Source organism: Triturus cristatus, chromosome 1_2 (assembly GCF_964204655.1).
Source record: "Triturus cristatus chromosome 1_2, aTriCri1.1, whole genome shotgun sequence".
In the NCBI taxonomy this organism is placed as follows: domain Eukaryota; kingdom Metazoa; phylum Chordata; class Amphibia; order Caudata; family Salamandridae; genus Triturus; species Triturus cristatus.
Genome location: NC_140580.1, coordinates 648,557,909 through 648,702,087, shown reverse-complemented (window position 1 = coordinate 648,702,087; position 144,179 = coordinate 648,557,909).

Genomic DNA, 144,179 nt, shown 5'->3' with positions numbered 1-144,179 from the left:
AGTCACCTTGCAAGGAAACGCCAGCTCAGTTGAGAATTTCTCCTATGTTTATTGTGGGTAGCAGACAGGTTGCGCTCTCCCTGCCAGCAGATTTGCCAAACATGTTTCGGGCCAACAGCCCTTGATCACTGGCAGCATTCAAATTTCAGGCAGCTGTGTCGACTTTGTTAACATAACCCCGCCCAAATGGGACTTTTTGTTTGCCAGTGCATTCTGGGGTACGTAGTCTGACTGTAACCAAATGGTTGCTGAACAGTACTTTGTGCCAAAAATAATCCCCAAGTGGGTCCAGTGGCAGGGGAACCCAGCGTTGTCCACTATTACCTTGACCCCCAAAGACTGGTATTCACAACTCCACGTAGCGCCACTCGTCATAGCACTGCAGGTCCACAGGATATGTGGCGGTGCGTCTCCGCGACGAGGCTTCGCCGCAAAATATCCCAAAAAGAATCAAGTCGCCTTGCAAGGAAACGCCAGCTCAGTTGAGAATTTCTCCTATGTTTATTGTGGGTAGCAGACAGGTTGCGCTCTCCCTACCAGCAGATTTGCCAAACATGTTTCGGGCCAACAGCCCTTGATCACTGGCAGCATTCAAAGTTCAGGCAGCTGTGTCGACTTTGTTAACATAACCCCGCCCAAATGGGACTTTTTGTTTGCCAGTGCATTCTGGGGTACGTAGTCTGACTGTAACCAAATGGTTGCTGAACAGTACTTTGTGCCAAAAATAATCCCCAAGTGGGTCCAGTGGCAGGGGAACCCAGCGTTGTCCACTACTACCTTGACCCCCAAAGACTGGTATTCACAACTCCACGTAGCGCCACTCGTCATAGCACTGCAGGTCCACTGGATATGTGGCGGGGCGTCTCCGCGGCGAGGCTTCGCCGCAAAATATCCCAAAAAGAATCAAGTCGCCTTGCAAGGAAACGCCAGCTCAGTTGAGAATTTCTCCTATGTTTATTGTGGGTAGCAGACAGGTTGCGCTCTCCCTGCCAGCAGATTTGCCAAACATGTTTCGGGCCAACAGCCCTTGATCACTGGCAGCATTCAAAGTCCAGGCAGCTGTGTCGACTTTGTTAACATAACCCCGCCCAAATGGGACTTTTTGTTTGCCAGTGCATTCTGGGGTACGTAGTCTGACTGTAACCAAATTGTTGCTGAACAGTACTTTGTGCCAAAAATAATCCCCAAGTGGGTCCAGTGGCAGGGGAACCCAGCATTGTCCACTATTACCTTGACCCCCAAAGACTGGTATTCACAAATCCACGTAGCGCCACTCGTCATAGCACTGCAGGTCCACAGGATATGTGGCGGGGCGTCTCCGCGACGAGGCTTCGCCTCAAAATATCCCAAAATGAATCAAGTCGCCTTGCAAGGAAACGCCAGCTCAGTTGAGAATTTCTCCTATGTTTATTGTGGGTAGCAGACAGGTTGCGCTCTCCCTGCCAGCAGATTTGCCAAACATGTTTCGGGCCAACAGCCCTTGATCACTGGCAGCATTCAAATTTCAGGCAGCTGTGTCGACTTTGTTAACATAACCCCGCCCAAATGGGACTTTTTGTTTGCCAGTGCATTCTGGGGTACGTAGTCTGACTGTAACCAAATGGTTGCTGAACAGTACTTTGTGCCAAAAATAATCCCCAAGTGGGTCCAGTGGCAGGGGAACCCAGCGTTGTCCACTATTACCTTGACCCCCAAAGACTGGTATTCACAACTCCACGTAGCGCCACTCGTCATAGCACTGCAGGTCCACAGGATATGTGGCGGGGCGTCTCCGCGACGAGGCTTCGCCGCAAAATATCCCAAAAAGAATCAAGTCGCCTTGCAAGGAAACGCCAGCTCAGTTTAGAATTTCTCCTTTGTTTATTTAGGGTAGCAGACAGGTTGCGCTCTCCCTGCCAGCAGATTTGCCAAACATGTTTCGGGCCAACAGCCCTTGATCACTGGCAGCATTCAAAGTTCAGGCAGCTGTGTCGACTTTGTTAACATAACCCCGCCCAAATGGGACTTTTTGTTTGCCAGTGCATTCTGGGGTACGTAGTCTGACTGTAACCAAATGGTTGCTGAACAGTACTTTGTGCCAAAAATAATCCCCAAGTGGGTCCAGTGGCAGGGGAACCCAGCGTTGTCCACTATTACCTTGACCCCCAAAGACTGGTATTCACAACTCCACGTAGCGCCACTCGTCATAGCACTGCAGGTCCACAGGATATGTGGCGGGGCGTCTCCGCGACGAGGCTTCGCCGCAAAATATCCCAAAAAGAATCAAGTCGCCTTGCAAGGAAACGCCAGCTCAGTTGAGAATTTCTCCTATGTTTATTGTGGGTAGCAGACAGGTTGCGCTCTCCCTGCCAGCAGATTTGCCAAACATGTTTCGGGCCAACAGCCCTTGATCACTGGCGGCATTCAAAGTTCAGGCAGCTGTGTCGACTTTGTTAACATAACCCCGCCCAAATGGGACTTTTTGTTTGCCAGTGCATTTTGGGGTACGTAGTCTGACTGTAACCAAATGGTTGCTGAACAGTACTTTGTGCCAAAAATAATCCCCAAGTGGGTCCAGTGGCAGGGGAACCCAGCGTTGTCCACTATTACCTTGACCCCCAAAGACTGGTATTCACAACTCCACGTAGCGCCACTCGTCATAGCACTGCAGGTCCACTGGATATGTGGCGGGGCGTCTCCGCGACGAGGCCTCGCCGCAAAATATCCCAAAAAGAATCAAGTCGCCTTGCAAGGAAACACCAGCTCAGTTGAGAATTTCTCCTATGTTTATTGTGGGTAGCAGACAGGTTGCGCTCTCCCTGCCAGCAGATTTGCCAAACATGTTTCGGGCCAACAGCCCTTGATCACTGGCAGCATTCAAAGTTCAGGCAGCTGTGTCGACTTTGTTAACATAACCCCGCCCAAATGGGACTTTTTGTTTGCCAGTGCATTCTGGGGTACGTAGTCTGACTGTAACCAAATGGTTGCTGAACAGTACTTTGTGCCAAAAATAATCCCCAAGTGGGTCCAGTGGCAGGGGAACCCAGCGTTGTCCACTATTACCTTGACCCCCAAAGACTGGTATTCACAACTCCACGTAGCGCCACTCGTCATAGCACTGCAGGTCCACTGGATATGTGGCGGGGCGTCTCCGCGGCGAGGCTTGGCCGCAAAATATCCCAAAAAGAATCAAGTCGCCTTGCAAGGAAACGCCAGCTCAGTTGAGAATTTCTCCTATGTTTATTGTGGGTAGCAGACAGGTTGCGCTCTCCCTGCCAGCAGATTTGCCAAACATGTTTCGGGCCAACAGCCCTTGATCACTGGCAGCATTCAAAGTTCAGGCAGCTGTGTCGACTTTGTTAACATAACCCCGCCCAAATGGGACTTTTTGTTTGCCAGTGCATTCTGGGGTACGTAGTCTGACTGTAACCAAATGGTTGCTGAACAGTACTTTGTGCCAAAAATAATCCCCCAGTGGGTCCAGTGGCAGGGGAACCCAGCGTTGTCCACTATTACCTTGACCCCCAAAGACTGGTATTCACAACTCCACGTAGCGCCACTCGTCATAGCACTGCAGGTCCACTGGATATGTGGCGGGGCGTCTCCGCGGCGAGGCTTCGCCGCAAAATATCCCAAAAAGAATCAAGTCGCCTTGCAAGGAAACGCCAGCTCAGTTGAGAATTTCTCCTATGTTTATTGTGGGTAGCAGACAGGTTGCGCTCTCCCTGCCAGCAGATTTGCCAAACATGTTTCGGGCCAACAGCCCTTGATCACTGGCAGCATTCAAAGTTCAGGCAGCTGTGTCGACTTTGTTAACATAACCCCGCCCAAATGGGACTTTTTGTTTGCCAGTGCATTCTGGGGTACGTAGTCTGACTGTAACCAAATGGTTGCTGAACAGTACTTTGTGCCAAAAATAATCCCCAAGTGGGTCCAGTGGCAGGGGAACCCAGCGTTGTCCACTATTACCTTGACCCCCAAAGACTGGTATTCACAACTCCACGTAGCGCCACTCGTCATAGCACTGCAGGTCCACTGGATATGTGGCGGGGCGTCTCCGCGGCGAGGCTTCGCCGCAAAATATCCCAAAAAGAATCAAGTCGCCTTGCAAGGAAACGCCAGCTAAGTTGAGAATTTCTCCTATGTTTATTGTGGGTAGCAGGCAGGTTGCGCTCTCCCTGCCAGCAGATTTGCCAAACATGTTTCGGGCCAACAGCCCTTGATCACTGGCAGCATTCAAAGTTCAGGCAGCTGTGTCGACTTTGTTAACATAACCCCGCCCAAATGGGACTTTTTGTTTGCCAGTGCATTCTGGGGTACGTAGTCTGACTGTAACCAAATGGTTGCTGAACAGTACTTTGTGCCAAAAATAATCCCCAAGTGGGTCCAGTGGCAGGTGAACCCAGCGTTGTCCACTATTACCTTGACCCCCAAAGACTGGTATTCACAACTCCACGTAGCGCCACTCGTCATAGCACTGCAGGTCCACAGGATATGTGGCGGGGCGTCTCCGCGACGAGGCTTCGCCGCAAAATATCCCAAAAAGAATCAAGTCGCTTTGCAAGGAAACGCCAGCTCAGTTGAGAATTTCTCCTATGTTTATTGTGGGTAGCAGACAGGTTGCGCTCTCCCTGCCAGCAGATTTGCCAAACATGTTTCGGGCCAACAGCCCTTGATCACTGGCAGCATTCAAAGTTCAGGCAGCTGTGTCGACTTTGTTAACATAACCCCGCCCAAATGGGACTTTTTGTTTGCCAGTGCATTCTGGGGTACGTAGTCTGACTGTAACCAAATGGTTGCTGAACAGTACTTTGTGCCAAAAATAATCCCCAAGTGGGTCCAGTGGCAGGGGAACCCAGCGTTGTCCACTATTACCTTGACCCCCAAAGACTGGTATTCACAACTCCACGTAGCGCCACTCGTCATAGCACTGCAGGTCCACTGGATATGTGGCGGGGCGTCTCCGCGGCGAGGCTTCGCCGCAAAATATCCCAAAAAGAATCAAGTCGCCTTGCAAGGAAACACCAGCTCAGTTGAGAATTTCTCCTATGTTTATTGTGGGTAGCAGACAGGTTGCGCTCTCCCTGCCAGCAGATTTGCCAAACATGTTTCGGGCCAACAGCCCTTGATCACTGGCAGCATTCAAAGTTCAGGCAGCTGTGTCGACTTTGTTAACATAACCCCGCCCAAATGGGACTTTTTGTTTGCCAGTGCATTCTGGGGTACGTAGTCTGACTGTAACCAAATGGTTGCTGAACAGTACTTTGTGCCAAAAATAATCCCCAAGTGGGTCCAGTGGCAGGGGAACCCAGCGTTGTCCACTATTACCTTGACCCCCAAAGACTGGTATTCACAACTCCACGTAGCGCCACTCGTCATAGCACTGCAGGTCCACTGGATATGTGGCGGGGCGTCTCCGCGGCGAGGCTTCGCCGCAAAATATCCCAAAAAGAATCAAGTCGCCTTGCAAGGAAACGCCAGCTAAGTTGAGAATTTCTCCTATGTTTATTGTGGGTAGCAGACAGGTTGCGCTCTCCCTGCCAGCAGATTTGCCAAACATGTTTCGGGCCAACAGCCCTTGATCACTGGCAGCATTCAAAGTTCAGGCAGCTGTGTCGACTTTGTTAACATAACCCCGCCCAAATGGGACTTTTTGTTTGCCAGTGCATTCTGGGGTACGTAGTCTGACTGTAACCAAATGGTTGCTGAACAGTACTTTGTGCCAAAAATAATCCCCAAGTGGGTCCAGTGGCAGGGGAACCCAGCGTTGTCCACTATTACCTTGACCCCCAAAGACTGGTATTCACAACTCCACGTAGCGCCACTCGTCATAGCACTGCAGGTCCACTGGATATGTGGCGGGGCGTCTCCGCGGCGAGGCTTCGCCGCAAAATATCCCAAAAAGAATCAAGTCGCCTTGCAAGGAAACGCCAGCTAAGTTGAGAATTTCTCCTATGTTTATTGTGGGTAGCAGACAGGTTGCGCTCTCCCTGCCAGCAGATTTGCCAAACATGTTTCGGGCCAACAGCCCTTGATCACTGGCAGCATTCAAAGTTCAGGCAGCTGTGTCGACTTTGTTAACATAACCCCGCCCAAATTGGACTTTTTGTTTGCCAGTGCATTCTGGGGTACGTAGTCTGACTGTAACCAAATGGTTGCTGAACAGTACTTTGTGCCAAAAATAATCCCCAAGTGGGTCCAGTGGCAGGGGAACCCAGCGTTGTCCACTATTACCTTGACCCCCAAAGACTGGTATTCACAACTCCACGTAGCGCCACTCGTCATAGCACTGCAGGTCCACAGGATATGTGGCGGGGCGTCTCCGCGACGAGGCTTCGCCGCAAAATATCCCAAAAAGAATCAAGTCGCCTTGCAAGGAAACGCCAGCTCATTTGAGAATTTCTCCTATGTTTATTGTGGGTAGCAGACAGGTTGCGCTCTCCCTGCCAGCAGATTTGCCAAACATGTTTCGGGCCAACAGCCCTTGATCACTGGCAGCATTCAAAGTTCAGGCAGCTGTGTCGACTTTGTTAACATAACCCCGCCCAAATGGGACTTTTTGGCACAAAGTACTGTTCAGCAACCATTTGGTTACAGTCAGACTACGTACCCCAGAATGCACTGGCAAACAAAAAGTCCCATTTGGGCGGGGTTATGTTAACAAAGTCGACACAGCTGCCTGAACTTTGAATGCTGCCAGTGATCAAGGGCTGTTGGCCCGAAACATGTTTGGCAAATCTGCTGGCAGGGAGAGCGCAACCTGTCTGCTACCCACAATAAACATAGGAGAAATTCTCAACTTAGCTGGCGTTTCCTTGCAAGGCGACTTGATTCTTTTTGGGATATTTTGCGGCGAAGCCTCGCCGCGGAGACGCCCCGCCACATATCCAGTGGACCTGCAGTGCTATGACGAGTGGCGCTACGTGGAGTTGTGAATACCAGTCTTTGGGGGTCAAGGTAATAGTGGACAACGCTGGGTTCCCCTGCCACTGGACCCACTTGGGGATTATTTTTGGCACAAAGTACTGTTCAGCAACCATTTGGTTACAGTCAGACTACGTACCCCAGAATGCACTGGCAAACAAAAAGTCCCATTTGGGCGGGGTTATGTTAACAAAGTCGACACAGCTGCCTGAACTTTGAATGCTGCCAGTGATCAAGGGCTGTTGGCCCGAAACATGTTTGGCAAATCTGCTGGCAGGGAGAGTGCAACCTGTCTGCTACCCACAATAAACATAGGAGAAATTCTCAACTTAGCTGGCGTTTCCTTGCAAGGCGACTTGATTCTTTTTGGGATATTTTGCGGCGAAGCCTCGCCGCGGAGACGCCCCGCCACATATCCAGTGGACCTGCAGTGCTATGACGAGTGGCGCTACGTGGAGTTGTGAATACCAGTCTTTGGGGGTCAAGGTAATAGTGGACAACGCTGGGTTCCCCTGCCACTGGACCCACTTGGGGATTATTTTTGGCACAAAGTATTGTTCAGCAACCATTTGGTTACAGTCAGACTACGTACCCCAGAATGCACTGGCAAACAAAAAGTCCCATTTGGGCGGGGTTATGTTAACAAAGTCGACACAGCTGCCTGAACTTTGAATGCTGCCAGTGATCAAGGGCTGTTGGCCCGAAACATGTTTGGCAAATCTGCTGGCAGGGAGAGCGCAACCTGTCTGCTACCCACAATAAACATAGGAGAAATTCTCAACTGAGCTGGCGTTTCCTTGCAAGGCGACTTGATTCTTTTTGGGATATATATATATATATATATATATATATATATATATATATATATATATATATATATATATATCACAAGAGGAGTTCCCAGACTCCAGTAGATAGCTGGAACAGGTACAGACCACCACACGCTGAAGATTGTCATATGTAAAGGTTTATTCAGTATATATATATATATATATATATATATATATATATCCTCGGCTCCAGTACTGTCCGCCGCCCACTTCCACACTCTGCAACGGGTGCTTAGTCATGCGAGGGCAGTCTCGCACATCACATCCAGCTTCCACTTCCTTAAGGAAAGACCAGCACTCGCGATGGTGGTTAAATCCTTAATATGGATTTATTCGCACACTTTAAACAAACAAACGTGTTTCGGCATTGAGCCTTCGTCAATGTCAGCGGCCGCCCCACAGACAATGTTTTTATGTCAGTTACACATCATTAACATCAAAGAAGGACTCCGTTTACGGACACAATCCATAGCGCCACCTTTAGACGTGCAAAGCTACCAATTCATTGCCATATGTTATGCATTTATGTATTTAGCATGCATTTTTCATGTGAGCCGGTCAACGTAACTTATAATCTAATTCATGGTTCCCCAATTTGCAAGAATTCGCTGAATCTCAGCTTGATCCCTTCGATTTCAGAGACAGGTGTCTATACAGCCATTGGTAAAATAAATATATATATCTCTCATTTTCAGACAGACTCTATGGCAGTAGTGTCCGCCTCATGTAGGTTATATGACCTACACAAACACAATTGTGCCCTGAATGGGCATTATTCAGTCTGGCCTCCAGTGTATGTCATCCTCCCTTTTCATTTAGGTTTCGCTGGGATCACATGCTGTTACTTCCTTCTATACATTTCCCTGCTTAATTACCCTACGCTGTGCCAATACTGAATAATCCTCTGGCTCGTCCACTGTTCCTATATCTATATCTATATCTATATCTATATATATATATATATATTCATATATATAAAATTCACTGATAAAAACATAGGTTTCAGGGGTGTTATAGTTAGCTGGACATTTCCCTCGTACAAAACCCTAGAAATTTCCCCGTTATAGTTAGTTCAGCTAACTATAGAACGCACGCCCCCGCAATGCACTGCTGATGACGTCACATATTACATCACTCATGACATGGTCAGTGACATCACTGATGACATCACTGATGACATCTCACATGACATCACTGATGACGTAATCCAGTGAGTCTGTGTTTCTGTAGAGTTTTAATATGTTTAATATATATAGGGAAAGACCTATGGAAGAATGAGTGGGTGTATAAGTGTGTGAATGGATGATTTTCTAGGTGTGTGACTGACTCTATAAGTGAGTCATTAAATGTATCTTACTGCAGACTAGTGACTAAACTGTGTGAATGTCTGTATCTGTCTGTCTGTTGGTGTATAAGTGGCTGCATGGTTTTGTGAATAGCTATATGAGTGTCTATATGGGTTATTGATTGGTTGTCTGAGTATCTGTATGGGTGCCTGAGTGTTTGTGTGGGTAGAGTGTGTGTGACTCTGTGCATAGATGTGTGAGTGGGTGATTCTATGGGTGCATGGTTTTAAGAGTGCATCTGTGATGGACTGTATGGTTGGGTGAGTGTATGTATGGGTGTGTTAGTGATTGAATGTATATCTCAGTGGTACATGTGTGAGTAACTACATATGTGAAAGGCAGGGTATATGTGTGTAAGAGTATATAACTGGGTATATGTGAGAGTGTGTGATTGTGAGAGTGGCTGTATGGCTGAGTGTGTGCTTATATCAGTAATTGTATAAGAGCGTAAGAATGTGGTAGTATTTTTATGAGTATGTGAACTTGTGTGTGTATAACTGTATAGGTGAGTAAATTGGAGTGTGATTAATTATTTGCATGATTGACTAGGTGTGTGAGTATGTCTATGGATGATTGGAGGTGTCTGAGTGTCTATATAGGTGTATAAATGCATATGATAGTCCTGTACTGAGTGACTGTAAGTATGAGTGACTCTACAGGTGAGTGAGTGGAGGTGTTTGTAGACCTAAGAGTCAATGAGTGGGTATGTAGTTATAGGTATTGGAGTATCTATGGTTTTGAGAATGGCCGTCTGAAATTTTGAGTCGGTGTATCAAAGGTTATATTAGGGTGTGAGAAGATGCACTAATTTATTACATGGATGATGTTGTCAGTGATGTCATCAGTGATGTCATTTGAGATGTCATCAGTGATTGTGCAGTAATAAGATATCCCAAAAAAGAGTGGGGGTCTAAGGGATATAGTTTAAAGACTCGAACAGTTTATAATGCCCAAATCCACCAATCATATATACAATAGAAACTGTGAGTCAAGTACTATTTTTTGACCTCGACGCTACTTATCAGTGAATACCTAATCAAGTCAGACTGTAACTGTATGAGTGTCTCCTAGGGTATGTATATGCATGAGAAGATTCCCATCACCCACTTAAAGTGGCTCGCTTCATCATTTGGGAACCTCAGGAAATCACCCAGAGAACCATCCTCTACCAGATGAATGTAGATACAGGTTCAATGTGTGTCCCAAAAACATCAAACAGTATGTTGTTTCGAATGGAGGAAACCACAAAAAAAGATGATGTGGGTGATGTATGCAGTGCAAGTGATAAGGAAAAGTGATTGTTAAAATTGGCTAATGTTAGAAGGCGATCCCAGAAGAGACAGGGAGGTCACCTGACCACCTTGAGACCCACCCTCGGGGTAAAGTAGCCGGGCACTGGCGGGAGACTCCTCAGAGGAAGAGTCTTGTATCTAGGATCGTACACACGGCACCACACGACAAAGAGACACCACACAGTAGGTTCTTGGGAACAGATCTTTTATCTACTCAGCGACGTCGGATCTTTATGATCACCAAGATGGATATGTACAAATAGAGCACGGGCTCAAAGAGTCTCGGTAGGGAAAAGGGGGTAGCGGGACAGTCTTTGGGGATCCGGATCAAATGCAGGGGTGTACCCAACGCACAGCTCACAATCCTCGAGCCAGGGGGATACGCTGCGGTCCAGCCGGACCGAGGGGGTCGTTCGGAGCCGCGAGTCACTCAGCAGGGCTCAAGCACAAGTTCGGAGGTCTTACGATCTTCAGGGGAGCCGCGAGTCACTCAGCAGGGCTCAGGTGTTCCAAGGTTGCAAGGGAGCCGCGACCACGTCAGCAGGGCTCTCGTCGTTCCAGGGTCGAATCTGCCAGATAGCCCCAGAGCACCCCTTGATATAGGTCAGCTCCTCTTTGATGTCCGTAGTCTGTGTAGGCAGGGGTCTTAGCACCTGGGGTTCGCTCGTTGGAGCTTCCTGCCATGTCGTCCTTTGATCCTTTCAGGGTCGGGTCGGGAGGAGTCCCAGACACCCAGCAGGCGTGGAGCCAGCACTCAGGGAGGCCAGAGGGCCGATCGAAACCCATCTCCCGAGGGGAGGTCAGAGGTGTGATGGAAACTGCTCCTCCCTCTCTCACTCTATGGGAGCACGATGTTCCCCAGCCGGGGTGGCGCCTCTAGGCCGGGGTTGTGCTGGGGCCGTGCGGCCATCGTAGGTGCAGGAAGTGGGCACGCGGGCCCGGTGGTGCTGGGAAGATGGAGGGCACGGACAGGGAAGTCCGGGTTGGGTGTGTGTGTGGGTCCTGGTGGGCAGGACCGGCTCGGCCGTGTACTGGGGACTGAATGAGGTGTACGGGTCAGGGTGTGTGGCCAGGGGTCAGGGATGGCCATGCCACAAGGCCAGGTCTAACACGCGTCCCCCCAGCTGAAAGCCGGAAAGAACTACCCATCTTCTTGGGGGTTCTCTTCGCTGAGGCGGAAGAACCGGGAGAGGCCGTCAGCGTTGGCGTGGTCAGTACCAGGGCGGTGTTCCACGGTGAAATCCATCCCCTGGAGGGAGATTGACCACCGCAATAGTTTGGGGTTTTCCCCTCGCATCTGCATGAGCCATCGCAGGGGGCGATGGTCGGTTTGGACCTTGAAATGGGTGCCGAACAGATAGGGTCGTAGTTTCTTGAGGGCCCAGACTACGGCGAATGCCTCGCGTTCAATGGTGCTCCACTTCTGTTCTCTGGGTAACAAATGTTGTAAATGTTTTTGTACTTGTATAGCGCACAGCTACCCACAGTGGGTTTCCCGGCGCTTGTACGAATACCGCAAGGGAACCCTTCCTGGTTTTCCTTGTGAAGTGTCCACTCCTGGGCACCCCCATGGTGAAACCAGGCATCCCTCGCGCTGCGGGGGCCGTTGTGGAGACTAAGCAAGCTATTGCCCAGAGTTGCAGCGTGGGACCCATGATTAGAAAGGCACTGAGGCGAGAATATCCGGTCAGAGGAATTTATGAGCCCGAGACCCGCCGAGGCAGGAATCGAACCCTGGTCCCTGGCAAGAGCTCTGCATCAAGGTCTGCCTGTTCTAACCATTGAGCCACACTTCTCCACTTCTCCTTTGGCTGAGGAAGGCTACGGGCTGGTCTAGGCCTTGGTCATTCACCTGTGACAGGACTGCCCCAATGCCATGCTCGGAGGCATCAGTCTGTACCACAAACTCCTTGGAGTAGTCGGGGGCCTGGAGCACGGGGGCAGTACACATGGCCGCTTTCAGGGCATCGAACGCCTCTTGGCAGGCAGAGGTCCACTGCACCTTCTTGGGCTGTTTCTTGGAAGTGAGTTCCGTGAGGGGACCGACCAGGCTGCCATACCCCCTGATGAACCTTCCGTAGTAGCCGGTGAGGCCCAAAAAGGCTCGGACCTCCGTTTGGGTAGTGGGTGGTTCCCAGGCTAGGATGGCGTCGATCTTAGGCTGCAGAGGGGCGACCTGCCCGCTTCCGACCTGGTGCCCGAGGTAGACCACCGAACCTTGCCCAATCTGACATTTGCTGGCTTTTACGGTGAGACCTGCCTGGCGCAGGGCCGTTAGCACCCTCCGGAGGTGGTGGAGGTGCTCGCTCCATTCGGAACTGAAAACCGCGATGTCGTCGAGATATGCGGCGCTGAACTTTTCCAGCCCGGCCAGGACTCTATTCACCAGTCGCTGGAAAGTGGCCGGGGCATTTTTCATCCCGAAGGGCATCACGCGAAAGCGATAGTGCCCATCCGGGGTGGAGAAGGCGGACCGCTCCTTGGCACCTTCCGTGAGCGCAATTTGCCAGTATCCGCAGGTCAGATCGAATGTGCTGAGGAAACGAGCCGACCCGAGGCGGTCAATGAGCTCGTCTGCTCGGGGGATGGGGTGAGCGTCGGCTCGGGTGACTTCATTGAGTCCCCGGTAGTCCACACAGAATCGGAGTTCTGGGGCGACACCGGGGGCTGCTGCTTTCGGGACCAGTACCACGGGGCTGGCCCAGGGGCTGTCTGAGGGTTCGATCACCCCTAAGGTCAACATCTTCGAGACCTCGGCCTGGATGCAGGACCGGACTCGATCAGGTACTCGGTAGGCTTGTTGCTTCACCGGCGGGCTGTCTCCGGTGTCCACGTCATGGACACACCAGTCGGTGACTTTGGGGACAAGAGAGAATAAGTCAGGGAATTGCCCTAAGAGCTGGCGGCAGTCTTCGCGTTGCTGGGAAGTGAGGGATGGAGAGAGGTTCACTCCTTCCACGGAGCCATCCTTCTCCTTGGTCCACAGGAGGTCAGGGAGGGGATCTGACTCCTCCTCGGCCCCGTCATCTGTGGCCAGCAGCAGACTCAGCTCCGTCCGCACAAAGTGGGGCTTGAGGCGGTTCACGTGAAGGACCCGAAGGGGGTCCCGAGGGGTCTGGACGTCCACCAAGTACGTGACCTGGCTCTTCCGCTCAACGACTTTGAAGGGCCCGGTCCATTTATCCTGGAGGGCGCAAGGTTTCACGGGGGCCATGACCCATACCTGCTGGCCTGGCTGGAACTCGACCAGAGTGGCGTTCTGGTCGTACCAGCGTTTCATTTCTTCTTGGCTCGCCTCCAGGTTGGCCTCGGCCATTTCTCGAAACTTCCTAGTCTGGATTCGGAGGGTCAGGAAGTATCGGAACACATCTCGGAGGGGGTCTCGGGGCGCTGCCTCCCAACCTTCCTTGACCAAGCTGAGGTGCCCCCGGACGGGGTGCCCGTAGAGTAACTCAAAGGGGCTGAACCCCAGGGATTTCTGGGGGACTTCCCGGTAGGCGAACAAAAGGCAGGGGAGCAGGACGTCCCACTTGCGCCGGAGGGGCTCTTCCAGGCCTGCGATCATCCCCTTCAGAGTCCGGTTAAACCGCTCTACTAGGCCATTCCCTTGGGGGTGGTACGGTGTGGTGAACTTATAGGACACTCCACATTGTTGCCACAGGGACGTCATGTATTTAGAGATAAAGTTCGTCCCGCGGTCGCTTACGACCTCGTGGGGAAAACCCACACGGGAAAAGATCCCCATCAACGCCCGGCCCACCACGGGGGCGGTGATGGTGCGGAGGGGGATGGCCTCCGGGTATCGGGTGGCATGGTCCACTAGGACGAGGATGAAGCGGTGACCTTGTGAGGTCGGGGGGTCCAGGGGCCCCACGATGTCGATCCCTACCCGTTCAAACGGGGTATTGACGACCGGGAAGGGTTGGAGGGGAGCCTTGCGCTTTCCTCCAATTTTTCCACTAGCCTGGCACGTGGGACAGGACTTGCAGTGGGTTTCTACATCTGCTTTCATTTTCGGCCAGTAAAAGTGAGTCACTAGGCGACTGTATGTTTTGTCTTGGCCCAAGTGGCCTGCGAGGGGGACATCGTGGGCCAAGCCCAGGAGGAAGTCTCGGAAGCGTAGGGGTACCACCAGCACCCGGGCCGATCCTAGCTCCACCGACTTCTGCTCACTGTACAAAAGGTCATTTTCCCAATATAGCCGGTGTGTCCCAGACTGGTCGCCCGCGGCCTGGGCCTCTGCTTGCTGCCGGAGTCCGACCAGGGAGGGACAGGTAGCTTGCTCTTGGCAGAACTCCTCACGGGAGGGGCCCCCCTCGTGGCGCCACTGGGCCAACTCGGGCAGAACGCTTAACTCTGCGATCTGTGTGGGGTCGGACGGTAGGGGTCCGTCGTTGGCGACAGATTCTTCATGTGGGGGGATGTGGGGGACCTCAGCTGGGACAATCCTGTCCTCGTTGGCAGGTGCGTCCTCGACATCCCCCAGGGGGCCAGCCGGGCCGCCATAGATTGGGTGGTGGCGCACACCCACTCGGGGAGACCCATCATCCCTAGGTGGGCCTTGCGCTCGACTTGCTGCCAGGGGGAACTTTCCAGGTCGTTTCCCAGGAGACAGTCGACCGGCTGAGAGATTCTTACGGCTACTTTCAATTTACCGACCACTCCACCCCATTCAAAAGGCACCAGGGCTACCTGACAGAGACTCTCCGTGTTGTCAGCTGCAATTACAGGGCAAAATACATTGGGGAGGATCTGGTCTTTGTGGACTAAGTGGCTGAGGACACCGGTGATGCTCGTCCCGGTGTCACGGAGGGCCTCTACCTGTTGGCCATTGATTGTCACTAGCTGCCCATATTTCTTCGTGTTGGAGGGCAGGAGGCTCCCAGGGACCATTTCTCTGTCTCCTAATGATACCAAGGCCATGGCGGCGGGTTCCCGTTCTACAGTCTCCTCAATCTCCTCCCCTAGGGCTACGTCAGCTATCTGTCTGGCGGGAGGGGCTGTAGTGGGGACGCGCAGGGCCATGGGGCATTCAGGGTCATTGGCGTAATGCCCGGGCTTCTGGCAACGGAAACAAGTGATGGTCACCCGGTGCCCCCGTCTCACGGGTGGACCGGATACAGCGGGTGGGGGTGCCGGGAAGTGCGGAGGTTGGCTTTTCGGGGGACTGGACAGGGATTCCCTCTGCCCTCCCTGGTTCCCCCCCCTCTCTGGCGAGGTGGCCCCTGACTGGCTCGGGGGTATTCTCCTACAGGGCCCCGGGAGACCCGGGTGTTGGTCCAGCGATCCGCCTCGACAGCCAGCTTCCTCGGATCCGTGAGTTTGCTGTCGAGCAGATGCTGGCGTAGCTCCACAAAGCAGTTCGCCGCCAGGTGTTCCCATAACATGAGGTCGGTTAGTTCGTCCAGGGTGGTGACTTTGCTGCCCTTAATCCACCCGTCGAATGCACGGCTAAAAAAGTTCACATACTCCACTCATGTGGTACCGGGGATCTTCTTGCAGTCCCGGAACCGCTGGCGGTACATCTTCGGGGTGAGGCCGTACCTTGTGAGGAGGGCCTCCTTCATGTGACTGTAGGAGGTCTGCATGGAGGATGGGAGGTCGAGCAGGGTGTCTCTCCCCTCGCTCAAAAATCGTCCCCACAACCCGGCCCCCCAATCTTTCTGCGGGACTCGGTGGGAGGTCATGGCGACCTCGTAGGCCTTGAACCATTGTTGGATGTCATCGTTCTTGTAATATTCCTTGACCACATCTTTGGGGATGTGGACCTTCTGTTCCGCCTGTGGTGGTGCCCCCCGGTTCTCCGGGGGTCGATTGTCTTCGCTCCTTGACTTGAGCTCGATTTCTTTCAAGCTTCGTTCGTGCTCCAGTTGAAGTTTTCGTCCTTCGTGCTCTCGTTGGAGTTTCTTCTCTTCTAGTTCGCCTTGTACTCGCATCTGTTCCACTGCTAGCTTTTTCTCAGCTAATTTCAACTCGCCCTCAATTTTTTGTTTGGCCAGTTCGAGTTCATGATTGCGACTTCTCTCTCTGTCTGCAAGTTCTTCCGGGGATATACCCCCATCTGGTACGAAGCTTCGTACCTGGTTGCTGCTGCTTTCTCTTGGGGAGAGTCCAGCCTCGTCGTGGTGCTCCACCGCTCCTTTTGGGCGGGGGGCTCCGGATTCCACCCAAGCTTTCAGTGCCTTCTGCATATCTTCTTTGGTGTTGAGACCAGTGGTAGCGATTTTTAGTTCTTTGCAGAATTGCTTCAGTTCTTTGTGCGTGTACTCTTCCAGTTGTTCCGCCTGGAACACAGCACTCGCGTTGATTTCTGCGAGGCTCATGTCGTTTTCTTCTGCCGTTTTTGCCGGTGGTGCGTCCGCTGCTTATGGTACGATCTCTAGATGATGGGCCCGAATCCCGTCGCTTGCCACCAATGTTAGAAGGCGATCCCAGGAGAGACAGGGAGGTCACCTGACCACCTTGAGACCCACCCTCGGGGTAAAGTAGCCGGGCACTGGCGGGAGACTCGTCAGAGGAAGAGTCTTGTATCTAGGATCGTACACACGGCACCACACGACAAAGAGACACCACACAGTAGGTTCTCGGGAACAGATCTTTTATCTACTCAGCGACGTCGGATCTTTATGATCACCAAGATGCATATGTACAAATAGAGCACAGGCTCAAAGAGTCTCGGTAGGGAAAAGGGAGTAGCGGGACAGTCTTTGGGGATCCGGATCAAATGCAGGGGCGTACCCAACGCACAGCTCACAATCCTCGAGCCGGGGGGATACACTGCGGTCTAGCCGGACCAAGGGGGTCGTTCGGAGGTCTTACGATCTTCAGGGGAGCCGCGAGTCACTCAGCAGGGCTCAAGCACAAGTTCGGAGGTCTTACGATCTTCAGGGGAGCCGCGAGTCACTCAGCAGGGCTCAAGCACAAGTTCAGAGGTCTTACGATCTTCAGGGGAGCCGCGAGTCACTCAGCAGGGCTCAAGCACAAGTTCGGAGGTCTTACGATCTTCAGGGGAGCCGCGAGTCACTCAGCAGGGCTCAGGTGTTCCAAGGTTGCAAGGGAGCCGCGACCACGTCAGCAGGGCTCTCGTCATTCCAGGGTCGAATCTGCCAGATAGCCCCAGAGCACCCCTTGATATAGGTCAGCTCCTCTTTGATGTCCGTAGTCTGTGTAGGCAGGGGTCTTAGCACCTGGGGGTCGCTCGTTGGAGCTTCCTGCCATGTCGTCCTTTGATCCTTTCAGGGTCGGGTCGGGAGGAGTCCCAGACACCCAGCAGGCGTGGAGCCAGCCCTCAGGGAGGCCAGAGGGCCGATCGAAACCCATCTCCCGAGGGGAGGTCAGAGGTGTGATGGAAACTGCTCCTCCCTCTCTCACTCTATGGGAGCGCGATGTTCCCCAGCCAAGGTGGCGCCTCTAGGCCGGGGTTGTGCTGGGGCTGTGCGGCCATCGTAGGTGCAGTAAGTGGGCACGCGGGCCCGGTGGTGCTGGGAAGATGGAGGGCACGGACAGGGAAGTCCGGGTTGGGTGTGTGTGTGGGTCCTGGTGGGCAGGACTGCTAGGCCGTGTACTGGGGACTGAATGAGGTGTACGGGTCAGGGGGTGTGGGCAGGGGTCAGGGATGGCCATGCCACAAGGCCGGGTCTAACAGCTAACAAGGCACAATTTTATTTTTATTAAAGTGCTACCTTGATGCCAAAATTAAACAGTGCTATAACAGTTTGAACAAATAACTGTGTTAGAAAAACTGGTCTACATGTTTCAGCTCCTGGATAAATTATATCCCAGCTTTCGTCAGGACCAAAAAGCTACTGCAAAATTGTAGTGTATATTGTGCAAATCTCACATAAATTATACAACCTGAACCTTGTCGTTGGGACAGGAAAAATTACCTGTAAGAATAGGAGCAGAACAAACTTGAAGAAATAAAACACAAGGTGTAGCGTCACAATTAGGTCAAAAACCGCATAAAGATTGAGACTATCAATTATGCGAAATACTCATTCATGTATTAAGACAACTGTAAATCACATCAAGTGATAAGAAAATTCTGTTGCCACTTACCCGAATAGTTCTGGGTATGCACCTCGCCTCACCTGGCAACTGCTCAGGTTAGGAGGCACCGCTCTAGGAAATGATATAAATGAAAACATTTTGTAACCTGGACATCGGTTCGTTAAATGTTAAACACTTGGTATACAGAGTGCGCACTTAAAAACAAGGCGAATGGGTCCACGGGAGTCTGACTGCCGACAGAGACATACTACTATACAGATTGACTGTAGCATCACTCTGTGTCAGAATGTATATACCCTGAAAGTGGTTAGCCAAAGCCAAGGGTGTATAATAATTCTTATTGGTCATAACAAAGTTAAGAGAACGGTTCATCAGTGGCCGATGACACAGTTTTATCTGTCATAATTAAAGGCGGTTCATGGCGTATAATTATTCTTATTTGTCAAAGGCCTGGCACAGTTTGAAGAACGGTTCATCAGTAACTTACACTTGACGTTCCTTAATCTACCGCATCGTTATCACTGATGGGGTGATTCTAGCTCACTTGATTAAAAGCGGTTACTGGTGGCGATTAACACTAACAAAAGTAGAAGCATGACTTGATAAGGCTTATGTCATTTTCTCAAAAACCAGGACACAGTTTGTATACTTCTTACCTCTCCGTCGGTACCTCTCGCGGCTGCTGAGCCAGAAGGGGAGGTAACCAGCGTTAGTGAGGATCCCTTTTTGAAAAAAACCAATCCAGCAACGCCAAAGCCGTTGTATCCTATGCGCGGTCTGCGTGAGAGACAAGGCGCAAGATGATGACGATGTGGCGTTTTCGAAGCCCAGTTTTCTTGGGAATAGTAGTTTTTGGTATAACGGATATGGTCTATAAAAACATGTTTAGTCTCGGGCAACGTCCGATATCGTTGGATATCGTAATGACGCTGTGACCCAAGAAGACCATGTAGTCTTGAGAAAATCTAGTCTATAAATATAGCCCACTCTATCATTAACTGTGTATCACAGCCGACAGCGACAACATTGTAAAAAAGGGGAGGCCTATCAATATTGTCAGTAATATAATAGACCGGGCTGCTTTATTAAGCTTCACTGACAATCTTAGTCACAACCCTCAGATAGCCTTGCAAGTTCTGTGATGATTGTAACCAATAGAGAGTGAAGCTGGTAAAGTCGAATGCATGTTCTAAAAATAGAACAATCATCAATTTGATAATGGAGATGGTAGGTTTCTATACATATAGGAAGTGTAGTATAGAGGACAGAGTGCTAAGTGATCTATAACCTTGTGGGTCAGGGTATATCACAGCAATGTCCATGGTATTTGGTCATTCAGTCCTTGGTAGTCACTCTGTAGTTTGTAAACCCATTTTTGTTCTTTAACAAATAGAAATTTTTTGATGTCAGTGATGTGCGATGGAATAAAAGGTTGTTCTAGAATAAGCCATCTCAGGTCCTCGGGTTTGTGATTGAGTGATAGGAAATGACTAGTGAGTCTAGTGGCTTGTTTGTTGCGCCTGATGGTACTCTTATGTTCACTGATACAGACTTTTATCTTACGTGTTGTCATGCCTACGTATCTGAGTGAACAGGAGCATGTGAGAAGGTATATGACTTTCTCTGAATTACAGTTGGTATGTGTCCGTAAGGTCCATGGTTTCTCTAACCCAATATCGACTGATTTGGCTGGTTGCGTTTGAGGGCATACTGAGCATGAGCCACCTGGATAGTGGCCCTGTATGGGTGGTAGATCCCATAGTGTCGGTATTTTCGTGCCTTGTTTGGCTATAGGTCTTGTATGAACAAGATTGTCCCACAGACTGGTACCTCTTTTAAAGGAAAACAGAGGAAGTGGAAGGTTATCATTTCCAACATTGAGAATTGGCCAATGTTATCGTACTGACTTTTGTACACTGTTAGATAGTGTACTGAAGGTGGTGACACAGGTCATTCTTGTCAATGGTGTCTTGGGAAACGGAGGTTCAAGGAGGGCGTCTCTGTTATTATTAGACGCCCGTTTGCAGGCTTGTCTAACCAGATTGGTCGGGTATTTCCTGGTTTTAAGTTGTTTCGAAAGTACATCAGCATGGAGGTAAAAACTCTCCTTGTTGGAGCAGTTCCTACGAATACGCAGGAACTGTCCCACAGGTAGATTCTGTCGAAGAGACTTAGGATTATGGCTATGAAAACTAAGAAGGGAATTCTTAGTCTGGGTTTTTTTGTACAATTCACTACCTAAGGTACCAAGTGTAGGATAAATCATGATATTTAGAAATTGAAGTTTGGCTTTGTCATGTGTGACTGTGAATTTCAGAAAGCTGTTTTGAGAATTAAGCCAAGAATGAAAATCCAGCAGAGAGGCAACTGTCCTCTGCCACACCACCAGGATGTCATCTATGTATCTCTTTCAACATGCAATTTGATCTCGAAAAGGATTTTGATCCGTTAACACACTACTTTGTTCAAAAAGATGAACATAGAGGTTTGCCAGACTGGGAGCAAATATGCTGCCCATAGATGTTCCGGAGACTTGGAGAAATATGGTTTCTTCAAATTTGAAGAAATTCTCCATCATCGCCAGTCTGGCGCATTCCATAATAAAGTGTGTTGGTGTTATAGTGTCTCGATCTCTATTATCCAGAAGACCCCTGATAGCTTCCAACGTCTCTTCTTGGGGAATACACGTGTAAAGTGATTCCACATCAAAACTGACCAACAGGTCAGTCTCGATGTCGAAGGCGATCTCCGGTAACTATCGTAGGACATCTTTGGTGTCCTGGAGAAAGGTAGGCATTTCTTTCACCCGTGTACGTGTCGAACCCCCCCGTGTACGTCCGAGTCGAACCCCCCCGTGTACGTTCGAGTCGAACCCCCCCGTGTACGTTCGAGTCGAACCCCCTGTGTATGTACACCCGTGTACGTGTCGAACCCCCCGTGTACGTCCGAGTCGAACCCCCCCGTGTACGTTCGAGTCGAACCCCCCGTGTACGTTCGAGTCGAACCCCCCCGTGTACGTCCGAGTCGAACCCCCCGTGTATGTACACCCGTGTACGTTCGAGTCGTACCCCCACCCGTGCTGGGGGTACGCACCGTACATACACGGGTGGGGGTACGACTCGAACGTACACGGGTGTACATACACGGGGGGTTCGACTCGGACGTACACGGGGCGTTCGACACGTACACGGGTGTACATACACGGGGGGTTCGACTCGAACGTACACGGGGGGGTTCGACTCGGACGTACACGGGGGTTCGACTCGAACGTACACGGGGGGGTTCGACTTGGACGTACACGGGGGGGTTCGACACGTACACGGGTGTACATACAGGGGGGTTCAGCGCGTACGTACGGGGGCTGGGGGGGTCAGCGCGTATGCGGGCACGTCTCCATGGTTGCTATGGGAGTTCGGTGCGGACGGTGTTTTTTCCATATGGTTGTAACCTCGGACGCACGGGATGGATCGTGATTCCTCGGTCGGACTTCACCTTTCACATTTGTACGGTAAATCGTACGAGGACGTGTCGGACACATTTTCTGACCCGAGGACGTGTGGGGAATGATTCCCAATGCGGTTCGTATGAACTTTTTACCATGCGAATCGTGATTGCCAGTTCGTACGGCACTTGTACGATTCGTACGGTAAAAAGACCGGATACGAGTCGCACGGGGACATTTTTTACCGGATCGTAATCGGCACCCTTGTGTTTTATTTCTTCAAGTTTGTTCTGCTCCTATTCTTACAGGTAATTTTTCCTGTCCCAACGACAAGGTTCAGGTTGTATAATTTATGTGAGATTTGCACAATATACACTACAATTTTGCAGTAGCTTTTTGGTCCTGACGAAATCTGGGATATAATTTATCCAGGAACTGAAACATGTAGACCAGTTTTTCTTACACAGTTATTTGTTCAAACTGTTATAGCACTGTTTTATTTTGGCATCAAGGTAGCACTTTAATAAAAAAAATGTTGTGCCTTGTTAGCCAATTTTAACAATCCCTTTTCCTTATCACTTGCACTGCATACATCACCCACATCATCTTTTTTTGTGGTTTCCTCCATTCGAAACAACATACTGTTTGATGTTTTTGGGACACACATTGAACCTGTATCTACGTTCATCTGGTAGAGGATGGTTCTCTGGGTGATTTCCTGAGGTTCCCAAATGATGAAGCGAGCCACTTTAAGTGGGTGATGAGAATCTTCTCATGCATATACATACCCTAGGAGACACTCATACATTTACAGTCCGACTTGATTAGGTATTCACTGATAAGTAGCGTCGAGGTCAAAAAATAGTACTTGACTCACAGTTTCTATTGTATATATGTCATCAGTGATGTCATCAGTGATGTCACTGACCATGTCATGAGTGATGTAATATGTGACGTCATCAGCAGTGCATTATGGGGACGCGCGAGTTATAGTTAGCTAAACTAACTATAACGGGGGAATTTCTAGGGTTTTGTACGAGGGAAATGTCCAGCTAACTATAACACCCCTGAAACCTATGTTTTTTTCAGTGAATTTCTAAGGTTTTTTATATGCCAATTCGTAACTATAACGTGCATGAAACCTATGGTTTTTTCAGTGAATTTCAAAGGTTTTTTAAATGCTAATTCCTATCTATAATTTATCCATAAAGCTATGATGTTTGATTTTCATTGAATTTAAAAAAAATTCAATTTCAGTATGTCAATTCCTTTAATTATGTTTTTTTAAATACTTTTTTATCACTTTTTTTAAACTTATTTTTTCAATTAATTCTTTTAAAAATTAAAAAATATTATTTGTTTTTTGATTGGTTTAAAAAAAAAATTGTTAATGTCTTAAAATATAGTTTTATATTTTTTTAAATATATTGTAAACTATATTTTCAAAACGTTATTTTTTGGTTTTTTGTTCCCATTTTTTTGGGATCTGCACACCCAACGCGTTAGGAACCGTGCACCCTGCGCACAATTCGCCGTTTTTTTGTTTTTTTTTAAAAAGGGGGCCCCAGGGGGTCCTTCTGGGACCCCTAAGCAACACTAGAGGGTCAGAGTATTTCTACCCTGCCCCCTTTACATCTTTAACACACTTATTTACCTTACTTAATCAGCCTCGCTTCTACCGAGGCACAAAATGGCTGCCAACAGTTCCTGGTTTCGAATGTAGACAGACACTTGACAGCCAATTAGCATTCAGTGCGTGACCGGGAGGGTGCGCGCTCGGTTTGGGGAGGGTGCGCTTAGGGTGCGCGTATCCTCCGAGGCCATAGATATATCTATCTTTTTTACTCTAATTTTCTCAGGAACTACTGAACGGATTACACCATTTATGCAAAAGGCGCGAGTCTGAACTGAGGACTACCTCTGGCGCCAGACTTATTGGGAATAGAATGTTGCGGATTTCCTATGGAAAATAGGTCCCAACTATAACTACCTATTGGCGTCCGCCAGTAGGTAATATATATATATATATATATATATATATTCACTTAAAAAACCATAGGTTTCACACAGGTTATAGTTAGGTGGATATTTCACTCGTAAAAAACCAATGAAATTCCCCCATTATAGTTAGTTCAGATAACTATAACTCGCGCGCCCGCAATCCACTGCTCATGACGTGACATATTACATCACTCATGACATGGTCAGTGGCATCACTCATGACATCACTGATAACATCATCCTTGTGATAGAGTGGCGGTCGCGCGAGTTATAGTTATCTGAACTAACTATAACGGGGGAATTTCATTGGTTTTTTACGAGTGAAATATCCACCCAACTATAACATGTGTGAATCCTATGGTTTTTTCAGTGAATTTGTACGGTTTTTTAAATGCTAATTTATTTATGTATTATTATTTTTTTTATATATTTATTTTACAATAAACTACGTATTAAATTTTTTTTTTGGGGGGGGGGGGTTTGCGCACCCCTGCGATTTAAAAAAAAAAAAAAAAAAAAAAATTCTGGCTTCGGGGTCCTTCAGGGACCCCCTGACAAAGGCTAGGGGATCAGGAACTCTCTACCCTGCCCCCTTTTCACGTTCGCCACCTTCCTTTTTCACTCTCGCACTGAAAACAAACAAAATGGCGGCCGACACTTCCTGATTTCGACCGATTCGAACATTGACTAACATGTAACCACCAATCAGAATTACGCTCGCGCACGTTAGGGTGCTCGCACGGTGCGTGCACGGTGCGCGCACCCTGCGCGCGTATAGATATTGATATGCTTTTAAATGCTATTTTCTCAGGAAATACTAAACAGATTTACACCAGACCTGCGAAAGGCACTTCCTTGACCTTATGGCTACCTCTCTGCCAAATTTCAAGTAATTCTGTTCAGCCGTTCGGGCTGTAGCTGTGTCTAAAGGTCCTATGGAAAAATACATGGGGAAAACGAGATTTGGGACCCCCCCTTTTTCTCGGCTCCCGTTTGACGAATCACCCCAAGACTTTCAGGGTAGGAGCTGAACGGAGCGCCCCATTAGTTTTGAAAATTTCGTGAGGATTCGTCAACCGACGCCAAAGTTATTCAAAATAGAATTTTGAGATTTCCTATGGAAACACGATCCTAACTATAACTATCTACTGGCGACCGCCAGTAGATAATATATCAATGAAAAAACATAGGTTTCAGGGCGATTATAGTTAGCTGGACATTTCACTCATACAAAACCATTGAAATTCCTCCGTTATAGTTAGATCTGCTAACTGTAACTCGCGCGCCCGCAATCCACTGCTGATGATGTCACATATTACATCATTCATGACATGGTCAGTGACATCACTGATGACATCACTGATGACTTCTCAAATGACATCACTGATGTCATCATCCACGTGACAATCAGATACACCTCATCATACACTAGTATAACCTTTGATCACTCACTGTAAATTACAGAGTACCATATTTGAATCCATTGACACACCAATACAAGTTTCTAAAAACCCCCTCAGTGATTCCTAGATCTACACACACATCTAATCACTTACCTATAGATTCACTCATACATGCTCTCAATAATCAATAGAACACCTTCAAATATACTTATACACCTATATCGACATTACACACCAGCACACATCCTATTCACTTATGCAGTCATCCTACTCACTTATGCAAACAATGGATCATACTTACATTTTCTCAGCTACACACTTATACAAACACCACTTCATTTATTCATATAGATAGTAACTCATACTTAGGTGCCGATTCCGATCCGGTTAAACCCGGGTACAAATGGTTGTATGGAGCGTTTTCTCCGTCCGACTCGTACCCGGGAAAAACACCTTACAAACTCGCAAGTACGAATCGTACAGAAACACCATTTCCGTACGAGTCGTAAAAAACACCGACCGGCAAAAAAAACTGCATACAAATCTGAGTCTGGATGGCGCAGACGCGACGTCCGGACGGAGTCAGGCAGCGTTTCACGGACCAGCAAGTACGATTCGTGCCTACGTCACTCCGCACGTAGCATTTTGTCCGGGAGCCAAAAACTGCCGGGAAATTGAGGACGACGCGAACAAGGAGCACCGGTACGCGACGGACAGCGATGGACCCCAACCTACGCGTTATCCTGGCCCTCATAGCCTACCACCTCGTGTACAGAAACCGACGCAGACACCGCAGATGGTCAGAACAACCCCGAGGGGCAAAGGGGGGGTGGGGTGCAAGGGGCAGGAAACATAACCCACATCCCACAAAATACAAATACAACCTGCACTATAATTACCTCCATGGTCTGGTCACTTCGGGGGGCGTGTCCACCAATCCCATGTCCTGCCACAACAGAAGTGGACGTGGACGCGTACCCGTCACCACCATAATGGTGTTACGGGACGTACCCACGCCCCCAGAGCGTGGGTACGGTCCGTACACGCGTACCCCTACATCACCACTACAATGGTGGTAGGGCCCGTACCCACGCCCCCAGAGCGTGGGTACGGTCCGTACCACCATAGTAGTGGTGATGTAGGGGTACGCGTGTACGGACCGTACCCACACCCCCAGAGCATGGGTACGGTCCGTACCACCATAGTAGTGGTGATGTAGGGGTACGCGTGTACGGACCGTACCCATGCCCCCAGAGCGTGGGTACGGTCCGTACACGCATACCACTACATCACCACTACTATGGTGGTACGGACCGTACCCACGCCCCCAGAGTGTGGGTACAGTCCGTACCACCATAGTAGTGGTGAAGTAGGGGTACGCGTGTACGGACCGTACCCACGCCCCCAGAGCGTGGGTACGGTCCGTACCACCATAGTAGTGGTGATGTAGGGGTACGCGTGTACGGACCGTACGAACGCCCCCAGAGCGTGGGTACGGTCCGTACACGCGTACCCCTACATCACCACTACTATGGTGGTACGGACTGTACCCACGCCCCCAGAGCGTGGGTACGGTCCGTACCACCATAGTAGTGGTGATGTAGGGGTACGCGTGTACGGACCGTACCCACGCCCCCAGAGCGTGGGTACGGTCCATACCACCATAGTAGTGGTGAAGTAGGGTTACGCGTGTACGGACCGTACCCACGCCCCCAGAGCGTGGGTACGGTCTGTACCACCATAGTAGTGGTGATGTAGGGGTACGCGTGTACGGACCGTACCCACGCTCTGGGAACGTGGGTACGGTCCGTACACGCGTACCCCTACAGCCCCATTACATAATGGACACAAGGCGTACACACGCCACGGATGCAGGCGTACGGCTTGGTGCAGCACATCAGCTGTAAATTTGGGGTGGTGTATGGCCAGGACAGCAGTGTACCACAGCAAGGGTGCAAGTGGGTGGGTGGGTGCCTATCACTCCCAGCAGTGCCCAGACATATGAGGGGTGGGTGCAGAGGTCTCCCAGCAGTGCCCAGACATATGAGGGGTGGGTGCATATCACTCCCAGCAGTGCCCAGACATATGAGGGGTGGGTGCCTATCACTCCCAGCATTGCCCAGACATATGAGGGGTTGGTGGCTATGACTCCCAGCAGTGCCCAGACATATGAGGGGTGACTGCCCATCACTCCCAGCAGGGCCCAGACATATGAGGGGTGGGTGCCTATGACTCCCAGCAGTGCCCAGACATATGAGGGGTGGGTGCATATCACTCCCAGCAGTGCCCAGACATATGAGGGGTGGGTGCCTATCACTCCCAGCAGTGCCCAGACATATGAGGGGTGGGTGGCTATGACTCCCAGCAGTGCCCAGACATATGAGGGGTGAGTGCCCATCACTCCCAGCAGGGCCCAGACATATGAGGGGTGGGTGCCTATGACTCCCAGCAGTGCCCAGACATATGAGGGGTGGGTGCATATCACTCCCAGCAGTGCCCAGACATATGAGGGGTGGGTGCCTATCACTCCCAGCAGGGCCCAGACATATGAGGGGTGGGTGCCTATGACTTCCAGCAGTGCCCAGACATATGAGGGGTGGGTGCATATCACTCCCAGCAGTGCCCAGACATATGAGGGGTGGGTGCCTATCACTCCCAGCAGTGCCCAGACATATGAGGGGTGGGTGACTATGACTCCCAGCAGTGCCCAGACATATGAGGGGTGGGTGCAGAGGACTCCCAGCAGTGGACAGAGCCATGGGGGTGGTTGCAGAGGACTCCCAGCAGTGGACAGAGATATGGGGGGGTGTACATCATTATCAGATGACCACAGCTCCATGGGTCAATGCACGTATCCATAACTTAGGACAATGATGATAGTGCCATAGCAACACATCACTGACAGCAGTGTCCCACTCCCAGGAGGATGGATGTCATTCCCCCACTGCATGACACACCACATGTGGGTGTGAGGACAAATAACACATGCATAACCACCCCTGGCAGATGCAGCACAATACACACACTGAGATCATGCCACAAGACTGTATAGTCATGCCACTGCCTAATAAACTAAGAGAGCCAAAGAGAACACACACTGACACGCACATCCCAGGACTGATAGGAATGTTCAGGTGCTGGCCTAGCCACCAAGATGTTGTCTGTCACGGAAGGAATCTGGTGGAGTTCCCACAGATACAAAGGCCACAATTGTGAGTCAGGTGTACAAATACCCAGCAGGACAAGTACCATATGTGTAATAGGCTGGGATTACACACATGCATTGTGCGGAAAAGGGACAATGTCTCCGTGAAGGCATGGCAAAACACTCTATACATGAGTACAGTGAGTACCAAGGATGGCACAGACTATGCAGCCGGACACATTGCTGAGCAGGCATGGCCAGAGTTGAAGGGATCCATCACCAGCCAAGGATATGTAGACACAGGGCAACACAACAATTGTGCAACTCTCTGCAGGGTAGATGCCAGGTGACACAGAGGAAAGAACACTCCTTGGGACAATGTCTCCAAACACAAAGAGCAGACACGACAAAGAATCTTTGCTGAGACCTTGTGATGGCACGCAGATACCAGGTTCCACCCCATGAGCAGCAGAGTACAACATGTCCCTGAAACATAACACATGCCCACAAACCCAACTCCTGTAGCATCAGCATCAACATCAATACCTGAAATGCAAGACTTTCCAAACGAAAAAGAAAAGGCTTTATTCAGCAGCAAAATAATAATGTGTAAACGAGACTATTCACAAAGGGAAATGGCCAGTCCATTACATCAGTCCTGGGGGGGGCCACATGGCCATGCGTCTCTCCTAGCTTGCCTGCACATCACAAGGCTGTGTTGTCGACTGGGGGTGGCATCAAGTGGGGAAGGACCAGGCACCTCAGGGACAGGAGGTGGAAGGGTAGGTGTGGTGGGTGCAGGGACTGACGACTCCACCACAGGGGGTGGGGCAGCGCCAAAGGTGGAGGCGAGCTCAGCGCTGCACACTTCTGCCAGTTCTTCAAGCGTCTCCCCTGCACCCGGAGAAACAACAGGCCCCAAGGAGGGGGGGGGGGGGTCAGAGGGATGGGTTGCAGTGCTACTGGGGGAGGTGGTGGACAGGTTGGGGGACTTAACTCCCCTACCCGTGGAGTGCCATGACCGTTTCCGCCCAGGTGAACTAGTGGGTCTGAGGCTCAGCCCAGCAAAGTAGGCCTCCTTCTCCGAATCTGGGGCAGGGGAGCCAAGGGGAGTGACATCGGAGGGACTGGGGAGTGAGTCATGTGGACGAGGACTGTGGCTGCGTGCCTGCCTGTGTGCCCCAGACCCAGTGGGTGTGCCTGCTTCCCCCTGAGTGTGCGTGTCAGGAGGTGTGCGCTTGCCCTTATGTGGTGGTGTGCTGCTACTGTCTGGTGGGGTGCGTGTGTGTGGATGTCTTGGTGTGACTGGGACAGGCATGGTTGTGGGACTTGTGGATGGGGCAGGGGTAGAGGGGGGACGCAGCGCTGCAGGTGATTTGCTACTGCCGTCAGTGTTGAGTCCATGGACCTCAGCAACCTCCGTTGGTCAGACATCGCTGATGACATGCCCTCCATGTACGACACCATCTGTGTCAGCAGTCTGGTGTGGCCATGGAGGACAGTCAGGATCGATGTCTGCCCAACTTGCAACTGCCGCTGAATGTCCACAGACTCGGCAGCGAGGGCAGTAGGGGGGACAGGGGTAGGGGGTGCGGTGCCTGGCACGAAGGAGACATGTGGGCGCCTAGCACGGACAGAAGGGACCAGAGCAAGTGGGAGGGCGGTGATGGGAATGGAGGGGGCGGCGAGAGATGTACTGCTGCTTTCAGCTGTGGGAGCAGCCTCCGCCCCCTCTGGGAGCTCAGCCTCGGACCCGTCTGCCTCGTAGTCTGTGTTGGTACTGGGCAGGTCCTCCGCCTCACTACCCTCGCCCTCCGTGCCACTGGATTCCACCGACTCCTCAGCAGTGGTGGCACCACTGCTCGATCCCTCCTTGACGTACGTGCCGGTGTCTCCCTCGGTGTCCTCAGATGATGCTGTGGCCAAGATGAAGAGACAGGAAAAAAATCAGTCACCTGTATACATCTGACACATGAGTCCAAACAAAATAGGCAACACTGCATATCAGGAAAGGCATCATGAGTAACATCTAGGATACTCCCCACATATGTAAGCCCTGCACTCCCCAGTTGGTTGACCCACCATGCCACTTGGATAAAAATAAAATTAGGACACAACAGCAAATAATTTGAAATCACAAGATTATGAGAAGCTAGTGTCTGGGATCAGTTGAGCACAGCGAGACTATGAAGGCATGCCACCTCTTGTTCACTGTGAAACAAACAGTATTGTTGCAACGAAGGCCAAAGACCACATGCCAATGCAGAAGGTGTCCCCACACTCAGAGACCTGTGAGTACATTTGACACCCCAAAGCAATACATTGTGACTCCTGGAGATTCACAACCCTTTACATAATGGACATGTCTAGCATGTGTGAATGTGGCACTCTGTGAACACAACACACATGTGTCTGTATAGCAGAAGTCACACAAGGAGGTGCACACCAAACTACATGAGCTGCCAGACTCATTCAAATCAGCCACTGTTAGGCAGAAATGGCGTATAAGTAAGTACATATACATGGCACCAGGGTGGTCTGGATGACTTGACACTCGTAAGTTGGTATCAGCAACAACCAAGGACGAACCCAATTGCTAGCACACTGTGGGAAGATGTATATGTATGAACTCCAAACAAGTTTTGTTCAAACTGTGCCTTACTGGAAAATGTGCCAGCGTGTCCCTGGAAAGTGTAAAGGTGGTGTCTTGTGCACTTCCTTGGGAGACATCTGGCATGCAGGCACATCATTGTCCTTCACAACAAAACAACAAGGTCATGCATATGAAACATTGAGACATGTTGACAGGTGTAGTGAGTGCCAATGGACATTTTCTCTGTGTAACAACTTGAATCATGTCATTTGTCACATGGCTATCCGTCACCTGATCACACAGTTGGCTACACATATGACCTACTGACTGTCATCTGGAGTGGCACACATGTCCACTCCCAGGACAATGCATAAGCTAATGGGCCTGCAATTGTGTAGCAAGAAAGCCTAGCTGTACTGTGGGTTCCCCCTCAAGGCAAGCCAGAATGTACCCACAGATGTCAGCACACAAAGTCACAACTGTGTAGCATCTGAACCACACACAGGTGGCAAAAATGTACAACCAGGACACATGATTGTCAAAAACTGACACTGGCAATGATGCACGAACATTAAGCACTGGCCAACATCACGGGGGCACTGCACGATGACTGTCTGTACTACGACTCATCACACACAAGTCAGAACTGGCAATGAAACATCAGGGCTGAACATGTACGCCCCTCCCGCACACACCCACCCATACCTGAGTCAATGTGACTGATACCGATCAAGAAGTGACACCTCTTATTCAGGGTTACAATAACTTTGCTTGAAAACTAGCTTCATTAACACGACATCACCTTGTAGGGCTGGCAAAACATATTGGTCTGAAACAAACATCAACAGATTGTTGTGAATAGCCACACAGGCACTGCCCAGTGTGAGTATACACAAGCAAACTGGTGTATCCCTGTCCAGTGGACAAATGTATCACACATGTGAAAAATACAACCTAGGCCAGGGAACAATGCCACAGAGGCAGAGCCATGATGTACCCACAGTGAATGTGCACAGTGTTGGATGACACACATGAGTAGGAGGGCAGGCTGTGTCAGGGGACTGTAGTGTGCACACTGCTCCATGGTCCTGGAATGAGCTGACTGTCGCAGGAGCAACCGTCCCAGCACTAAGCATATGTCCCACTCATGCACATCATGTCTGAGGCCACAACATTGGTAATGCATGCTGCAAGTTTGTTCATTTGAACCCTAACACTCCTATGTTGAGACTCAGCATCAGTACCAACAATTAAGCACCCCAAAATGACCAAAACAGGACAGGGCACAGGCAGACCACCCCACACATGATGCTGAAAGCAGTGTGCACCTTGATAAACTGGCAGCCTAGATGACCATGTGCAATAGTGATGGCACACAGACCAGGTACCACATGTCAAGGAGGGGAAGGGAGGAAGAACAGCACAGGTTGACTTTGGGGAACTGGATATGCACTGCACACATATAGCCTGGCAGTGTATCCAGGCGACTGAGCAGATCAAAAAGCTGGTGACACACAACAAACACACATGTACCTACCCCCTTCCTGCTGCTGTAACTCCCGTATCCGCCTATCCAGGTCAGGGAAGACCACCTCCAGGACACGCCACATCTGGTGGGTCAGGCGCCGGCGCCCGCCATGCTTGCGAGGCTCCTCCTCCTTCAGCATGACCCGGGCGATCCTCCGGGTCCAGCACCGGATGTCCTGCCATCTCTTCTTCACTTGTGGCAGGCGCCGCCTGCGACCCTCCACCGATTGCACGGCCTTGACGGCATACTTCCAGATCTTCCCCTTGTGGTAGGTGGATTCCTGTGTGGATGACAAAGTGGGACAACATCACTACACCTGCACCATGTCACAGAGACACACATTTGAACATCTTTGATCTGTTGAACAGGGCATAGTATGCTGGCAAGTAATAGCACCTTAGTCATAGGGACTTTTTCCACTGTGGGCACAACAATGCACAACATGGCATAGTAAGTGCACAGGTGGCATGAGGGGTGCGAAACAATCCCTGATCATGGCACACACTGTGCATCCCAAGCAACAGAAGGCTGATGGACAGCACCGAAAATCAGTCACATGCCCCAGGCCACTGACAAATCCTCAGCAGAGTACACAGACACACACAGGCACACATCAATCACCTGTCATTGCCAACTGCAGATGCATACCTCACTCTGCACATGTGCCACTTGCCGGGGGGGGTCACAGGTGTGGGGCTACCTCAGCAAGTCAGACACACAGCACGGCTTACTTCACACATCATATGGATTGAGCAGTTGCCTCCTCCATGCAGCTGTGGTGCAACACTCCACATGGACACTCACCCACATGACAAGGAACATTCACACACATCAATGTCCAGGGGGCGAACACATCATTTGGACACTCTCACCACTCTCACCACAGCTCCACTCAACTCTCACACACATCTGTGGGTGTAGTCACCTGTCACACCGGGGTGACCACTGAATCACCGCAAGACAATAGAACAAGAATGGCCAAGAGGATTAGGCTGGCGGAATGTGCCATGCACTATGCAGTGAATGTCACAGTAAGCACAATGCAAGTGAGGAGTGCACACATGAACTACATCAAGCCCTGCATGAGAGACATAAGCCCCCCCCCTCCCTGGGACCCACTCCAACCAACATTGCATGTCTGTCACACCTGGCCACAATGACAGAAGTCACAGACACAAGAAAGGTGCACAGGCAAAGGTAGTGGAGTCAGCGCTCACCTGCTCCACTGGTCGACCATACAGCATGGGGTACTGTGGGAGGATCACATCCAGCAGGGCCTCGTTCTCCTCCTGGGTGAAAGGCTGGACCCTCTCCACAGTCCTTGACATGGTGCCAGAGGGAGACAATACAGCAGCAGTCGTATCGACTGACATGTTGTGCAGGCAAGTGCCCTCTCATGGGTTCTGGCAGCCTTATATCTGCCTTGCTGGCCTATTTCATTTACAGGAGGACAGAGTGATTGGTCAGACTCATTTGCATCCTACGTTACCTCCAATCCCTTTAAACAGACACCAGTGACAGCCTTTGCATCTTTTGACTTTGCAGCATGATGTCAAGTCAACAACCACTTTGCAACATTGTTAAATGTGGCCAACTGATTTTTCCAGACCACATGATGTTCAATTTTGAACGTGAAACTCGGTATCCATGACAACCTGCATGCATTTAGGCCCTAATACTTGTCCCTCATGTGTCCCCATTGTAATTCTTAACTCCCCACACAGGTACGGCGCGTTATCACTACAGTGATACGGGCCGTACTGTCGCGTGTATGGGCCGTACACGCGTGAGTACGTGCCCATCACTAGGACCTACGGTACCCCAGCTATAGTGATACGGGCCGTACTCACGCGTATACGGCCTGTACACGCGTGAGTACGGCCCGTATCACTATAGTTGGGGGTACCGTAGGTCCTAGTGATAGGCACGTACTCACGCGTGTATGGCCCGCACACGCGTCAGTACGGCCCGTATCACTACAGTTGGGGGTACCGTAGGTCCTAGTGATAGGCACGTACTCACGCGTGTATGGCCCATACACGCGTGAGTACGGCCCGTATCACTATAGTTGGGGGTACCGTAGGTTCTAGTGATAGGCACGTACTCACGCGTGTACGGCCCGTACACACGTGAGTACGGCCCGTATCACTATAGTTGGGGGTACCGTAGGTCCTAGTGATAGGCACGTACTCACGCGTGTACGGCCCGTACATGCGTGAGTACGGCCCGTATCACTATAGTTGGGGGTACCGTAGGTCCTAGTGACAGGCACGTACTCACGCGCGTACGGCCCGTACACGCGTCAGTACGGCCCGTATCACTATAGTTGGGGGTACCATAGGTCCTAGTGATAGGCACGTACTCACGCGTGTACGGGCCATACACGCGTGAGTACGGGCCCTACACACGCCCTCAGAGCGTGTGTACTGCCTTTCACAGCTTACACTGGTGATAGGAGGCGCACACGAAAGGAATGGAGGCGTCAGACTCGCACAAGGCTGTACATCAAGTCATTGCCAGTGCAGTCCTTCATGTGCAGGGCCTAGGTGTGTCAGGCAGTGATGTGGCACATGTCTCCTCATGTTGTGGCACAATAGATGTGTGATGAGCTGTTTACACATGTCATGTGTGATGGGGCACTACATGGCACACTTCCCATTCACACTTTGCACATGTGTCAAGCACTGCATCACTGGTATGGCACAGTCAGCAACACCCGCAACTGTCCCCTGATGCCAGGTACATGGATAATTACACCTCACATGTGACTCCCAGCGTGCCACGATGTGACTATGTCAAGTGTGTGTCATGTGTTCCCATGAGCTTTCCGTTGGTGTTCCGTCAAATCCATCTGCTGTTGCAGCATCCAACATGTGTCTGTGTGCATATGTGCATGACACACATATACGCACACCATGCCACATGTGGACTCACACGTTACATGTGTCATGATGGTTCGAAGATGACTCCCTGACATGAGGCAATATCTGCATTCTCTCAATGTCTGTGTCATCAGTTTTTGACATGTACCCCTTCATGGTAATGTGTGTTGTCTGTCCTTTTCAAGATTACATGTGACCTGTGCGTCTAGACTCCCGCCAGCTGTCTGTATGAGATGACATCCTTCAAATGCTGATATGTGGATGTCTGTCACTCCTGTAATGCGTCTGGCTTTTCACTTACACTGGCCCACAGCTAGTTTCATGGCATGTAGTGTTGACCTTGAGCACCCACGTGTGTAGCTGACTCTTGGTAGGAGTATCACCTGGCTGCCATACGTGGCCTGGATGCATTGCACAGAACAGACTCTGTATGTAGCATATGTGTATTAGCCGTTGGACATGTGCTCTGTTCATTGACATTTGTGTAGTGATGTACTCAATCTTCGTTATTCCTTCCAAATTTCTGCAGGGCACCGCCTCTCCCCCGACCAATGCCAGACTTGGCTGCCATGAGGGAACGTGACTGTATACGCTGCTACCGCTTCTCACAACCGTTGATTGACAACTTGACCGCAAGGCTGGCACCACACCTCCAACCACTACACAGGTATCCTACTGCACTGACACCCAAGATGAAAGTGATGGCAGCCCTACATTCCTTTGCCACGGGTACGTTTCAATTGACCATAGCTGATGTAGGTGGCATGTCCCAGACCATGTTCAGCCGTGTCCTGCCTGATGTGTAAGAGGCCATGTTGTTACACCTGGATGAATTTATACATTTTCCAACTCGTGAGCAGTTGACAGGTGTCAAGGGTGAGTTCTATGCCCTGGGAGGGATGCCCCATGTCATTGGGGCCATTGATGGGACACATGTGGCTTTGGTACCACCACAGGCACAGGAGGTAGCCTTTCATAACCGCAAGCATTACCACTCCATCAATGCCCTTGTGGTATGTCTTGCTAACATGCTGATATCCCATGTCTGCGCCCGTTTTCCAGGATCTGCACACGATGCCTACATCATGAGGCGTAGCAGGGTGCCTGAAATGATGCTGCAGCTGCGCAACAAACGTGCATGTCTTGTTGGTGGGTATACTCTGTTAGTCCAGTGTTTTGCGGTATCTCAATATCTTACTGCTTCTCCTGACCCACTTCTGCCCATGATGATTCCATGTAGGGGACTCTGGCTATCCCAACATGCCATGGCTGATGACGCCTCTCCGCAACCCCAGAACTGCCGCAGAACACCGGTACAACGACACCCATGGGCAGACGAGGCGCATTATTGAGAGGACGTTTGGCCTCCTAAAGAGCAGATTCCGGTGCCTCCACAAGACCAGCGGCGCCCTCCCATATGCCCCGGTGAAGGTCTGCAAAATCTTCCTTGTGTGCTGCATGCTGCACAACATGGCAGTGGAGAAGGCCGTGCCATTCATCCTGGATCCCGATGAGCAGGATCATCCACCCGTGGAGGATGAAGGGCTTGGGCACGGGGCAAGTGAGGATGAGGAGGAGGATGAGGATGAGGACATCCGGAGTCAGCTTATCCGCAACTTCTTCTCTTGATGGTGAGTCCCTGTGTCTGAGTGTGCACGCTTAGAGCCTTGTGTGGCATGTGTTGCAATGTGTGTGTCGAGCTGACTGTGTGCTGAGTGACTTGGAGGTGTGTTCTGATGTGTCATTCAAGTGATGATGTCAATCCACACATTTTTGCGGGAACACAAAAATCATTAACAGCATGGTGACGGCATCATTCCTGTAGAGTACATGTACATGTCTGCGGATTACTAGCTCTTAGCTGACTTGTTGTGTGTCTGTCCTCCCCAGGTTCCTGCGGCTGTCGTCTGCTCATGTCATCATTGCCGTCCTGATATTCCTCATGAGTATTCCAACGTGTGCTGGATCAGAGTGACATGCACAGACATGGTGAACATTCATTTGGGGTAAGGAGTGCAGCAAGGCGTTTTGTGGGTGGTACGTGTTTGTGATTTGTGGGGACTGCTCATGTGCATGTTGTGTTACCATGCATACATGTCGACTCACCATGGGCCACATGACGTGTTGCATGGCCCCCATGAATTGATAGTCACCCTTCCTGACAGTCATCTGTCATGGATTGTGGATTCTGATGAAGGCATCAATGTGTGTATAACGTCCCTTAGGAACATACGGGATGATAATGGTGGACATGGTGTGGGACATCCCCATGACAGCCTCAATGGGGAATTGCACACTCTCCGTGTGCAGCAAGGGGTGTTAGGCTCAACCCCTTCACTTGTGTGCCAGCTCTGTAGGATTTACCACATCTGTGTGTTGAAGGGGGTGTCCAGTGTAGGTCACACATGTTCAGCCAAATGACCTGTGAGTCTGTTCCAATGGTTGCATTTCCATTAGTGTGAGACTGAGTAATAAAGGTGTTCGTAACACTCCAAGGTGCCTCATCTCTGTCAATGCAGGTCTCTTGCCACTTAGCATGCGGCATATCTGGCATACTTGTTGTAGATAATGCATAGTAGTCCATGTGTAGTTTAGCGACATGCATGCAGTTGCTCATGGATTAGGCTCCCGATTCGGCATGTAGTACATGGTCGTGTATGTTTTTTTGCTAGGTTGACCACACAATGGGCCATCAACAGCTGCTGAGGGTGTGTCTCCTGTGCGCAGGTCGGCCTTCAATTTCCTGATCCGGTGTAATGGCTCTTTGGTGATTGTGCATGCATTGTCGCTGGGTGTGCCATGTGACACTGGACACTCCTTACTTTACACCCGCGCCTGTTGCAGTTGTCCTTCTGACATCCTAGTCTTTGTGTGCAAAATGTGGCATATTGAAGGGAGATGGCGCCTGCTGCTGCGGGCCCTGCACAAGCACCCAGTGGCCACACACACAAGATGGTGTGCATCATGTTTGGCTGGCTCACATATGCCATGCTAGTCCACAGCATCTGTACCTCTTGCTGCAACGCCCTCTGCATTATGCACTTGATCCACAGATGGATCCACTCCAAGTAAAGACAGACCATCCCCCAGGTCCTTGGCAACATACGTGTCAAATACTGCCCTGCCCTCTACGGAGCAAGTACATCCAAACTCCCAGGAAACTGGTCCACTTCCAGGGGGCATCTGCACACCTCAGCTTCAACACCCTGCGCCCCAGCCATCTCACCGTCCAGCATAGATAGCTGCAATGGATCACTGTTTGCTGCAGGATGACCTCCACACTCTCCACCAACACTCAGGAGGCAGTCCACAAACCCGACCCCACACCAACCTTGTACGTCTGTCATCCTAGATCACGTTGGGCCATCTCCGTGCATCCAACCTTGCCCTGGGCACCGTTCTTCACATCCACCGTACTCCAGCATACAGGACATTGTTCTCCCACCTGGCCACACATACCTGGGACTCCCTCCCCGGGTACCTCCACATGAGCCATGACCCCTACGCCTTGATGATAATCTCCCAAATAGGTCTCTCAGCACAGTTTAGCAAGCACCCCCTCAGCAGCCAGAGGCCATCACAGGTGAATGTTGTGCTCCATGCCTACATTGTATGATACCTTGTGACCCATGTGTGTCCTGTACCAGACTCTGATCTCAGGGTATGGATGGCTGGAGTTAGTTCAACACTCAGGCATAGTTAGACATTTCCACACACATATGTCGTGGAATAATGCCAAATGACAGCAACATCTCATGTGCAGAAAAATAAGATTTTATTTTTATTGGGGGAGTCTTTTGGTAGATGTGCTAAGGTGCACTACCGGGGGAATAGAATCCAAAGTTCACAGGGGGAGATGGCATCCTTGTCAGTTGGAGTCATCAGAGTCCAGACCACAGTGTTGGTCATCATTGGTCAGACTGTGACCAGCAAGTCCATGTGGCAGAGAATGTCATTGGGTGAGGTGCTGCTGTTGCGCCAGAGGGCCAGGTGCCAGGCCAGGTGACCTAGGAGATGGGGATGGTCCGCTGACTCTCACAGTCTTTTACGTGGACGACCCACCTTCCTCCGGGGACCCTCGGATGCAGGCCTTGACGATGTTAGGGATGCTCCGTCAGATGAATCTTCCTCCTCCTCGTCCCTCCCTGTGTCTGGTGCAGGTCTACGCCTGGTGGTACAGGGAGGGTTTGCCAGGCTTTGGGCGATCTGACGGAGTGATTGCCTCACGTCCCTGTGCACCGCCAGGAGCTCTGCCAGTCTTGCCTCCATCCGTCCTTGGTGTTGTTGATGACTGGCATGAAGCTCGACCTGCAGGTTCTTAATCTCATCGAGGGTCCCCTGCATCCCGGAAAGTCTGGACACGACCTGGTTGATGCCTCTGGTGTCACGCCGGTATGAGTCCAGGATGTTGCGTATGTGTGACATACCGAGGTCCTGAGCTGGCTGGTCAGGTTCGCGCCTCCACCTGCCTCCACTCCCACCACTCCTGCCCACTTGAGCCTGGCCTGCCCTTGTGGGCACATCGGGTCTACGGGACCCCTGAGGGATGGCATTTGCAGGGTTGCCTGCCTCCTCCTGGGTGCCCGGAAAACCTTGTCCCTCCTGGTCAGACTGGCTCTGTTGTTCAGTGCGAGCAGGGCTCCTGGGTGTGTCCTGGGATGTGGCAGGAATGGGGGTGGTGGTTGGCACAGATGTACCTGATGCAGGTGCTGCAAGTGCTTGGGCACCAGAGGGGCCAGGTTGGTCGGGGTCATCCACGGAGTGGTGAGAGTCGTCGCTGCCAGTGGGATCGTCTTCACGCGGAGCCTGGGACAGTGATTCTTCCCCCCCAGTGTTGGGGGGAGATCGACGACGTTGCCCTGTGTGTGAGAGAGAGACAATGTCAATGGTGTTTCCTACCACATCTATGTTTCATACATATTCAAGTTGACACAGTTCCTCCAGGTAGTTGGTTGTCCCTAGCTTTCCTCTCAATCTCCACTTGGGTATGGGTATGTTGCGGGGGAAATATTGGGATGTTCTCCTGAGTGTTTGACCTGTAGATTAGTGGCTCTGATGCTTATTTGGATCTGGATTGGTGTAGTTGTTTCACATGTCCATTGTGGGAGTGTGTAAATCCGTTGCCTGTCCCGGGGGTGTGTGCTTGTGTTAGGGGGGGGGTGTGACCGGGCGTGCTGTCGTGTGTAGTGTGAGTTGTCATTGGGTCTCCCAGGTGATGTGTCTGTCCCCTCATGGGGCATGCTGGCATGACAGTGAGTGTGAGTTCCTGTGCTAGATACCTGTGCTTGTGGAGTTGGAGTTTGAGTGTACAGTGGTCCCAGGAGGGCCTTGTGCTGCATACAGCAGGGCCCAGTGTCAGCTACCTTGTCAGTAGATTACCAGTCCCTGTGCATTGTGCATGGGTATGTACATATGCCATATGGGCTGAGGGCATTGTTGTCAGCGTCTCATTTCCACAATGTGTTGTGTGGGGCCCACCCTCCCAGCCTCCCGGACATCCAGTCTTGTGTTTGTGGTTGTTGTAGCCTTGGACATGGCCTTGCCTTGATTTGTGAAGGGTGCATGGAGACGTTAGTGGCATGAGCGTGGTTTGTGGGTGTGGTTGTGTGCGGTGAGTGCTTGGGGGAAGTTGCGTGCATTTGGTGTATATGTTGTGTGGACCCCATTGCCCCCATGTTACGTAAGTTGTTTGTGTACTCACCAGGCTCTGCGACTCCTTCCACTCCGTGTACTCCCACCGGTGGTAGCAGGGCCATCACCTTCTCCTCCCAGGGATGGTAGTGTACGGGTCTGCGGGGCAGCCCACCTCCAGTGATGTTAGTCTGGCCATATTCTTCATTCATTTTCCTCTTGACCGCCCGGCGCAGATCGTACCTCCTGGCTTGGCATTCATGCCTGGTCCTTCGGACGGGCGCAACAGCATTCACCTTGTCGACAATCCTCTGCCACATGGCAGATTTTGCAGATATGCTGGTCTTTCTGACCAATGTTCCAAACAGCTGTGGCTCGACTCCGATGACTTTGTTGACAAGGAGCTCCATCTCCGCCGTAGTGAACTTTGGATTCTTGTCTGTGGGCATGGTGTGGGGTGTGGGTGTGGGTGTGGATGGTTGTGGGTGTGTGGGTGTGTATGTGAGTGTGTGTGTGTGTGACTGTGAAGAGGGGGATGTTTGTGGTGGAGGTTGTGTGAAGGTGTGTGAGTGAAGGTGTAGTGAAGGTATGAGTGATGTGGAGTTGTTTGTGTGTGGGGTCTGGCAGCAGTGGGTCTGTTGCAAAGGCGCATGGGTTGTGTGTGTGGGCCCTTTTTATTGGACCATTTTTGGGTGTGGCTGTGTTTGAATTTTGGTGGGTATGTTATAAGAGGTGGTTGTGATTTGGGGCCTCTGTTTGGCTGTTTGGATGTGCCAGGTCAGTCATTGAGATGTATTTTATCGTGTGGATGTGTTTGGTGGAGTCGAATTGACCCTCCTTGTGCTGTTTTACAGTGTCCTGGTTCTGTATGAGTCTTTTTCACGTAGGTGTGATCTGTACATACGCAATGCTGGGTGTGGGTGCTGGGGTACGGTGTGGGAGTGCGGCGCGTACATGCGGCGGGGGTATGGTGCGTACACGGACGGACCTGGGGTACGGCGCGTGCATGCGGAGGTACTGCGTGTACAGGGGGGGCGGCACATACATGGGGGGTGCGGTGCGTACATGCGGTGGGGGGCAGGGGGTACGGTGCGTACAGGTGGTGCTCGGGTCCGGTGCGTACATGCGGTGTGAGGCAGGGGTACGGTGCGTACATGCGGTGGGAGGGCAGGGGTTCAGTGCGTACATGCGGTGCTGGTGTACGGTCCGTACATGCAGTGCTGGGGTACGGTGCGTACATGCGGTGGGGGCAGGGGGTACGGTGCGTACATGCGGTGGGGGAGGCAGGGGGTAACGTGCATACAGGTGGTGCTTGGGTCCGGTGCGTACATGCGGTGTGGGGCAGGGGGTACGGTTCGTACATGCGGTGGGAGGGCGGGGGCTCAGTGCGTACATGCGGTGCTGGTGTACGGTCCGTACATGCGGTGCTAGGGTACGGTGCGTACATGCGGTGCTGGGGTAGGTGCGTACATGTGGTGGGGGGCAGGGGGTACGGTGCCTACATGCGGTGGGGGGGCAGGGGTTCGGTGCGTACATGCGGTGCTGGTGTACGGTCTGTACATGCAGTGCTGGGGTACGGTGCGTACATGCGGTGCTGGGGTACAGTGCGTACATGCGGTGAGGGGCAGGGGGTACGGTGCGTACATGCGGTGGGGGGCAGGGGGTTTGGTGCATACATGCGGTGCTGGGGTACGGTGCGTACATGCGGTGAGGGGCAGGGGGTACGGTGCGTACATGCGGTGGGGGGGCAGGGGGTACGGTGCGTACATGCGGTGGGGGAGGCAGGGGGTAAGGTGCGTACAGGCGGTGCTCCGGTCCGGTGCGCACATGCGGTGAGGGGCAGGGGGTATGGTGCGTACATGCGGAGGTACGGCGCATACATTCGGGGGTGATGCACGTACAGGGGGGGACGGCGCGTACAGTTGCGGGGCTGGGGTACAGTGCGGACAGGGTGGTGTACGGTGCTGACAGAATTGGGGATGGGGGGCTGTACGGCTCGTACACGGGCATAGGTTTACCCGTGTACATGTGTGCTACTGCATTGGCTCTGTACGGGCCTTTTTCTGTGCGATTGTGTATTCGGACGGACGGTCGGGATCGTACTTGAGCGTTCGGACTTGTGTTTTACGATTTGCACGTACAAATGTCCGGCTCACTCTCGTACACTTTTCCCGACGATATTCGGACGTAAAAAGTTTCCGGCGCACTCTCGTAGACTTTTCCCGACGCTATTCGTAGATATTTTTCGCGTACGGATCGTACTTGGCCGTTTGTACGGTACTTGTACGTAAAAAAAATATGGATACGAGTCGTACAGTATTTTTTTTTACCGGATCGGAATCGGCACCTTAGTGTGTTATAAAATCACTATTACAAGTATACAGTTATCCATACAGTCACTCATACAATCAATGAGTCTTATGTATGCGTATTTATATACAACTGTCACCTACACTGCCTTTTATTTTTCTAGTATGTTGGACATGTACCATTGACAGATATTTTTGCTCATCACCACACCCATAAAGATATTCACTCACCCAAACAACTGTTATAACATGTAGTCTTAACCTCATATACCTCCTGAATCAACTATTCACACATCTTTGGGCAGTCACACCCCCCCACCGAACCACACACACATTCACTCTCCCATACAAATACTCAGTTAACTAATCAATAACTAATATAGACTTTCACATAGCTAGTAACCAACTGGTGCAGCAGTTTACACAACAATTGACAATGTGATACATATATTCACACAGTTTAGTCACTATCCAATGTATTTAGTGAGACACTATAAATTAGTCAAGTAAACAGTCAATCACACTGCTACTAAATCCTCCATCCAGATATTTATATTTATATATCCACTCATTCTTCAATGCAGATTGCTATATATATAATATATATTTAAATATCGAACCAAACCACATTGACTGGATGATGTCATCAGTGATGTAATTTGAGATGTCATCAGTGATGTCATCAGTGATGTCACTGACCATGTCATGAATGATGTAATATGTGACATCATCAGCAGTGGATTGCGGGTGCGTGAGTTATAGTTAGCAGAACTAACTATAACATAGGAATTTCAATGCTTTGGTATGAGTGAAATGTCCAGCTAACTAGAACAGCCCTGAAACCTATGTTTTTTTCAGTGAATAACTAAGGTTTTTTAAATGCTAATTCCTAACTATAACATGTCTGAAACCTATTGTTTTTTCAGTGAATATATATATACATACATACATAAACATATATATAATCTGTATATCTATATAAATACAAATATAAATGCATGCATACATATACATATATGCATACATATGCATGTTATGTACATGAAAGTTTGAAAAACACTAATAAAAGCAAAGCTAAAAAGCCACCTAATTACAAACAGAATTGCTTTAACTTAAACGAGGGCGCGACCTATTGCCTTTTCAATGCTTGTTTACTTTGGTTCCATCAAGAAGGCATTCAGATGTGTCACACATTTGCCATAAATTCTGAATGTTAGCACTCTAGTTGCTCATTAGATCACTGTAGTAAAGCTACTGCTCACCAGGGAAGTCTGCTGCTGGTATTCAAAGTGCATGTTTCAGTCTGCATGTCAGAATTTTTTAATGAAATAGAAGAGGATTTGAGAAGTCAAAATGTGCCTTCATTTTTTTCTGCAGCACTAATCATAATTTCTATGGCAAAATGAACCCCCTCATTTTGTTCCTTTGCAAATTAAATGTTTTAAGTTTTACCACTTTATTCCAATGAAGATGGCTTCAGGTGTGCCATACTTTTGTCATAAGTAAGACTGTTGGCGCTCTAGTTGTTCTTTAGAACACTCTGGGACATTCTGTCATTGGGCTATACTTGAGCTACATCTGGGTGATATTTGTGCTACATTTGGGCTCTTTTGTATCTGGTGGCCATCTTGGGAGACTTATTTGTTATGAAGTCTCCTAATTTCCTCATTTACTACATTCTCCTCAGTAGGAAATACTTTTAGTTTTTTACTTTGATTCCATCAAGAAGGCATTCAGATGGGTCACACATTTGCCATAAATTCTGAATGTTAGCACTCTAGTTGCTTATTAGATCACTGTAGTAAAGCTACTGCTCACCAGGGAAGTCTGCTGCTGGTATTGAAAGGGCATGTTTCAGTCTGCATGTCAGAATTTTTTAATGAAATAGAAGAGGATTTGAGAAGTCACTCAAAATGTGCCCTAATTTTTCTTTCTGCAGCACTAATCATACTTTCTATGGCAAAATGAACCCCCTCATGTTGTTCCGTTTTAAATTAAATGTTTTGAGAGTTACCACTTTATTCCAATCAAAATGACTTCAGGTGTGCCATACGTTTGTCATAAGTAGGACTGTTTGCGCTCTAGTTGCTCTTTTGAACACTCTGGGAAGCTGCAGTAGAACACAAAGGAATCAACTGAGAGTCTCTGCCCTTGTTGGATGTACATGTTTTACTGAGAATGTCAGACTTCATTCTCACATGACTGAGAAAGATAATGTGAATTTACAGAAATATGCTCTCAGTTTAGCCTATAGATCACCTTCCAAACCTCTGTGGGAAAAGCATGAGAAAATAGTTTTCTCTCAAACATGTTTTGTTATGTTAATTCGTATCTTTTATAGCGCACGGCTACTCTGAAGAGTGTCCCGGCGCTTTGACAAAAGCCCAAGAAGTGAGGCCGGGGCAGAATGAGAGCAGACAGAAGGATTACTGGGCAAAGAGCCATGACTTCAGCTCCTTCCTGAAAGTCAATAAATTATTGGCTTTCCTCAAGGAGACAGGCAAAGAGTTCCAGCGTTGAGGCGCCAGAAGACGGAAGGAGCGACCTCCAACTCTAGCCAGTCTGATGGAAGGGACAGAGGCCATGGACAAAGATGTAGATCTCAAAGTTCTGCTAGGAACATAGAAAGCCAAGCGCTTCCTGATGTATTTGGGCCCTACCTGATGAAGTGCTTTGAAGGCAAGGGTTAATGCCTTTAAGGTGATCCTTTTAGACATAGGGAGCCAATGCAGACTTTTTAGTAGGTCAGAAGCTCTCGCTCTCCGCTGAAGACCATAAATGGCTCTTGCAGCGGAATTCTGCACAATCTGCAGACGTGAAAGGAGAAATTTAGGCAGTCCCAGATAGAGCACATTCGCATAGTCAAGGCGAGAGCCTATCAGGGCCTGCACAGTGATCTTTCTATGGTGCAAGGACAACAGTGGAAGAAACTTGCGCAACATCTTCAAGATGCCAAAACATTTTCCCGCAAGCCCAAGGATCTGAGGTCTGAAGGAAAGACCATCATCAATCTGAAAACCAAGATTTTTAGCCTTAGACGAAACATCTGCCGGTGGAAACATATCGGGGGGCCACCAAGCCTTCCATCTGGGGTCAGGGGAACACCCAAAGAAGAGCAGTTCCGATTTATCGGAATTACATTTAAGACTGTGCTGTTGAAACCAGTCAAAAACAGCCCCCAAACAATCTCTGATCCGCAGGCCGTCAAAGTCTGAGCCCTTAGCACAGGTAAAGAGGAGCTGGGTGTCGTCAGCGTAGGATATGATCGGGGCACCAAACGATTCCGCCACTGCCGCCAGAGGAGCCATATAGATATTAAAAAGGGTGGAGCTTAAGATGGAACCCTGAGGCACCCCAACCTCCAATGGCGACATCTCGGCGGAAAAAGGTGGCGCCCAGACCGTTTGCCGGCGGCCGGTCAGAAATGACTTAAACCAGTTCAACACCGTTCCCCGCAATCCGATCTCCCAGAGTCTTGAAAGGAGACCGTCGTGGGAAACGGTGTCAAAGGCCGCCGACAAATCCAGCATAACCAGGATGGCCTTTCCTCCAGTGTCTAATACCTCCCTGATGGCATCGGTGATTTCAAGAAGAGCGGTCTCCGTGCTCATATTCGCACGAAAACCCGATTGAGTATCGTGCAAGATATTATTGCTCTCAATGAAGGTGGAAAGGGAGGCATGCACATGCTTCTCAACCACCTTTGCCAGAGCAGGGAGGAGGGAGATAGGCCTATAATTGGAGTGAATTAGTGGGTCCAGATTGGGCTTCTTAACTAGCGGCAGGATCAAGGCGTGCTTCCAGGCTTGGGGGACAACTCCCGTGCTCAGGGACATATTGAGCAGCGGGTTGAGCACAGGGTTCAAGGCAGGTGCTACTCGCCTAAGACATTTTGCAGGGCAAGGATCCTGCGGGGAGCCAGATTTCAGCTGAGTAAGGAGATCGAGAGAGGCTGAAGATGATAGAAGTGGAAATTCAGAGAGAGAAGGACCTTCCACGACCCCAGATGAAAGCAGGGCCGGCCTAGTCTCAGGTGTAGATACAAGACTCATAGGGGAAAAAGTATCTTGTATGGATTTGATTTTAGTGGTAAAAAAGATTGCGAGCTGGCCAACCCAGAATTCAGTGTGGGAATGTGAGGGCAGGATCGAAGTAGGGGAGACAAACTCCTTAACGATGCAAAAGATTTCCTTACTAGTATTCTCAGCATCGTCAATCCTTCTTTTAAAATAGGCTTTTTTTCCAGCCATAATATGGCTGTGATAAAGCCTAATAGCTTCCCTATATTTAGTCTTATCCATGGGATCATAAAGGCGACGCCATGCCCTTTCGGCTCTCTTACACTCTCGTCGCATCTCACCGAGAGAGGGAGTAAACCATGGGGCAGAAGCGCGCCGGCAGAATTTGCTGGGAGTTTTCCCAGGAGCAAGCTCCTCAAATCTATCTACAAGCCACCTCTGTAGCAGATCCAGATCCTTCTCTAGACTGCCGGATAGCTGACAGGGGTGGAGGGAGATAGCAAGTGTCAGCATTTCAGAGGACACCCGGTGAAATGCCCGAGCTGTCCTTCTGGAGGCTTCCAACGATTTTATGGAAGTCACGGTGGTAGAGGGGATATGAAAATTTATTAAATAGTGGTCGGACCACAATACCAGGTCCGGGAGAAGCATGTTAATCAGTGTGGTAGAGAAAACTTGGTTGAGGATATGACCTTTGTTGTGTGTGGGAGAAGAGATGTACGGTGACAAACCCAAAGGGGCTGTGATATCCCACAATTTAACAACGTCTGTATCGTTGCGCATATCCATGTGGAGATTAAAATCTACCAACAGTATGCAGTGTCCAGATTTTAGGCAGAGTATGGAAAGCGCAGCCTGCAATTCCTCGAAAAAAAGACCTAACGGTCCCGGAGCTCTATATATTAAAAGCCCGACACAGGCTTGGTGAGGGGACAAGGACAGGGTGAAACCGAGGGACTCACATCCCGCGATATTCTCAATCGGAAAAGTCGCACAGGAAAAGCGCTTGTCAACCACCATGGCCACCCCGCCACCTCTACCTGCAACCCTGTCTGTCCTGATGATGATATAATCCGCAGGAACGGCATTGGCTAGATCAGGGCCAGAGCTCTGCCCCAGCCAGGTCTCGGTTAGAAAAAGGCAGAGCGGCGTAGACTCCGATAGCAGGTTGTAAATATCCAAAGAATGTCTGCTAAGGGACCTGGTATTAAGGAGAAAGCATGAGTGGTGAGTGGGCAGTATCGCGGGAGAAACTGCGTTGGGTCCGGTCAGACGCCAGCCACATCCGGGACAGCTCCTCTTCAATGCCCGCCTACCAGGAAAGACGCAGCGGCAGTTAGCCGCCTTGCCCCGAAAAGAGAGGAGCTCAGCAGAAGAGTAGACGCGCATGGTGTCAAAAAGCATTCCACAATCCAACCACAAGTAGATTACAACACAGAGAACACCCAAGGAGCAGAAATGCCAACGTCCGCAACCGTCCGCAATCCGGGACGCTGACGGGCTTTCCTTAGGCGCTCCTTCGGCGCGGAATAGGCGCGCCAAACACGCGCGTCCGCTGCGCGGAAAACAAAACGCCTCAAACTTATAGTCGTGCAGGTGGGATGGAAGTAGAGCCGCAACGCTGGTCCGCCGACCGGCGTGCTCAAACTCCTCCCAAGATGGCCACTGTTTCTATCCCCAAGTACCCAGCGGCACCTCGTATGCCAGACTGGGAAGGGATGGGAGAGAAAAACAAGTCCCCCCGCGGCGCTGTTGCCACCCAGCACATGCGGAGAAGACTGGAAACAGAAAGAGCCAAGATAGCGTGGAGAATGCACCCGGCTTTCCGCCTCAGGTGCAGAAACAGAAAAATGCTCCAGGTGATTTTTAGAAGTGCCACACCACATCAGACCCCAAAAGCACTGCCTCAGGTTTCAGCGTGATAGGGTAGAACAAACATGATTCATGATATCCCAGCAGAAGGCTTTTTCACATGGTAAAATCACCTTAGAACACACCACAATTCCTAAAATGAGTATGGCACCATCAACAAATGATTTATAATGTAACTAAAGTCTTAAAACCTTCTATTAACTGCAATGCTTTTTAATGAGGTGCTATCATGTATATTGATCCCAAGATGGCTGCCAACACTTCTTGGATGAAGTGCTGACAGCCAATCAGATCTCACGATGAGATGTGTGGTTAGGCTCCGCCCATATATATATATATATTTTCCTTTAAAATCTAAAAAACTACTGAACAGATTTACACCATTTAACAAAAAGGCACAAAAGAGTCTGAACCAAGGGCTACCTCTTTGCCAAATATGGTGTAATTCCGTTCAGCAGTTCGGGCTGTATCTACGACTAAAGGTTCCTATGGAAAATTGCATTGGAAAAACATGCAAGGCCCTTTAGTAGCATTTAATTTACAGGCCCTGGGCACAAGTAGTGGCCCTTTACTAGGGACTTACAATTAAATAAAATATGCAAATTGGGTACAAAATAATTGGGTACAAAATAATGCTAGCATGTGTAAAGGAGAGAGCTGAAGCACTTCAGCATAGGTTAGCAGTGGTAATGTGCACAGAGTCAGCAAAACAAGAGACCTGGGGACAAAAAGTTAGGGGAAAAGCACACGAAGGATGCCAGGTCTAACACCAAGCATATGAAAAGAAGAATTGACGGCACTGTGCAGAGACTATTGGCATAATGTTTTTATAGATCTAGCTGGGCACAATTCTCAAAGATGTCACATGCATTAATATTACAATACGTGATATTAGTCTCCAATAACACAACCCATCTAAAAAAGAAATGGAATTATTTTACACTCAAAGCTGAGAAAAAGTTATATAGTATAAAATAATTTGATTATGTGTACACAAAACATGTATTCATATCTAAACCACACAAGCATGTATGTACTACTACTTGTCAAGTCCATAGTTGAGGCATTATCTTTGCCTTCACAGAGCTCTGATATTTCCCAGGTGCTTCCATATGTAGCTCATCCATCCTTGGTTTTTGTTCTGCATTCTGGAACTTGCATTCGTTCTGATACAGTGAGAAAACCAGGAATATAAGTCCATAAATGCCACTCAAAACAACCTGCGCTCGATGAACTACTAATGTATGGACCTTGAAAACTTTCTACACTTATAGATAGTTAGCTATCTACATATTCTGAAATAGTGGACAAGTGTATATAACTGATAAGCCCATAAATATAAATTGATGAATGCGGATATGGATTTCAAAGCTACATGCTCTTGAAGTTGTCATAGTTTTGGAACTAATAGACTTACTATCAGGGATAACATGCCAAGTTAACGGAAAATATTTGTGATATAATAAAATCCAAGACATGGTGCATGAGGTCTTCCAACTTCCTTCTGACTGCATGTGTGCTTTACAAAAACAACAAATATTTTTTGTTTTACTTTTTGTAAATCACGTTTCGTTCCCACATTTCTCGTGCAATTAAGATTAGAAATGGCTGGAAGATTATAAAATGCTTTTACTTTATCTTTATCCGTATATTAGCCTATGTCATTGTTCAATTTCATATCCAAATTTTTTCTTCTGTATCTGCTGATTTCCTTATGTATTAACTATTTTATTCAATAAAGCTTTTCAAACTAAAAAAAAGAAATGGCTGAAAGTGAAACCATTTGTAATCAGACCTGTGGACTGGGTCAGTAACATTTGGAATCGCTTTTACAGATCAAATAAAATGTGGTGAGCATACTTTTTCCATATAATTAGCTGTTTGCTTCCTGCTGTATTTTTTAACCAGCTTCAAAGCACTAAAGGGTCTTATACTTGCACCCATTTAAAGAATGCAAAGGGTATACTGAGCAATTAAGTGTCAGGAAAAGAGAACTACTAACAAGGCTATTCTCACAAATAAAGAGGATGATGATGGAAGGTTAAATATCATGTGAGGCCAATTCACATGATAACATAACATGTGTACTAATGAAAACGTGTGCGCAAATATTACGCATGTTCACCCTTGAGCATCTTGCCCTGTGGAGCTGAAACAGATGTTTATTGTTACACAATTCAGTGGTACTCATGTTATCCACCCCAGCAAGGTGATAAGCTGAGCAGCCACACCAGGAACCTGTGCCCTTGTGGAAGACTTCTTTTTGTTTTATATTTTGTGCATAAATAATGACGATTAATATGCCTCTTTATAGATTGGTTTTACATATGCAGACTGAATTAACATAATTTCATTTGAAACGAAATTTCTTTGTTGTGTAAAAGTGAGTTTATTAATGTGTTTTGTTAATCCACATTTCTTTGTAAAACCACGCTTTTAGACAAAAAGGATGGCTTCTGTATCACTCACTCCTGCTTCCCCCTGTCCTGTGTAATCCTCTCCCCAGTTTATTTTCATAGCTGTATTGTTTTGCTAATAATGACCTTTCTATGGTGTGGATGTAAGATTGCAACATGTATCTGTCTCATTGGTTTCTTCACTGGGTCTAGTCACTGAGAGAAAGAATTATTGTTTCATGTTTCATATTTGTTTGAATATCTCCAGGTGACATTAGAATAGATGGTGTTGATAATTTTTTTAAGAATGGGGAGGGTGCATATGGATTAAGGCAATGACATGTATTTTTCTTGTTTTGATTTACTAAAGAAAATTATACTTTTGTTCACACCGCTATGATGTTGCAGTATTGCTAAATTCCTATGCAAGACTTGTGTATAAGAACCCATTGATTTTGGGAGTGAGACAGAAGACTTTCCTATTTCCCTAGGGATGTTGCCAAATTATTTTTGATTTTGTTGCTCATTTGGGACTTGAAATATTTCCTGATTTTACATACTTTATATAACTTTACATCTGAGATCCTTCATGGCATTTGGCTCTGTGTGGGTAGTTTTGATTTTTTGTAATAAAACCAGTTTAACTTTTCTTTGATCAGAACTCAGTTTTTGAATGAATCCCATTACATATTGAACTGTTTTTACCCTGCTAATTGATGTTTGAGGAGGTGCCTTAATGCAGGGACACATTACCTCATAAAATTGAGTTTTATCACTGGCTCCAATCCAGTAAACTATGTGAGAACTGAATGAGGTAGATTTTGGGGTGTATGAATTTTGGGATATATTTTTATTGTTTTTATTTTTAGCGTTTTCTATAGCGCGGACCAGACCCAGGGTAGGGTATCAGAGCGCTTTACAATGAGTACACAGAACAAGTAAAACAAGTAGCAAAATAAAGCAGTACATAATATCAGCATGTTTTGTCAAAGATCGGAGGGGCACTGGTGACAAAGTTAATCTGAGCAACAGGTAATAGGTGCGAGGGAGTCCTTGGTGGGGGAGAGGAGGCAACTATAAGGGTGTAGAGCTGGAATGGTTCCTGGTTTCTGTGAGAGTTTACGGGAGGAATTTGCACAACAGGAATGATTGTGCTTCTCTTTTGAACAGAGGAGTAGAGGCGATTTTCCTGATGTAAGGAGGGAGTGAGTTGCATATTCTTGGTGCTGCCCTGGAGAATGCTCTGTCAGATGTTTTTTCTTGCTAAAATGTGAGGGTTTCAGGAGTGGGTTATCGACGCTCCGAGAATGTCTGATTCCTCCAGATAGGGTACGTTTTTTGGGATAGGCACTGGGCCGTATTGTGGTGAAGCGCTTTATGAATGATGCATGCTATTTTTAGGTGGATTCGAGCTTCATAAGGTAGCCAGTTGAGTGCTTTCAGGTGTGGTGATACGTGGTCACATTTTCTAGATCCTGTTAGGAGTCTGGCTGCGGCATTGAGGCAGGCTTTTAGAGGGGCTTTTGAGGTTTTGGGAAGCCCCGCGAGGGTGGTGCATCCGTATTCTAGCCTTGAGATGACTAAGGACTGGACTGCTGTTTTGAGGTCCGGGTTTTCAATGAACGGTTTCATTTTTTTAAGGTAACTGAGGTGAAAGCGTGCATTTTTAGCTAACAGGTTGATGTGTGTTCACAAGTTAAGGTTTTTATCTAGTGTAATTCTGAGTGATTTGGTGGAGTCCACCAAAGCTGGCGTGCAGTTCAGAGCAGTGATCAACTTGGTCCATTCCTTTGTCTCCAGGGAGTTATTGGGGAGGGAGATTAGAAGAAATTCTGTTTTTTTGCGAATTAACTTGAGGAAGTGGATCGTTAGTCAGTGGACGGTCTTTTCGAGTGCCAAGTTCATCGTCATTATGTCTTCAATGGAGGGGATCTTGATGTAAAGATGATTGTCGTCCGCGTACATATGGTAAGCAATGTTCGCTTGCTGAAGTAGTTCAGTTAGTGGTTTGACATATAAGTTGAATAGGGTGGGTGATAGGGTGGAGCCTTGTGGTACTCCTAGAAGGTTTGGTGTGTGCTTTGTTTGCCCTAAGTTGGCAGGATATGCCCAGACGTGGATCCCTTGCTTCCTTTGCCACTGGATGCAAGCTACCCTGGCTGATGAGGGATGTTACACCGAAACCGGTCCCAGGATGCTTGTTTTCAGTTCAGGGAAGACGTGGCTTGGCAGTTCGGGCTGGACAGTTCCCATGTGGCACAGGGTCAAGACTGATTTGCATATAGCTGTGTCTGAACAGTGGTGGCGAAGTAAGCTAAAGCATGATAATGGATTCAACCCAGATCTGTGACTGGGGGTGAGTGGTTGTAAAGTTTCAGCGCTCCATCCATCATCTCCTTGTGTTTGTCCATCATCTCCTTGTGCTTGCTTCGCAGCAAGAACATCACAGGAGAAATCACAAGCCTCATCGCCTCTGTCTACATCCATCCAATGCACCTTTACCACATTCCTAGAAAACTTGAACCTCTTGCATGAAGACAATTACAGATTCCCTCTATATGCTTCTCCACAGCCTGGGCAATAAGCAACATATCACCCGTTTCAGCCCACATCAAAGTCAACAGGCTTGACCTTGTCATGACAGCCTCAACCTCTAGGCTATGTCACTTCATCTTCATCCTCCATTTACCGAGGGCAACCAAAACGTTACTGAGGTCAACAAAAAAGCGACTAACACGGCTAAGGATCACTGGAAAACCTCACTATTAAACAACCTCTGGTATTAACTCACCAACCTTTGAAACTCATCCCGGGCAGCTTTGATGTCAATATATTTCTCAAAGTATACACTACAAATGTAATCTTTCTTCTACGTCCAGCAATGCATGAAGGGACATTGTTAATAAAATGGCATTCCTGTACTTTCATACAAGACAAAATTATTATTTGTTAATGAATAACAGTTCGAATTGGATCTGTTTAAGGTGTATAGGTTACTTTCTTAAGAGACCTATGTCTTTTATTTTTTGCAGAGTTTTATATAGCATGAACTTGACCCGAATCCAATCAGGTATCAGAGCGCTTTACATAGCACCAGTTACGTTACATGAGGACACACATTAATTTTTTGTTAGGCACGGGGAGATTAAGTGATTTGCCCAGAATCACAGGATGTTCTGCGTCATTGCCAAGACCCGAACCCAGTTCCCCAGGTCCGAGGTCGAGCGCCCTAGCCGTTAGGCCAACGATTCTGCTCCTCTCCTCTGCTTATGTATGGCAGTGGGATACATTTTGTATCTGGGTTTTAAAATGGAAAAGTCAGTACACAGTAGTAGGGAAACTAAAGTCCTTCTTTTTTGTCTCACACTTGCAGCTCCTAAAAGTTGGCATGTAGTTAAAATACTCCTTCTAATGAATATTAGAACATTGGAATGTTGGGAGCTCCATTGTAGACAATGGAGTGCTCTCTGCTTCCATGGGCCGGTAAAGGCCCACAGAGCAACATTCCAATGTTTTACAAAAACCTCTCGAAGCTCGAGGGGATTTAAATCCCCTCGAGCTTCGAGAAGCCTTTGTTTAATTTGTTAGAACATTCTGCCCTCTAGTGGCAGAATGTTCTAATAGCCTTATAGCCCTTCGTAGCAGGGCTATACCGCTATTAAAGTCCCGCTGCCTTGTTAAAGTCCCTCGCCTTTGGCTCAGGCATTTAACGCTGCAGCGGGCCTTTAATAGCCGGTATAGCCCGCTACGGCGGGCTATAAGGCTATAATAAAACGTAACTACTATTTATTAACCACTTCCATGAAAAAAGTTACAATTAAAAAAATGTGTTTATTCTTATAGTGAGACAAGAAAATTCAGTAAATCTGGTTGTTAGCGCATTGTACACACCAATGAAGTGAGTCGAGGCCAGGGGCGTTGTGAACAGAACCCCCCTCCACCCCCACCCCCACCCGTCCGCTTTAGCAGCTACAGCGTGGGTCAAGCTCTTGGTGGACCTCGACTGTCTGCAACTTGGCAGACAAAGGCTCATAATTAACATAAAGGGGTGGCTGAAAGAATGTTTGGATGGATAAATGGGTGGGTGGAAGAACGGGTGGATGGATCAATGGGTGGCTTGATCCATAGGTAAATGGATAGATGGTTGGAGGGATGAGTGAATGGGTCAATGAATGGATGGGTGATTGAATGGGTGGATGGATGGGTGAGTGGACGGGAGGCTGGATGGATGGGTGAAAGAATGGATGGATGAATAAATGCATGAAAGGTTAAATGAATGAGTAGATCGAGAGATGAGTGAAAGGGTGGATGGATGAGTGAAAGGTTGGATTGATGAATGGGTGGGCAAATGGAAAAAGTCTAAGGGTGGATGGATGGATGGATGAATGGATAAGTGTAAGGGTGGACCAATGGATAGGTTTGAATACAGACAGCAGTCGCGGCCAGCACCAATCGGGGGTGGTTGGCAGGGAACGGGGCGGGTTTAAGGAGAATACAAATAATTAGAAATATAATAACCAAAAAATACCTTAACGTACCGCTGCGTCTCTCCTCCTTCTCTCTTCCTCATCGCTCAGCACCACCTGAACAGAAGAGGAAGCACACTAAGGCTCCCTAAGCCAATCACACTGCTGCAATGCAGTGTTGTGATTGGTAAGCACCCAGGCTCCCCTAAGGCAATCACAACGCTGCAATGCAGCGTTGAGATTGATCTGATCGAAGTGATTCTGCGCTCAGCCATGGAATGGGAGCCTGGGCATGTTACAGCCTGGGTGGAGAACATGGTAAGTGCGCATGAATGTTTGGCCGGCCCCAGACGCATCGATGCGCACTTGCAAAGTGTGCTCGCCACTCCCCCTGCTCCTGTGTTAGATCAGCCCTGCCCCACCCTGCAGAAATGCCGCAGCAGGACAAAATAAAATGATAATAACCTTGAGTTTTAATAATTACATTTTTCCTTAATTTCGTTGCTGCACAGCAGTGGGGCGATGCTCCTCCGCCACTGGCGGACAGGTGGGAAGAATGGTGTAAGACTGAGTGATGGATGAAAGAATGAATAGATGACAGAATGTAAAAGTGAAATTGTGGATATTCATGGGTGGATGAGTGGATAGATGCTTGGTGGAGGAGACAAGTGTGTTCTTCTGCGGAGGGCGGGGATCACTTGCTTCGCTTGCCTGGTGCTGTGGTCAAAGTGGGGGGTATTTTAATTTTCTGGCAACTCCCTTGCTCGAGGCAACTCTGTAAAATAGGAATGCTCTTCATTATAATGGAATTATTCAGCAAGCAAAGTTTCAAACACATTCTTCTTCAACGCACGTATCGAAAGAATCTGTGACTTGATGACATTGCAGGGCTCTAACCAACTTACAGCATGTCACCTACTCCTCAAGACAAGCTTTTTCCAGTCCAAAATAAGTCGTGTTGAGAGCGTTTCTTAAGGTGCCCGGTTCCCAGCGCTGCAGACCAGGTATTGCCTGTTCATCTCAGTGTAAACACAAAAATACATGAAGAGCTGTTCAATTAGTGACTCATAGCGCCCCGGGCTCCGTCTAATAACTATAATTACCGTTCATTAAAAAACGGATACTGTTGTTGAAGGCCTCGCTGGGCCTGGCAGACCTCCTGGCGAAGGCATAACTCTAGCGTGGCACCTGAACCTCAAAGTGATGGGATATGGGAGGCCTGAAATCGGCAGCGCTGGAGGTAAAGTGGAGTTATGTCTAGCTTCCTGTCAGATGAACTTTTAATTTCTAGGCAAGCTGAATTTACAGTGCTGTCAAACACATTGAGGCTTCTTAACGAGCCCCTACCGCTGTCGGTAGGTCACTTTTTCCCATATTAAAAGGGACGCACCGGCGGCACAAGAGGCCTGTAAATAAGCCCCTTTGTTTCTTTCGGTGGAAATAATTGTGGAATTTTTTAATAAGTATTGTATTCAAGATTCACCTGCATTGTGCTGATGAGTTTAAACACTTTGGGGCAGATTTAGAGGCCCCTTGCGACACTTTTATGCCGCCGTTGCGTCACTTTTGTGACGCAGCGGCGGCGAAAACCATGCGCCAAGTTGTGACTTATTTACAACGTGATGCGTGTAGGCAATTGCGTCACGTTGTAAAGCCCTGCGCCACATGAAACCTGCGTCAGGTTTCATGAGGGCGTTCTATCGCAGGGTGGGCGTTCCCTCGCAGGAAAGCCCCGTAAAACTGACGCAGTGAAATCTACAAGATTTCACTGAGTCAGTTTTACGACGCTGCTGCGTCAAATCCTTACACCTGCCTGAAGCAGGCATAAGGAGTGAAGCGCCACTTTAAGTATGGGCGGCTCCTGTGCATTGCAGGAGTTGCGTCGCACTTCCGTTGCGACTCCAGCAATGCGCCGCCTGTATGCCACAAGATGCATCACGCATCTTCCCCTCCTTGCACCATGGTGCGCCGCATTGTAAATGCGACGCATCTGTGGTGGCGTAAGGGGGGGATTACGTGACGCATCTGTTCTGGTGCATCCTTGCTGATTTGCAGAGATGCGCCAGAAGTTGTAAATCTGCCCCAATATCTGGATACCGGCCATTTTGTTGCACCTAATGAGCTTCACGTATTCTTAAAAGTGTTTAACTTGATTGACCAGGCTCAGTCTGGAAAATTCGATCGATCAAATTTCACTTTATGATACCTGAAATTTCCACAAAGCAAAGCGCTAACATCCCACAGTCTCATCAGCCGTTTAAGGACACCAAGGGGGAGATTTACAAGCAATTTACGCAGCACAGCCTCGTCAGAGATATGTCTCTCTCCTCCCCTTTCACTTGCGCTGGCGCTGATTACAGCTGCCGTGCGCCAAGCACACACCTTAGCGCCATAGCACTAAGGTGTGTGCATTAGTCTAGCATAGGATTTGTACGAAATATGATGCCCAGACATAGAGCAAAGTTTCCCACTTTGTATGCGTGCTGCACAGCGCAGAACACATCGCAATGTCGGAAAAGGAAAGAGAAATAAAAGCATTTCTCCTTCTGTTCACCTACTTGAAAAGGGTGCAGTTTTCTCACGATAAACCTAATCTACTTTATTTAGTAAATTGAGTTTAGCCTGGAGAACCTTGGGTGGTTGTATGGGAACGCCCATGTTCCACCATTGGTACGACCCCATGGCGCGAAATAATGTGAAGCAGTGCAATTTGCGTCACTTTTGTGATGTACACATGGTGCAAAATCTTAATAAATCTCCCCCCAACTTTTCAGGGAATTCTCCAGAATGTCCAGGGTTTAAAATGGGGGGTCCTGTCCGAGCTCAGACCAGGGCGTAATTAAAGACGGACTTTAAAACGCATCCTTTCCGAGCCTGTAATTATGTTGTGAACACTAAGGCTAACTGATCGTCTGATGTCAGTGACGCAGTCCCTCTTTACATTTCTGCACGTTTCACTTGATTTGGTATTTCAGAAAGATGTGGCGAGAACAGGTTGTGTCTAACAGAATGAGAGATTACATAAGAAAGTGGCATGAAGTGGAGAACTGCAATGTTTGTGATACTCTGACGTCCATCGCCTCTTCCACGGACCTTTGTAATGTTTAAGTCACAGTCTCACATTCCTAGAATTGGAGCAATTTAATTTCTAATCATTCACAACAGTATAATTGCTGTTGCACATTTATCTGGTACTGCTAACGTGCATTGGCAAAGCCAATTGGTCTGGCTTGTTTTAGGTGCATGTCTTCATAAAGAGAGAAGCATACATATACTAATAAGGTGGCATGCTGTGTGAAGCATGGTATTCTAGAGTATGTTTTAAACCACGCCCTTCATTTTTAAAGGATTTCTATTTATTCATCAATGACCACACCCTTGTACAGACCCTTACCCCACCTTTTTTATCCCACTCAAATCACTGAGTATGCCTGTCCCCCAGGAGGCAAAGCAACTGAAGTTGTAGGGGTAGAACCAGGTACGTATCTTCATGACTAGGTGTCAGTGTATGGGGTGGAACACTCTGCCCAGAAATTAGATTTGGGAAAGTTGACTGCCATCAGCCTGGTCAGGTCATGTCCTTTCCTTACCCATCGCTAATGATAGTGAGCTTTGTCAGTGTTTGTTTGAGCATTGAGCGTTTGACTGCAGGCAGGGCACAGGGCGGCTAGGCACAGGCCCCATTTCGTTTTTTTAGGTCTGGCAAGACATTTTGTGAGGGCTCCAAAAAGTGCTACCAGGCCAGCCTAGACATACAGTGCATGTGCGTCGTGCTTTACCGCGATTACTTTCACTTTCGCGGCCGCACGGCCGCTTTGATGTTTGATCGCGATCACTTTTGATGTTCTCCGTGAGAATTCAATAGATTGCAGCAGTTAAAACAAGCATTGGCATAGCCAATAGGTCTCGCTTTTGGGACCTTATAAGTGTTTAGTTATGCAACTGTTGCATGGTTAAACACTTATAAGGTTCCAAAGGCGAGACCTATTGGCTATGCCAATGCTTGTTAAGATTATGTGCTGTACCACAGGTCTCTGTCTGCCACTTGAAGTGGCTGGTTGTCCTCCTTGGGACCCGACATGCTAGCTCTAAAGTCGGGGTGGGAGCTGCGTGCCATGTGATGGATATTGAAACACTGCTCTGTTCTACAGCAACTTCAAGGCGAGTCTCTGCAGAAGCAAATGTTTTATTGTGTTGTGTCTATAAAAGCAAATCAGTCCGGCACCCCAGTGATCTATTGTGGTGCCTCAGCCAGTAGAGTCTGGTGAGTTGATAGGGTGGCAAGGGGAGGTGGGGAACGGGGAAGGTGGGGGAGGGACGGATCGCGTTCCTCGCTTCTCCAGTCATAGGCTCCCAGAGTGCACTGCAGCCAATCCTTGATGCTCAAAGCAGCATCAGGATTGGGCTGAGCGCCAATAATTGCCACTCCCATACAGTCTGGGGGCCTGTGCCTGCTTTCTCCAACCTAGCAATGCAGATAGGGTTGGCGAGAGCTTCACTGCGCATGAGAGTTTGGCGCACCCGAGACAGCCGGCCAAACCCACATGCGTAGTGAAGGCAGTGCCCAACACTCCCCCTCCAACCTGTTACTACCCTGGCCCCACCCCCAATCCTCGGCTCTGAGAGAAAAATTAAACGATAATAAACTAGTTTATTATCGTTTTATTTTTCCGGCTGCTGGTAGGTGGGGCGACGGTCCGCCATAGCGGAGGAGTCTTTGCTGGTCTCTGCTCAGGACATGATCTGCAACAGCGCAGTACTGTTCAGTCATGATCCTGTTCCATTTCGAAAAAAGGTACTAATTTTAGAAAGAGGAGGTCTCTATATATTTTTCTATAGTCTAGCTTCTTACAGCAATTTCATTTTGAAGCACTGTAAATAATGGGTAAGAAGAGACGCCCCGGAATAGAACCCAGATGTATGGCCATCATTGCGTAGCAGCACGTGGGAATGTAAAGTTCCTAATGCCTTGCGTGATTATGTCATGGACTGAAGTGCATCTTATTTTATAGGTTGCCAGTACAGCGAGAAGTTACTTTCAGGCATAAGGACGTCGCTAACGGGCAGGACTTTGCCCTGGGAATTCCCTTCTCAACCAGCGCAATAAACTGAAGGAAACACACTGGATATCGATGCAATAGGAATAAGACTGTTTCTGTTAATATGCCCTGATGAAGTTCTCTTTGTGGGAACAAAACGCGTTGGCTGAGCTACATGTCATTTTGAAATAAAGAAAAGAATAAGTTGAAATACAGGTTTTGAACCGACAACAGTGTTTTGGACTTCATTGCCTAGCGCACCCCCGCTTGCTTCAAAAATGCATCCTATTTTATGCCATTTTTATTTATCTGTTGTCTTTGGGGTATAGCCTGTTGTTCCGTGATGTTGTTGTGGGGAAGGTGTGTGGTATCCTGATATGTGGTGCGTGATATCCCGTTAGTATTCTGTTAACCCTGCATGAGCAGGTCTTTAGAACTAAGTAGGTTCTGAGAATGTTGGTGTTGTTGGAGTGCTGTGGCTTCAGAACTCCTTTGTGTCAGGTACTTGTTGGACGCCCTCTGGATGGGACGTTTCTATGTATCAGAAGCTACTTCAATGAAGACGCTACGTTTTGTACACATCTGGATCCCGTGTACTTCTTCACAAGGTATTACAAGTGCTCATCTTGACTCGGATGGTTCAGACGCAATTCTAGTCATGAATATGTTTCTAAACTATAGAGGCATCTTTGAAACCTCATAAATGAGCTTGCAAGGGCAATGTGCTCGCTTTCTTTGCATCGCTTGTAATGTGAGATCATATATTTGCATTCTAATTAAAATAGCTCAGTGGATTAATGCTTTTATTGCTTCAAGAGACTTGCCGAACCTTTAGGTCACAGGCTACAGTCATGGTAAAACAGGTGAGTGATTTATTCAATGGCTTCAAACCAGGGCACAAGTCCTAAAAAAAGAAGTGGGGGGACGCTGTCACCGGAAGTGACGTCACAACAGGAATCTCATGAAAAGAAGTGGGGGGACGCTGTCACCGGAAGTGACGTCACAACAGGAATCTCATGAGTATTCATATGCCTTTAGATGACGGGGCATTTCACAGCACTGCTACCCCTGGTCTGTTCCTCGATGTCCTTTGCAACCCCCCCCTCCCCCCCACTCCCCCGAGGGGGTGCCCCAGTTGCACAACGAAGTGCTCAAAAGTGCACAAGATACAGAAGGACACACATTCCAAGCGTTAACCGCCAACGCCTGCTCGCTCCGCCTCCCAATCACTCCAGCCTGCACACACCACCGGTGCCTCTTAAAGTCTCCAATTACAAATATTAGCATATCTTTGGTAATTTACGGGAAACTTCCCTCCCACCCGGGCTCTCTGCTCACACAATGCTGTCCAGCTTTTGGGCAGGGGGGACAGCGTCCACCCGGAAAAACCTGGTAAAATAAGTGGGGGGACGCCGTCCACCCGCGTGGTACCCCGACTCGAGCCCTGCTTCAAACAGCTGCATCGAACATGCAAGGCAGAAGATCAAAACCATACACGTTTTTACTCAATTGCTTCACTTGATTAGTCACAAACACCACAGACATCCCAAAAGTGTTTTATATGCTATATGAATGGTTAATACTGGTGAATAAATACGTAAACGTTTTCCAATTAGAGAAATTGTGGCAGGTTCCTTGCCTGGCTTACCTCTGCCATATTTTACAGGGGTCACTCATTTAATTCCATCTGTCCATATTTGTGCACACATTAGTTTACACTCAGATTTAGAGAAACAAGTAATATGTTTTTGATTGACTATAGTTTAATATATGCATCTTAACTTTGACATGAGTGGGGCCTCGGTGCCTGTCTCATTATTCAAGTCAACGTTTTATTTCTGCTTGTTATGCATCATTCTCTCTTTTTGTTACAGGCACCAGAGCCAGGCTGTTCTCATTTAAAATTGTTTTCTGTTAGCTTACTGTGGCATTTAAAATTGTTTTCTGTTAGCTTACTGTGGAAAGGTCATATTTGCTACAACTGACTAAATGACCGATGTTTCTCTGCACTTGCACGGGATGGGAGGCAGAGGAGGTGAATACTCTGTGTGATATTGTTAATACTGAGATGATGGAAGAAGTTGGCACTGTATTATTCATGAGAATGAGGAGACACCAAGTACAGCAGGAACAATGGGGCATATCAGCAACGAGGCAAAATAAATTTATCGCCGCTTTTGTGTCCGTTTTTAGGCGAAAAGCGGCGATAAATTTATCGCCTAATTAGCAAGGTCACGCTATCGCGTGAAACCTTGCATTAGCGCCCAGATTCTTAACGCCCAGCTTTGCATCTCTAGTGAGATGCAAAGTGGGCGTTCCTGACCCGACATGACTGGAGAAATGTCGCTAAGCGAAATTTCTCCTATCATCAAGCCCCACACTATGAAGCATAGCGGCAAGAAAAGTAGCGATAACCCCTGTTATCGCTACTTTCCTTACGCCTGCTTCAGGACTGACTTAGCCATGAGATCCTAGGGAAGGTGGATATCATGGCTAAGTATGTGAGGCCCTATCATCAAGCTAACGCCAAACTTTGTGAGATTATCGCTGGGTTTCCAGCGATGATCTCACGTTTGGCAGTTAGCGCTAGGATTTTTTTCGCTTTTGAGATAAGCGTAGCTAATTGCACACTATCGCGGCGATAAAAATCCACGTTAGCCGGCGATAGTTATCCTAGCGCTAAGTTCGCTTAGCGATAATTATCGCCAGTTGTTGCTGATATGCCCCAATGTTTTTTGATTGTTTCCTACTCAGTGGGAAACCTGTAGAATGTATCACTTGGTTGAAATTTTGTTTATTAACTGTATGATGCTTTTTAGTTAGTTAAATCAATTGCACCTCTCCACCTTTGCAGGTGGACATATCTTTCTCTCTTTTGAGACCCTATGCTCCTTATGTATTTGCTCATAGACTTACTTTCTAGAGCAATACATTTCTTCCTTTCACGATTGGAACCTTCATTTAGTTCAAATTGAAGGTAGAGTTGAAAAAAATCATTAAGGGAACTCATGATTTGGGATTCCAAGGGGCCTATTAGGACACCCTAGCGGGGCTGGGACCGGCCGCCAGTGGTGTGGCGGTCCCGCACCGGCAATTAGGATGCCACTGCCATCATGGCGGTGGCATCCTCTATTCCCAGCATTGTGGCGGGCGGTGCTCACAGCACCGCCCGCCACAATGCTGTGGCTGCACTGTGTGTATTTGTATGCACAACATGGCAGGCACCGCGCAATGCCTGTCACGTCGTCCATGCAAATGCAGGGGGTACCATAGGTAACCCCCACCCCCCCAACATCCAGGGGGCCCGCAACGGGTCCCTAACTCAGGAATCCGCATGCCTTTCCCGCTGGCATCCTAAAATGGCTGGAGGTGTCTAGCAGACACTGCCACCATATGCAACCCTTTTTGACCGGGTGTAAAAGTGGCGGACAGTCTTTCTGTCCACCACGGTCCCCCCGCCATCATAATATGGCAGGGGAAAATGGGAGGCGGGCGGGGTATGATGTAGGGCGGATCGCCACCACCATGCTGGCGGTGGTGATCCGCCCTACATCATAATAGACCCCATAGATGGGTAAAATGAAGAGGAACTTTTGTATCTCGTTAAAGAATCCACTACGTGTAGATGTGTGACCCATGAGGCTCTCAAAGGAATAGCCACAGAATTTGGGACTGACCTTTCCAAAAATATGACCCTAAGGAAAAATTCTAGAATGTTTATGACTCAAGAACATGCGAACCCCCAGGTTAAAAGTGCAACTAAGGGAAATAATCAGTAACATTCAACTGTGGAGCAACAAACAGAAGTTTATGGATAGATAGACTTAGTAAAAGAACAAGAAAAAGAAAGAAGACGAAAGGGAGACAGGGAGGTCTGAAAGTAAGAGTAATTCCAATGTCAAGGCTTATTCACTGAGGGAGCTGCATGAAGGAGCTTATGTGCATATGTCTTGGAGTGCTGGTGATCTTTTCATATTTACAAACCAGTTTCAAAAGTCGAGAGAAAGTCCTGATTAGTGGTATATTCAAGTTCACAGATTTGGGGAAGTTTCAAAGGTGCTTTGGGAAGATCTGAATACTTTCTTTGGCAATGTTGTTCCAATGAATAGTGGGCTGAGTTTAAAGTAGCTGTACAATGGCCAACTATAGAGCCACTGAGGGATGTCCTAACTAATGATCCATCTGCTGTGGTCATGGAGAAGTAACATCAGGTTGGCTTTTTTAAAATTAAGATTCTCCAGAAAAAGATTTACCAGTCCTAGATCTCAAGGACCACACAAGAGTCTAAAGAGTCAGTGCATGCTGATTATGAAAGACTAATTAAAGCCTTTCATCACAATAGTGGTCTTGAAAGTCCAGTGCAAGGAGATCTCAGTAATTTTCTGGTACAGTTTGTTCTCGGGTTTCATCCAGAGATTAGTTTACTCTTCCAGAAGAATATGATTTGGAAGCAAGTCCAAAGAGAATTACGGAAACATTTATTTTGGCTCAGACGAAATTAGCACAGAAGGGATTTCAGAGTAGTTCGTACCCGGCAAATTCTCGCTATAGTTCTAGTGGTGGTAATGGAGTTAGATGCCATTACTGTATTTATTAGGGACATTGGAAATGTGAGCACTGTCCAAATCCAAATGAAGTACAGTTAGATGACCATTGATCCAATATGAATGTTATGAGTGCTCTAAAAAATCCAAATGCAAAGACCTCCTAATTCTAACATGCCCCAAGCCTCCTTGATACATCATAATCCAAACACTCAGAGGTACAATGGGAAAGCAGGTGGCCGAGCTCCACAGAACTCCTTCCAGAGTTCAGAAACTTTCAGAAACAGTTCCTGGCCTTTGACACTGTGGGAGCCAAAGGACTCAACAAGATGGTTCTATCTGCTTACAATCTCGCCGGAGAGAATCCTTGTGGCTCTTGAGAGGTCGGCACACCTTTTCCACCGTAGGCGAATTAGAGCTTTCCAAATCAATTCAAAACATCAATGACAATTAGAATTTACGATCAGTCAATGATCAGAGGTTTGTGAAAGTTTCAAAACATTTATTTACCATAAGGTTAGAATATCTAATCTCTTTATTTAGATTAGTTAATTTACAGAAGTGTAAGATTGAATTGGTTAAGAGTCAGCATTAGAGAAATATACATAGTGTTCCATAAAGAAACCCCATAAACTAACTAAAGGACCTATTCTAAAATAGAACCCATAAAGAGTTCCTCTGGAGAAAAGCAAATAAGAAATGAACTTCTCATAAAGAGTAGTTCCCTACAGCTGCAGTAACAATTGTAAATGAGAGTGTAATCCTGATGGAATAGGAAAAGGAAGATGGCAGATTCGAATCCGCTGCTGAAGGACGCTCCTTAGTGCCTCTCCCTCTTGAGGGGCCCCACCGTTTCACTGCTCTACACCGCGGCTGAAAATGTATGAGGAACTAAGAAAATCGGCCATCAAAATACACCTATGAAGGATTACTATGCCATTTAACCCGGGGCCCATTGTTAGCCAGCAGCTCCATGCCTAACTACACATGTGCCGTATTGCACAAATCAGTGGGGCGGTTTTTGGTAGCCGCTCTGTCAGATGGTGTTTAGGCTTATTTGATCATCGTACATACCTATCCGGACCATCTCAGCTGCAGTTGCAGCGGAACGACCTCAGTCCTCGGCAGCAGCGAAGAAGGGATAAAGGAGATAAGGTGTTGCAGAAAACCGAGCAAGCAATGGCCCCACCGCGAAGTGTTCGACGTGGGCGGGCTGGCCAGGCTGAGGGGTCCGAGGCTGTAGCTGCTTCTGGCGGCTCATTGGAGGTGACGGAAGGCGAGGGAGCTGCTCGGCAAAAGGAAAATCACGGACCGGAGACCAACGGAACCAGCACAGACAGTAACAGCTCTTCCCGGGTGGGCGGTCCTATCCTGAACTTTCTTAGATCTGGCGGAGCCTCGTCCCTTCTACGCGCTATCGCCTCTGAGCCATCCACCCCGGGCTCCCATCTAGCTAATGTACTGAATGCAGCAATTGAGTGTGGGATGGGGCAGCCGGACTGCTCTGCTACTAACATCACCGTGGGCTGTGAACCGACGACGGTCCTGGTTACAGGTGAACAATTGCTGGAGGGTGAGCAAGACAGAGAGGTAACACAGACCGGTTTGAGCGGTGACGAGAGCGCTGAGAGCGGAGAGAGTGCTTCTGGCACTAGAGGGTTTGGTCCTATAGATGGGAACTTTGGGCTTACGGGTGGCGCAGATATTTGCAGTAGTGGCAATCAAAGAAACGGCTCTGCTTTGGGGCTTAATATGGCCCCTGTATCAACTACTGAGCTCGGCGATCCCCCCGAGACGCCTGAATTACATGATAAGCAGGACAGAATAAAAAGAGGTCTGACCTTACGTAAAGCTGCTGTGCTAGAGGGGGGAAAAAAAACTATCAAAGGTAAAGGGTTTAAAAACCCTGCTGGAAAAGAAAGTAAAGGTCGCGGTTTGGGCAGAGGAGTGAAGGCCTCGGCATCAAGCGCAGATGGGACTAAAGGAATTAACAGAGCTGCTAAAAATAATTCTCAATTGGACACCGGAGCAAGTCCACTGCGGAACTGGGTGTCATCTAAGGGGGAGGTAAAAACTTTAGTCGCTCGTCTATGTAATATTGGAGGAACATCTAGCCTCTTGAAACCCTTAACACACTTAGAGCGGCAGGAGACCACTCCAACCCCCACGGCGGCTGAATTAGTCGAAATGGATTTAACAAACCAGAGCTTAAGTACAGGTGTAGACATTTCTAACGTCTCAGCTAAAATGTCAGACATGGCTGCTAAAACCACAAACGACTCTAGCCAGACACCTTCGGCAGAGCTCAACGCCTCGACAGGTGCATTGGCTTCTTCTGATACTTCTCCCTACGCCAGTTCTTTTACTCTCGTACCTAACCAAGAAGATACACTGGCTATGGGTTTTGCAAATAATCAGTATGCCCCTGCACCTTCTCTGTCTTCACCTGCTTGCTCCACTACTGCTAATGGGGACCTCATAAATAACAGCTTACAAGGGGAGCAAAATCCCCAGGATACACCCACATTATTTACTGTGCTGCAAGTTTTAGCTAAACACCATAAAGAGACACAGAGCTTTTTTCAGCAGGCTAAAGTAGACAGCCAAGAGATTAAGCGGGCTTTGGCTGAGGTGACTACTAAAGTTACAAACCTCTCACTCGAGGTTACGGACTTACAGCAACGGGTGGCCGAAGTGGAGGAAGCTAATGTTTCAACCCGCAACTCTGTTAAGGCTCATGATCTTCAGATGACATCTATGCAAACCAAGATCGAAGATCTAGAAAACAGGCAAAGACGCCAGAACTTGAGGGTGGTCGGGGTCCCTGAAGGAAGGGAAGGATCGGACTCACGGGCTTTTATTGTCAGCCTGTTTCAAAAAGCCTTCCCATATCTGTCGGACTGGGACATGGATACTTTAATTCAGCGGGCACACAGATTACCTCCTTTTCTGGCTAATCAAAGAAACTTAAATTCTCCTCGACCAATGCTGATATATATAGGGAACTTTCTTCTTAGGCAGGCCATCTTTTTTAAAGCCCGCCCAACGGCTCCAATTCAATTTGATTCAATGTCTATCTCTGTTCGTCCTGATTTTTGTAAACTCACCATGAACAGAAGATGGCAACTTAGAAAGTTGATGGATACCTTTAAAGAAGTCCGGTTCACAGGTTCACTTGCAGGATCCAGCCCGCCTTAAAGTCATTAAGGACGGGCAGGCTCATTTTTTCTTTAACGAGCAAGAGGCCAGAAATGCTCTACTAAAATGGCAAAAAGTATCTAAAAAATAAGGCCACATGTAACTTTAACTAAGGCGTGGACAATGATTTATACATGGCCTCTCTTTATCTGTTGGGTTGTGGCGGGGTGGTGGCCCCTCCAGGAGGAGCTGAGGAGGGGTGTCCTTTGGTTTCAAAGCTGTCATGTTGACAGCAGGGATTGGGGTGATTCCTTTTCCAAGTCACGAGGGTGTGGAGGAGGGTGATGGGGTTGGGCTGGGTCAGGGGTTGGGGGGGGTCTGGACGGAGAATTTGACAAGGTTAAACTAGCTTTGAACATCGGTGGGGGGGGTAAAGAAAATTGCCAAAAAGTTTTTTAAAACGGAGTCAGAAGGTTATGTTAGGGCATATTGGGAGATCACTGCAGCTCCAAGGCAGATACAATTGGTTGATTACTATACTCAACTATGTCTAAAGTGAAAGTAAAATTAATGAGCTGGAATGTGGCTGGCCTGAATTCTTCTTCAAAGAGGCGACTGGTTTCGGAAGAATTAAAAGCTTATAAACCACAGATTATTGGTCTAGCCGAGACTCACTTGGCTTTCAAAGATCGTGGTTTACTTAAGAAAATGGGGTTCGATATTATTACTTGTACCTCACAACTTGTCTCAATACGAGGAGTCGCTATTCTTAAAGCTAGAGCATTTAAAGCCTTGACTCTTCGCACATTAAGCGATAATAAGGGTAGGTGGGCGATTGCACAATTCCTTGTATATGGCAAAAAATTAACGGTTTGCATGATCTACGGCCCTAACAACGACTGTCCTGAGGTTGTTTCTTTTTTGTGTTCCGAGTTGTTGGAGTGGGAGGGGGAACTTGTTGTCATGGGTGATTTTAATTGTATCCTGGGTCAAAGCTTGGATACTACTAACACTCGGGGTCGATCTAGAATGCCTCAGACCAGAGCAGCCATAAGGGACTTAATGCATATTCATCAGTTGGTAGATTTATGGCGGGTGTCTTTTCCGACAATCCCTGGTTATACTTTCTTTTCCAACCCGCATCGGCACTATTCAAGGATTGATATGGTTTTCGCCAATCAGTCTAGAATCAAAGAATCTTGCATAGAGGTTTGTCAGAAAATCACCTCAGACCACAATCCCTTAATATTTACTATTCAATACGAAGCTGGTGCGAGAGGGCCTATTAGGCCTTTCTCATTTCCCAAATACTTACTGAAGGATTTAGACTATGTCCAGCGGGTGCAGGGGCTACTTGTAGAGTTTATCAATAACAATTCCTTAACTGCGCCCTGGGCCACAGTCTGGGATTGTCTTAAAGCTTATGTTAGAGGTATTACCCAACAATACTTGTTTGAACAGAACAGGGAAAAATTCAGGAAGCTCGAGTCTGAACGCAGGGAATACTCTGATTTAGAGCGATTGCACGCTAGTGCCATTTTTAAAAAGGACGCGGGCGAAACTGAGATTTACCAGCAGTTATTATTGGTTAGAGCCAACTTGAGTCGCAAATTAAAGGAGAAGGTGGCGAATCAGTATTTCAAGTTCAGTACTCAACAATATGAGTACGGTGAGAGGATTGGGCGTGTTCTAGCATACCAGCTGGCCGACCAGCGGGCCAATGCGCATATTACAAGTGTCAGGGGAAGCAACGGTCTAATCTATAATCAGACGACGGACATTTTGGAACAATTCAGACAATTCTATACTGATCTTTACAGCGATAATTCAGCTTTTAATCAGAACATAGCGGCAGACTATCTCAGGGACAGTGAAATGAACCCACTGGAGCCATGTATAACGGCATTAATGGATAGGGACGTGGATATAGGGGAGATACGGGCAGCTACCAGGGCCCTCCCCTTAGGAAAAGCAGTAGGAGAGGACACTATTCCCCTTGCGTTCTATAGGACATTCGGGGACATCCTCGACCCAGTTTTACTAAAGTTGGTCAACGGCATATTGGAAGGTGGGGCAGCACCGTCCTCTTGGAAGTTGACCAATATAGTTGTTTTCCTTAAAAAAGGGACACCGTCAGAGGAAAGAGGCTCCTACCGCCCGATCTCCCTTATTAACCATGACGCCAACATTTTCTCTAAAGTTCTTTCCTCTAGATTAGCACCGCTTATACATTTAATGGTATCGGGTCAACAACACGGCTTTATTCCGGGACGTGATACCACGACACATATTAATACTGCAATTTCTGCTTTTGACGTTGCCGGTCAGATGGGGGTCAAAATATCTATGATGCTGCTCGACGCTGAGAAGGCCTTTGACTGGGTCACTTGGGGGTCTCTATGGTTAATTATGGTGAAAGCAGGGCTTGGTCAAAGGTTTGTTACGGCAGTTCAAGAATTATACGCAAACTCCACGGCAACAATTAGACTTAATGGCCTAACCTCATTACCCTTTAATATCCAGAGGGGCACGAGGCAGGGTGTCCTTTATCGCCTCTATTGTTTGCGATTTACATTGAGCCTTTTATCCATCATCTTCTACAAAACCCAGGTATTATCCCGGTTACACTTAATAATGTATCTCTCAAAGTAACTGCTTACGCAGACGATATCGCAATCTATACAACTAATCCTATTGAGGCGATAGCGGAAACGATTACGGCGGCCCATAGTTTTGGGACTTTTTCAGGGTAGAAGCTCAACACCAGTAAAACTCAAATAATAACTAATTTCGAAACCACTTACGGTATTTTTCCTCTTGGTGTTACTCAAACAGCTACGTATCTGGGGGTTAATATCAGTAGCCAGACTGACAAAATAGTAAAACTTAATTATGAACCCTGTTTCAGAGAGTTGCTTCTGATTTGCGTAAATGGCATCAACTCCCCCTTACGATTTGGGGGGGATGCAACATCGTAAAGATGAACATTTTGCCAAAATTTTTATACTTTTTTCAGGCTATCCCTTTGAGGGTTCCTTTTTCTTTTTTCAAAAGACTTGATAGCATTATTGGCAGTTTTATTTGGGGTTACAAAAGGGCTAGATGCTCCATTAATTTTTTTTTTTAAACTTCCCTATGAGAGAGGAGGTTTTGGACTCCCAGATTTTAAGCTATATTTCTGGGCCGCTTTCGCTAGCCGGCTGCAGAGCCTACTACAGGGGACTGGAATGTCTCAAGTTTGGTTAGCATACCAGCTGGCGCTTGGACCGGAGTATAGGTTTGTAGTTTGCAAGATGACTGACCCAAATTACTTTAAACGGGTTTGTTTTAAGATTATAGGACAAGGTGTCCGGATTTGGCACGATATTGTGCGTGCTTATAACATACCGGAATTACATGAGCTCACGTATTTAGCGGGCAACCCCCGACTGGGAGCCCTCTTTGACGACTCGGTCTGGAGAAGCTGGTTGCTCAGTGGAATTACTCAATTAGGGCAACTATATGACTTGGATGGCTTTAGACCTTTTTCTTCTCTCAGAAGCGAATTTGGGGTTCCGCATAATTCATTTTTCAAATTCCTGCAAATACGTGACCTTCTCATTAAAGGTAAAGGCTTAGCTTCACTCAGCGGAATCAGCAAGGCTACTCGTGCACTATTACAGGTATCCGGCAGGGGCTGTATAGGGAAGATTTACAAGAATCTTCTGTTGGAATTAAGGGATGATGCGGGCATGGTTATAGTCAAATTAAATCGAGTTTTTGGGATCGATGTGGGAAAAGAAGATCTACATAATTCACTGGCCACTATCAACAAAGCAGTTACCTCCATAAATTTAAAACTCCAATATCATAGGATTTTATTTCTTCTTTATTACACACCTGAAGTTATTTCAAAATGGGCGACAAACTATTTGTCATCCAAGTTATATCGTCCCAAATGCTCACTATATGCAGCCGACATTAGACATATGTTTATTACCTGTCCGAAACGGAATATATACTGGCTCAGGTAACGGAGGAATTGTGTAAATGGGCAGGTATGAATATTGTCATTTCTGATAAAGAGATATTAACTGTCCTAATAGACAACCCTGGTTTAATATCTAATGCTCTTTTCTCCATTATTATGGCCTGCTGCCGTCTAGGTATTGCAAGGGCTTGGATTGATACAAGATGTCCGACACTTATGGAGATGCGAATAATATTGAGAGGGGTCTATGAGTTGGAACTAGCTTTAGCTAAAGCTAGGGTTTTTTTTTCTTGTGGTAAGTTTGAACGTATTTGGTCTAGCCTTCGCTAGGAATAATCAAACACTGATGTAAAAAAATGATATGCTATTATTGGATCTGTACTTTATTTTGTGACTACTGTTTATCTCCCTTCATGACCTTTTCTGCCTGTAGAGACTACTGTTTTTTTTGTTTGTTTCTCCTCTTTTTTTTTTTGGCTTAATAAAATAAAAAAATAGTAAAATTAAAAAAAAAGAGAGTGTAATCCTTGCAGTAGCATTGCTCACCACAAATCCAAATATAGTTGCCTTAGACGCATAGCTAAAGAAATAAACTCTCCATAAAGATGAGTTTCAGGTTATGGAGAGATCTATCAGCAGGAGCACTGGAAATAGAAGTCTGAGTGTACGGGCCTGATTATGATGGCAGTGAACCCGTCACCGACAGGCTGTCGGTGGTGTGCTCACCACCATCGTGTGGCAGGCACAGCATGCAGAGTGCATTTTTTACATTGCAGTGGGTGCTGCAGCCAGCATCACCAGCTGCAATGTAATGTATGGTGAGTGTGGCTGCCATGGTGGCGGCTGCATCATAATACACCCTGTGCAGGGGCATAACACAGGCCCGGGCAGCCCCCTCAGCACAATACTATGGCTGCAGAGCTCCTGATTGAGCCCGGAGGGGGCCCCTCCACGGGCCTTGCAGGGAGGCCCCCTCAAGTTTTGTTACGCCAGTGACCCTGTGGGACGACCACCTTGTAGGTGGGCGGTCCCACTCCCCGAGACGATGGTGGACGGACTGAAGTCCGTTCACCATCATAATCAGCCCCTAAGTTGGAGAAATCCAAGAATCTCTGCCTAACTACTTAAGAACACTCATTAATATAGATTCATACTTTCGTAACATTTCGGTAGTCGTCCTCTGTTGATATCCAACAAGAATAATTCACGAGGTGGTGTCATTGGTCACATGATGCTCCTTCTTCTGATTCCCTAGTTGCTATTGTCTGATATAATTTATTTGGTGAAAAGAGAGAGGCCCTATTTCTGATGTCCGACCCAGTTTCAGTGTGGGAACCGACCAACGGTAGGTCAGAGACGTTTTAAGGCATGGGCAAAGTGGGCTCTGGCCCAGGGCCCCAGCCTTTCAAGGGGCCCCCTGATAGAGAGCTCTGTTCTTGCCCTGATGACCTTAAATAATTCTTAAATATGTTATTTTAAATACCGGTTTGTTTTCTTTAATTTAGGATTAATGTGATTGATGTGTGCCAGTCTATTTCAGACATTTTGCAGACAAAATGTGTTTATGTTTCATGTACCAGCCATAAAAAAAATTCTTTTAGATCAAAACAGTGCCTCACATATGAGAAATGGGAGGATGTCACAGAAATAATCTGTAGTAAAATTAGTGACATGCTGCTGTGTTACAACATTGAAAACACACATCACTCTCCCTGAAAATTAGGTGTAAATACATTTAGAATATGGACCAGAGGGCCTGAGCACCCCCAGTAACCTGGCTAAAATGGATATGCAAGAGCTGAAATTTAATCATAAACTCAAAGCTGTTCTGAACAAGGGCCCCCAAAATAAGTTTGGCCAGGGCCCCCAAAATCCTTAAGATGTCCCTGCGGTAGGTTGGTGGTTCTGACCACCCTATCACAATGCGACCGCACATGATGCAGACGCAAACTCCCGGTAAATCCCTGCACAGCATGGCAGGCACCACACGGAGCCTGCCATGCGGTGCAGGGATTTACAGGGAGGTACCATAGGAGACCCCAACCGGGGGCCGCAGAGGGGGCCTCCAAAGTTTCTTTCTGGCAGGCTTTTCATGTCGGAAAGCCTGACATGAAAAGGCAGTAAGTAACCGACATCATAATCCCGACAATAGACACGCCGTCCGTAGGGGATTATGTGTGGCCTCCGACAGGTCAACGGGCTCTTTGCCAGTCAGTCTGACCGGCCAGTTTAAACTCGGACTTTAAACCAAGGATGTCGGTCAGAAAGCCTCCGACCTGTGGGCGAAGGCTTTCCGACCGACACCCTAATGAACCCCAGAATATCGAGTTGGAAATATTTTAGTGACATGAAAATTGAGTCAAGAATATCGTCACACCATTATATCAAGGTGAGTAATATAGATGTCAAAAATATCATAAATTGCTTTAGTATTAAATATAGATGTTTAAAACATCGATGTTAAAAATATGCTTGTATATAATATCGATTTTTGGGATAATTGTTATTTTAAGTATTATTTATGATTTTTTATTTTATGTTATCTGTAATGTTTTTGCTCATTTTTCTTTCTATTTAAAAAATGTATAGTTTTGAAAATATTGTAATATATTTTTTAGTAGCGGCATGTTAGGTTTAATGGGGAAAAGGGCGGGAATAATTTAAAATACATATGTTATAATTTTATAAATTTTTTATAATGTCAATTTTTGGTATATTATGTTTAGAAATTTGCACATTTTAGTTGTGGGATGTTGGGTTTATAGGGGATTAGGGTGGGTGTGAATTTATATAATATGATATTATTTAATAATTTAATTTAAATATTAAGAGGCTCATTACGATGTCGGTGGTGAGCCACCGACCGCTCGTCAAAGGCTCACCGACATCGGAGGTTTAAAGTCTGACCACCTAATTACAATGTAGGAGGTCGGAGTTTAAACTGGCCGATCAGACAGACTGGCTTCCGACAGGCTCAAGGAGTCCATCAGCTAGTCAGAGGCTACACATAATCCCCTATGGACAGCGTTTCCGCCGTGGTGATTATGATGTAGGTTTCCGACAGGTTTTTCATGCCGGACATTCCGACATGAAAAGCCTGTCAGAAAGCAACTTTGGGGGCTCCTAGCAGGGCCCTCAAGCCTCAGTGGCCTCCGACTGGGGGCCTGGAGGCACTTGTGGTGCCCCCTGTTAATCTCTGCACCGCATGGCAGGCACCGTGAGGTGCCTGCCACACGGTGCAGAGATTAACAGAAACTCCCAATTTTCTATGGGAGCTTGTGCTGCGGCCGGTTTCTGACCGCAGCACAAGCTCTCATAGAGAAATGGGAGCTTGTGACCGCACCATGTGCGGTCTCATCGTAATTGTGGATTCAGGACTGCTTGACCGCTTGACCGACTTCGTGATGAGCCCCTGATTGTTTATTAATAAAAAAAAATTAAATATAATTTGTAGCATTTGATTTTTTTTATATATATGTTTAGAGCCATATTATTTAACCCAAACTAAATTGTAAAATTAATTTTGTTTTTATATTCATTTTGGTAAAGTTCAAATAAAAAAAGCAAACATTTTTTTACATTTTTATTTTGGAATAATTAAAAAAATTATCATTTGTATAGTTTAAGCAAGTATATTGAATGTATGCGGTGGTTTTATAATATATTTTAGATTTTGGTATTTCATTTAAATGAATTGAATTTTTTTTATTTGCAAACAATTTTTTACATATATTTTCAATTATTGCAAAATTTGAAAAACATTTTTCATATTTTTTAAATAATATTACTAAATGTATTTACATTTTGTAAATTATATTTTAGAAATATGGTATTTATAATTTGTATTATGATATTTTATAGTAATTTTCTGAAGTTTGATTGTGAGTGTATTATGGAATAGTTTATATGTTTGAGGATTAATTATTTATTATTTATTTATTCAGTTTTTTTGTTATATTTAGTTTTTGCTTTAAATGTTTGATATTAATGTATAATAATTGTTTAGTATTTAAACTGATTTTATTTGCTTGTTTTGTGTCCTTTCCAGCCCTGAAGAGTCACAATTGTATCACGTTGTGACGAAACACGTGTCGGCTGGTTCGTTTCTCTTGGTATTGATCTGGAATGATATTAAATCCTTATCTATATTTACTTCTGATGTCGATTTCCATAATTTCAGCAGAAAGAAATCATTAACTTGGGTTTTTACACTAGAACGACCATATTTATACGTGTGCACAGGACTCTGTTTTATATTCCCTGTGTAGATCTTCATCTACACATTCGCAAGGGTTTTTTTCCTTTGGGTTTGTTTCTCCTTGACCTGTTTTGCACCGTGCATATTCATCCTCATCACAACTTTAAGTGTACATGCAAGAGCGCCATTTTTCCTGTTCTCAATCTAAACCCTTCAACAATAATTAAACTGATTTTAGGTAGGCAGGAGTAGGATGTTTTTCTTTCAAGCACTTTCCCTGAATTTAATTAGTTTGGAGTTGGAATAGTAATTTTTTCTGATTTAGTGTCCAGCATTTTCCCTGAATTTAGTTAGTTTGGAGTAGGAATAAAATACATTCCAGTTTAGTGTCCAGCACTTTCCCTGAATTTAGTTAGTTTGGAGTTGAAATAGTACTTTTTTTCTGTTTTAGTGTGCCGCACTTTCTCTGAATTTAGTTTGTTTGGAGTTTAAATAGAATTTTTTTCTGGTTATTGACCAGCACTTTCCCTGAATTTAGTTAGTTTGGAGTTGGATTAGTAATTATTTCTGTTTTAGTGTCCGCAATTAAGGGCCCCATTAGGTTGGCGGTCGGACTTATGTCTGACCGCCATCCATTCGGAAATGGGACCACATGACTACAATTCGGCAGCCTCACCAGCCCAATTAGGATGCGACCGCCACCACGGGCCGTTATCGTAATGAGGCCCTTAGTTAGTTTGGAGTTGGAATATTAAGTTACTCTGGTTTAATGTTCAGCACTTTCCCTGAATTTAGTTAGTTTGGAGTAGGTATAGTATTTTTTTCTGGTTTAGTGTCCAGCACTTTCCCAGAACTTACTTAGATTGGAGTTGGAATAGTAAGGTTTTTAGGGTTTACTATTTTGTTTAGGTTAATAGTTTAATAAGTTTAAGTGTGTAGTACTGTTTTTAAGTTTTAATATTTATTTAAAAAATATATTTATGTATGGTTAAATTTAGTTATGGAATTATTTGTGTATTTTATCATTACATTATGTTGTAGTTGGTTTTAAAGGTGTAATTAGAAATATTTTGTCATACAAAATAAAGAGACATACAGTTTTTTATTTTTCATATTTTTTATGAAACAAAAAAATGTGTTTGAGAAGAATAGAACATAATGGGCCTGATTTGGGTGTCGGTCGGTAAGCCTCCGACCGTTCGGCGAAGGCTTACCGACCGACATCCTTGGTTTGAACTCCGACCGCTGTATTTCAACGACAGCAGTCAGAGGCCCAACCAGCCGGTCAATCTGACTGGCTTCTGTTGGGTCAAGGAGCCCGTTGACCAGTTGGAAACTGCACATAATACCTTTAGGATGGCGTTTCCACCTTTGAGATTATGATGTCGTTTTCCAACATCCTTTCCATGCCGGGCTTTCTGTCATGAAAGACTGTTGGAAATCTACTTTGGGGGCCCCTAGCAGGGAAAATCGTGAGGTGCCTGCCACACAGTGCAGGGTTTTACACAAACTCCCATTTCTCTATGGGAGCTTGTGCGGCAGACAGGTTCCGACTGCTGCACAAGCTCCCATAGAGAAATGGGGGTTTGCCACCGCACCATGTGTGGTCCCGTACTAATATGGGGTGCCTAACCGCCGACCTATGGTCAGTCAGTTCGCACTCTGCAACGGTGTCGACAATGTAATGAGGACCTATGTGTACATTTTTATTATTGGAGGTTTTAATTACATTTTATTGTAGATTTTTAAGAAAAGAATAGTTGTTTCCAAGTTTTATTACAAATAATAGTAGTAACAGAGATAAATACATTTGTACATGTTTATTTTTATATAAAATGTTCAATGTTTTCTTTTGATTTTTTGACCCAGTTATATATTTCCAATATATGTGTTCTTTTTAATTTTTTGTAAACTGTTTATATTATTGCAGATATACAATCATATTATTTTTGTTATTTTTACAAGTACATATATTTTTTTTAGTCACTTATATTTTGAAATAAATTGATACATTTGTAATACATATGCTATTACAATTTGTTATTTTTTTAAAATACATGTTGACTAAGTTTGTTGAAATTATATAATTATTTAATATGTATTTTAAAATGTAACCAATTTCTAAACAAGAAGGGCCTTATTACGATATCGGTCGGAGTTGGATTCCCTTAGACCGTATCAGAACCTATCCGCCCAACTTGGTCGGAAACAATTCTGACCGATTACGATGCTTGCGGTCGGAAGTGAAATTCCAAATCGGTTCTGACCAGCATTCGGAGAATCTGCGTCAGTCGGAGCGGATTTGTACAGCTGTGGTAAATAATTTAATTACCGGGACTTAATTTGATACAGAAACATAATAAAATAGCTCAGTAAATAAGAGGCAGAATCCGTGGTATTAGAGGTTCGGAATGGGCTTTATTCCAATGGTCGATTATAATCGGTTGCTCCAAGTTCCATCACCACGAAGGTTCAGGAAGTGAAGTACATACGTTATTGACAATCAATTACTTTTATACAATAGGCATTACAGTGAGGCCAATACAAGAGGCGTAACAATTGATAGCAAAGATAACATTTCACATGCGTAGCAAAAATAGGCGTAACTGGGAGTGATTTAAAGAACGTCATCAGATGTGATGTCATAAGAGGGCGGTTACATGAAAGAATTTCGCAATGTCAGCAGAAATACTTGACAGGAATGCGCGCGCAGCAGCATGACGTGTGATTGACGTGCATCTAGTAGGTGGAGGGGACTTGACATTTAGCTCTACATGTGGCGACAGATGTCTGGAGGGTCAAGTCAACCTAATCCCAAATCATATCTAACATCCTATGTTTAAAGAACTATGTTATCCAAAAGAAAGGTCTCTTAGAGTAGAATCTTATTCTATACTGACTATACTGACTGTTAGTGCGTGTACAAGCGTCTAAGTGTCTACACTAAATGCGAGGGGGTAGGAATATTCCATGGTAACAGGGCTATGAATTACTTGCATGAGGACAGAGAAACCGGGCCTTTTGCTCGGTAGCTGGAAGAATGTTTACTTAAACTACTAGACAGGAATGTATTGGGCAGGGAGCGGAGCAGATAATTTCCGAAGGTGAAATACAGTTCTTGGCAGGCAGCAAGCTGATGTCGGGCATCGTGAGCCGCGCAGAGGATGAGACAAAGTTCATGGTCACAGATGCAGGCTCGGACTGGAGCTTCAGAGACAGAAAGCAAGAAAAGCTTGATGACAGAATCAGGGCCTACTTGCCTGGACTGTAAAATGGCATAAGTGAACCATATAAAGGCGGTGGCCTTTCGTACTTAGGAATGGAATATCCGGCCCATTCATGGCGGATCAACAGAGGACATGTTAACGGTGGACGCACATGTATTTGCGTCTTCATAACTGGAACTGGAGGGAACATACATGTACTTGTAACATGCACATAGAACCGTTGGGGTCCAAGATAGGGGACATAACTGACCAGAAAAATCCATATTTCCACATTCCCTCCTTGTCCCCTACTTGCCCGTCAAGAGATATCAATCTTCATTAATCCATTGATCTGTTCATATAGCATCATTTGTTCTTCTTTCTTCTTCCGGGATCTTGAACGAAAATCTTGATGTGGAATGCACGATGTGGCACACAGACCACAGATCGCTGGTCCACATTGCAGGCATAAGCAGCAACTGAATAGTATGAGAAGGCCAATACCTAGGAAGGATAGAACTCTCCATCCCCAGGCTGATAACACGCTCCCAAACCAACCGGACCAAGTCCAGGTGCCTGGATTCTGGTGTATCTGGCTTACAATCTTATGGAGGCGGGTTATGGCTTTATATACAGATGGCGAATTTTCTGGTATGAAAATGCAACAGCTTGATCCGATGACCCTACAAGCTCCGCCCCTATCGGCCAGGATGACGTCAAGGACAAGACGATTTTGAAGCACAACAATCCGCATAGCAGACTGCTCTTCTGTTAAATTGCCTAAGGCGGAAATAGTTTCGTTCACTACTGCTTCAAGGGTTCTAGTTAATCTACGTATCAGTTTACTATTAGTAACGGTACCTATATAGGGAAAGAGACCTTTATTGAAATCTGTGTATTTTTCCCATGCTGTTTCAGTGTAATCGACTATTGGGAGATCTCTCCTTTCTCTATTGTGTACTAAATGAGTATTTCTGTGATAATCAGGAGGAGCTAGGAAAACAGGTGGCAAAAGAAATCCAATGTAGCAGGTACCATCCCAATCTAGAGGCAAACGTACATATGCCGTCTGACCACATATGAAATAGGAACGGCGGAAAGCTCTAAATGTAGACTTGCCTTGATCACTAAATTCTATTACAGTGGTGCATCTACTATGGCCCATATGTATGGAACCATTCTTTCTCACACATAATTCACCTTTTACTGAAAATACTGACATGGCGGGCAAACTTGGATTAGCTTCGGATTCGACATTCAAGATCAGGAGATTAAGCGTAAAATTACCTAATCCATATACTTCATTTTCTAGATCAGTTCCTGTTCTCTGGGGAAGTCCCTCCTTGTTGGGGTGGCAGACTTTAAGTAAAACTAAGTTCAGATTTCCCCATACCCAGTTATCTTGATAAACTGCAGAATTCGAATCAAGGGAATTAATTAGACTAAACCATGCTCCACAGGAGCCATTGTGTGTGAACGGGTATGGAAAGAGAGGTAGAATTCCTTCATAGTTCTGATAGGGAGGGAGTCGGCCACATATCCAACAATTTGTAGCATTGCTAACCTGATGGGAATGATGTAAAATACTAATAAAAGTGTTATTGCGCAGCGCAAATCTATATGCCAATTCATGCGGCGGTAATTCACTAAAAGAATGTTCAGCAGTAACATTATAAACATGTCTAGAAATAGGATAATATATGTGCAACAATATACTTGCAGTAATTATTAAAAGACTTAAGGAAAATAAAATTAATAACGTCACTGTACAATGACTACGCAGTGATTTACAGTACGCCTGTCGTTTCAACATTTTTCGGGTGTTATCTCTATTCAGGTCCAAGGGATACATGTCAGAGACAATTCAACCGCTTCACCTCGGAGAGGACTTAAACAATCAAATTGCTTGACCGATTGGGCCTGAGTTTTAGTTTATAATGTTCGGAATTACTTCTTTCAGCAAGAGGAAGTTTTGAGTCAATGGGTGAAGACACACGAGGTGTGGTATTCACATCTGCTGGTAGTCCATGACATTTCTTGATATGACTTGAATGAATCCAACCTTTCCTGCCTTCGATCTTCACGGCTGTCCTCGTCGTTAATAACACGAGCTGAGGCGACCTCCACCTAGGATCCAGCTGAGTCTTTCGATCAAAGTTCCTCACTAAAACGAGATCCCCCGGAATTACGTCATGGGGTTTCACTTCAGTGTTGTCAGGAAAAGCTGCAGCTACCTGTGAACGACAAGATTGTAGTGCAGACATCAAGGAAGCCAAATAATCTGTCAGCATATTACAGTCAATATCAGTTATTTTACGTGGTATAGGCGTCCCCCACATATTTGGTGGTCTGCCAAAGATCACCTCATACGGGGATAGCCCTGTTCGAGAGTGTGCTACCATTCTCATGTAAAAGAGCGCAACTGGTAATGCTACTACCCAGTCGACACCTTTCTCCCTGCATATTTTGGACAATCGAATTTTCAGAGTCTGATTATGTCTTTCTACGAGACCTGCTGCTTCGGGGTGTCGGACACAATGAAACTTCCACTGATATCCTAACAAAAGTGAAACGTGTTTCATTAGTTCGGAGGAGAACGGCTGGCCGTTATCAGAGTGAACAACACGTGGTAAACCGTATCGTGGGAAGAATTCTCGAACTAACTGTTTGGCAGTAGTCGGGGCAGTGTAATCTGAAACCGGGTATGCTTCCGTCCAACGGGAAAGAGCACAAACCACTACGAGAACATATTTGAATCCTCGACATCGTTCCATCTGGATATAATCCATCTGGAGGACTTCAAAAGGGTGATCAGGAGGCTGAAATCCACCCTGCTCTACGGGAATGCTTTTTCCTGGGTTGAACTGACAACAGATCATACAGGTACGAACTTTTTGTTTGGCTGCTGCTCGTAAATGTTTGTTGAACCAAATATGTTGAATGCTGTCTAGCATAGCTTTCTCTCCTAGATGCGCTGGACTATGGACAGTGTTAATAATGACTTGGACCATTGAATCAGGAAGGAACCACACAGACTTTTCCTTCATCATCCATCCTTGATCCGTTTGGATCCCTCCTAATTCAATCCATTTCTTTATTTCGTCTGGTGTAGCATGTGTCTGTATATCAATTACGTCAAGAGTAGGATCTTTAACCGTCATACAATGTGTTGGCGTCGGGACTATTGTCTTTGTCATGTCGGATGTTTGAGTTTGAGCAGTCTGTTTAGCTGTTCGGTCAGCTAAATCATTGCCTTGAGAAATGATATCAGTAACTTTCGTATGTGCTTTGCATTTCATAATCTATATGCCAATTCATGCGGCGGTAATTCACTAAAAGAATGTTCAGCAGTAACATTATAAACATGTCTAGAAATAGGATAATATATGTGCAACAATATACTTGCAGTAATTATTAAAAGACTTAAGGAAAATAAAATTAATAACGTCACTGTACAATGACTACGCAGTGATTTACAGTACGCCTGTCGTTTCAACATTTTTCGGGTGTTATCTCTATTCAGGTCCAAGGGATACATGTCAGAGACAATTCAACCGCTTCACCTCGGAGAGGACTTAAACAATCAAATTGCTTGACCGATTGGGCCTGAGTTTTAGTTTATAATGTTCGGAATTACTTCTTTCAGCAAGAGGAAGTTTTGAGTCAATGGGTGAAGACACACGAGGTGTGGTATTCACATCTGCTGGTAGTCCATGAAATTTCTTGATATGACTTGAATGAATCCAACCTTTCCTGCCTTCGATCTTCACGGCTGTCCTCGTCGTTAATAACACGAGCTGAGGCGACCTCCACCTAGGATCCAGCTGAGTCTTTCGATCAAAGTTCCTCACTAAAACGAGATCCCCCGGAATTACGTCATGGGGTTTCACTTCAGTGTTGTCAGGAAAAGCTGCAGCTACCTGTGAACGACAAGATTGTAGTGCAGACATCAAGGAAGCCAAATAATCTGTCAGCATATTACAGTCAATATCAGTTATTTTACGTGGTATAGGCGTCCCCCACATATTTGGTGGTCTGCCAAAGATCACCTCATACGGGGATAGCCCTGTTCGAGAGTGTGCTACCATTCTCATGTAAAAGAGCGCAACTGGTAATGCTACTACCCAGTCGACACCTTTCTCCCTGCATATTTTGGACAATCGAATTTTCAGAGTCTGATTATGTCTTTCTACGAGACCTGCTGCTTCGGGGTGTCGGACACAATGAAACTTCCACTGATATCCTAACAAAAGTGAAACGTGTTTCATTAGTTCGGAGGAGAACGGCTGGCCGTTATCAGAGTGAACAACACGTGGTAAACCGTATCGTGGGAAGAATTCTCGAACTAACTGTTTGGCAGTAGTCGGGGCAGTGTAATCTGAAACCGGGTATGCTTCCGTCCAACGGGAAAGAGCACAAACCACTACGAGAACATATTTGAATCCTCGACATCGTTCCATCTGGATATAATCCATCTGGAGGACTTCAAAAGGGTGATCAGGAGGCTGAAATCCACCCTGCTCTACGGGAATGCTTTTTCCTGGGTTGAACTGACAACAGATCATACAGGTATGAACTTTTTGTTTGGCTGCTGCTCGTAAATGTTTGTTGAACCAAATATGTTGAATGCTGTCTAGCATAGCTTTCTCTCCTAGATGCGCTGGACTATGGACAGTGTTAATAATGACTTGGACCATTGAATCAGGAAGGAACCACACAGACTTTTCCTTCATCATCCATCCTTGATCCGTTTGGATCCCTCCTAATTCAATCCATTTCTTTATTTCGTCTGGTGTAGCATGTGTCTGTATATCAATTACGTCAAGAGTAGGATCTTTAACCGTCATACAATGTGTTGGCGTCGGGACTATTGTCTTTGTCATGTCGGATGTTTGAGTTTGAGCAGTCTGTTTAGCTGTTCGGTCAGCTAAATCATTGCCTTGAGAAATGATATCAGTAACTTTCGTATGTGCTTTGCATTTCATAATCGATATTGCAATGGGTAAATGTATTGCATCTAATAAGGCATGAATGAGGGGTCCGTGCCGAATGTGGGCACCGTGAGAAGTTAAATAACCTCTCTCTCGCCACAGCACGCCGAAGTCATGTACAACTCCGAATGCATAACGTGAATCAGTGTATATGTTGACTTTTTTATTTGTGGCTTGAATACAGGCTTGTGTCAGAGCGACGAGCTCTGCGGCTTGAGCGGACAAGGTATTTATGCAATTTGTTTCAATAATTTCAGTGTCTGTTGTGACTGCGTAAGCGGCCACTAGTTCTCCTGTACCTTTTCTCATACATGAACCATCTACATACAACGTCAGGTCTGGGTCTGACAATGGAACATCGGTTAAGTCTTGTCTGGGTTTCGTCGTGGTTGTAATAACTTCAATACAGTCATGAGCTAGTGGGTCTGTTCCATTTACAGGTAAAAGTGTGGCAGGATTCAATGTGTTACAACGTCTGATTTCTATATGTGGCTGAAACAATGTGAGTTCGTACCCTGTAAGTCTTGCTATAGTCAAATGTTGTGTTTGCGTTCGATTCACAAGAACCTCTACTGCATGTGGTACTTGTACTGTCAATGGATGTCCTAACACTATGGCGTCGCTTTGTCTGATTGCTAAAGCTGTCGCTGCCACTGATTTCAGGCACGCAGGCAGAGCCTGAGCTACGGGATCTAATGTACTAGAAAAATAAGCACATGGTTTGTGTGATCCTGCTTGTTCCTGTGTGAGTACTGACAAAGCAGTACCTTCGCGTTCTGTAACAAAGAGTGTAAACTGTTTACTATAACATGGTGTTGCTAAAACAGGTGCTTGGCATAGAGCTTTCTTTAAGCTTTCAAAAGCTAGTGTGTGTTCCTGGGTCCAAGGGAGAACAGTCGATGTGGCTGCCTCCTGTGTTGTCAACTGAATGAGTGGTTTTGCTAGAAATGCATACTGAGGGATCCACTGCCTACAATATGAAGTGAGGCCTATAAAAGCCCGCACCTCCTTTTGTGTCTTGGGTATTGGCATGTTAGCTATTAACTGAATGCGGTCGGGTGTAAGCTGCCTTCCCTCCTTGGACAGCGAGTGTCCAAGATAAACAACTCGCTGGACACAGAATTGCAGCTTAGAAGGGGACACCTTGTGCCCCTTTTCGGCTAGAAATCGTAAAACTGTCAGTGATGCTTTCTCACATTCGGGTTCGCTTCTCGCGGTGATCAGCAGATCATCGACATATTGAAGCAAAGCAGTGTTGACTGGCATATGTATACTGTCGAGTTCTCGTTTCAGTGCTTGGCTATAGATGCTGGGGCTTTCTGTAAATCCTTGAGGTGCGCGTGAGAATTTGAAGCTACGTCCATTTAAACTAAATCCGAACAAATATTGGCTTTCCGGATCTATTGGGACGCTGAAAAAGGCATTTTTGAGATCAATTACAGTAAAGAATGTTGCTTCGGAATCAATAGCTGTCAGTAATGACGAGATATCTGGAACCACAGGGAATTGTGGCACAATGCATTTGTTTAATTCGCGCAAATCAATAACCAATCGGTATACTGGCGGGGCCTTCGGATCTGTTCGTTTAAGAATCGGAATTATCGGTGAATTACATACATTGGAGTCTGTTTCTACAACCACTCCTTGGGCAATGAGCTCGTCAATGATTTGCAGTAAAGCCATTACAGCATCTGGGGGTAACTTGTATTGTCGCATTCGTGGTAGTACCACTCCTGCCTTCAGTGTGACTCGATATGGTGTAATATTCATGCAACCAACATCAGTAGGGCCTTGTGCCCATAGATGTGTAGGTAAAGTCTGCAATCGGGGATCCATGTCTCTAGACACATAATGACCTTTAAAATCACGTAAAAACAATCTTACTCCTTCTGGAGAACAACATATTATGGCTCCTAGAGCTTTCAGTGTTTTTATTCCTAACAAGTTTTCTGGACATGATTTAGTAAGCAATAAATCTGTAGTTCGGGTCAAAGGCCCTATCGTAAGTGGAAGAGGCTGTGACACTTCATTAACAATAGGTTTTCCTGAAAAACCAAGGGATATATTCTGTGAGCCTGAGAGGGGTACCCCTGGAACTTCACTACGTTTTATAGTTGTTCGACTTGCCCCTGTATCGAGTAAAAACTTTCTGTCTTGACCTAATAATTCACTATGTACATAAGGTCCTTCTTGGTCTACAGGGACCTCGATAAGGGGTAAGTCAACTTCCCTCTCTAGGCTGGTTCATGCGTATCGTTGGTAATCAGGATAGTCATACTGTGCGGTCTGGTACAGCTGTCGTGTCGTGGTTTGTGTGGCAGCAGCAGGCAACGCTGGTGCGGCTGGCACAAACTGTATAGACTGTTGTGGAGCTGGCATGGACTGTGCATGTTGCGGTGCTCCTTGTTCATTCTGATCCTGTCTAGGTGGCCGTGGTCTTTCTTTTGTAATACCTGTGGCGATATTACGCTTCAGAACTGGACAATCGTGTACATAATGACCTGGCTGTTTACAATAGTTGCATGTCCCTTTTACAGGTCCTGCTGAATCACCGGAATGTGTCGTACCCTTTTTATGTCCTTCAGCTGGAACTGTCTGGGAGACTAGCATTTTCATTTTCGTGTCTTTCATGCGTCTTTGTTCATGATCTTGTTCTTCTCTAATTCTATTGTAATGGTACTGTAACATTTGTAGCATTTGTGATGGGGTATTACCTTGCCAGGTGCTCTCGAATTTTAATACTCTATTCTTCACTTGAGGCAAAGAATTTTCAACTAATTTTGTCACAAACAGATGTGGGTATGACTCGCTACTTGCTTTTATACCACTATTTATACCAAAACATTTTTCGAATCGGGCATAGAAATCACTAGTGTCTTCATCTTGCTTTTGTTTACAGGCTGAGATTGCACCCCAGTCCTCCTTTTTCGTGGTTAATAAACGTGGCAGTACCTGTACTAGTAAACCTGGTAGCGCTTTAGTTTTGTCCCCAAGCCCCGAACCTGGACCTCGGGCCTTTTCTTCATTTTCTAATGCTGTCCAATCTATCTTTTGGTCTCCCACTTCCCACTCTTTTTCCTTCAGTTTTTCGTAAATGCCAGCAGGCATCAATACCTTTAATATAGTCATAATGTCGGGATAGGTATACTCTCCCATGAGTAACATGTCTTTAATTTCTCGGTGGAAACCCGCTGGGTCTTTGTCATGACTGGGTACCACTTTCTTCATTTCCAACAATTCTATTTTCGATATGGGCGTATATACATATACACGTTTAAACTCATTGTCCTCGCCCTTTATTGGGTGCACTTCTCGTAAGGGATTCTGCCTGTCCATGTAATACGTGGTTCTTTCCTTGATGGGCAGTGAGACATGTTCTGGGCATATAAAAAGAATGTACTGCTTTCTTGATTCTAGTATTTCTCTAATTAACTTAGTACCTGAACCTCTCCATCTATTCGTGAGTAAGTCAGTCAATATATCAGGTAAGGGACCAGGATCTGAATGTTGGCTTTTATATAGTATAAGAAGTTGTTGAATCATATAAATCCCAGCTAAACGCTGTTCATCTGGGGTGAGATTCAAAAATGTGTGTGCTACTGTATCATCATCATACTTTCCGGGACTGTCAACCCAATGAACGGCTGACCTAGCTAATTCTTGTTCATCCATAGAATCAAGAAAATGATAACCCCTTCGTTCTCGCAGTAATTTGTCAGCGGCTTGGAACGAATGCTCGGGGGACCTCATATTTATTTTAGGTGTTTGAAAATTCCTGTTATTTTCTAGACATATCGGACGTGTCGGATCAGTAAGACATCTAGTATTATTACAAGATCTTCCTCTACCTACATAGGCTATAGTTTCTGACTGTCCTGTGGGCAGTCCTGATCCTTCTTCCTCGCTTTGCTCGAACTGGTCTACCGCTAATCTTTCTTCGTGTAAGCGTTCTATTTCTTTACGGATCTTTCGGCACATGGCTATTATACAATTTTGCTTATCATGTCTCCCTTCTGATATATTCTGGCTCCATCTGGTAAGAATTTGCATTACTTCCGGGTCTACCCCCGGTCGGTCTTGATTTCTGATCACACAATTTATGAGGAAACGTAACAGTTCCCCCTGTATTTCCACTTTCTGGTATTCCATAGCTCTGTTAATACTTTCAGAATCTCGCCCTGTTTGGACAAAATGGTATATATTATCTAGATGCATAGTCATTCCTGGTAACTTCCCTAAATACACCGCGGCTCGTCTGATACGTAATGATGCCATGATCATTTCGTCCTCTTTGCCGGGCACAGGGTCATATCTACAATCTATAAGAAGTTCCTTAAGCGTACGGGCATTTATGAGTTTGGGGGTACGTGAATGTGCTGACTCTTGAAAGGTAAGTTTATTTATTCTGGGTGGCGTAGAAAAAATGTTGGTAGCACCTCCCGTAGCCCCATCTGGGGTATCGGGCGTGAAAGGATTCGTTGAACGTGATACAGCAACTATAGGTGTGGACACAGCTATGGAAGTAGCTGTAGGAGCAGATGTGGAAACAGATGTGCTTGCCGGAACTGGTGTCGGAATTTGGTGTTGCAGAGGTACAGATACAGGATCTTGGCGTTGAACCTCCCCGGCCAATGGTCTATGTGGGGCGGGGTTAGCATACTCGGGAGCTGCGTCATCTAAATATGAGGAAAGAAAAACATCTTCTGCGGTTCTAGGATGCCCCTTGGGATGTACTTTTATTGGGAATAATGGGGGTGGCAAGTCTTTTGGTATCCCCGCGGTAGCCTTAGGTAATCCTTCGGCCAGAAGGGGATACATACCTTTCATAAGGGCATGTCTTTGTCTGTCTACTTGTTCTGATTTCACTCGTGCACCTTCTTCAATTAATAGATTTTCTCGGACTTCACTTGAATTCTCTTTACTCTTCTCTTCCTGTCTACGTGCTTTTTCTGTACGTCTATACGATTCTTTACGCCATAACTCAATGGCGTCTTTCTGTGATTGTCTAGCTTTTTTTTTCCATAATTCTTCCTCTACTTTCACGATGCACTCTGCATCCCAGGTCCCAGCTGTGGGCCACCTCTGACTTTCTGGTAATTCCTTAGTGTAGTCTACCCATAAATCAAGAAATAATATAGCATCTAGGCCATGTTTATGATACATGAAGTACCCTGGAGTGTCCCTAGGAGGAATAGGAACAGCCTCTTCGAGTACCCCTTTTCTAGTTGTGATCTGTCTTAATTTCGAAAAGAGCGGCATATTGAGAACTGATCTAATACTTGATCTTGAACAAACTTAATACAATAAACACGATAATAAACAGTCATTCATACCACAATATGCAGAACGTATTAACACATTTAACATTTAACATTTAAATGAGCAAACAATGATGATGACGATCTAAGGAAAACTTAATCACTTAAACATAATACTCGGCATTATCTGAATTATTCTGAATTTATATACTTGATATACTAGATATACTGCTAAACAGTACAGATACACTGCTGAAACAGTGCAGACCGGATTTGTGTACCCAAACCCGTCTGGACCGGCACAACTTATGTGCGCGCCAGAACGCCTCCCCAGTAATGGTACTCACCGGGTAGCTCGGAACGGAAGGCCTCGGAAACTGAACTGAACTTGAACCGGACTGGACTCGACTCGACTCGAAAACTTCGGACACCGGACTCGACTTGGGACTTCGGAAACTGGTGGGCCTCTGTATACCTCGGATCTTGCTCTCTCAGCTAGGCTCTGGTCGGGATACTTCGCACTTCTCACCGCCTCGTCTGGGTGTTGATCGCAGCCTCAGTCGCCCCCGCTTGACCGGAGGGAGATACAGGAAATCCTGCTGGTACGCGTTATTGTCCGTCCAGCTGTGGCAGGAGACCGGGCCTGCAACGCACCACCGGCGCGTGAGATGAGAAAGTGTCCCTGTTCGGGCGCCATTCATGTGGTAAATAATTTAATTACCGGGACTTAATTTGATACAGAAACATAATAAAATAGCTCAGTAAATAAGAGGCAGAATCCGTGGTATTAGAGGTTCGGAATGGGCTTTATTCCAATGGTCGATTATAATCGGTTGCTCCAAGTTCCATCACCACGAAGGTTCAGGAAGTGAAGTACATACGTTATTGACAATCAATTACTTTTATACAATAGGCATTACAGTGAGGCCAATACAAGAGGCGTAACAATTGATAGCAAAGATAACATTTCACATGCGTAGCAAAAATAGGCGTAACTGGGAGTGATTTAAAGAACGTCATCAGATGTGATGTCATAAGAGGGCGGTTACATGAAAGAATTTCGCAATGTCAGCAGAAATACTTGACAGGAATGCGCGCGCAGCAGCATGACGTGTGATTGACGTGCATCTAGTAGGTGGAGGGGACTTGACATTTAGCTCTACATGTGGCGACAGATGTCTGGAGGGTCAAGTCAACCTAATCCCAAATCATATCTAACATCCTATGTTTAAAGAACTATGTTATCCAAAAGAAAGGTCTCTTAGAGTAGAATCTTATTCTATACTGACTATACTGACTGTTAGTGCGTGTACAAGCGTCTAAGTGTCTACACTAAATGCGAGGGGGTAGGAATATTCCATGGTAACAGGGCTATGAATTACTTGCATGAGGACAGAGAAACCGGGCCTTTTGCTCGGTAGCTGGAAGAATGTTTACTTAAACTACTAGACAGGAATGTATTGGGCAGGGAGCGGAGCAGATAATTTCCGAAGGTGAAATACAGTTCTTGGCAGGCAGCAAGCTGATGTCGGGCATCGTGAGCCGCGCAGAGGATGAGACAAAGTTCATGGTCACAGATGCAGGCTCGGACTGGAGCTTCAGAGACAGAAAGCAAGAAAAGCTTGATGACAGAATCAGGGCCTACTTGCCTGGACTGTAAAATGGCATAAGTGAACCATATAAAGGCGGTGGCCTTTCGTACTTAGGAATGGAATATCCGGCCCATTCATGGCGGATCAACAGAGGACATGTTAACGGTGGACGCACATGTATTTGCGTCTTCATAACTGGAACTGGAGGGAACATACATGTACTTGTAACATGCACATAGAACCGTTGGGGTCCAAGATAGGGGACATAACTGACCAGAAAAATCCATATTTCCACACAGCTCAACTGACAGTGTTTCCGACCGACTGATTACGATGTCAGATTCCAACAGCCTTTCTGACTCGGTCTGTCCGACATGAAAAGGCTGTTGGAAACTGACTTTTGGGGCCCCTAGCAGGCCCCCCTGCATGCTGAGTCCTCCTGTTTGGGGTGGAGGGGGTACAGAAGAGACCCCCCGTGTAAAACCATGCACAGTGTGGTAGGCACCATAGGGTGCCTGCGACAGGATGCAAAGTTCTTTGCAGACAACCATTTTCTGCCATAGGAGCCTTTGTTGTCAGTTGGAACACAGGCTCCCATTGAAGTCAATAGGAGTCCTTCCGAACGGTGTTCGGAAGCATCATATTTGGTCAAGCGGAACCACCTACCGCGAGGCAGTCAGAACGGAATCTGGCAAGGAGTCGGGCGGTTTAGTTTCCGACAGACATCGTAATGAGGGCCTAAGCAGATTTATTTTTTTGATTTTCATTAAATTTTTTTTTTTTTTTTAAATAATAGTGACAATTTTTATTTTATTTTTAAAGTATGTAGAACATTTTCCATTTTTTGACAATCAACATTTTGGTACAATTTTTCATTGGTGTACATTTGTACTTCATGTGCATTTTTATATTATATTTTGGCCTTTGTATTATTTTATTAATTGTATTTTACAAATATATACAATATATATTAAATATTATTTCTAATGATATTATAATATTTAATATATATTTAACAATTTTATTTTTGCATTGTTAAACATTTTGGCCCAAATTACGATGTCGGGAGTGCTTAAGTCCACCCTACACCATTTCAGTGTGGGAACCGACCGACCGTAGTTTGCCGGTTCCGACCATCCTATTACAATTGACCGCACAAACTCCCATTTTCCTATGGGAACTTGTGCAGTGGTCGGAAACCGGGCGCAGCACAAGCTCTCATAGAGAAATGGGAGTTCCAGTAAATCCCTGAACCGCGTGGCAGGCACCGCACAGTGTCTACCACATGGTGCAGGGATTTACAGGGGGGCATGGGTGCCCCCAGGCTCCCAACCAGAGGCCGCGGAGGCATGGGGACCCTCCTGGGGGCCCCCAAAGTTGCTTTCCGACAGGCTTTTCATGTCAGAAAGGCCGACATTAAAAGCCTGTCGCAAACCGACATCTTAATCCCGACTTTGGAAACATCGTCCGTATGGGATTATGTGCAGCCTCCGAATGGTCGATGGTCTCCTTGAGCCCGTCAGAAGCCAATCGGTCTGACTGACTGGTTTAAACTCCGACCATCTACATTGTAATTAGGCGGTGGGACTTTAAACCAAGGATGTCGGTCAGAAAGCCTCCAACCTGCGGTCGGAGGCTTTCCAACCGACATCCTAATGAGCCCCTTTATATTTTTTACATTTTTCTAAAGCAAATCATAAATTATTTTTGACTATTTTCTATTTCTCCCTATTGTTTTCTTTGGAAAATAGTCTTTCTTCCAGTTTAATTAAACAGCCATTTTTTGGGGGTTTCTTTGTTTTGTATTCTATCTATTTCATTGTTTGGTTACTTTTGCAGAGGGAAGCTCGCAATTGAGAGCTACGTTTCTGCGGATAAGGTACATTTGCTTGAAATTATTTTTAAGATAATTTCAGGGTAGGAGGTAATGAGTAGATCTGTAGGTAGAGCAAGTGGTGTGTTAAATATATTTTGTTTGTAGTATGATGAAGTTTTGGTTGTGTTCGGGTTTTTGTGTAGTGTTTTGGAAGTGTAGGATAGCGTATTAGATTGTTAGATGTTTTTGGTTATGTGATATGCGTTTGAAAGACTTTATTTGATATAAAATATCATAAAAGTATGTACATTATAAGGTCATCCTAAAGAATCCATTATAATACAGCATAAACATTAAAAGGTAGTAAAAGATAGAGGTGCCAATTACGATCCGGTAAAACAAATTCCCGTACGACTCGTATCCGGTCTTTTTACTGTACGAATCGTACAAGTGCGGTACAAACTGGCAATCACGATTCGCATGGTAAAAAGTCCATACGAACCGCCTTGGGAATTATTCCCCACACGTCCTCGGGTCGGAAAATGTGTCCGACACGTCCTCGGACGATTTACCGTACAAACGTGAAAAGCGAAGTCCGACTGGGAAATCACGATCCGTCCCGGGCGTCCGAATGTACAACCGTATGGTTAAAAGACCGTCCGCACCGAACTCCTATAGCAAACAATGGAGACGTCCAAACTGGTGCCCTGTACGTGCCGAACACCCCCCCGGCCCCCGTACGTTCGAGTCGACCCCCCCCAGCCCCCGTACGTTCGAGTCGACCCCCCCAGCCCCTGCATGTACGCGCCGTACCGCCCCCCAGCCCCCGCATGTACGCGCTGAACCCCCCCGTGTATGTACACCCGAGTTACACGCTGGGGGTACGCACCGTACATACACGGGTGGGGGTACGACACGTACTCGGGTGTACATACACGGGGGGGTTCGACACGTACTCGGGTGTACATACACGGGGGGTTCGACATGTACTCGGGTGTACATACACGGGGGTACGGCGCGTACATGCGGGGGCTGGGGGGCGGTACGGCGCGTACATGCGGGGGCTGGGGGGGTATGGCGCGTACATGCGGGGGCTGGGGGGCGGTACAGCGCGTACATGCGGGGGCTGGGGGGGTACGGCGCATACATGCGGGGGCTGGGGGGGTACGGCACGTACATGCAGGGGCTGGGGGGCGGTACGGCGCATACATGCGGGGGCTGGGGGGGTACGGCACGTACATGCGGGGGCCGGGGGGGTCAACTCGAACGTACGGGGGCTGGGGGGGGTACAGCGCTTACCGGGCCACCTACTCTGGTCGTTTCGCGCCGTACTTCGGTTTTCCGGCACTTTTTGGGTGCCGTAAAAATATTGCCGTCCGGACTGCTGTCGGTTCGAATCGTAATTCCTGGGTCGTGAAACGCGGCCTGAGAGCGTCCCGACGTCACGTCGGCGCATTCCCCGGATCCCATTTGTATGTATCTTTTCGTCGGTCGGTGTTTTGTACGACTCGTACGGAAATGGTGTTTCCGTGCGAATCGTACTTGCATGTTTGTAAAGTTTTACGACCGGGTACGAGTCGGACGGAAAAAAGCCTCCGTCCGACGGTTCGTACCCGGTTTTTGCCGGATCGTAATCGGCACCAGAATATATACAAATAAAAGACCATAAAAGCGCTTCATGTTATAGCAGGGACAGATGCTCATATATCTCCAATAGCCACACTCTTATGAGATCTTAACAGTTTAGTGCGTATCGACCAGGCACACCCCAGACAGAAATTTGGCTACCCCGCACACCACCACCAGGGAAGCGACAACGGTTAAAAGGAAGCGAAGAGCCACCCTATAATTCCCAAAGCCCAGATTCCTACAAATAGGGCTAAGCCACTTCCTCCTTGCCGCCCTGTAAATAGGGCATGCAAAGAGGAAGTGGGGAATAGATTCGCTAGGGGCAGAACACCCGGGGCAGTCAGCAGATATTGGAGTCCGGCAATTCCAACCTGCTACCAGAGTGTTGAGCGGGAGAGTCCCAAACCTAAGCTTCATATAGAGCGATCTATCTCGGGGGCATTGTATAGAGTCCAGATATTGCTCGGATTTGGCCACCAACTTATGCTCAAGAAACTGGTTAGCAAGAGTACCTCGGTTGGGATTTCTAGCCTCCTCTCCCTTCACCCAGACCCAGTATGCTTTTTTGATGATTTGCTTTGCCGGTGGGGTCTGATTGAGCCAAGCCTCCCCATAGCCAATGTCTGTCACCAACCGCTTTAAATTAGAGATCCATTTGATCTTGTTGCCTGTGTTTAGCTTAATAATCTCGTCCAAGGCATCAGCATAGCAAGCCAGTTCAGGGGTGCGTCTCAGGCGGACCCAAAAAAGCAGTGGGCGAAGTCTTGCAATGTCCCTAATAGAGTGTTTACCCAAATCCATACGAAGTGGTAACAAGGGGGTGGAGGGAGGGAGAGAGACCAACCCTCTCAAAAAGTGGTTCTCTGATTTCTCCAAGTCATATGTGTTCTCAAACCCCCATAGCTCCGCCCCATATAATGCTGTAGGTAGGGCCTTCCCATCATAAATCTCAAGGGCCGCGGCTATTGGTCTACTGAAGGAGAGCCGCTGTTTTCTTAATATAACGCCCGCCACCCTCTTGTGGTTGAGAATCATTTTAGCTAAATGGTCATTCCATTTCATCGTCTTGGTGATCCTAATGCCCAGATAATCAAAGGAGTCTACGATATCTAGTGGCATGCCATTAAGTAAAATATCATTCTTAAAACGTTTGGAAGGGGATAGTGTCAATAATTTTGTTTTGGAAGTGTTGATTACTAAGCCCCATGCATCACAAAACTGGCTAAACCTATCGAGCAGCTTTTGGAGACCACTTGGGCTTTTTGACAAAAAAAGGGTGTCATCGGCGAAAAGGAGGGTGGGGGTTTTCTCCCCTGCCAGGGCTGGGGCATCTGATGAGACCTCTCTCAAATAATCAACCACCCCGTTTATATAGAGAGAAAACAGGGTTGGGGCCAGCACACAGCCCTGGCGAACTCCCCTGTCTACCGCCACCCTATCTGTCAGCTGGCCCTGATTGCCCCACCTGATTTTTGCATAATTCCCCTCATGGAGGCGCTTGATGATGTCAAGGATCAAGGGTGGAAAGCCCAAATCGAACAGCACCGACCAGAGTTTGGAACGAGGGACCAGGTCAAACGCGGTCTTAAGGTCAATAAAGGCGAGATATAAACTACCTTTCCCAATGACAACCGCTTTCCAATAGATCGTAAAAAACCGAAAGACCTGGTCCATCGTGCCCACCCTGTGTCTAAAGCCCGCCTGGAAGTGTGAAAGCACATTAGCTTCATCCAACCAAGTCCTGACCCTCATAAGGAGGACCCTGCCAACCACCTTCTGGATTACATCAATTAGGCTTATCGGCCTATAATTGGCAGGCTCCTCCCTGTTCCCCTTCTTGAATATGGCTACCACTTCGGCGCCTTTCCAGGAGTCCGGAACAGGATGGCCTCTAGCGATTAGATTCAGTATGGGCAAAATAAGATCAGCCCATATTTTTGGTTTGTGGAGAAGAAGATCGCCCGGAATGCCATCAGGGCCTGCTGCCTTCCCATATGTCAGCCCTGAGATGGCAGAAAGGACCTCACTAAGCTTAAAAAGATCTAGTGTACTAACAGAAACAGGGATCGCATCTGATGGGGGATCCTCAGAGAGTGAAAGGGGCTTGTCGCTATTAATTGTAAATGACAGTCGCTGTACAGCCCAGTGAAATGTGTGTGCCACTGTTGTGATGTGATATGGTTGGGGATCGGAGCCTCACCCATACGGCTACCCTTGTCAATAAGTCCCCAAAACAGCGTGGCATCCCGCATGAGGGAAGCAGATCGAAGATCCTGCCAGTGTGCTTCCTCCCATATATACGCTTAACTAGCTCAATTGTATTAGCGTACTCTTTCCTAGAATATCTAACAAGAGAGATATTGTTACTTTGGAGGGCTACAGTTAGCATACGTCTCTTCTCCCTACATTCCCTTGAGTACCACAAATTAGTGGACCCAGTAATTGGTTTGTAAGTGCGGGACTCTGGTATGGTAAGGAGGAGACCCATTTTGTCGATAAAATCTTGATAATAATGTATGAGGGGAGAGTTCTGCACACCCATAAGAGGCTCTTGAAGTAGATCAAGCTCCAGAGACTTCTGCTCTACCAAGATTCTTATTTTGCACAGTATGTCCTCGGCGTGTGCGACCTTATGCCATTTAAAGTGTCGATTACAATGAGAAGGGACTACCTCTTTTGTTAGCAGTTTTGTAACATTAACAGGTTTGGAAACTGACCAGGAGTTGTTTAGAAGCATACAAAGCGGATTGTGGTCGCTATCTTGGGTTGGTAAAATTTCCATATCCACTAGGTCATGCCAGAGCCGTATGTTCAGCAGGATATAATCTATTCTAGACGGGCAGCGTATGTATTGGCCCCGCACATATTAGAGCGTGTCCTGCCATTTACGGCTCTGAGGTTATGCTCCAATGTAAGGGCACACAGTTGTATAGCCCTTTGAGTCCACTTCTTAATTGGAGCCAAGCTAAGAGGGGGGATTGCAAATTTAATATCCTAATCACCAGTACCCAGAACATCCACAGTGCAGAGAGGTTCGTAAGTACAATTAAAATCCACAATGGCAACTGAGTTGGGGTTAATTTTGGATAGCTCTCTCTCTAATGTTACTATGGTTGAAGAGGATTGAGCCCCAGGAGACCCTCTAGCATAGACATTAAAAATTTCCAGATTAAAACCATTTTTAGGGCCTTTCACCGTCAAGTGTAAAATATCATTTGAGGAAGTTAAATGGGAGGATACTACCCAGTTTAAACAAACATTTAGCCAGATATGTAGCCCCCCTGCTGGTCGTCCTTTCCCTGTTCTTATAGCTGGAATAAAGTGGGTGGCAAACCCAGGCTTGTGGAGGGGCACTGTGCTCCAAGTCTCTTGGAACAAACAGATATCTTGGCCATCTATGAATGTGTTCCACTCAGGGAGCAACAGTTTTTTTTGTAGCCCAGCAATGTTCCAGGAGAGGAAACGTAGTGACCCTTGAGTGTTGTCGGCAATTCCAGTACCTCCTGCACTTATATCGCTGTTATGGACAACCGGTGAACTCCCCCGCTCCTCTTGCCCTGCCCCCCTGAGATTTAAACCGGGGGCTATGTCGTCCTTTTTCCCCCTCTTATTTTTAATATCGGGGGTTGATAGTGAAGTTTTGTCCAGTCAATCTACTGTGCTTAAACCTGACTCTATTACTTCCCCATCTGGTGACCATAATGGAGAGTTGCGAAATTGAATTGCCGAGATTCCTGGCGTAGAGGTGCGAAATTCAAGTGCCACCAGATTGTCGGCTTTTCAGCATTGAATAACTTAATCTCAATACAGTCTGTCCACGAGCCATCTTTTTTTATCCTCGTTACCTTTGCCAGATCCTCCCGTATTACTGACCTGCAGCCCCTCACATATCTTATCCAGTGGATTACTTTGTTATGGAGGGATTCTTGGCTTTCATTACTCTGTGGGCTCATAGGTTTTGGGACCTTGGTCATAAAGATTGTGGAAATGGAGCCCCTTGTAGGTATGTTGCCCTTAATGGACCCAGAATAAGGCCGAACGGACTGCTCTTCCCTAATCATAGCAGTACGGTCACATTTGGCTTCCAGGAGGGGTCGATCTAATATACCACCTCTACTGCCCTTGCTAGAACCCAAGTCAGGGTGTGGTTTAGATTGGCTGTGGGGGATAGGGGTAGCAGTGGGAAACCCAGCTTGGGACCCCTGACCTTTCACTGGTCCTCGCCCAACCTCATTAGAACTCTTTCCCACCGAATCCTGACATAGGATAGTACTAGTCGATTTGGGGGCGGGGGGAGGGCTTGGCCAGAAAGTCTATTCCCAAGTAGATCCACCTTCTCCCTCAACAAAGCCAATTCCCTTTCAAGGGTTTCCACTCTCAGTCGGAGGGTGTCATTCTTGGGGCCACATATACTGCATGTCAGTGAGCTGGCAAGGGGCTTAGCCATGCCTGCTTTACTAGGGGTGGAAGTTACACTAATCTCTGCACTGAGATCTAAAACGGCATACCTATTAGAACAGGGTAGTTGAGCAGACATACATTCACTGCATTTACAGAGACGCTTGAATCTACATGTTTTTGGGGAGATAAATGCCCAAGATTGCTCTCCACTGGGCTATGTCCCTCATAAGTAGAAGATTTATTTGATGGTTTCTTAGTAAACATTGCTGGGATAACTCTCTCATGTGGATGAGCCAGTGCTGACACATCCACAGGCCGATTTCCATCGATGACTAAAGTGGTATCAATGCTGGTGCCCAAGATCTCCTCACAGTCATTCACAATGCCCTCGATCCTTGTTAGGACACAGTTACTGGCAGCGTGGGGACTTTTTTGGCTTTCCTCCCTCTTTTACTTGTCAGTGGGCTCCCACCCTCAGTTAACTTCCTATTCCCCATTATGATTGGGCCACAAAACCCCGAAGATAAATGCACAGTCACAAAGTCACTGTAATCTGCAGGATAATTTGGGCTGTAATCTAGACCTGAATAAGCAACAGTACTTACAGGCGTGTGCTCCTACTTCAGATGACAGAGGACTTGCCCAGCCCGGCCTCCTTCGGCCTCTGACGGGCAAGGACGGGCCCGCCCTTGGCCCGGACTTGGCCCGGGCTTCGCTCGGGCGTGGCCCGCGCACGTCCCGCGCTGTGGGGCCCCAGCGGCTTTTTAATGCTCCCCCGGCGCTGCCTACTGACATCAAAGGCAGGCGCCTGGGGTGAGCGTAGGGCTGCTGGGAAGTGTAGTTCTCGCTGGCCGTTCCCCTCGCGGCGGACCTGCTAGTGGCGGGGAAGAAGACTGCTGGACCCCTTGCTGGCCGTTCCCCTCACGGCAAATGAGCAGGTAAGTTGGTTGGCAAACTTTCAATCTGTAGCGCGTCCCGTGCTGCGAAGGCCCCAGCGGCTTTTTAATGATCCCCCGGCGCTGCCTACTGACATCAAAGGCAGGTGCCTGGGGTGAGCGTAGGGCTGCTGGGAAGTGTAGTTCTCGCTGGCCGTTCCCCTCACGGCGGACCCGCTAGTGGCGGGGAAGAAGACTGCTGGAGCCCTTGCTTGCCATTCCCCTCACGGCAAATGAGCAGGTAAGTTGGTTGGCAAACTTTCAATCTGTAGCGTGTCCCGTGCTGCGGGGCCCCAGCGGCTTTTTAATGCTCCCTCGGCGCTGCCTACTGACATCAAAGGCAGGCGCCTGGGGTGAGCGTAGGGCTGCTGGGAAGTGTAGTTCTCGCTGGCAGTTCCCCTCACGGCAGACCCACAAGTTGCGGGGAAGAAGACTGCTGGACCCCTTGCTGGCTGTTCCCCTCACGGCAAATGAGCAGGTAAGTTGGTTGGCAAACTCTCAATCTGTAGCGCGTGATATGCATTATTGATTGTTATTTTTAATGTATGTGGGCTTGTATGTGTTTTTGTGGGAGGGTGTTTTGTTTTTTGTTTTAGGTTTCCGTTCCCGATATTCGGTGGAGGTGAAGATGTTTTTAAAAACATTTTTTAAAGAAAATGTTATATAGTTTCATCAAAACAATTAATTTTATATACATTTCCTTTCATTTTTTGGTTTTCTTGGAGGGTTTTATTTAAAAACTATTTTCCGGGTTTTTGAGGGTTCAATTATAGAGAAGATTGCATTGTTTGGTCCCTTTTTTTTACAGTTGCATTTTTTCATTTTTCGGGGGGGCTTTATTTTGTATATGGAATTGGATTTGGACCGACTTCGTTTGGGAAATCTACTTGTTTGGGAACAATTGACCGCAACAAACGGTAAGTTATTTTTGATTATTTTAATATGGTTTGATGTTTAATTTTGTAATTTGTTTTGCTATTTTATTTTTTTATTTTAAGAATTTTATTATGTTATTATGCCTTATGTTACTTGTTTGATTTGTTTTAAATTACATAATGATATTTATTAAATTCAAAAGAAAGTAATAGTTTTTGGTTGGTGTATTTTGATTATTGCAGTAGGTGGTGTTTGGATCGGTATTATTTTTAGAGTATAGATTTTGCAATTTTATCTAGGTACCCTGCCCCCTTTTCACATTCTCCACCTTTCTTTTTCACTGCCACACACAAAATGGCGTCCGACACTTCCTGATTTCGACCGATTCGAATGTTGACTGACATCTAACCACCAATCAGAATTACGCTCGCGTTCAAAAGCGCCATCAAACCACATGTTGAAATTACAGGTTTAAATACTTCTCCGGTGATTTCGTTGGGGGTGCTCAAATGAGTTGACAGCAACAAAGGACTGGCATAGTTCATACTTTGATTGGTGATATTCTGGCAGCCATATCTTAGTGTGTATCTTAAGTTCAAATGGTACTGGCCTCGTTTTTTAAAGAAACCAAGTTGATAAAGTCACTGATAGACAATGCAGGATTTCACTTTTGCATATTGAAAAAACGAAACATTTTTTCTTTTTCAAAGTACCTTTCAGTGTGCTGCCTGCTGCCAGTCCCTTTTAAAAATGCCACACTGTTGTTCCTCAAACAGGTTTGTGTCATTTTGACAGTTTTTCTGTTATCGCTACTTTCCTTACACCTGCTTCGGGACTGACTTAGCCATGAGATCCTATGGAAGGTGGATATCATGGCTAAGTATGTGAGGCCCTATCATCAAGCTAACGCCAAACTTTGTGAGTTTAGCGATGATCTCACGTTTGGCAGTTAGCGCTAGGATTTTTATCGCTTTTGAGATAAGCGTTGCTAATTGCATGCTATCTCGGCGATAAAAATCCACGTTATCCGGTGATAATTATTCTAGCGCTAAGTGCGCTTAGCGATAATTATCGCCGGTTGTTGCTGATATGCCCCAATGTTCTTTGATTGTTTCCTACTCAGTGGGAAACCTGTAGAATGTATCACTTGGTTGAAATTTCGTTTATTAACTGTATGATGCTTTTTATTTAGTTAGTTCAATTGCACCTGTCCACCTTTGCAGGTGGACATATCTTTCTCTCTTTTGAGACCCTATGCTCCTTATGTATTTGCTCATAGACTTACTTTCTAGAGCAATACATTTCTTTCTTTCATGATTGGAACCTTCATTTAGTTCAAATTGAAGGTAGAGTTGAAAAAAGTCATTAAGGGAACTCATGATTTGGGATTCCAAGGGGCCTATTAGGATGGCGGGCGGACTGGAGTCCGCCCGCCACCCTAGCGGGGCTGGGACCGGCCGCCAGTGGTATGGCGGTCCCGCACCGGCAATTAGGATGCCACTGCCATCGTGGCGGTGGCATCCTCTATTCCCAGCATTGCTCACAGCACCGCCCGCCACAATGCTGTGGCTGCACTGTGTGTATTTGTATGCACAACATGGCAGGCACCGCGCAATGCCTGTCACGTCGTCCATGCAAATGCAGGGGGTACCATAGGTAACCCCCACCCCCCCCAACATCCAGGGGGCCCGCAACGGGCCCCTAACTCAGGAATCCGCATGCCTTTCCCGCTGGCATCTTCAAATGGCTGGCGGTGTCTAGCAGACACCGCCACCATATGCAACCCTTTTTGACCGGGTGTAAAAGTGGCGGACAGTCTTTCTGTCCACCGCGGTCCCCCCGCCATCATAATATAGCAGGGGGAAATGGGAGGCGGGCGGGGTATGATGTAGGGCAGATCGCCACCACCATGCTGGCAGTGGTGATCCGCCCTACATCATAATAGACCCCATAGATGGGTAAAATGAAGTGGAACTTTTGTATCTCGTTAAAGAAGCCACTACGTGTACATGAGGCTCTCAAAGGAATAGCCACAGAATTTGGGACTGACCTTTCCAAAAATACGACCATAAGGAAAAATTCTAGAATGTTTATGACTCAAGAACATGCGAACCCCCAGGTTAAAAGTGCAACTAAGGGAAATAATCAGTAACATTCAACTGTGGAGCAACAAACAGAAGTTTATGGATTGATAGACTCAGTAAAAGAACAAGAAAAAGAAAGAAGACGAAAGGGAGACAGGGAGGTCTGAAAGTAAGAGTGATTCCAATGTCAAGGCTTATTCACTGAGGGAGGTGCATGAAGGAGCTTATGTGCATATGTCTTGGAGTGCTGGTGATCTTTTCATATTTACAAACCAGTTTCAAAAGTCGAGAGAAAGTCCTGATTAGTGGTATATTCAAGTTCACAGATTTGGGGAAATTTCAAAGGTGCTTTGGGAAGATCTGAATACTTTCTTTGGCAATGTTGTTCCAATGAATAGTTGCCTGAGTTTAAAGTAGCTGTACAATGGCCAACTATAGAGCCACTGAGGGATGTCCTAACTAATGATCCATCTGCTGTGGTCATGGAGAAGTAATATCAGGTTGGCTTTTTTAAAATTAAGATTCTCCAGAAAAAGATTTACCAGTCCTAGATCTCAAGGACCACACAAGAGTCTAAAGAGTCAGTGCATGCTGATCCTGAAAGACTAATTAAAGTCTTTCATCAGAATAGTGGTCTTGAAAGTCCAGTGCAAGGAGATCTCAGTAATTTTCTGGTACAGTTTGTTCTCGGGTTTCATCCAGAGATTAGTTTACTCATCCAGCAGAATGTGATTTGGAAGCAAGTCCAACGAGAATTATGGAAACATTTATTTCGGCTCAGACGAAATTAGCGCAGAAGGGATTTCAGAGTAGTTCATACCCGGCAAATTCTCGCTATATTTCTAGTGGTGGTAATGGAGTTAGATGCCATTACTGTATTTATTAGGGACATTGGAAATGTGAGCACTGTCCAAATCCAAATGAAGTACAGTTAGATGACCATTGATCCAATATGAATTTTATGAGTGCTCTAAAAAATCCACATGCAAAGACCTCCTAATTCTAACATGCCCCAAGCCTCCTTGATACAGCATAATCCAAACACTCAGAGGTACAATGGGAAAGCAGGTGGCCGAGCTCCACAGAACTCCTTCCAGAGTTCAGAAACTTTCAGAAACAGTTCCTGGCCTTTGACACTGTGGGAGCCAAAGGACTCACCAAGATGGTTCTATCTGCTTACAATCTCGCCGGAGAGAATCCTTGTGGCTCTTGAGAGGTCGGCACACCTTTTCCACCGTAGGCGAATTAGAGCTTTCCAAATCAATTCAAAACATCAATGACAATTAGAATTTACAATCAGTCAATGAGAGGTTTGTGAAAGTTTCAAAACATTTATTTACCATAAGGTTAGAATATCTAATCTCTTTATTTAGATTAGTTAATTTACAGAAGTGTAAGATAGAATTGGTTAAGACTCAGCATTAGAGAAATATACATAGTGTTCCATAAAGAAACCCCATAAACTAACTAAAGGAACTATTCTAAAATGGAACCCATAAAGAGTTCCTCTGGAGAAAAGCGAATAAGAAATGAATTTCTCATAAAGAGTAGTTCCGGAAACTCAGCCGAGTTACCTGCAGCTCCAGTAACAATTGTAAATGAGAGTGTAATCCTTGCAGTAGCATTGCTCACCACAAATCCAAATATAGTTGCCTTAGAGGAATAGCTAAAGAAATAAACTCTCAATAAAGATGAGTTTCAGGTTATGGAGGGATGTATCAGCAGGAGCACTGGAAATAGAAGTCTGAGTGTACGGGCCTGATTATGATGACAGTGAACCCGTCACCGACAGGCTGTCGGTGGTGGGCTCACCACCATCGTGTGGCAGGCACAGCATGCAGGGAAATGTACAAAGTGCATTTTTTACATTGCAGTGGGTGCTGCAGCCAGCATCACCAGCTGCAATGTAATGTATGGTGAGTGTGGCTGCCATGGTGGCGGCTGCATCATAATACACCCTGTGCAGGGGCATAACACAGGCCCCGGCAGCCTCCGCTCTGCGGGGGCCCCCTCAGCACAACACTATGGCTGCAGAGATCCTGATTGAGCCCGGAGGGGGCCCCTCCACGTGCCTTGCAGGGAGGCCCCCTCAAGTTTTGTTACGCCAGTGACCCTGTGGGACCACCACCTTGTAGGTGGGCGGTCCCACTCCCCGAGACGATGGCGGACGGACTGAAGTCCGTTCGCCATCATAATCAGCCTCTAAGTTGGAGAAATCCAAGAATCTCTGCCTAACTACTTAAGAACACTCATTAATATAGATTCATACTTTCGTAACATTTCGGTAGTCGTCCTCTGTTGATATCCAATAAGAATAGTTCACGAGGTGGTGTCATTGGTCACATGATGCTCCTTCTTCTGATTCCCTAGTTGCTATTGGCTGATATAATTTGTTTGGTCAAAAGAGAGAGGCCCTATTTCTGATGTCCGACCCAGTTTAATTGTGGGAACCGACCGACCGACGGTAGGTCAGAGACGTTTTAAGGCATGGGCAAAGTGGGCTCTGGCCCAGGGCCCCAGCCTTTCAAGGGGCCCCCTGATAGAGAGCTCTGTTCTTGCCCTGATGACCTTAAATAATTCTTAAATATGTTATTTTAAATACCGGTTTGTTTTCTTTAATTTAGGATTAATGTGATTGATGTGTGCCAGTCTATTTCAGACATTTTGCAGACAAAATGTGTTTATGTTTCATGTACCAGCCATAAAAAAAATTCTTTTAGATCAAAACAGTGTCTTACATATGAGAAATGGGAGGATGTCACAGAAATAATCTGTAGTAAAATTAGTGACATGCTGCTGTGTTACAACATTGAAAACACACATCATTAGGTGTAAATACATTTAGAATATGGACCAGAGGGCCTGAGCACCCCCAGTAACCTGGCTAAAATGGGTATGAAAGAGCTGAAATTGAATCATAAACTCAAAGCTGTTCTGAACAAGGGCCCCCAAAATAAGTTTGGCCCAGGACCCCCAAAATCCTTAAGATGTCCGTGCGGTAGGTTGGTGGTTCTGACCACCCTATCACAATGCGCAAACTCCCGGTAAATCCCTGCACAGCATGGCAGGCACCACACGGAGCCTGCCATGCGATGCAGGGTTTTACAGGGAGGTACCATAGGAGACCCCAACCGGAGGCCGCAGTGGAGGCCTCCAAAGTTTCCTTCTGGCAGGCTTTTCATGTCGGAAAGCCTGACATGAAAAGCCAGTCAGAAACCAACATCATAATCCCGACAGCAGACACGCCGTCCGTAGGGGATTATGTGCGGCCTCCGACAGGTCAACGGGCTCTTTGAGGCGTCGGAAGCCAGTCAGTCTGACCGGCCAGTTTAAACTCGGACTTTAAACCAAGGATGTCGGTCAGAAAGCCTCCGACCTGTGGGCGAAGGCTTTCCGACTAACACCCTAATGAACCCCAGAATATTGAGTTGGAAATATTTGAGTGACATGAAAATCGAGTCAAGAATATCGTGACACCATTATATCAAGGTGAGTAATATCGATGTCAAGAATATCATGAATTGCTTTAGTATTAAATATAGATGTTTAAAACATCGATGTTAAAAATATGGTTGTATATAATATCGATTTTTGGGATAATTGTTATTTTAAGTATTATTTATGATTTTTTATTTTATGTTATCTGTAATGTTTTTGCTTATTTTTTTTTATTTAAAAAATGTATAGTTTTGAAAATATTGTAATATATTTTTTAGTAGCGGCATGTTAGGTTTAATGGGGAAAAGGGCGGGAATCATTTAAAATACATATGTTATAATTTTATAAATTTGTTAGAATGTCAATTTTTTATATATTATGTTTAGAAATTTGCACATTTTAGTAGTGGGATGTTGGGTTTATAGGGGATTAGGGTGGGTGTGAATTTATATAATATGGTATTATTTAATAATAATTTAATTTAAATATTAAGAGGCTCATTACGATGTCGGTGGTGAGCCATCGGAGGTTTAAAGTCTGACCACCTAATTACAATGTAGGAGGTCGGAGTTTAAACTGGCCGATCAGACAGACTGTCTTCCGACAGGCTCAAGGAGTCCATCAGCTAGTCAGAGGCTCCACATAATCCCCTATGGACAGCGTTTCCGCCGTGGTGATTATGATGTAGGTTTCCGACAGGTTTTTCATGCCGGACATTCCGACATGAAAAGCCTGTCAGAAAGCAACTTTGGGGGCTCCTAGCAGGGCCCTCAAGCCTCAGTGGCCTCCGACTGGGGGCCTGGAGGCACTTGTGGTGCCCCCTGTTAATCTCTGCACCGCATGGCAGGCACTGTGAGGTGCCTGCCACACGGTGCAGAGATTAACAGAAACTCCCAATTTTCTATGGGAGCTTGTGCTGCGGCCGGTTTCTGACCGCAGCACAAGCTCTCATAGAGAAATGGGAGCTTGTGACCGCACCATGTGTGGTCTCATCGTAATTGTGGATTCAGGACTGCTTGACCGCTTGACCGACTTCGTGATGAACCCCTGATTGTTTATTAATAAAAAAAAAAAAAATATAATTTGTAGCATTTGATTTTTTTTATATATATGTTTAGAGTCATATTATTTAACCCAAATTAAATTGTAAAATTAATTTTGTTTTTATATTCATTTTGGTAAAGTTCAAATAAAAAAAGCAAACATTTTTTTACATTTTTATTTTGGAATAATTAAAAAAATTATCATTTGTATAGTTTAAGCAAGTATAGCGATTGTATGCGGTGGTTTTATAATATATTTTAGATTTTGGTATTTCATTTAAATGAATTGAAAATTTTTCATTTGCAAACAATTTTTTACATATATTTTCAATTATTGCAAAATTTGAAAAACATTTTTCATATTTTTTAAATAATATTACTAAATGTATGTACATTTTGTAAATTATATTTTAGAAATATGGTATTTATAATTTGTATTATGATATTTTATAGTAATTTTTGAAGTTTGATTATGAGTGTATTATGGAATAGTTTATATGTTTGAGGATTAATTATTTATTATTTATTTATTCTGTTTTTTTGTTATATTTAGTTTTTGCTTTAAATGTTTGATATTAATGTATAATAATTGTTTAGTATTTAAACTGATTTTATTTGCTTGTTTTGTGTCCTTTCCAGCCCTGAAGAGTCACAATTGTATCACGTTGTGACGAAACACGTGTCGGCTGGTTCGTTTCTCTTGGTATTGAGCTGGAATGATATTAAATCCTTATCTATGTTTACTTCTGATGTCGATATCCATAATTTCCGCAGAAAGAAATCATTAACTTGGGTTTTTACACTAGAACCACCATAGTTATACGTGTGCACAGGACTCTGTTTTATATTCACTGTGTAGATCTTCATCTACACATTCGCAAGGGTTTTTTTCCTTTGGGTTTGTTTCCCCTTGACCTGTTTTGCACCGTGCATATTCATCCTCATCACAACTTTAAGCGTACATGCAAGAGCGCCATTTTTCCTGTTCTCAATCTAAACCCTTCAACAATAATTCAACTGATTTTAGTTAGGCAGGAGTAGGATGTTTTTCTTTCCAGCACTTTCCCTGAATTTAGTTAGTTTGGAGTTGGAATAGTATTTTTTTCTGATTTAGTGTCCAGCATTTTCCCTGAATTTAGTTAGTTTGGAGTAGGAATAAGATAAATTCCAGTTTAGTGTCCAGCACTTTCCCTGAATTTAGTTAGTTTGGATCTGAAATAGTATTTTTTTTCCGTTTTAGTGTGCAGCACTTTCTCTGAATTTAGTTCGTTTGGAGTTTAAATAGTATTTTTTTCTGGTTATTGACCAGCACTTTCCCTGAATTTAGTTAGTTTGGAGTTGGAGTAGAAATTATTTCTGTTTTAGTGTCCTGCAATTAAGGGCCCAATTAGGTTGGCGGTCGGACGTAATGGGACCACATGACTACAATTCGGCAGTCGCACCAGCCCAATTAGGATGTGACCGCCACCACGGGCTGTCGATGGCTGTCCCACTGTTATCGTAATGAGGCCCTTAGTTAGTTTGGAGCTGGAATATTAAGTTATTCTGGTTTAATGTTCAGCACTTTCCCTGAATTTAGTTAGTTTGGAGTAGGAATAGTAATTTTTTCTGGTTTAGTGTCCAGCACTTTCCCAGAACTTACTTAGATTGGAGTTGGAATAGTAAGGTTTTTAGGGTTTACTATTTTGTTTAGGTTAATAGTTTAATAAGTTTAAGTGTGTAGTACTGTTTTTAAGTTTTAATATTTATTTAAAAAATATATTTATGTATGGTTAAATTTAGTTATGGAATTATTTGTGTATTTTATTATTAAATTATATTGTAGTTGTTTTTAAAGGTGTAATTAGAAATATTTTGTCATACAAAATAAAGAGACTTACAGTTTTTTATTTTTCATATTTTTTATGAAACAAAAAAATGTGTTTGAGAAGAATAGAACATAATGGGCCTGATTTGGATGTCGGTCGGAAAGCCTCCGACCGCTCGGCGAAGGCTTACCGACCGACATCCTTGGTTTGAACTCCGACCGCTGTATTTCAACGACGGCAGTCAGAGGCCCAACCAGCCGGTCAATCTGACTGGCTTCTGACGGGTCAAGGAGCCCGTTGACCAGTTGGAAACCGCACATAATACCTTTAGGATGGCGTTTCCACCGTTGAGATCATGATGTCGTTTTCCAACATCCTTTCCATGCCGGGCTTTCTGTCATGAAAGGCTGTTGGAAATCGACTTTGGGGGCCCTTAGTAGGGAAAATCCCTGCACCGTGTGGCAGACATTGTGAGGTGCCTGCCACACAGTGCAGGGTTTTACACAAACTCCCATTTCTCTATGGGAGCTTGTGCGGCAGCCAGGTTCCGACTGTTGCACAAGCTCCCATAGAGAAATGGGGGTTTGCGACCGCACCATGTGTGGTCCCGTACTAATATGGGGTGCCTAACCGCCGATCATGGTCAGTCAGTTCGCACTCCACAACGGTGTCGACAGTATAATGAGGACGTATGTGTACATTTTTATTATTGGAGGTTTTAAGGACATTTTATTGTAGATTTTTAAGAAAAGAATAGTTGTTTCCAAGTTTTATTACAAATAATAGTAGTAACAAAAATAAATACATTTGTACATGTTTATTTTTATATAAAATTTTCAATGTTTTCTTTTGATTTTTTGACACAGTTATATATTTCCAATATATGTGTTCTTTTTTAACTTTTTGTAAACTGTTTATATTATTGCAGATATACAATCATATTATTTTTGTTATTTTTACAAGTACATATATTTTTTTTGTCACATATATTTTGAAAAAAACTGATACATTTGTAATATATATGCTATTATAATTTGTTATTTTTTTTAAATACATGTTGACTAAGTTTGTTGAAATTATATAATTATTTAATATGTATTTTAAAATGTAACATATTTCTAAACAAAAAGGGCCTTATTACGATATCGGTCGGAGTTGGATTCCCCTAGACCGTATCAGAACCCATCCGCCCAACTTGGTCGGAAACAATTCTGACCGATTACAATGCTTGCGGTCGGAAGTGAAATTCCAAATCGGTTCTGACCAGCATTCGGAGAATCTGCGTCAGTCGGAGTGGATTTGTACAGCTCAACTGACAGTGTTTCCGACCGACTGATTACGATGTCAGATTCCAACAGCCTTTCTGACTCGGTCTGTCCGACATGAAAAGGCTGTTGGAAACTGACTTTTGGGGCCCCTAGCAGGCCCCCTGCATGCTGAGTCCCCTGTTTGGGCTGGAGGGGGTACAGAAGAGACCCCCCCTGTAAAACCATGCACAGTGTGGCAGGCACCATAGAGTGCCTGCGACAGGATGCAAAGTTCTTTGCAGACAACCATTTTCCGCCATAGGAGCCTTTGTTGTCAGTTGGAACACAGGCTCCCATTGAAGTCAATAGGAGTCCTTCCGAACGGTGTTCGGAAGCATCACATTTGGTCAAGTGGAACCACCTACCGCGAGGCAGTCGGAACGGAATCTGGCAAGGAGTCGGGCGGTTTAGTTTTCGACAGACATCGTAATGAGGGCCTAAGCAGATTTCTTTTTTTGATTTTCATTAAATATTTTGTTTTTTTAAATAATAGTGACAATTTGTATTTTATTTTTAGAGTATGTAGAACATTTTCATTTTTTGACAATCAACATTTTGGTACAATTTTTCATTGGTGTACATTTGTACTTCATGTGTATTTTTATATTATATTTTGGCCTTTGTAATATTTTATTAATTGTATTTTACAAATATACAAATAATATATATTAAGGTGCCGATCACGATCCGGTAAAAAAATTGCCCGTCCGACTCGTATCCGGTCTTTTTACCGTACGAATCGTACAAGTGCCGTACAAACTGCCAATTACGATTCGCATGGCAAAAAGTCCATACGAATCGCATTGGGAAGTATTCCCCACACGTCCTCGGGTCGGAAAAAGTGTCCGACATGTCCACGGACGATTCACCGTACAAATGTGAAAAGTGAAGTCCGACCGGGGAATCACGATCCATTCCGTGCGTCTGATGTTACAACCGCATGGAAAAAACACCATCCGCACCGAACTCCCATAGCAACCATGGAGACATGTGCCCGCATACGCGCCCAACACTCCCCCCAGCCCCCGTACGTTTGAGTCGTACACCTGTGTATGTACACCCCCCGTGTATGTACACCCCCCTGTATGTACACCCCTGTACGTGTCGTACCCCCGTGTATGTACACCCGTGTACGTGTCGTACCCCCGTGTATGTACACCCGTGTATGTGTCGTACCCCCCGTGTGTGTACACCCCTGTACGTGTCGTACCCCCGTGTATGTACACCCCTGTACGTGTCGTACCCCCCGTGTATGTACACCCGTGTACGTGTCGTACCCCCACCCGTGTATGTACACCCGTGTACGTGTCATACCCCCGTGTGTGTACACCCCTGTACGTGTCGTACCCCCGTGTGTGTACACCCCTGTACGTGTCGTACCCCCGTGTATGTACACCTGTGTACGTGTCGTACCCCCGTGTATGTACACCCCTGTACGTGTTGTACCCCCCGTGCATGTACAACCCTGTACGTGTCGTACCCCCCTGTATGTACACCCCTGTATGTGTCGTACCCCCGTGTATGTACACCCGTGTACGTGTCGTACCCCCCCGTGTATGTACACCCGTGTACGTGTCGTACCACCGTGTATGTACACCCCTGTACGTGTCGTACCCCCCGTGTATGTACACCCCTGTACATGTCGTACCCCCCTGTATGTACACCCCTGTACGTGTCGTACCCCCCGTGTATGTACACCCCTGTACGTGTCGTACCCCCCCTGTATGTACACCCCTGTACGTGTCGTACCCCCGTGTACGTGTCGTACCCCCGTGTGTGTACACCCCTGTACGTGTCGTACCCCCGTGTGTGTACACCCCTGTACGTGTCGTACCCCCCCTGTATGTACACCCCTGTACGTGTCGTACCCCCCGTGTATGTACACCCGTGTACGTGTCGTACCCCCGTGTATGTACACCCGTGTACATGTCGTACCCCCGTGTATGTACACCCCTGTACGTGTCGTACCCCCCCGTGTATGTACACCCGTGTACGTGTCGTACCCCCCCTGTATGTACACCCCTGTACGTGTCGTACCCCCGTGTATGTACGCCCGTGTACGTGTCGTACCCCCGTGTATGTACACCCGTATACGTGTCGTACCCCCACCCGTGTATGTACACCCGTGTACGTGTCGTACCCCCGTGTGTGTACGCCCCTGTACGTGTCATACCCCCGTGTATGTACACCCGTGTACGTGTCGTACCCCCGTGTATGTACACCCCTGTACGTGTCGTACCCCCCGTGTATGTACACCCCTGTACGTGTCCTACCCCCCCCTACGTACGTGTCATACCCCCGTGTATCTACACCCGTGTACGTTAGAGTCGTACCCCCACCCGCGTATGCATGGAGCGTACCCCCACCACAACATTCTAAGTACGGAGCGCACCCCAGGCCCCAACATCACAACCGCATGTACGAGTCGTACCAAGCCACACACAAGGACAGCACTGTACAACAAAATGGCCCATGTACACACCGTACACACGCTAAAAACGCACGTACACAACCAGGACAAACCAAAACGACACAAGGATACACCATTCGAATGGCACAAAGCCACTAAACATGTCCAACAACCACTAAAACAACACATTCACTGACCTGCAACTGCCAAAAACAAACAGAGGCCCAAAACACCACCACTCCTTATAACACACCCACCCAACCTTCAAACACAGCCACACCCACCAATGGACCAATAAAAAGGGCCCACACACACAAACCATGAGCCTTTGCAACAGACTCACTGCTGCCAGACCCCACAGACAACCTACAGCACCAAACTAGAACCTTTACTACACCTTACACTTGCACACCTTCACACACACACCTTCACAAACACCCCCTCATCACATTCACACACACACCTGCACAACCACACCCACACACCCACAACCATCCACACCCCCCCCACCATCCACACCCACACCCCTCACCATGCCCACTAACAAGAATCCAAAGTTCAGTAACCGAGAGCTGGAGGTCCTTGTCGATGAAATCCTCAGAGTCGAGCCACACCTCTTTGGAACATTGGTCAGACAGACCAGCATTTCAGCAAAAACAGCCATGTGGCAGACCATCGTCGATGCTGTGAATGCTGTTGCGGACACCAGAAGGAACAAGCAGGAATGACAAGCCAGGTGGTACGATCTGCGGAGGAGGGTCCGAGCCAAGATGACGGATGAACACAACCAGGCCAACGTCACTGGAGGAGGGCCGTCCCGCAGACCCGTACACTACCATCCCTGGGAGGAGAGGGTGATGGCCATACTGCCGGTGGAGGCAGTCGAAGGATTAGGAGGACTCCGAGACCCGGGTGAGTACACAAACAACTCACCTCACATGGGGGGAACGTCATCCACAACCAAACTCACAAACAGGCACGCAACCACCCCAAGCTATCGCATGACTCAACCACACTCCATGAACACGCACATGCCACTAGCGCCACCATGCCCCATGCAACCAGCTGGACAATGTCAAGTCACAGGCCACAGAAGACACCAACACATGACACGGTAACCCGGATGGCGGGAGGGTGGGCCCCAAAAATCACATAGTGCAACTCAGAAGCAGACAACAATGCCCTCTGCCCATATGGCCTAGGTCACAGCCAGACAAACAGTGTGTCCCCACACAGGAAAGACTCGCCAGCAAATGGCGGACGCCTTGCATTAACACATGGGGGTGAAGGCACTGTTTTGCACATGACAGCAGCTAATGAACAGCCAACACTGTGAAAGAGTGGCAGCACACACCACCACAGCAGCAGCGCAGACACTACACCCAATGGGTGCCTGGAGATCAGAAACAAACTCACATCAACAAGCCAAGGGCCATTCAAAGATCTGCTAACAGTGTGTGCCCAGGAAGCTGGGCTGAGGTGACAGAGGGTGACACACAGAGGGAGGGAGAGGGGGACAGAGAGGGAGGGAGACACAGGGAGACGGACAGAGGGAGGAGGCTGACACACAGAGGGAGGGAGAGGGGGACAGAGAGGGAGGGAGACACAGGGAGACGGACAGAGGGAGGAGGCTGACACACAGAGGGAGGGAGAGGGGGACAGAGAGGGAGGGAGAGGGGGACAGAGAGGGAGGGAGACACAGGAAGATGGACAGATGGAGGAGGCTGACACACAGAGGGAGGGAGAGGTGGACAGAGAGGGAGGGAGAGGGGGACAGAGAGGGAGGGAGACACAGGAAGACGGACAGAGGGAGGAGGCTGACACACAGAGGGAGGGAGAGGGGGACAGAGAGGGAGGGAGAGGGGGACAGAGAGGGAGGGAGACACAGGAAGACGGACAGAGGGAGGAGGCTGACACACAGAGGGAGGGAGAGGGGGACAGAGAGGGAGGGAGAGGGGGACAGAGAGGGAGGGAGACACAGGGAGACGGACAGAGGGAGGAGGCTGACACACAGAGGGAGGGAGAGGGGGACAGAGAGGGAGGGAGAGGGGGACAGAGAGGGAGGGAGACACAGGAAGACGGACAGAGGGAGGAGGCTGACACACAGAGGGAGGGAGAGGGGGACAGAGAGGGAGGGAGAGGGGGACAGAGAGGGAGGGAGACACAGGAAGACGGACAGAGGGAGGAGGCTGACACACAGAGGGAGGGAGAGGGGGACAGAGAGGGAGGGAGAGGGGGACAGAGAGGGAGGGAGACACAGGAAGACGGACAGAGGGAGGAGGCTGACACACAGAGGGAGGGAGAGGGGGACAGAGAGGGAGGGAGAGGGGGACAGAGAGGGAGGGAGACACAGGAAGACGGACAGAGGGAGGAGGCTGACACACAGAGGGAGGGAGAGGGGGACAGAGAGGGAGGGAGAGGGGGACAGAGAGGGAGGGAGACACAGGAAGACGGACAGAGGGAGGAGGCTGACACACAGAGGGAGGGAGAGGGGGACAGAGAGGGAGGGAGACACAGGAAGACGGACAGAGGGAGGAGGCTGACACACAGAGGGAGGGAGAGGGGGACAGAGAGGGAGGGAGAGGGGGACAGAGAGGGAGGGAGACACAGGGAGAGCAAATCAGCCTTGTGGTGTGTGGGAATGTCTGCTCGTGAGCAGGTGGACTGCGTGCATGTAGACAAGGGTGGCCAGTGCCAGCACCCCCCTCTCCTCCATGGCAAAACACAGGGCCATGTCACAACCTGTGCACGAGCACAACGACAGCTACCTGCATCATTGAAGTGTGTGAAACAACTTCATGTGCCCACGTACAGTGCAACACGGAAGGCGCCAATGCACGGCTCGCCACACCTGCCCACTCCACTGCTGACTGCAGTCACACATGACGCAGCAAGTAAGACTGTGCCACACATAGGTAAAGTCGCCAAAGCTGTGCCCAAGGGACACACCCATGCACAAGTACACTGTGAGTGGAATGCAAGACAGATCCCAATTCCCAGAGGAAATGTGCCAACTTTGAAACTAATGAAACATGGATGTTGCATGGAACAAAATTAACATTGTCTCTCTCACACACAGGTCAACGTCATGGTTCACCCACCAACACTAGGGGGGAAGACTCACAGGACTCGGCACTGCGGGAGGCCGATCCCACCGGCAGTGACAACTCTCACCACTCTGTGGACGACCCCGACCAACCTGGCCTCTCTGGTGTCCAACGACCTGCAGCACCTGCGTCAGGTACAACGGGGCCAACCACCACCCCCACACCTGCCACATCCCAGGAGACACCCAGGATCCCTGCCCCACCACCACAAAGCAGCCAGTCTGTCCAGGAGGGACAAGGTTCTCCGGGCACCCAGGAGGAGGCAGGCAACACCGCAAATGCCATCCCTCAGGGGTCCCGGAGACCCGATGTGCCCACAATGGCAGGCCAGGCGCAAGTGGGCAGGGGTGGTGGGAGTGGAGGACGGCGGAGGTGCCAGCCTGACCAGTTGGCTGGGGAACCGGTATATTCCCATGTCCGAAACATCCTGGACACATACCGGCAGGACACCACGGGCATGGCCCAGGTTGTGTCCACCCTCAACGATATGAAGGGGACCCTCGATGAGATCAAAACCCAGCAGGCCCAGCAACATGCGGAGCAACATGCCTGTCTACTGCAACACCAACGGAGGATGGAGGACAGACAGGCTGAGCTCATGACGGTGTTCACGGGAATTCACAGTACACTCCGTCGGATGGCCGACAACATGGGCAACCCTCCCTGTGCCAGTAGGCGTAGAACATCACCACCCACAGGGAGGGATCAGGAGGAGGAGGAGGAAACATCCGATGGAGCATCCCAAACATCGTCACGGCCTGCTTCTGAGGGTCCCCGCAGGAGGGCGGGTCGTCCACGGAAAAGACCGTGAGGGTCGGCGCTACAGCACCATCTCCCAGGACACCTGGCCTGGCACCTGGCCCACTGGAGCAACAGCAGCACAGCATCAAAAGACATTCTCTGCCACATGGCCTTGCTGGTCACTGTCTGACCAATGTTGACAAAGACTGTGGCATGGACTCCGAGGATTTCCAATGGCAAGGACACCAACTCCCCTACTGAACTTTGGATTCCAAACACCCGGAAAGCCCCTCATGTCATACCCCCCCACTCCCCCACTAAAATAAAAAGTCACACCATGAAGAGAAGATGCCTGCTGGTTGCATTATTACCTTACATGTGTCTTGTAAAGTCTAAACATGCCCGAGTTCTCTTTTGACTTCAACCATCCACACCCTGGGGCCTGAGTCTGGCACAGGACACACGGGTCACAGTGTATTAGGCAAGACAGACATGGAGCACCATACACACCCGTGATGGGCCCAACCAGCTGAGGGGGTGGCCGCACAACCGTGCCGACAGACATATTGAGTACAGCAACAGTAATGCGCAGAGGTCAGGGATCATGTGGAGTGTCCTGGTGGGTACCCAGGTATGTGTGGACAGGTGGCAGAACCATGTCCTGCAAGCTTGAGTCCGGTGGATGCAGAGAATGGTGGCCTGGCTAACGTTGGATGCATGGGGATGGCACATGTCACAATACCCACACAGTCATGGACATCATGCACAATACACAGTCTAATCCCACACAAACAGATTGCATCTTGCTACTCGACACATAGACACATAGCCACTATCACAGAAAACCATGCCAGACATGCCGGATGCACCGTGGCAACACACCAGCATTGACTGAGAAGAGGCACCTTGGAGGCATAGGGACACCTTTATTACTCATGTATTCGGGATTGCAGAGGCAACTCGAAGTACACATGAACAGTTCATGTGGAGTAACATGTGGGTCCAACACTGGCACCCCCCTTCTGCAGCACAAATGCGTGATAGCCATGGAACTGGCACACAAGTGTCGGCTAACAGCTAAACACCCCCAGCTGCTCACGGAGAGCCTGCCATACACCATTGATCCGCTGATGTGGAAGTCCCACAGCATGTCAAGCCAATGCAAACCGTATGTGTCCGAGGGCAGTGTTACACACATTGATGCCATCATCACAATCCACTATCCCATCACAGATGACTGTCAACAAGTCTGACCATCTATTCAGGTGTACCCAGCTGCATGTAATGTGTACCATGGTGATGCTACATGTCTGCAGAGGAACCAAACATCGACAGGAGCAGTGTGCATACATCGTGAACAACTGCCACACCCAATACACCCCTGATGCATCCCTTACCCTAAGGTGACTTCCAAACGTGTCTGTGCCTGTAACGCTGAGTCAGCACGCGATGACGTGTCCATGAGGAATAGCAGTGCCACAACAATGCAACCAGCAGACGGCATGCGCAAGTACCTGGGGAAGAGAGACACACAAGAAGTCAGCCACAAAAAGCACAGCCACTTGCATGTGCATGTACTCGACACATGTATGGATGACAACATGCTAGGTCACAATTATGACTGGGGAAATACAACCATCACTGGCACCATCACTCCAGTGACACACCCACACACACCTCTGACTCACGTGCCATACATGCCGGTGGAGACATACATCGCAACACATGCCACACGGGGACCAATGCGTGCACACTCAGACACTGGTACTCACCACTAAGCAAAGAAATCGCGTATGAGCCGAGTCCGGATGTCCTCTTGCGGCTCCACATCCTCCACATCACTAGCCCCATTGCCAAGCCCTTCGTCCTCCACGGGTGGATGGTCCTGGTCATCTTGATCCAGGATGAGTGGCACAGCTTTCTCGACTGCCATGTTGTGCAGCATGCAGCAGACCATGAAGATTTTGCAGACCTTTGCCGGGGCATATGGGAGGGCGCCGCCGGTCTTGTGGAGGCATCGGAATCGGCTCTTCAGGAGGCCAAACGTCCTCTCTATCACTCGCCTTGTCCGGCCATGGGCGGTGTTGTAGCAGAGCTGGGCCGGCGTGATGGGGTTGCGGAGAGGTGTGATCAGCCATGGCATGTTGGGATAGCCAGCGTCCCCTACATGGAAAGCACATGGACATAAGTAGGACAGGAGAAGCGGTCGTGCTGGAAGTCTACGCAAAATACAGGACTGACAGAGTGTACCCACCAACAACACATGCTCGTTCGTTGCGCAGCTGCGTCATCATTTCAGGCACCCTGCTACGCCTCATGATGTAGGCATCGTGTGCTGATCCTGGAAAACGAGCACAGACATGTGAAATCACCATGTTGGACAGACACACCACAAGGGCATTGATGGAGTGGTAGTGCTTTCGATTCCTGTACGCTACCTCCTGTGCCTGTGGTGGTACCAAAGCCACATGTGTCCCATCTATGGACCCAATGACATGGGGCATCCCTCCCAGGGCATAGAATCCACGCTTGACCCCAGTCAACATTTCTGGGGTAGGAAAATGGATGAAGTCATCCAGGTGAATCAACATGGCCTCTAAGAAATCATGCAGCACACGGCAGAACATGCTCTGGGACATGCCACCAACATGAGCTATGGTATTTTGAAAGGTACCCGTGGCTAGAAAATGTAGGGCTGCCATTACCTTCAGCTTGGGTGTCAGTGCCGTAGGATACCTGTGCTGCGGTTGCAGGTGTGGTGCCAGTCTCGCTGTCAACTCCAGAATCAACCGTTGGGGGAAGCGGTAGCACCGGATACAGTCATTCTCCCGCATGGCAGCCAAGTCCGGAATTGGTCAGTGAAGAGGCGGCGCTCTGCAGTAATTTGGAAGTGACAAGGAAGAGTGAGTGCACCACAACAACAATTTATTTGGACAGAGCACATGTTAATCTGTCAATACACATATGCTACATACGGAGTCAGGTATGTGCTACATGCCCTGGACACGTATGGCTGCCAGGTGACACTCCTACCAAGACCCAGCTACACACGGAGATTGTGAACCTCCACATGCCATGGCATGGGATTAGCTGTGTCCCAGTGTAAGTGAACAGCCAGACGCAACACAGGAATGACATACATCAACACATCAGCAGAAGTAAGATGTCGATTTCAGAGACTGGTAGCGGAACACTAGAGCCACAGGTCACATGACATTACACTAGGACAGCCCACACACCTTGCCATGAAGGTGTACATGTGATGACTCACCACACATTCATTGAGAGGATGCAGACATGTCCTTGTTACTCTACTCCGTGTCCCATGCATACATACGCACCTCACATCCGATACCACATGTGGCCTGGTGTGCGTAACTGTGTGCCATGTCCATCTACACACAGACACATGTTGGTTGCTGCAACAGCTGATGCTTTTGAGGGAGCACCAACATCAAGCTAATGGGAACACCCCACACATACATGACATAGACACATCGTGCCCCGTGGGTAGTGACATGTCTGGTGTGGTAACCCCTGTACCGGGCATCAGGGGACACTTGCGTGTGTTGGGGACCGTGCCATGCCAGTGACGCTCATCCCAAATGTGCAGTACGACATGCACACATGTCAAAGGAGTTAAGGGCATGCCTGGCACACATTGCACCGTCACACATAACATCTGTACACATCTCATTATACATCTGGTGCCTTCTCGACTCTGGAGTAATGTGCCACATCACAGCCTTTCACACCTGTGCCCCACACATGTAGTACTGCCCAGACAATGCCTTGATGTCCATCCATGGACAAGTATGTCAGCCCTATTCCTGCCTGTGTGCTGCCTGTCACCACTGTGATGTGTGAAAACCACCGTACTTCTGCTAAGAGGGCCTGTGTACGTTCCCGTATCACTATGGGAGTGCTGCTGTATGTGTACCCATAGTGATGGTGAGCGTACAGGCATGTGTACGGTCCGTACCACTACAAGTACGCATACGCAAGAACACCCATAGTGATAGTGAGCGTACAGGCGTGTGTACGGGCCGTACCACTACGAGTAAGCATACGCAAGAACACCCATAGTGGTACGGCCCGTACACGCGTGCGTACGTTCACTATCACTATGGGTGTCCTTGCGTAGGTGTACTCGTAGTGGTACGGCCCGTACACACGCCTGTACGCTCCCTATCACTATGGGTGTCCTCGCGTATGCGTACTCGTAGTGGTACGGCCCGTACACACGCCTGTACGCTCCCTATCACTATGGGTGTCCTCGCGTATGCGTACTCGTAGTGGTACGGCCCGTACACACGCCTGTACGCACCCTATCACTATGGGTGTCCTCGCGTATGCGTACTCGTAGTGGTACGGCCCGTACACACGCCTGTACGCTCCCTATCACTATGGGTGTCCTCGCGTATGCGTACTCGTAGTGGTACGGCTCGTACACACGCCTGTACGCTCCCTATCACTATGGGTGTCCTCGCGTATGCGTACTCGTAGTGGTACGGCCCGTACACACGCCTGTACGCTCCCTATCACTATGGGTGTCCTCGTGTATGCGTACTCGTAGTGGTACGGCCCGTACACACGCCTGTACGCTCACTATCACTACGAGTACGCATACGCGAGGACACCCATAGTGATAGTGAACGTACGCACGCGTGTACGGGCCGTTGCTATGCATTTGGGGTGCCCTAGGGCCCCGGAACGCACCGTACCTGTGTGTGAAGCTCCAAATTACATAGGGGACACATGAGGGACAAGTATTAAGGCCTACATGCATGCTGGTTGTCATGGAGACCAAGTTTAAATTTTGAATGTGTTCTGGAAGGTGCACAGCAGAAGTCAGTTGGAATGAATCTACTTTGTTGCAATGTGTTTGTGGGGTTGACATCATGCTGAAGAAAAAAAACGAATGAGAACCCACTGACTGTGCTAGGTTTGAAAGGATTGGAGGAAACATAGGATGCAAATGTGAGTGACCAATCACTCTGTACTCCTGTGCATGAAACAGGACAGCAAGGCAGATATAAGGCAGCCAGGTCCCATGAGGGAGCACTTGCCTGCACATATTTCGATTCTACCACACTGCTGCTGCTCCTGATTCCCTGGAACCATGTCAAGGTCTGTGGAGAGGTCACAGCCATTCACCCTGGAGGAGAACCTGGCATTGCTGGATGTGATCCTCCCACAGTACCCCCTGCTGTATGGGCGACCAGGGTATCAGGTGAGTGCAGAGGCTACTAGCACAGACTGTGTCCCTTTTTGGTGACTGTGACTTCTGCCATTGTGTCCAGGTGTGACACACATGCTATGTACTGTAGGGGGTGTCCCAGGGGGGAATGCCTGATGTCTCCCAGCCAGTGCCCAGAGACAGGAGGGGTGGGTGCCTAACACTCCCAGCAGTGCCCAGAGACAGGAGGGGTGGGTGCAGAGTCCTCCCAGCAGTGCCCAGAGTCAGGAGGGGTGTGTGCAGAGTCCTCCCAGCAGTGCCCAGTCACAAGAGGGGTGGGTGCAGAGTCCTCCCAGCAGTGCCCAGAGTCAGGAGGGGTGTGTGCAGAGTCCTCCCAGCAGTGCCCAGTCACAAGAGGGGTGTGTGCAGAGTCCTCCCAGCAGTGCCCAGAGTCAGGAGGGGTGTGTGCAGAGTCCTCCCAGCAGTGCCCAGTCACAAGAGGGGTGGGTGCAGAGTCCTCCCAGCAGTGCCCAGAGTCAGAAGGGGTGTGTGCAGAATCCTCCCAGCAGTGCCCAGACACAAGAGTGGTGGGTGCAGAGTCCTCCCAGCAGTGCCCAGAGACAGGAGGGGTGGGTGCCTATCACTCCCAGCAGTGCCCAGACACAAGAGTGGTGGGTGCAGAGTCCTCCCAGCAGTGCCCAGAGACAGGAGGGGTGGGTGCCTAACACTCCCAGCAGTGCCCAGAGACAGGAGGGGTGTGTGCAGAGTCCTCCCAGCAGTGCCCAGACACAGGAGGGGTGGATGCAGAGTCCTCCCAGCAGTGCCCAGTCACAAGAGGGGTGGGTGCAGAGTCCTCCCAGCAGTGCCCAGAGTCAGGAGGGGTGTGTGCAGAGTCCTCCCAGCAGTGCCCAGTCACAAGAGGGGTGTGTGCAGAGTCCTCCCAGCAGTTCCCAGACACAGGAGGGGTGGGTGCCTAACACTCCCAGCAGTGCCCAGAGACAGGAGGGGTGGGTGCCTAACACTCCCAGCAGTGCCCAGAGACAGGAGGGGTGGGTGCAGAGTCCTCCCAGCAGTGCCAAGACACAGGAGGGGTGGGTGCAGAGTCCTCCCAGCAGTGCCCAGAGTCAGGAGGGGTGGGTGCAGAGTCCTCCCAGCAGTGCCCAGATGCAGGAGGGGTGGGTGTGATGCACAGTGTGAGCCTTGATAATTGATTGTGTCTTTGCCCTCATTCCACCTGTGTACTTTCACTGGCACGTACTGCTTTTGCCCTTCCCCAGAGGAGTATGTCCCTATGGCAAAGGTGCAATGCGTTGGCTGCATGACATGCTTTGTTGTAACCAGCTAATTTGTTCTCACATGGGTCTCTGTGACATGTTGCAGGTGTATTGATGTAGTGTCACTTGTTCATCCTCACAGGTAGGCGCCTCTGCCAAGGAGCAGATCTGGCTGACCGCCGTCAGTGCCGTGAGGAGTGCGGATGGTCGCAAGCGGCGTGTTGGACAGGCCACATGAAGGGCTTGCTCCCTCCCCGCATGACAGTGCCCAAGCCCCGGCCCTCCAGGTGTTACCCACAGAAACAACCCGCACCCCGTCTCCAGACGGAACTCCTGCCCCCGGACATCTCTGTATCATGGGGCCGAACCACTACCGGCTCCCTCGGCCGGACCGGCCGCCATCTTGGACACTGCACCACGAGGCCGCGTGGCCTCAGCTCGACCCTAACCCTGGGCCTGGCCAGGCCCCGACATCCCGGCACCACCATCCACCCAGGAGGTGAACGGACCACTTGGCAGGTCGATGGGAGAAAGAAGTGTCGATGGCTCTCCCCCGCCAGGTGCCGATCGCCCTCCAGCTCCCCGGGCGCTGGCTCCACCCCCCTGCTGGGTGTCTGGACTCCCTCATCCCGGACCTCCAGACCTCCAAGTGCGAGGGTCCGGACATCAAAGGATGCCAGACCTATAACTAGGACAGCTCCAGAGCAGGAAGGCAGTTGTATCCTGGAGTCGAGAGACACCGAGAAGAACTCATCCTTGACGGACTACCGGCGCTGCCGTAGCCCTGCCTTGTGAACTATCGTCCTGCCTGCTGGCGCTGCCACGGCCTTCTACATCCTCCATCCTCGTCGGGACCTGCTGGCGCTGCCGTGGACCGTTGCAACTACCACCTTTGTCGGGACCTGCTGGCGCGGCCGTCGACCGTTGGAACCACCACCTTTGTCGGGACCTGCTGGCGCTGCCGCGGACCGTTGTAACAACCACCTTCATCGGGACCTGCTGGCGCTGCCGCAGACCGTGTAACGACCACCTTCACCGGGACCTGCTGGCGCTGCCGCGGCCCGTCCAGCTAGAACACCGAGCTCGAGGATTGTGAGCTATCCATCATCGCATCTACCAGATTGGTAACCAGACTGTCCCGCTACCCCCTTTCCCAACCAAGAGACTAGAATCGAGGGGACCCCTGAGTCCAGACCTCCTTGTACCATCCTATCGTACCTAAGAAATCGCTTATAAAGAATGTTAAACCTTATCCTTGTGTGGGGTACATCTGTGGGGGGGAAGTTATTCGTCTGTACGATCGCTGGAGACGGCTCTCCCCGGAGACCTCTCCCCTTGTCCTCGGCCGACCCTCCCGGTCCGTCTAACATTGGTGGCCAGCGGCGCGATCCGAATCAACTCGTAATCGTACAGAGAGTAGCTCACCCCACGACAAAACCACAATGTCAACCAAAGAGAGCGGATCCACCGAGAAATTCCAGATGGAGAAATTGGAAGAGTACAGCCATCGTGAATTGAAACAATTCTGCATGGAACTAGGCATCGCTACCACCGGCCTGAGTACCAAAGACGATTTCAAGCACGCCATTGAGTCGTGGGCAGAAACCGGGGCCGCCAGATCCCCGGGCCAAAACATTGCAGCATCAGAGAGGAACGCCACGGCTCCCGAGGAGCGAGGAACGGGCCTCTCACAGGAAGAGATCCAAGAGAGAGAAAAAAACAGACTACATGAGTTAGAAATGGCACGGCTCAAAATGGACGGTGAACTAAAATTAGCCGAGCAAAAACTGAACCTAGAACATCTGCGGCTCCGAGAAGAACGGGAAGAAAAACAGAGGCAGAGAGAGCTCGAAGAAAAGAGGTTAGCATACGAATACGAGCGCAAACTGGCAGAAATAGACCTACGGAAGCAGAACATAGAACCGGAGGTGCCCGAGCGACCGCGCACCCCGGGAGCGACAGAAAAGAAAGTCCACATCCCCAAGGATGTCGTCCGAGAGTATGTCCGAGAGGACGACATACAACAGTGGTTCAAGGCCTACGAGATCGCCATGACCTCCCACCGGATCGATCGAAGTGACTGGGGAGCCGGTCTATGGGGGAGGTTCGTCAATGAAGGCCGCGATGCCCTGCTACAGCTCCCAGACCATCAGATGTCATCCTATGACCACATGAAGGCTGCCCTCCTCACCCGTTATGGGCTCACACCCGAAATGTACCGCCAGAGGTTTCGAGACTGCACCCGGATCCCGGGTACAACTTGGGTGGAATATGTCAACTATTTCAGCCGAGCCTTCGAGGGTTGGATCAAGGGAAGCCATGTAACGACCTACGAGCAACTTTTTAATCTCATGGTGTGGGAGCACCTCTCTAACAACTGCTTCGTCGAGCTCAGGCAGCACCTCCTCGACAGTAAATTGACTGACCCACGGCAACTCGCCGCCGAAGCTGACCGGTGGGAAAGCACCCGAGTGGGCCGGAGAGGGCCACACGAACAGAACCGGAACAACCAAGGTCAGCACCTTCCCCGAGGAGGTGGAGGAGGCCAGGGACGAGGGAGAGACACCGTCCCGGCCGCTCCCGCTGCCAGCACCCCGCCCCCGGCAAGCCGGGGCAACCCCCCGATGCGCCCGGGGTTCCGAGCCAACGTCACGTGTCACCGATGCCAGCGAGTCGGCCACTACGCCAATGACCCGAACTGTCCACAGAACCAAACTCCGAGACCCCGCCAGGTAGCTGCCGCCGCCCTGGGGGGAGAACAAATCTCCGAAGAACAGGAAGAATACGAACAGGCACAACAAGAGTGGGAACCGGCCGCCATGGTTCTAGCGTGCCTAGGGGGAAGAGACATGGTCCCGCGGGCTCCCCTACCCGCCAACACCAGAAAATATAGCCAGTGGGTGAACATTAATGGGCGCCCGGCCGAAGCACTACGTGACACGGGGGCCAGTGTGACGGCCGTCCGCTGTCACCTGGTAAAACCAGAGCAGATCCTGCCGAACATTCTCTGCCCCGTCCGCTCAGCCGACAATTCAGAGAGTCTATGTCGGATGGCCTGCGTCCCCTTCGAATGGGGAGGAGTCTCCGGCATGTTGAAGGTGACGGTCCGGGATGATGCCCCCGTGGACTGTCTCCTGGGAAATGATCTTGAGAGTTCCCCGTGGGCCGCCGTAGAAAGAAGAGAACACCTGGGGATGTTGGGCCTCCCGGACTGGGCGTGCGTAACCACCCAGTCCATGGCCGCCCGTGCCATCCCCCGACCAGAAGAACCAGAATGGCCTGCACCTCCTCCCCCGATCGCTCCAGTAGAGGACACCGACTATACCGACCCCCCAGAGCAAACCCTCGAAGGGGTCGCTCAGCCCCAGGACCTTCCCGACCTGGCTCAGTGGCGTCAAGAAGGGGGGCCCACCCAGGAACAGTTCTGTCAAGAACAGAAGACCTGTCCCTCCCTCGAGGGACTCCGCCAGCAAGCCCTCGCCCAAAGCACAGGGGACACCACCGGAGCCCATTGGATCTATTGGGACAACGACCTATTGTACAGCGAACAGAGAATCGCGGAGTTAGGGGCCAGTCGAGTGCTGGTGGTGCCCCTCCGTTTTAGAGACTTCCTGTTAAATTTGGCCCACGATGTCCCTCTGGCTGGACACCTGGGCCAGGACAAAACCTACAGTCGCCTGGTGACCCACTTTTTCTGGCCAAAGATGAGGAACGACGTCCTCAACCACTGCCGGTCCTGCCCCACGTGCCAGGCCAGCGGGAAGAGCGGCCGCAAACTCAAAGCACCTCTGCAACCCTTCCCAGTTGTCACCACCCCGTTCGAGAGGGTGGGAATAGACATTGTGGGGCCCCTGGACCCCCGTACAGCACAAGGACATCGGTTCATCCTGGTACTGGTGGACCACGCCACCCGCTACCCCGAGGCTGTGCCCCTGCGAACTGTAACAGCCCCGGTGGTCGGCCGGGCCTTAATGGGGATCTTCTCCCGGGTGGGCTTCCCCCGAGAAGTCGTCAGCGACAGAGGCACAAACTTTATTTCGAAGTATATGAAGTCCCTCTGGCAACAGTGCGGGGTCACCTACCGATTCACGACCCCCTATCACCCTCAAGGAAACGGACTAGTCGAGCGATTCAACCGCACGCTCAAGGGAATGATTGGGGGATTGGAAGAGCCCCTCCGTCGCCAGTGGGATGTACTACTTCCGTGCCTCCTCTTCGCCTATCGAGAAGTTCCCCAGAAGTCCCTCGGCTTTAGCCCTTTCAAACTCTTGTACGGGCACCCTGTGCGAGGGCCCCTCAGCCTAGTCAAAGAAGGTTGGGAGATGGCCACCCTAAAGACCCCTCCCGACGTCTTCAAGTACCTCCTGACCCTACGCAATCAGACCAGGCGATTCCGAGAAGTGGCAAAAGCGAATCTTGAGGCCAGTCAGGAGGACATGAAAAAATGGTACGATCAAAATGCCTCCTCCATCGAATTCGAACCTGGCCAACAAGTGTGGGTGATGTCCCCCCACCGAACCATGTGCCTTGCAGGACAAGTGGACGGGGCCCTTCAAAGTGGTCAAACGCAAGAGCCCCGTCACCTATCTCATCGATATGGAATCTCCCCGGAACCCCCTCCGGGTCCTCCACACCAACAGACTCAAACCCCACTTTGTGCGCTCGGAGCTCAGCCTCCTGATGGCTACAGACAGTGGAGCGGAAGAAGACTCCGAGCCTCTCCCTGATCTCCTGAAGACTCGGGAGAAAGATGGTTCCGTGGACGGGGTCCGGCTCTTCGATGCCCTCACCCCGGAACAGCGCCAAGGCTGCCGGGACCTCCTGCTGCAGTTTGCTACCTTGTTTTCCCTCACCCCAGGGGTCACCCCCTGGTGCTTGCACGACGTGGACACTGGGGACAGTCCCCCTATCAGACACCGGGCATACCGCGTACCAGATCGGGTGCGAGCCTGCATCCAAGAGGAAGTATCCAAGATGCTCACGCTCGGGATCATCGAGCCCTCGGACAGCCCCTGGGCCAGCCCGGTCGTGCCGGTCCCCAAAGCTGCTACCCCCGGCACTACTCCTGAGCTCCGATTCTGCGTCGACTATCGGGGCTTGAATGCTGTCACCAGAACCGACGCTCATCCCATCCCCCGAGCGGATGAATTGATCGACCGCATGGGGGCTGCCCGCTACCTCAGCATCTTCGACCTGACAGCGGGCTACTGGCAGATCGGTCTCACACCCCGGGCCCAAGAACGGTCCGCCTTTTCTACCCCCGATGGCCACTACCACTTCAAAGTCATGCCCTTCGGCATGAAGAATGCCCCAGCTACTTTTCAGCGACTAGTGAACCAGGTCTTGGCGGGGCTCGAGGAGTTCAGCGCCGCCTACCTGGACGATATCGCTGTGTACAGCCGCCACTGGTCCGACCACCTCCACCACCTCCGAGAGGTCCTGCAGGCCCTCCAGCGGGCCGGCCTCACAATCAAGGCCGGCAAGTGCCAAATTGGTCAGGGATCCGTGACCTACCTCGGACACCAGGTGGGAAGCGGTCTGGTGGCCCCTCTGCAACTCAAAATCGCTGCCATACAGTCCTGGCAGCCCCCAGTCATGCAGACCGAGGTCCGAGCCTTCTTAGGGCTCACCGGCTACTACCGGCGGTTCGTGAGGGACTATGGCAGCATTGTGGGGCCCCTCACGGGACTCACATCCAAGAACCACCCGAAGAAGATCAACTGGACCCCAGACTGTCAAGCGGCCTTCGAGAAGCTGAAAGCCGCCATGTGCACTGCCCCGGTGCTCCAGGCCCCCGACTACAGTCGGGAATTCATTGTGCAAACAGATGCCTCCGACCATGGCATCGGGGCGGTCCTCTCCCAGCTGAACCCCGAGGGACTTGACCAACCGGTGGCCTTCATCAGCAGACGCCTCCTGGCCCGAGAACGGCGCTGGAGCACCATCGAGAGGGAGGCCTTCGCAGTGGTGTGGGCCCTCAAAAAGCTCCGGCCCTATCTCTTCGGTACCCACTTCCGGGTGCAAACAGATCATCGACCCCTGCAATGGCTAATGCAGATGCGGGGGGAAAACCCCAAACTATTGCGCTGGTCCATCTCCCTGCAGGGGATGGACTTCACTGTGGAACATCGACCGGGCCAAGACCACGCCAACGCAGATGGCCTGTCACGCTTTTTCCGCCTCGACGAGGAGAGTCCCCAAGAGGATGGGTGACTCTCCCCGCCTTCAGCTGGGGGGGACGCATGTTGGACAGGCCACATGAAGGGCTTGCTCCCTCCCCGCATGACAGGGCCCAAGCCCCGGCCCTCCAGGTGTTACCCACAGAAACAACCCGCACCCCGTCTCCAGACGGAACTCCTGCCCCCGGACATCTCTGTATCATGGGGCCGAACCACTACCGGCTCCCTCGGCCGGAACGGCCGCCATCTTGGACACTGCACCACGAGGCCGCGTGGCCTCAGCTCGACCCTAACCCTGGGCCTGGCCAGGCCCCGACATCCCGGCACCACCATCCACCCAGGAGGTGAACGGACCACTTGGCAGGTCGATGGGAGAAAGAAGTGTCGATGGCTCTCCCCCGCCAGGTGCCGATCGCCCTCCAGCTCCCCGGGCGCTGGCTCCACCCCCCTGCTGGGTGTCTGGACTCCCTCATCCCGGACCTCCCGACCTCCAAGTGCGAGGGTCCGGACATCAAAGGACGCCAGACCTATAACTAGGACAGCTCCAGAGCAGGAAGGCAGTTGTATCCTGGAGTCGAGAGACACCGAGAAGAACTCATCCTTGACGGACTACCGGCGCTGCCGTAGCCCTGCCTTGTGAACTATCGTCCTGCCTGCTGGCGCTGCCGCGGCCTTCTACATCCTCCATCCTCGTCGGGACCTGCTGGCGCTGCCGCGGACCGTTGCAACTACCACCTTTGTCGGGACCTGCTGGCGCTGCCGCGGACCGTTGGAACCACCACCTTTGTCGGGACCTGCTGGCGCTGCCGCGGACCGTTGTAACAACCACCTTCATCGGGACCTGCTGGCGCTGCCGCGGACTGTGTAACGACCACCTTCACCGGGACCTGCTGGCGCTGCCGCGGCCCGTCCAGCTAGAACACCGAGCTCGAGGATTGTGAGCTATCCATCATCGCATCTACCAGATTGGTAACCAGACTGTCCCGCTACCCCCTTTCCCAACCAAGAGACTAGAATCTAGGGGACCCCTGAGTCCAGACCTCCTTGTACCATCCTATCGTACCTAAGAGATCGCTTATAAAGAACGTTAAACCTTATCCTTGTGTGGGGTACATCTGTGGGGGGGAAGTTATTCGTCTGTACGATCGCTGGAGACGGCTCTCCCCGGAGACCTCTCCCCTTGTCCTCGGCCGACCCTCCCGGTCCGTCTAACACGGCGCCTGTCCCAGGTGAGGAAACGCTGGCAGGATATCCGGTGCTGGATGCGGAGGATCGCACGGGTCCTGCTGGGGGACTCACCTGAGAGCCTGAGCGCCGACGTCTCTCCCACATCCACAAGCGTGTGCTGGCGGTGGTATTTCCAGACTTGGACAGGCGCTTACAGGAGATGCAGCAGCAGGAAGGGGGTAGGTATATGTGTGTTTGTTGTGTTTCACCAGCATTTGTAAGTGCACTGTTCCATGGATACACTGCCAGGGTTTAATGGTGCTGTGCAGATCCTGTTACCCACAGTATTGCAGTGCTCTCCTGCCTCCCTTCCCCTCCTTGCAATGTGTTCCCTGGTCTGTGAGACGTCACTCCGTCACAAGGTTATGTAGCCTGGCACCTTCGCCACGTGTACAATGCCTGCAGCATCATGTGTGGGGGTGGTGTGTAACAGGTTTTGGGACCTTGCCTGTGCCCTGTCCAGTTCCGGTCTTGTGGGTTCCATGTCAGTTGGCACCAATGCTGAGTCCAGACATGGGAGTTAGTCTCTCAAGTGTGAGGCCTTACAGCACGCATGCCCTATATGGTGGCCTGTGACATGATGTGCATGGGTGTGCTGTACGCATAGTGCGGGGATGGTAGCGTGTGTTGCAGTCATTCCCATTCAGGAGCATGGAGTTGTGTGGCCACTACTGTCCCCAGGGGCATATTTTCCTAGGTATCATGTGTGTAATCCGAATATGTCGACAATCTCTGTGTCTACAGCATAGGTTGTGCTCTGTGCCATTGTCCCCTGGCCAAATGTATATTGACGTGAAATGTAGTACAAGTGTCCACTGTACAGCCTGACCTGATTTTCCTTGTTCATACTCACGGTGGACATTTCCTGTGTGTCTTGTTACAATCATCTGATGATGCCCATTTGTACATGATTATTAGGACAGGCGCACCTTGGGTATTTTGTGTGCAATCTTGAATTGTTGCATCCCATGTGTATTTCACCCAGACTAAGGGTTGTAAGTGCTTCCTGTGTCTCCAAATAATTGTCTCATGTAGGGGGTGGGTGGTGCGGGCATGGCCTTCATGTCACAACCTGATATCTCCTTGCTAGGACTGACCAGTGTGTGATGTTTGTCTGGACATGCACTGAAGGTGCAGTGAGCCAGTCATGGTGGGCATGTTTTCAGTATAACCTATGCTGCATGTGCCTCTTGTTCCTGGATATGGTCCCTGCTCATCCCTATTTCCTGCCACGCTGTGTGGTGCATATGCAGTGCTGGATTGTCCCCAGGGCCTTGCTCCTCAGTCAAAATTCCATTCCATCTCATTTGCTATTGTGTCATGCTCTCCATAGTTTTTCAGTGGCATGGTGGGTCAAACAACTGTGTCTTGCATGCCCTACATATGTACCTTGTTGTGTAGATGTAACTCTTCTTTTGTTTCAGGCTATGCACTGTAACCTATGTAGATTGGACTCATGTGACATATGTATACAGGTGTATGATTAATTTCTGTCTCTTCACCCTGCCCACAGCATCGTCGGGGGACACGGAGGGAGACATGGGCCCAGACGGAGCAGAGGGGCCGAGCACCAGTGCCAGCGGTGACATCGGGGCTGGTACATCAAGTGGGACTGAGGCGGAGGAGAGTGAAGCCGGGGACCTGTCGACTGGCACAACAGAGTATGAAGCTGACGGGATCGAGGATGATCTCTCCGAGTGGGCGGAGGCTGCACCACCATCTGACAGCGGCACAACATCGCACCCCGCCCCCTCCATTGCCATCAGCCACCTCCCACTTGCTCGAGTCCCTTCCCAACGTGCCCGGTCACCACATGTCTCCTTCCTGCCAGGCACCGCACCCCCTGCCCCTGTCTCCACTGCTGCCGCCAATGCCGAGTCTGTGGACATCCAGCGGCAGTTGCAGATTGGTCAGGCTGCGATCCTTAATGTCCTCCATGGCCACAGCCAGGTCCTCAACAACATGGAGGCATACTTGGAGGGCATTCATTCATCGCAGGCTGACCAATGCAGCTTGCTGAGGTCGATAGACTCGACACTGACTGCAGCAGTGGGTCTCCTGCAGCGCTACGTCCCACCCCCTACCCCTGCCCCATCCACACTTCCCACTCCCATGCCTGTCCCACGTACACCCAGACGTCAGCATGCACCCACCACAACACACACAGGCACCACACCAGCAGGGAAGGTCCACCGCACACCTCCTGACACGCACACCCAGGGTGAAGTAGGCACACCCACTGGGTCGGGGGGCAAACGTGTGACACGCAGCCAGAGTGGGAGTCCGCATTCCACCAAATCCACTCCCTCCAAATCCCCTCCCCTCAGCTCTCCTGGCCACATCTCCCCCAAAGACTCCTTCATGGCCGCTCTGTCCTTGAGCCCCACAGTGACACCACCACGCAAGCGGTCAAGGAAGTCCCCGGTCAGGGTGGTTGATTCCCCCCCCCCGTCCACACCCTCCCCCAGTGGCGCTGCGACCCATCCCTCTGACCCCTCCCCCTCCTTGGGGCCTGTGGTTCCTTTGGGTGCAGGGGATTCCCTGGAGGACCTTGCTAAGGTGTGCAGCGAGATCCTGGCCTCCACCTTTGGCCCTGCCCCACCCCCTGTGGTGGAGTCCTCCATCCCTGCACCCACGACGCCTACCCTTCACCCTCCTGTCCCTGCGGTGCCTGGTTCTTCCCCCCACATGATGCCCTCACCCCTGTGGAAGACAACGGAATGTAACTGTGCAGGCAAGCTAGGGGACACGCATCCCACTGTGTCCCCCATCCAGCTGTGACTTCGGGACTGCCCTATGGGCTTTGTAAATATTGTACTTCCTACAAACAAGATTTTTTGGTTCATGCTGAATAAAGCAATTACTTTTTTTCCCTTGGAACACTACTGCTTTGCTGGTATTGCTGTTGGTGGGGCTGCTACATGGTTTTGGGTGGTGTTCATGTGTTGGGTGTGTGGGAAATGTAGTAGTGTGCTGGTCATAGGGGGGACCCTGGGATCTGTGTGCCATCACACGGTGTTAGCTAGGATTCTGTGTTCATGTAAGCAGTTGCTGCATGCTGAAATTGTCCCAAGGTGTATTCCTTCCTCTGTGTAACCTGCCATCTTCCCTGCAGGGTGTTCCCAATATTTAGCGCTGAGCTGTGTGTACATTAGCTGGGTGTGTGACGGACTCCTTCAACTTTGCACATGCATGCTGAGCGATGTCTCCACCTGCATCATTCGTGGCATCCTTGGTAGTCATTGTACTTGTGTATGTGGACTATTGCCATGACTTCATGTGGACATGTTTTCTTTTCTGCGCTATGCATGCGTATACTCCCAGCCTCGCACACATGTGTTACATGTACTGCAGGGTCTTTGTGCACCTGACTGAAATTTGTGGGCATGGTATCTGTGGCTACTCCACCCTTTGCGTTCCATGGGCACTGCTGTGAGTGTTAGGCACCCACCCCTCCTGACTCTGGGCACTGCTGGGAGGACTCTGCACCCACCCCTCCTGTGTCTGGGCACTGCTGGGAGGACTCTGCACCCACCCCTCCTGTCTCTGGGCACTGCTGGGAGTGTTAGGCACCCACCCCTCCTGACTCTGGGCACTGCTGGGAGAGGACTCTGCACCCACCCCTCCTGTGTCTGGGCACTGCTGGGAGGACTCTGCACACACCCCTCCTGACTCTGGGCACTGCTGGGAGTGTTAGGCACCCACCCCTCCTGTCTCTGGGCACTGCTGGGAGTGTTAGGCACCCACCCCTCCTGTGTCTGGGAACTGCTGGGAGGACTCTGCACACACCCCTCCTGACTCTGGGCACTGCTGGGAGTGTTAGGCACCCACCCCTCCTGTCTCTGGGCACTGCTGGGAGTGTTAGGCACCCACCCCTCCTGTCTCTGGGCACTGCTGGGAGTGTTAGGCACCCACCCCTCCTGTGTCTGGGAACTGCTGGGAGGACTCTGCACACACCCCTCCTGTGTCTGGGCACTGCTGGGAGGACTCTGCACACACCCCTCCTGTCTCTGGGCACTGCTGGGAGTGTTAGGCACCCACCCCTCCTGACTCTGGGCACTGCTGGGAGGACTCTGCACCCACCCCTCCTGTCTCTGGGCACTGCTGGGAGTGTTAGGCACCCACCCCACCTGACTCTGGGCACTGCTGGGAGGACTCTGCACCCACCCCTCCTGTGTCTGGGCACTGCTGGGAGGACTCTGCACACACCCCTCCTGACTCTGGGCACTGCTGGGAGTGTTAGGCACCCACCCCTCCTGTCTCTGGGCACTGCTGGGAGTGTTAGGCACCCACCCCTCCTGTCTCTGGGCACTGCTGGGAGGACTCTGCACCCACCACTCTTGTGACTGGGCACTGCTGGGAGTGATAGGCACCCACCCCACCTGTCTCTGGGCACTGCTGGGAGGACTCTGCACCCACCACTCTTGTGACTGGGCACTGCTGGGAGGACTCTGCACATACCCCTCCTGTTTCACAATATGTATGCTTAGAACATACACGTGTGTGGGTTTGCTCCATGCATACGAGGTGGGGGTACGTGTCGTACTTACACTGTTGGCATGGGGGGTACGCTCCTTGCATACGCGGGTGGGGGTACGTGTCGTACTTACACTGTTGGGGTGGGGGGTACGCTCCATACGTACGGGGGTGAGGGTACGAGTCATACTTACTGTTAGAAAAGGTAGACGGACCGGGAGGGTCGGCCGGGGTCAGGAGGAGAGGTCTCCGGGGAGAGCCGTCTCCAGCGATCGTACAGGTAAGTAACTTCCCCCCCCCCCACAGACAGATGCCACACAAGGATAAGGTTCAGGGTTCTTTATAAGCACTTATTTAAGGTACGGTGGAATGGTACAAGGAGGTCTGGACTCAGGGGTCCCCTCGATTATAGTCTCGCAAGGTAGGGAAGGGGGTAGCGGGACAGTCTATTTACCAATCAGGTAGTTCGGATGAGAGGATGATGAGCTCACAATCCTCGAGCTTGGTGGTACGGGCCGCGGCAGCGCCAGCAGGTCCCGGTGTGGATGGTCGATACAACGGGCCGCGGCAGCGCCAGCAGGTCCCCGGAAGATATACGGTCCGCGGCAGCGCCAGCAGGTCCCGGTGAGGATGGTCGTTACAACGGGCCGCGGCAGCGCCTGCAGGTCCCAGGAAGATGAATGTTGCAGAAGGCCGCGGCAGCGCCAGCAGGTCCCAGGAAGATGAATGTTGCAGAAGGCCGCGGCAGCGCCAGCAGGCAGGACGATGGTTCACAAGAGCGGGCTATGGCAGCGCCAGTAGACCGTCAAGGTTGAGTTCACTCGGTGTCTCTCGACTCCAGGATACAACTGCCTTCCTGCTCCGGAGCTGTCTTAGTTATAGGGCTGGTGCCCTTTGATGTCCGGACCCTCGCACTTGGAGGTCGGAGGGTCCGGGGTGAAGGTGTCCAGACACCCAGCAGGGGGTGGAGCCAGCGCCTGGGGGCTGCTGGAGGCGATCGGCACCTGGCGGGGGAAGAGCTCTTGACGCTTCGTTCTCCCATTGACCTGCCAAGTGGTCCGCTCACCTCCTGGGTGGATGGTGGTGCCGGGATGTCGGGGCCGGCCAGGCCCGGGGTTAGGGTCGAGGTGAGGCCACGCGGCCGCGTGGTGCAGGGCCCAAGATGGCGGCTTGACCCGGCCGGGGAAGCCGGTGGGGCTGGACCCCGTGATGAGTAGGGGTCCGAGGGCAGAGGGTCCGTCGGGAGACGGAGTACAGGGGCTTGTCACGGGGGTATGCCTGGTGGGCCGGAGCTCGGGCCCTGTCGTGCGGGGGGGGAAGCAAGCCCTCTGTGTGGCCTGTCCAACATGCGTCCCCCCCAGCTGAAGGCGGGGAGAGTCACCCATCTCCTTGGGGACTCTCTTCGTCGAGGCGGAAAAAGCGGGACAGGCCATCCGCGTTGGCGTGGTCTTGGCCTGGCCGGTGCTCCACAGTGAAGTCCATTCCCTGCAGGGAAATGGACCAGCGCAAGAGTTTTGGGTTCTCCCCCCGCATCTGCATCAGCCATTGCAGGGGTCGATGGTCGGTTTGTACCCGGAAGTGGGTACCGAAGAGATAGGGTCGGAGCTTTTTGAGGGCCCACACTACTGCAAAGGCCTCCCTCTCGATTGTGCTCCAACGCTGTTCTCGGGCCAGGAGACGTCGACTGATGAAGGCCACCGGCTGGTCATGACCTTCGGAGTTCAGCTGAGAGAGGACGGCCCCGATGCCGTGGTCGGAGGCGTCGGTCTGCACTACAAATTCCCGACTGTGATCGGGGGCCTGGAGCACCGGGGCGGTGTACAGGGCGGCCTTCAGCTCCTCGAAGGCCGCTTGACAATCAGGAGTCCAGTGGACCCGCTTCGGTTGATTCTTGGATGTGAGTACTGTGAGGGGCCCCACGATGCTGCCGTAGTCCTTCACGAACCGCCGGTAGTAGCCGGTGAGCCCCAAGAAGGCTCGGACCTCGGTCTGGGTGACGGGGGGCTGCCAGGACTGGATGGCAGCAATCTTAAGTTGTAGTGGGGCCCCCAGCCCGCTTCCCACTTGGTGCCCAAGGTAGGTCACAGACCCTTGGCCAATTTGGCACTTGCCGGCTTTAATGGTGAGGCCGGCCCGCTGGAGGGCTTGGAGGACCTCTTGGAGGTGACGGAGGTGGTCGGACCAGTGGCGGCTGTATACAGCGATATCGTCCAGGTAGGCAGCGCTGAATTCTTCGAGCCCTGCCAAGACCTGGTTCACAAGACGTTGGAATGTGGCGGGGGCATTCTTCATGCCAAAGGGCATGACCTTAAATTGATAGTGGCCATCGGGGGTGGAGAAGGCGGACCGTTCTTGAGCCCTGGGGGTGAGGCCGATCTGCCAGTAGCCCGCCGTTAGGTCGAAGATACTAAGGTAGCGGGCGGCCCCCAGCCGGTCGATCAGCTCGTCTGCTCGGGGGATGGGATGAGCGTCGGTCCGGGTGACAGCGTTCAAGCCCCGGTAGTCGACGCAGAATCTCAGTTCAGGGGCGGTGCCGGGGGCAGCGGCCTTGGGAACTAATACAACCGGACTGGCCCAGGGACTGTCTGAGGGCTCGATGACCCCGATCGTGAGCATCTTGGCCACTTCCTCCTGTATGCAGGCCCGTACCCGATCTGGTACGCGGTAGGCCCGGTGCCGGACAGGGGGACTGTCCCCGGTGTCTACGTCGTGCAAACACCAAGGGGTGACCCCGGGGGTGAGGGAGAACAGGCCAGCGAACTGCAGCAGGAGGTCCCGGCAGTCCTGGCGTTGCTCCGAAGTGAGGGCGTCAGAGAGCCGGACCCCGTCCACGGAGCCGTCCTTCTCCTGAGTCTTCAGGAGATCCGGGAGGGGCTCGGAGTCTTCTTCTGTGCCACTGTCTGTAGCCATCAAGAGGCTCAGTTCGGAGCGCACAAAGTGTGGTTTGAGCCGGTTGGTGTGGAGGACCCGAAGGGGGTTCCGGGAGGACCCCATGTCGATGAGGTAAGTGACGGGGCTTTTGCGCTCGACCACTTTGAAGGGCCCCGTCCACTTATCTTGCAGGGCACATGGTTCGGTGGGGGACATCACCCATACTTGCTGCCCAGGCTCGAATTCAACGGAGGAGGCATTGTGATCATACCACCTCTTCATGTCCTCCTGGCTGGCCTCGAGGTTCGCCTTGGCCATCTCCCTGAGCGCCGGGTCTGGTTTCGTAAGGCCAGGACGTATTTGAAGACGTCTGGAGGGGTCGTTAGGGGGGCCATCTCCCAACCTTCCTTGACTAGGCTGAGGGGCCCCCGCACAGGGTGCCCGTATAGGAGTTCGAAGGGGCTAAAACCGAGGGACTTCTGGGGAACTTCCCGGTAGGCGAAGAGGAGGCACGGGAGCAGTACATCCCACTGGCGACGGAGAGGCTCTTCCAATCCCCCAATCATCCCTTTGAGAGTGCGGTTAAAACGTTCCACTAGTCCGTTCCCTTGGGGGTGATAGGGGGTCGTGAATCTGTAGGTGACCCCGCATTGTTGCCAGAGGGACTTCATGTATTTGGATATGAAATTCGTACCCCGGTCGCTGACGACTTCTCGGGGGAAGCCTACCCGGGAGAAGATCCCCATCAGGGCCCGGCCAACCACCGGAGCGGTCACTGTCCGTAGGGGTACCGCCTCGGGGTAGCGGGTGGCATGGTCCACTAGTACCAAGATGAACCGGTGTCCTCGTGCCGTGCGGGGGTCCAGAGGTCCCACAATGTCTATCCCCACCCTCTCGAACGGGGTGGTGACCACCGGGAAGGGTTGTAGAGGGGCCTTCAGCTTCCGGCCACTCTTCCCGCTGGCTTGGCATGTGGGGCAAGATCGGCAGTGGTTCAGGACGTCATTCCTCATTTTCGGCCAAAAAAAGTGGGTCACCAGGCGACTGTACGTTTTGTCCTGGCCCAGGTGTTCAGCCAGGGGGACATCGTGGGCCAGGTTGAGCAGAAAGTCTCGGAAGCGGAGCGGTACCACCAGAACTCGACCGGCCCCCAGCTCGGCGATTCTTTGCTCGCTGTAGAGCAGGTCGTTATCCCAGTAGACCCAGTGGGTTCCGGTGGTGTCCCCGGCGTTTTGGGTGCTGGCTTGTTGGCGGAGTCCCTCGAGGGAGGGACAGGTCTTTTGTTCCTGGCGGAACTGTTCTTGGGTGGGTCCCCCTTCTTGCCGCCACTGAGCCAGATCCGGAAGGTCCTGGTGTGGCGCGTCTTCTTCGGTAGTCGGGTCCGGTAGGTCGGACTCGCCGTTGTCCCCTACAGGGGCCACCGGGGGCGGAGGTGCTGGCCATTCGGTTTCTTCTGATCGGGGGGCGGCACGGGCGGCCATGGATCGGGTGGTTATGCAGGCCCAGTCCGGGAGGCCCAGCATCCCCAAGTGCTCTCTTCTCTCGACGGTGGCCCACGGGGAACTCTCGAGGTCATTCCCCAGGAGGCAGTCCACGGGGGCATCGTCCCGGACCGTCACCTTCAGTAGGCCGGAGACCCCTCCCCATTCAAACGGGACGCAGGCCATCTTACACAGGCTCTCAGAGTTGTCCGCCGAGCGGACGGGGCAGAGAATGTTCGGTAGGATCTGCTCGGGCTTCACCAGGTGACAGCGGACGGCCGTCACGCTGGCGCCGGTGTCACGCAAGGCCTCGGCTCTCTGTCCATTAATGGTCACCCACTGACCGTATTTTCTGGTGTTGGCGGGTAGGGGGGCCCGCGGAACCATGTCTCTTCCCCCTAAGCATGCCAGGACCATGGCGGCCGGTTCCCACCCTTGCTGGGCCGGCTCATACTCTTCGGGTCCCTCCAATGATTGCTCTTCCCCTAGGGCAGCGGCAGCTACCTGGCGGGGCTTGGGTGTTTGGTTTAGCGGGCAGTTCGGATCATTGGCGTAGTGGCCTAGTCGCTGGCACCGGTGGCACGTGACGTTGGCTCGGTACCCAGGCCGCAACGGGGGGTTGCCCCGGCCGGCCGGAGCCGGGGTGCTGGCCACGGGTGTTGCGGGCAAGGCGTCTCTCCCTCGCCCCTGGCCCCCTCCTCCTCCCCGAGGACGGTGCTGGCCTGGGTTGTTTCTGTTCTGTTCGTGTGGCCCCCTCCGGCCCACTCGGGTGCTTTCCCATCGGTCAGCTTCTGCGGCGAGCTGCCGGGGGTCAGTCAGCTTACTGTCGAGTAGGTGCTGCCTGAGCTCGACGAAACAGTTGTTTGACAGGTGCTCCCATACCATAAGGTTGAAGAGTTGTTCGTAGGTGGTGACCTGACTTCCCTTGATCCAACCCTCGAAGGCCCGGCTGAAATAGTTCACGTACTCTACCCAAGTTGTACCTGGGATCCGGGTGCAATCTCTGAACCTCTGGCGGTACATCTCGGGCGTGAGGCCGTAGCGGGTGAGGAGGGCAGCCTTCATGTGGTCGTAGGACGACATTTGGTGATCGGGGAGCTGTAGCAGGGCATCGCGACCCTCGTTGATAAATCTCCCCCAAAGTCCGGCTCCCCAATCACTCCGGTCGATCCGGTGGGAGGTCATTGCGATCTCATAGGCTTTAAACCACTGTTGTATGTCGTCTTCTCGGACATACTCGCGGACCACATCCTTGGGGATGTGAACTTTTTTCTCAATTGGCCCCGGGGTGTGTGGTCGCTCAGGCACCCCCAGTTCCTTATTCTGCTTGCGCAGTTCTATTTCCGCCAGTTGGCGCTCGTGCTCGAGCGTTATTTTTTTCTCTTCCAGCTCTCTCTGTCTCTGCTTTTCCTCTCGTTCCTCTCGAAGCCGCATATGCTCGAGGTTGAGTTTCTGTTCAGCTAACTTGAGTTCCCCATCCATCTTGAGTCGTGCCATCTCTAATTCGTGTAATCTGACTCTGTCTCTTTCTCGTATCTCCTCCTGCGGGAGGCCCGTTCCCCGCTCCTCGGGAGCCGTGGCGTTCCCCTCTGGTGTGATGCTGTTTTGGTCTGGTGTGACGCTGTTTTGGTCGGAGGGTCCAGCGACCCCAGTTTCTGTCCATGACTCAAGGGCGCGCTTTAGATCATCCTTGGTACTCAGGCCGGTGGTAGCAATGCCAAGTTCTATGCAAAATTGTCTCAGTTCGCGGTGGTTGTATTCTTCTAATTTCTCCATTTGGAACTTCTCGGTGGAGCTGCTATCTTTGCTCGACATCGTGCTTTGTCGTGGGGTGAGCTACTCTCTGTACGATTACGCGTTGATTCGGATCGCGCCGCTGGCCACCAATGTTAGAAAAGGTAGACGGACCGGGAGGGTCGGCCGGGGTCAGGAGGAGAGGTCTCCGGGGAGAGCCGTCTCCAGCGATCGTACAGGTAAGTAACTTCCCCCCCCCCCCACAGACAGATGCCACACAAGGATAAGGTTCAGGGTTCTTTATAAGCACTTATTTAAGGTACGGTGGAATGGTACAAGGAGGTCTGGACTCAGGGGTCCCCTCGATTATAGTCTCGCAAGGTAGGGAAGGGGGTAGCGGGACAGTCTATTTACCAATCAGGTAGTTCGGATGAGAGGATGATGAGCTCACAATCCTCGAGCTTGGTGGTACGGGCCGCGGCAGCGCCAGCAGGTCCCGGTGTGGATGGTCGATACAACGGGCCGCGGCAGCGCCAGCAGGTCCCCGGAAGATATACGGTCCGCGGCAGCGCCAGCAGGTCCCGGTGAGGATGGTCGTTACAACGGGCCGCGGCAGCGCCTGCAGGTCCCAGGAAGATGAATGTTGCAGAAGGCCGCGGCAGCGCCAGCAGGTCCCAGGAAGATGAATGTTGCAGAAGGCCGCGGCAGCGCCAGCAGGCAGGACGATGGTTCACAAGAGCGGGCTATGGCAGCGCCAGTAGACCGTCAAGGTTGAGTTCACTCGGTGTCTCTCGACTCCAGGATACAACTGCCTTCCTGCTCCGGAGCTGTCTTAGTTATAGGGCTGGTGCCCTTTGATGTCCGGACCCTCGCACTTGGAGGTCGGAGGGTCCGGGGTGAAGGTGTCCAGACACCCAGCAGGGGGTGGAGCCAGCGCCTGGGGGCTGCTGGAGGCGATCGGCACCTGGCGGGGGAAGAGCTCTTGACGCTTCGTTCTCCCATTGACCTGCCAAGTGGTCCGCTCACCTCCTGGGTGGATGGTGGTGCCGGGATGTCGGGGCCGGCCAGGCCCGGGGTTAGGGTCGAGGTGAGGCCACGCGGCCGCGTGGTGCAGGGCCCAAGATGGCGGCTTGACCCGGCCGGGGAAGCCGGTGGGGCTGGACCCCGTGATGAGTAGGGGTCCGAGGGCAGAGGGTCCGTCGGGAGACGGAGTACAGGGGCTTGTCACGGGGGTATGCCTGGTGGGCCGGAGCTCGGGCCCTGTCGTGCGGGGGGGGAAGCAAGCCCTCTGTGTGGCCTGTCCAACACTTACACTGTTGGGGTGGGGGGTATGCTCCATACGTACCGGGGTGAGGGTATGGGTCGTACTTACACTGTTGGGGTGGGGGGGTATCTCCATGCATATGCGGGTGGGGGTACGTGTCGTACTTACACTGTTGGGGTGGGGGGTACGCTCCTTGCATACGCGGGTGAGGGTACGGGTCATACTTACACTGTTGGGGTGGGGGGTACGCTCCATACGTACGCGGGTGGGGGTACGTGTCGTACTTACACTGTTGGCATGGGGGGTACGCTCCTTGCATATGCAGGTGGGGGTACGTGTCGTACTTACACTGTTGGGGTGGGGGGTATGCTCCATGCATATGCGGGTGGGGGTACGTGTCGTACTTACACTGTTGGGGTGGGGGGTACGCTCCTTGCATACGCGGGTGAGGGTACGGGTCGTACTTACACTGTTGGGGTGGGGGGTACGCTCCATACATACACGGGTGGGGGTACGTGTCGTACTTACACTGTTGGCATGGGGGTACGCTCCTTGCATATGCGGGTGGGGGTACGTGTCGTACTTACACTGTTGGGGTGGGGGGTATGCTCCATGCATACGCAGGTGGGGTTACGTGTCGTACTTACACTGTTGGGGTGGGGGGTACGCTCCATGCATACGCGGGTGGGGGTACGTGTCGTACGTACACTGTTGGCATGGGGGGTACGCTCCTTGCATACGCGGGTGGGGGTACGTGTCGTACTTACACTGTTGGGGTGGGGGGTACGCTCCATACGTACGCGGGTGGGGGTACGTGTCATACTTACACTGTTGGCATGGGGGGTACGCTCCTTGCATACGCGGTTGGGGGTACGTGTCGTACTTACACTGTTGG